Source organism: Meriones unguiculatus, chromosome 16 (genome assembly GCF_030254825.1).
Source record: "Meriones unguiculatus strain TT.TT164.6M chromosome 16, Bangor_MerUng_6.1, whole genome shotgun sequence".
NCBI classification, from domain to species: Eukaryota; Metazoa; Chordata; class Mammalia; order Rodentia; family Muridae; genus Meriones; species Meriones unguiculatus.
The window spans coordinates 58,468,533-58,582,163 of record NC_083363.1 but is presented as its reverse complement, the minus strand read 5'-3'; the positions used below and the strand labels follow the sequence as shown (position 1 = coordinate 58,582,163).

The 113,631-nt window shown below is 49.9% G+C and overlaps 1 protein-coding gene across 5 annotated transcripts; it reads left to right on the top strand.

Annotated features, from left to right (window-relative positions):
- Positions 1-12,113: 12,113 nt before the first annotated feature.
- Positions 12,114-110,077, top strand: Fam178b (family with sequence similarity 178 member B). Of its 5 annotated transcripts, XM_021631610.2 has the most exons (15): positions 12,114-12,332; positions 13,550-13,611; positions 16,366-16,479; positions 28,303-28,455; positions 37,924-38,029; positions 40,703-40,787; positions 66,149-66,263; positions 72,982-73,075; positions 73,390-73,566; positions 73,759-73,856; positions 87,655-87,742; positions 94,567-94,692; positions 107,879-107,956; positions 108,302-108,454; positions 109,720-110,077. In XM_021631610.2, the coding sequence occupies exons 1-15, from the start codon at positions 12,120-12,122 to the stop codon at positions 109,750-109,752; spliced, it is 1,695 nt and encodes a 564-aa protein (XP_021487285.1). In that variant the 5' UTR covers positions 12,114-12,119; the 3' UTR covers positions 109,753-110,077. The 5 variants fall into 5 exon arrangements, with proteins under 5 accessions (XP_021487285.1, XP_021487283.1, XP_060225847.1 ...); XM_021631608.2 differs by lacking the exon at positions 16,366-16,479 and having other exon boundaries at positions 12,120-12,332; XM_060369864.1 differs by lacking the exons at positions 12,114-12,332; positions 13,550-13,611; positions 16,366-16,479; ... (5 more) ...; positions 73,390-73,566; positions 73,759-73,856 and adding an exon at positions 84,313-84,386.
- The last annotated feature ends 3,554 nt before the right edge of the window (positions 110,078-113,631 follow it).

Sequence of the window (113,631 nt, the reverse complement as noted above, 5' to 3'; positions counted from 1 at the left end):
TGGACTCTTTCACAGGTTCATCTATGTTGTAGCATTTGTCTGTGTTTCATCCTTCTTATTGCTGAACAGTATTTCATTATGTGGTTAATACTACATTCTGTTTATCCATTCAACCACTGAAGGGCATTTGGGTTGTTTGTACTTTTAGCTGTTATGGATAATGCTGTCACAGATATTTGTGTAAAGGCCTTGTACGGTTTGCTGTGGAAAATGACTCTGTGTATTTCAGGACAAAACATTCAGCTGACCAAGGTGGAAATCCTTGTTAAGATGAGCTTTATAGTGTGGTTCATATTTAAATCCCATATTTAACTTTAAAAATTTAAACCATGTATCCTGTAGCTGTGATAAAACTCCACAACCGCGGCAATTTGATAGAAGAGAAATTTGGTTTGGGATTGTAGCTGCAGAGTGTGAGGGTCCACGTGGCTGGGGATGGTAGCACATGCCGGTAGTGTCAGCACTCAGAGACAGTGGATCTCTGTGAGCTCGAGGCCAGCTGGTTTAGCCAGCAAGTTCCAGGACACACTGAGTTACATAATGGAGAGAAAAAGGAAAAGAGTGCATCGTGGCTGGAAGCATGGCGGCAGGAGCAGACGTGGCGGCAGGAGCAGCGAGCTGGCAGCTCACGTCCCGCACACCGTGGGGGAAGAAGGCTGCGAACTCCGAGTCTCCTCCAGCACACTGGGCCTCCTGAAGCCTAACGCCACCACCAGCTAGGGCCCAAGTGTTAGAATGCCTGAGCCCACGCGGGATAGTCCTCCTTCAGATCGCCATAGCGTATATGTGTGTGCTTCTGAGTCTGTGCACATGTGAGCGTAGGTGCCCAGAGTCCAGAAGAGGGCGTTGGATCCCCTGAAACTGGAGTCATGGACAGTTGTAAGCTGCCTGGTATGGTTCGTGCTGGAAACCAAATGTGGGGGAGTGTCTGTGTCCCTGTTTCGGCCTCTCTCGTTTGTTCATTTTAGTTTTTTTGAAATAGGGTTTTACTCTTGTCCCAGGCTGTACTGGACTAGGCAGGGCTGACTTCAAACTCAACCATTTCCTGCTTGAACTTCCTGAGGGCTGACATTATAGACATGAGACCTCTCAAGCCCTTTATTTTCTTTTGATGATCTGTCTAGTTTATTTTAATTTTTTAAAGGTTTTCTTTCTTTTGTGTTGCTCGGCATGGAGGCCAAGGCCTCTCACGTTAAGCAAGTGCCCTACTACAGAACCACGGTCCATTTGTGTTGTATTATATGAAAACCCCCAGCTATCACTGCCCATCTTTTTTTCCTTCAGTTCTATCAGCTTCCTTCATATAGTCTAGGGCTCTTTTTAGATACCTATAATTAATATTTATACTTGTTCTAGAGTCTTAACTTTAGCTGACAAAACTGTATGTACTCATCACGTACAATTTGACACTTTGAATGACTATATTCGTAACCTAAGCATTGTTTTACACACTCTTCTAGATAACTTCAGCTATCTGTTTGATACAGACCAGAGCTATCTGAAGGAACCTCAGCTGGGAGATTGTTTCCATCAGATTGTCTGTGGGGCAGGCAGCCCTGAGGTGGATAAGAAAGTTAACTGAGCAGAAGCTAGGGAACAAGCCAGAAAACAGTGTCCTCTGTGGTTTCTGCTTCTGTGTCTGCCCTGACTTCCTTTAATGATGCATTGAGTCTTGAAGTTGGAAGTTGAAATAAATCTTTCCCTCCTCAAGTCGCTTTTGGTCATTGTGCTACCAAGCTGTTTTGTTTTGTTTTGTTTTGTTTTTTTTAATCAACTTGACACAAGCCATACTCATCTGGAGAAGAGGGAACCTCAAATGTCTCCTAAGATGGGGCTGTAGGCAAGCCTAGAGGGCATTTTCTTTTCTTTTCTTTTCTTTTTTTTTCCCAAGACAGGATTTCTCTGTGTAACCCTGGCTGTCCTGGAACTCACTTTTTAGACCAGGCTGGCTTGGAAGTCACAGAGATCCGCCTGCCTCTGCCTCCTGAGTGCTGGGATTAAAGTCTTGAGCCACCACGGCTGGCCTGGCATTTTCTTAAGTAGTGATTGATGGGGAAGGTCCTAGCACATTGAATGTGGTAGCCTTGAACTTAAGACAGTCCTCCCACCTCTGGGATACATGATGATACGTGTGTATCATCAGCCCTGGCCACCAATCTTAACCTTTTGACTGAAGAATTTAATCCAGGGTTGTCGAAATGGCTTGGTGGGTAAAGGCATTTGCTGCCAAGCCCGGAGACCTGAGTTTGATTTCTGGAACACCATGCTGGTGGAAGAACTCCTGCAAATTGCCTTCTGGCCTCCACGTGTGTCCTGTGGCACACACCCATCTGCAGATAGATAGATACACAATAAGCAAGTGCAGTTTTTAAAAGATTTCATTTACATTAAGTTAATTATTGGCAGTGAAGGGTTTCTGCCATTTTGCCCCTGATTTCTATATATATATCTTCTTCATTCTTCCATTACTATATTTTTTTCTGCTTACTTGTTTTCTTTTATAGTATTCTGTTTGGATTGCCTCATTTACACACACACATTCAAGAGGTATTGGAGACTGAATCTAAGACCTCCTACATTGTTAGGCAAGTGTTTCTACGACCAAAGTACATTGACAGCTCTTTTTAACATTTTATTCTGAAACAGGGTTTTGCCGCATTGCCCAGGATGGCCTTGAACTCATGATTCTCTTACTTCTCTTACTTTTTCTTCCCAAGCAGCTGGAATTGGTGTTATATGCATGCACCTCCATGCTCAGATCCTTTTCTGTATATTATACCCCCCCCCATGTGTAGGATTGAACCTAAAGCCTCATGCTAAAGCCCGCACTGGCACTCTGAGCTATATTCCCAGCCTTTTAAGATATTCTCACAGGAGCTGGAAATGTGGCTCTGTGGTTCGAAGCACTGGCCGCTGTTGGACAGGACCAGAGTTTAGTTCCCAGTACTAACGTGGCAGCTCACATCTACCTAGAACTCTACTTCTGTGCAGTCTGACACCTTCTGACTTCCACAGGAACACGTGTGGTGCATGGAACTACGTGTAGGAACTATTCAAAACACATAAAATAAATCTTTATTTTCTTTTATCTTTTTTGGTTTTTCGAGACTAGGTTTCTCTGTGTAGCCCTGGCTGTCCTGGATTCACTTTGTAGACCAGGCTGCCTCTGCTTGGCAGAGTGCTGGGAATATAGGTGTGTGCCACCTATAACCTTTTATTTTATATATATATATAGTATTTTAATATATATAGTATTAGTTATCCTGGAAATTGTAATTTATATTTCAATTGATTAAAAAGCTATTTGGAAAAAACAACAATTTCACTTTAATGGTATGCAAAAACCTGGCCCCTTTATAACCCTCTTTTATGTTTTCATTGCTATGAATTAGATCTTCATACATTATATGATCATCAGCATAGCTATATGATTATTAGTTTGTGTAATTGTCTTTTAAATCATTCAGGGGAGAAGATTTACAAGCCAAAATACAAAGCTTATTTTCCTATAAACGGCTGCGGTTCACACAGTCTTGTCTGGATTAATGCTGTTTGAGGGAACCACGTTCAGTTTCTCAGCCCACTGCAAGACTGTGCTCCATGGCCTCTCTACATATCAGCCTGGCCCCCCTTAAACAAAGTCTGGGGGTCTGGGGAATTGGCGCAATGGTTAAGAGCACTTGTTGCTCTTCCAGAGGACCCAGGTTCCATTTCCAGCACCCACCTCATGCCTCACAGCTGTGTATAACTAGTCCCAGGGAATCCAGTGCCCTCTTCTGACCTCTAAGGGTACCAGACAAAATACAGTACACACAGATACATGTAGACAACACATCCATACACATAAAATAACAAAGTAAAATCTAGAACCTTTTCTTTCTTCCTCCTTTCTTTTCTTTTCTTTCTTTCTTTCCTTCCTTCCTTCCTTTCTTTTCTGTCTTTTTTCTATTCTTTCTTTGGACAAAGCTTGTTTGACATTTCCTAAAATGCACAAGGCCCTGGTGTGTCCGTCACTTTTTGTGCTGTGATAAAACACCATGACCAGCCTATGAAAGGAAACATTTCTTTGGAGCTTATGGTTGCATTGGGTAGAGTCCATGATGGAGTGGGGGTGACAGGTGGCAAGAGAAGCAGCTGAAAACTCACATCTTGAAACCGGTCTTGAAACTGGAGCGGGGAACAGAAATAACTCAAAATGGCCAGAGTCCCTTGAAACCTCAAGAGACTCTTCCCCAGTGACAGACGTCTGCAGCAAGGCCATATCCAATCCTCCCCAGAGAGCTGCCAGCTGGGGGCTGTGTATTCAGATGCCCGAGACTCGGGGTGGACACTCAGACCACTAGGCTCAGTTTATACAGATAAAGCAAGACATGGTAACACTTGCCTGTAACCCTCGCTCTTAAGAGGTGGAGAGAGGAGGTCTGGAAATACCAGGCCATCCTTGGCTACACAGAGAGTTTGAAGCCCGCCTAGGCCCAAGACCTTAAATTCAAAACATCCCGAAAGTAAGCACACACACACACACAAAAACCCTTTAGACTAGTGTAACTATAGTCTCCCTCCTTTATGTTATTTTTTTAAGATTTATTTATTATGTATACGTGCCAGAAGAGGAAATCAGATTCCATTACAGATGGTCATGAGCCACCATGTGGTTGCCAGGAATTGAACTCAGGACCTCTGGAAGAGCAGCCAGTGTTCTTAGCCTCTGAGCCATCTCTCCAGCCCCCTTTATATTATTTTTATATAAGTAATAACTTTATATGTTGTGGCCATCAGATGAGATTTATGAGTTCTGCATTATGCATCCATCTTTTAAGTCAGACAGGAGAGAAAGGAGTTACTTATATTTGTCTGTTCTCTTACCTTTTATTGGTGTGACATTTTAAGAAATGTTTTTTCACTTACTATTTTTTGTGTGTAGGGGTATCTAGCCTGCATGTGTGTCTCTACCTCACAGGCACACAGTCCCTGCAGAGGCCATATAGGGGATTGGATCACCTGGAACTAGAGTTAGAGGTGGTTGTGAGTCACCATTTGAGTTCTGGGAATTGAACCTGGGTCCTTTGGAAGAGCAGCCAGTGCTCTTTACCATTGAGCCATCTCTTTAGCCCCTGACACACCATTATTTTGTTTGTTTGCTTGTTTTCAGTTTAGACATTGCTTTCTTTTTTTGAAAAACAAAGTTCATCCAATGTATTTTGATCATGTTTTTCTCCTCCTCCAATTCTTCCCAATCCCTTTCCATCTCCTATCCATCCCACTATGTTCTTTATCAGTTTTTGTTTTTCAGTTTCAAGAGGTCCCATTTATTAATTGTAGATCTTGGAGCCTGAGCTGTTGATGTTTTTGTTTAGGGAATTGTCTCCTGTGCCAATGAGTTCAAGGCTCTTAACCACGTTCTCTTCTAACAGATTTGGTGTATCTGGTTTTATGTTGAGGTCTTTGATCCACTCGGACTTGAGTTTTGTGCGGGTGATAAATACGGATCTATTTGCATTTTTCTACAAGTAGACATCCAGTTATACCAGCACCATTTGTTGAAGATGCTATCTTTTTTTCCATTGTATGGTTTTGGCTCCTTTGTGAAAAATCAGGTGTAAGGTGTTGTCACATGCCTTTAATCCCAGCACTCAGGAGGCAGAGGCAGTCAGATCTCTTTGAGTTCAAGGCCAATCTGGTCTACAAAGTGAGTTTCAAAACAGCCAGCTCTATACAGAGAAACCCTGCCTCAAAAAAAAAAAAAATCAGGTGTGCATAGGTGTGTGGGTTTATTTCTGGGTCTTTGATTCGATTCCATTGATCAACCAGTCTATTTATATGCCAGTGCCATGCAGTTTTTATTACTATTGCTCTGTAGTATAGCTTGAGGTCAGGTATGGAGACACCTCTAGAAGTTCTATTATTGTACAGGATTGTTTTAGCTAATCTGGGTTTGCGTGTGTGTGTGTGTGTGTGTGTGTGTGTGTTTCCATATGAAGTTAAGAATTGTTCTTTCAAGGTCTGTGAAAAATTGTGTTGGTATTTTGGTGGGGATTGAATTTAATCTGCAGATTGCCTTTGATAAAATGACCGTTTTTACTATGTTAAGCCTACCAATCTATGAGCATGAGAGATCTTTCATCTTCTAGTATCTTCTTCAATTTCTTTCTTCAGAGACTTGAAGTTCTTGTCACAGACCCAAAAAAGATAGGCTCGATGAGCATCTTAGGCTTCATGTGGGTCCACTAGTTAGGGGATAGCTCTGACATGGACTATCTTGCCTGCTTTTTGAACACTTCCACCTGATGGGACTTCCCTACCAGGCCACAGTGAGGAAGATGGAGTCAGTCCTCATGAGAATAGATGAGCTGGCGTGTCTGGGTAGTGGGGCCTCTCCAATTCTGAGGAATAGAGTAGAGGGCATGAGGGTGGGAGGTTGGAACTTTCTTTCTTTCTAAAAGAAATTTAACAGAGATTCTTTTAAACAGCCAGAAGAAGAAAAGAGGAAAGGAAGTAATGGGGGGAGAGGGAAAGGAGAGAATGGCAGTAGAAGAGGTCCACGATCCTTGCCTGTTGGTTCTTTTGGGGTGCTCCTTCTGCCACTGTCTAACTGTCACTTCCTCATCGTGTGTTACTAAAGGATCAGCCAGCAGTTAAAAATGAAGGTCTTTCAGGAACTTCCCGAGAGCATGCATCTATCCTGGGGCAGAGGGTGGTGGTATGTGGACTCTGATCTTGTGGGAGATTCTCAGCAGCTCTAGTCCTCCATGTATCACCTCACCAGCCTCTCACTTTTCAAGCTGCTTGCAGTGGGCTGGTGTATTTGCCTATACGTGCTTTTGACAAACATTTCTCAGAAGGCCGCTTCAGCTCTGAAGAAGTTCTAAGTGAGGTGAAGGTGAAACAAAGGCAAGGTGCAAGAGAGAGGATCTAAGGGAGCAGATATTCACCCGGGTGGCTTATGGGTCAGGAACTATGACCAAGGTCTACTGATTAGCCCAATGGTAGAGAGCAGGAGTGGCCAGCCCCAGATTCCATCCATAGCAGCACAGACTTCATCCTTGGAGAATAAATGGGATGTTGCTTACACTTTCAGAGGCTTGGCCCGTTATGGCAGGAAGCATAGTGGCATGCAAGCCAGCATGATGCTGGAGCAGAAGCCAAGAGGGCTACATCCTGATCCCAGTGTGGGCTTTTTAAGCCTCCGTCAAGCCACACCTCCTAATCTTTTTACACAGTTAACCAGCTGGGGAGTAAGTGTGCCCATCTGTGGGCCCACAGAGACTATGCTCATTCAGACCTCCACAGGGCCTCACTGAAGTGCTTTCGGCTTTCTTCCCTGAGCCCTCCACCTTAGAGCCACCCACTTCTCTCTAGAGCAGCTACTGCCGGTGCTAATAAAATTTCACTAGAACGGCCTTTAATTTATTTTTATTTTATCTTGTTTATTTGTGTGTGTAGCTATGGCTTGTACATGTGTGGGCTGTGCCTGCCTGCATATGGAGACCAGAACTTGTCGTCAGGAGTCTCCCTCAATCTCTTCTCCACTTTATTATTTCTTTTTTATTTTCATGTGTGTGTGTGTTTGTGTGTACGAGTGCATGTGTGAAAGTGATGTCAAAGATTCCTTGTCTCTACCGTCTAAGCACTGCAATTACAGTGGATTCTGGGGATGTGCCTGCCTCTAGCTCATTAGCTGCTTAGCCACCTCCCAACCTTTGCCTTATATTTTGAGACCAGGTCTCTGCACTGGCCCAGAAGCTGACTGTTTCATTTAGACTGGCCAGCCACAAGTTCCCAGATGTGTGCTGGATTTTTTAATGTGCGCTGAGGGTCTGAACTCAGCCTCTCAGGCTTGCACAGTAGGCATTTTACCCTTGAGCCATAGCCCTAGGCCCCAGTCAATAGGGCTGTCTTAGGGTTTTACTGAGTCCATGACCATGGCAACTCTTAGCAAGGACAACATGTAATTGGGGCTGGCTTACAGTTCAGAGGTTTAGTCCATTATTGTCACTGTGGGAAGCATGGCAGTGTGCAGGCGGACAAGGTGCTGGAGGAGGAGCTGAGATTCTACATCTTGATCAGAAGGCAGCAAATCTTTAGGAGGCCTCAGTGCAGCCATCACTGGTTGCTGCTGAAGCAGTCTTAGCTCCAGAATGCTAGCTCAGCCACAACTGTTTGAAAACAGCCTGTGTTTGACTGGTTGCCATCAAAGCCTCTGTGAACTCTCTGTGACCCTGTAGCTCTCACCCCGGCCAGAGGAGGAGCACTTCTCCAGGTGGCCCAGCAGGAAGTCTGTGTGATTGGTTCATGTGTGCTCCTTCGTTTGCATGAGGGGCTGCCCTGATTGGTGCAGAAACCCTTTGCAACCATTAACTGGGATGAGGAGGCTGTTTCCCACTGAGTCAGCCAGGAGATACCCTCCTGTGTAGGCTCCCAGAAGTTATAGCATTAAGCCCATGTTTAATTCACTTCCCCCCACCCCCCTCCAGGGTTTCTCTGTGGAGCTCTGGCTAATCTAAAACTCACTTTGTTGACCAGGCTGGCCTCGAACTAACAGAGATCCACCTGCCCCTGCTTCCTGAGTGCTGGGACTAAAGGTGTGTGCCACCACCACCTGGTCCAATTTGCCTATTTTTGTTGTTGCTGTACTTCTAGAGGTTGTTTTGGTATGATTGTTGTTCTGTTTTTGTGTCACAGGGTCTCAAAATAACTTGGGCTAGCCTTGTACTCACTGTATAGCCAAGAACAACAAAGTTCAAATCCTCCTTGCTTCCCCCTCCCAGGGCTGGAATTCAGGAGTGCACCACCACCCCGGAGGGGGCCATAGAAGGGGGTTGCTAGAGAGATGGCTTCGGTGGTTAAGAGTTCTTCCATAATATTGGAGCTAGAGTTCCCTGCACCATGTCAGGTGGCTCACAACCACCTATAATACAGCTACTGGGGATCCAATGCCTCTGGCCGACACACACATACACAGCTGTGGACATTGGTTCTCTATTTGTCCACCATGGACTCCAGGAACTGAACATTCATCAGTCTCACTGGGCAAAAGCCTTTCCCCAGTGGGCTATCTCACTGGCCCTGCTTTTGATACCTATTATCACAAGAGCTTGATAACATGAGAAGGTGGGTTTGACAAAAGAGGAGCCGTGAAGATAGCAGCAGCAGCCACAGCAAGGCACTGAAGAGCTCCAGACTTGATGGGGGTGTGGGGTCAGAAACAGGGGGGAAGAGAGCAAATGATGGGGACAGTGAGGACCATGAAGAGCTGGAGGCTAGGCCCTGGTCACTGGAAAATTTACAGGGAGCTGCTAAGACTCAAAGGCCAAGAGACTCTGCCACCCTGGCCCTGAGAATTGTTTCACCAGATCCTGCCATGGACTGGTGCCTGGACCTGAGGCTGCCAGGACCTGAGCCTGGAGCGTAGACCCTGACCACTGTAGGGCCGAGGGTTGCAGCCTCTGAGATGCCACTATTGGAGCTGCTGCCGCTGCTCCACTCACTGCTGCTGGAAGCTGAGGGTTCCAGGGACCTCCATGGCCCCACGTGCTGCTGTGCTGGAAGTTACAGCTTTTTTGGTGAACATCAACCTATAACCCGAATGCCTGGAACTTTAAGTCTCTGGTTCTACAGTCTGGAACAGTAGACCCCTGTCTCCTACGGGTTAGAGCCATCAGCCTCTGGCTCTAGTCTGCCTGTCTAGACCCTAGACCTTGGGCAGTTGGGGACCGGGGACTATAGCCCTGGAGGGTAGTGTCACTTACTCCTCCATTCTTTCCAGCTAGAGCAAAGGGGCCCCACCAGCCGGCTAGTGATGTTCTTATTTGTTTGGTTTTGTTGTCATTTTGAAATGAGGTCTCACTGTATTATCCTGGTTGGCCTGGAACTCTGTATAGACCAGGCTGGCCTTGAATACACTTGAGCTCTACCTGCCTCTGTTCCCTTGAGTGCTGGGATTAAAGCCATGCTTAGGTGGCTGGCTGGTTTTGTTTTTGTTTTGTTTGTTTTTTTTAAGATTACCTTAAATTTTATGTGTGCATGCATACAGGTGCCTCTGGACACCAGAAGAGGCTATCAGAGTCCCTTGAACTGGAGTTACAGGATGTTGTGAACACCTAAGAAGGGAGCTGGACATGGAATCCACGTGCTCTGCTGGAACAGTGAGCGCTCTTAACCACGAGCATCTTTCCAGCACCTTTGGTGTGCTTTTTTTTAAAGAAATGGTCTTGCTTTGTTTCGTAGAATGGCCAGGAACTCCAGAGTTCAGGTGATCCTTCTGCTTCAGCCTCCTGAATATAGGGTTTCTGCATGTGCCACCACTACATCCAGTTGCCCTGAGGATTTTGCTAAACTTCATTATTCATGAGGTGTTGGTTCTGAAAGTGTTACCAGCTTAATTCATAAGCCTGAGATGGCCATATGTTAGGGGTCTCTTGAATCACTTCTTGTTGATTTGCTTTGGGGTATACACATTTCTGTATGATTACATTTCATTGATAGATTGGATCCTCAAAGAAACAAGCCATTTAGCCAGGTGCAGTGATGCATGCCTTAAGCTAGCACTTGGGAGTTAGAAGTAAGCAGATCTCTGATTTTGAGGCCAGCCTGGTCTACATAGTGAATTCCAGGACAGCCAGAGAGCTACACAGACACTACCTTGAAAAAAATTATGAACAAAAGAAATAAGCAATTTAAAAATGAATTATTATTTGTATTTGTGTGTATGCATGCCAGGATTTATGCACACAGGACAGAAGATATTTTTGTGGAGTTGGTTCTCTTCTTCCACCTTTAGCTGGGTTCTAGGGATTGCACTCAGGTCTCCAGATTTACATGGCAAACACCTTTGCCAGCTGAGCTACCTTGCTAGCCCCAAATAAGCCATTTTTTAAACAATTATTTATACAAAGTTTATTCACTTTGTATCCACAGGCTGTGACCCCACAGCCTCCTCACCCTCCCTCCCTCTTTTCCCTCTATGCCCCTCCGACAGTCCACTGATAGGGGAGGTCCTCCTTCCCTTCCATCTGATCCTTGCCTATCAGGTTTTCTCAGGATTGATTGCATTGCCTTCCTCTATGGCCTGGCAAGGCTGCACTCCCCCAGGGGGAGGGGATCAGAGAGCCAGCCACTGATTTCATGCCAGAGAAAGCCCCTGCTTTCCTTACTAGGGACCCCACTTGGAGACGGAATTTATGGGCTACAGCTAAGCTGGGGTGTTAGGTCCTCTCTACAGTCCTTCACTCTATTGAAGGTCCCGAATAAGCCATTTTAAATGTAAACAGTAATCTGTTTCTCACATGCCAATACTTATTGTAATCATTTTCAATTTTTTATTAGTTATCAGCAATTTAATGTTTTAGTAATATGTCACAGTTATATTGATTTGATTTTTTTTTTTCACTGTTGGTTTAGAGCAGAGTTCTGTAAACTGCCATTTCCTTCAATCACTGGGTTTCATTAGCTGTTAGCATTCCGTCTTGACTGCAGGTCATCCAAGCCTGGTCCTGAGCTGATATTCTGCAACTGCCCATTCTGTTACTGAAATGAAGAGTCATCTGGCCCCTTCATCTCAGCTGTCTAACCACAGGCACAGTGCCTAGTCCTGGCGGGAGGCCTGCAGAAGGAATTCTTCCTGGGCACCAGGCCCCTCCTCCTCCTAGCAGACACGGGATTTAGGATCTTTAGGTTTCTTTTGGCATTCACCTCACCTATCAAGGAGGTCCACTGAGGACAGAGCATCCCACGGTTTTCAGATGTGACCGCAGAAGACTTTGCTAGCCCTGCCTGGTGGAGGAGGCAGGCATCACCTGCACAGGTAGAGACATGATGAAGGCAGGGCCAAAGGCAGTCCTGATGGCCAAAGGCAGACCTGATGGGGCAGTCATTACCCTTGCAGTCCCAAATTGTCCCTGTTCTTACCCAGTGTGGCTTGATGTCTGGGACACAGTTGGCATGAATGAGGACCCCATAGTGCTGTTTTCATATCCACAGGGGTCCAAGCAGCCACTGCTTTGCCTGTCCTTTTGCCTAACCTGAAGTGCAGTCTCTTGGACCAGCCCCATCTGCACTCAGTGCAAGAGCTCTTCAGACCCACAGTGGCTCTAACTCCCAAGTCATTGAAGAGGCCCAAGATGCAGATGTCCCGGGACTCGTTCCCCACAGACTGGAGCCCACCACCTGTGGAATTCCTGAAAAAGAGCAAGAAGGTACTTCAGGCCCACAGGAGACCGCCTGAGGACATGGAGAAGGAGCACCCAGATTCAGATCAGAAGGTGGAGCTGGCCTCACTGGAGGAGCTTTTCTGGAACATGGCGGGTCCAAGCCAACAGGCTGTGACCCCAGAGGTAAGTAAGCCCATGGCCACCTTGGCTTTTCCTCCTTGCCCACTCCCTTTAATGACCCCAATCCTTTCAGACCACGCCTTCCATCGCCATGCTCCAACTCCCCTTGTGTACACAGTGCCCCCTCACTAGCACCTCTGTCCCAGTTCTTGATCATATACTGTACTTCTCCCCGACCCTAGGGCTCTCCCAGCTGGGAGTACAGGCCTCAAGCCAGGTCCCACTCCTCCCTGTGTTTCCGCTTTTAGCCTTTGCTCCTGAAAGCCAGGGGGTAGCGGCAGATTCAGTGCCATTTGTGCATGGGGCTCCTCAAGGCTTTTGTGTCTTAAGGGTGAGGGGTTGGCTTGGAGCAAGAGGGACCTCATGTTAGGATCCTAGCTTGGTAGCACACAAAGACCATAACTGAGGTTCAATAATAGAGATCCTAAATGAAGACTAAAGACTAAAGTCTTTGTAGGAAGAGCGAGCATGGGACTTAAGGGCCCATGGGCTCAGGAACTTTATTCTAAACATAGTGCTTCAATGATTTGCAATAGCCTAAGATTGTCAGTAGCCTAAGTGCCTGCCACTGGGAAACTATGAACTATGTTCTAGTCATATGTAAGAACACCCTGACAGCCAGGGGTGGTGGTGCACGCCTTTAATCACAGCACTTGGGAAGCAGAGGCAGGCGGATTTCTGTGAGTTCTGGTCTACAAAGCAAGTCCAGGACAGCCAGGACTACAAGAGAAACCCTGTTCCCAAAACAAAACAAAAAAACCCTGACAATGATAATTGAGCACATAGCACATGCACACACAGATGCACACACATGCACACATATATACGCACACACACACACGCACACGCATACATATGCAAACCTGTGCATGCAGTGTAGATTCGCACACATGCACACATTACACACACACCATCTCTTTGGCATTGGTATGATGACACTCAAGATGAATTTCTGATTGGAAAGAACAGTGCAGGTGAGGTGTGTGGTATACATGCCTAGGTTACAGGGACTGATGAGATCGATGCTTCGTCTGAGAGCACATACGCACATTCACCTGCAGCTGCCTGTGGGCGGGCACTGGGAGAAAACCTTCATACTTTGGAATTTAAAAAAAAATCATGTGATCATATCATCTGTTCAGAAAAGTGAGCAGAGTGCATTAACGTCCAGTTTCCTGTCTGTTTTTCCCTTCCTCCATGCCTGTGTCCTGTCATTCCAGATTTTCTCTGGGGGTTCAGGATGCTATGTCAACAACTTAGATTATCTGCTGCAAGAGAAGAGGTGAGCAGGGGCTGAGCTTATGGGGGTGGGGTCATTTCAGTGAGGAATCAGAGTGACCCCTGTGGAGATGGGGCAGCCTTCCCAGCAGGTGGGACCTGCCCTTTGTGCTCTGACAGCCAGGTCTAAGAGGGGGTTCCAAAATGGAGGCTCTGGGCCCCCTCCCACAGCAGGAGCATAGTCCCCACCCAGGTCCATCTTCCTCCCAGTCTCCACCCCTGTCCAGTTCATGCCACGGGCTGTCCCCTCCGAGGGACATGGACAAGAAGACAGCTGTGGTTCACCCTGACTCTGGCAGGTTTTCCTCCTCGCTTTATCTGATCACACTCTGCCACCTTCCTGCCCCACAGCACAGCACATCTCCAAGAAGTGCGGCTCTGCGTGCCTGTTCCCCTCAGTTTCTGAAGTTGATCAAAAGTAGACTCTCTTAGCTGAGCAGCTGCTGTCAGACCACACTTGTCAGTCTCTTTTGAGTGACCTCTCAGGGAGGAGGCTAGCTGGCATGGAGGGCCCTTTGGAGTGGAGCTGTAGACTCCTCCTGTGCACAATAGATGGGTCATGCCGTGAGGTGGCCAGGAGCAGCTGCTCATGTGCGCGGCTTGTTTGCTGGCCTGCTGTTTGATGGTGTCTAAGCAGATTGTTCTCATGACCTAATTCTTGCCTCTGCCCCTTTCCGCCTGCCTGTGTGTGCACAGACTAAATGCAGGCTAAGCACAGGTGGAGCTCCTGCCTCCCCACTCCTGCTGGAAGCGCCCGTGCCCGCCTCCACAGGATCTTTTCTTAGAACACAGTCCTGCATTCTTGCCCAAAGAGTGCTGTTAGATATACTCCTGGGGTGGACAGTTATTTCTCTGGCTTTATCAATGCTGCCTGCTCCAGTCACTCTACCTTCTTCTTCCATGGACTTTAGTTTTTAATATCTCAGAACTATGCTTTGGGATGTGAGGCTGATGGTGCCACTCTACTTCCCTGGAAACTTCTCTTGAATCTGGTGTTTTCCATACGTGTCAAGTTGCTGAGAAAAGGCCCCGAATAGCTGGCTTGCCTCTGAACCTTGGAGAGGGAGGGATAATGTCTTAAAAAGGCAGATAGGACAGGCCATGCTGCTCTGGGAAGGCTGGGACAGGAAATCTGGGCACTGACGGGAGGGACGTGGCTGGAGATAAAGCAGTGATGTAGTAAACCAGTTGGACACAACCACTGACTCATGGGAGCATCTTAACGGGCAGAAGTGTGGTTTTCTGTTTGTTATACAAAGCTCACATAGACTGTCTTGGAGGAATGGGTGAGAAAGTAGCAGAGCTGAGAGAGTGGGTGCCTGGGGAGGGCTCCAGGCTCCTCATGGGGTCTGAGGCCTGAGCTGCTAGCTTCTAGATTGTTTGGGGAATGAAGACTTAGACATGTGACATGAGTGGTACCAGTCACACAAGCTAGAAAATCATCAGGTATAGGGCCGGTATCAGGGTCTGAGGGTCTGCACGAGGGAGACTTTGGCAGGAGATAGGATTTTTCAGACTGAGGGTCTTTGGGTGCAGCCATAGGGAAACCCTAAGATGGGCCAAGTAGGGAGTGGGGATGCCCCAGGTTTTTTCAGCAGCCTGTGGAAGCAAGGACAGGGTAGGCTGTAGGATGTCTGGATGCCTACTAGAAGTTTACAGGAGTGTTAGGGCAAGAGTGATGAAGGACTCCATCTCTTCTGTTGCTAGAACAGTACCTCTTGCTGGAAGGTTATAAAGAGGCTATTTGGATCACAGTTCTGGGAGTCCAAGAGCATGGTCTGGCTGGCATCTATACAGCTTCTAGTGACAGTTTTATATTTTATTCTCCTCCCCCCCCCCCCCCCGGTGGCAGATGGAAGGGAATACAGGAGAAAATAGTATTTAAAAACAGCAACAACAACAACGTAGGGGCTGGAGAAATGGCTCAGTGGTTAAGAGCATTCATTGCTTTTCTGAAGGTCCTGAGTTCAATTTCCAGCACCCACATGGCAGCTCACAACTGTCTGATGTCGTCTTCTGGTGAGCAGTTGTGCATGCAGACAAAGTACCCATATACATAAAATAAATAAAAATAAATGTTTAAAAAATGGTATTCACCCATTCACTGAGAGCTCCATGTCAGAGCCCAGTGCCTCTTGATAGTCACTCTACCTCTTAGTGGCCTTTCTCTGAAAATTACATTTCCATATGAGTTTGAAAAGAACACGCAAAGCATAGCAGGGAGTTAGGGCTCCAGCAGGGCAATGGTGGGTGTACCAGGCTTTAGTGAAGGCTAGCCAAAGTGGAGAGGTTGGAGGAAATAAGGCACTCCTGCATGACAAAGGGGCAAAGGATAGGGAGAGAAAGGGCTGAGCTGGGAGGGAAGGCTCTGGTCTCTTGAGGGTAGAGAGGCAGCTGCTAAGTCGGGGCTGGCTAGGACCTAAGGGTACAGACTCCTCTCCTGTACTAAGCTCTGGGGTAATAGAGGAACAGATCCAGATCTGGGGACGTTACAGAATGAATGACTGTCAACACAAGCTCCACAAATAAAGATACTTAACATTGTGTGGCAAAAACTGTCTTCTTTCATCATTGCCCACTGGAGACAAAGCAGAACTCTGTTCCCCAGAGAGTCAATATCGGAGCCCTGGTTTAGGATACCAACAATGTGGCCTTGCACCTCCTAGGCATGCTGTGTTGGGGAGGTTCCTGTAGCCTGTAAGAGGGTGGAGAGCAGGTAGTGGTGCTGACGCTGGCTCAGGCTCTCATTTCCCCAAAGACAACAGGCCCTGGAGCAGAAATGGGAGCAGCTGTTGCAGCAGGAACACCCCAAGCTTGACTCCACTGAATGTGATGAAGATGACAGAGAAGCAGTTCTCACACCCGAGCACAGGTAGGAGCAGGGCCTCTATGGGTATGGGCAGAGTTTTACCCAGCAATTTGTGCCACCTTCTCTTATGGCACTGTCATGCTTTGGTTCAGGAAATATCCAGACAGCTGCTGCTGGCCTTCAGAGAACGAGCAACCTTCTAAGACACAGATGATAAAACAGTCCAGTTATCAGCCAAGTTCATAGAACCCTGTCTCATGGGGAAGATCTATACAAACCACAGTCTTAACTGAAAACTGCCTTTGGAGGGAGATTATGCCCACATAACAATTTCCTCATCTTTCCCTGACTGGGAGAAGGAAGATGGCCATAGTGCTATCTTCTAGCTTTGTTGGCTCAGATTTCACTGGGCTGCAGTTGGAGGAAGAGCTGAACTCCTCTATACCCCAAGGTCTCAGGTGCCTAGAAACTGCTATGGAGTCCATCTTTATACCATTCTGTTTTCCATGTGTGGTGGTTTAAATAAGAAGGACCCATAGGCTCATATACTTGAATGCTTAGTCACTGGGGAGTAGATTCTGAAAGGATTGTAGGATTAGAAGGTGTGGCCTTGCTAAAGGATATGTGTCACTGGGGATGGGCTTCAAGGTTTCAAAAGCCCATGACAGGCTCAGTCTATCTCTCAGCCCGTGCATCAGGATGTAACTCTGAGCTATTGTTCCAGCATCTGCCTGCATGCCACCGTGCTCTACTCATGATGAAAATAGACTAAACCCTCTGAAACTCTAAGCAAACCCCCAATAAACTGCTTTATTTTATGAGTTGCTTTGGGCATGGTATCTTGTCACAGCATTAAAACAGTGACTAAGAGAGAAGTTGGTACCAGGAGTGGGGTATTGCTGTGACAGGCCTGGCCCTGCCATCTTTTGGGGGAATATGGGAGAATTTGAGATTTTGGACTAGAAAAGTGGTCGGACACTTAAAGTAGGGCTTACTGAGTCATCCTTGTAGGAGCTTAGAAGACAGTGCAGCTGGAGTGATTTGAACTGGGGCCCAGCTCAAAAAGTTCCAGATGGGAAGAATATTAGTAAGAGACCTAGAGACTATTCTTGTGATATTTTGGCAAAGAATGTAGTTGCTGCTTATCTGAAGCTAAACTGAACAATTTTGGATTACTGGCACTGGCTGAGGAGAATTCAAGACAGCCTAGTATTGACTTTGTTGCTTGGTTATTAGTGGCCACATTTATATGGGTTAATAATGAAAAGGAGCAAGCTGAGCAAGGAGAAGCTTAAAATGTACAGTTTGAAAAGAAAAGGAGCATTGGGAAGTATAATAATAAAAATCCAGTGCTCAAGAAGATAAAAGCCTGATGCTAAATGGAATAAAGGGAGCAGTGACCTCAAGGCAAGACCCCAACCAGCTGTGCTTCCACGGAAAGGAACTGAAGAAACGTTTAATCATTGAAGGAAACAACAGGAAGCAGGTGAAAAAGTAATTGAATGAGGGGTCCGGGTTCCACCCCATCAAGCAGTAAACTTGGCAGCTTCAGCTGTGGTGATTCTGGCTAAAGAGTCAAGTATACAAGAAAGAGGTCGCAGAATCTCCCTCCACTCCTGAGGAAAGTGGCTGAGGCCAGGAGTGTGTCAGGGGTGTCCCTGCCTGGAGACCCAGAGAGGCCATTGCATGAAGCTGTGAAGGTGAAGCCTGGATTGCCTTAGAGAACCCCAAGATGTTAGAGATGCCAGAGTCCTGGGACACCTGATGAGGAGAGGTACAGACCGGGTGTGGAACCAGCACAAGAAAGGGAAGTAGGCTACAGTCAACAAAGCTGAAGAGAGTTGGAGATCTGAAGAGTGCTTTGACATGAGACGTGGAGATGCAGAGTTTGGAGTTCGCCCTGCTGGTTTTCAGTCTTGCTTTGGTCCATAGTTTCCTCACTATGCTCATTATGCTCCTGTATTAGTCCATGTTTTCTAATGAGTCACTAAACTTATGGAATGAATATATATATATGTATATGAATGTTCATATATATGAACATATACATATATATATATATATTTATATGGGATTTATTGGAATGACTTACAGGTTGCATTCCAGCTAATCTAACAATGGCTAGCTATGAACAGAAAGTCCAAGAATCCAGTAGTTGCTCAGTCCCACAAGGCTGGGTATCTCAGCTGCTCCTCTGTATATGCTGGAATCCCAAAGAAGTAGACTTTAATGCCAGTGAAGGAATGGATATGCTAGCAAAGCAAGGGCAAGCAGGCAAAAAGCAAGTTTCCTTCTTCTATGCCTTGTTACAGACTTCCAGCAGAAGGTATAGACCATATTAAAAGTCTAGCCCTAAGATACAGATCAAAGGCTTATGTCTTCCTGCCTCAAGATTCCAGATCAAGGGTGTGTGTTTTCCTACCTCATAGGTCTGGACTAGAAGGTGATTCACCTACTTCAATCCAAGAAAACGTCTCACAGGTGTGCCCTTCGTTTCTAGATTATAGTTCATTCCAGATACAGTCAAGTTGACAACCAAGAATAGCCATCATGTTTACTCCACAGCACCTGCCCATTTTGAATGGTAATGAATATTCTGTGCAATTGTATATTGGTTGGAAGTATGTGATCTGCTTTTTGTTTTGTTTTATGTTTTGTTTTTGAAGCAGGGTGTCTCTGTATAGCACTGACTGTCCTGAACTCACTCTGCAGAGCCAGGCTGGCCTCAAATTCACAGAGAGCTGCCTACCTCTGCCTCCCAAGTGCTGGGATTAAAGGCGTGTGCCACCACCACCCAGCACTTAGTGGTTTTGATATTATAGAAAGTTACTCTTAAGCAATCGCCATGAGTCTCAGAAGAGACTTTGAGCTTTGGACTTTAAGCAGGATGAGACTGTGGGGAATTTTGAAGTTGGACTGAATGCATTTTTGCATTATGATATGGCCATATAAATCTATAAGGGTCCGAGAATGGAATGTGGTGGTTTGAATAAGATGGCTCCTGTAGACTTGTATATTTCAATGCTCAGTCACCAGGGAGTGGAATCTTTGATAAGATGAGAAGCATTTGGAGGTGTGGCCTTGTTGGAGGAAGTGTGTCATGGGGGGGGGGCTTCAAGGTTTCAAAAGCCCATGGCAGGCCCAGTCTCTCTCTGCATATGGATTGGAATGTAGCTCAAAGCTACTGCTCTGTCACCTGCCTGCATGCTGCCATCCTCTCTGCCATGATGATAATGGACTAACCCTCTGAAAGGAAGCCCCTCATTAAAAGCTTTGTTTCAGGAGAGTTGCCTTGTATAGTGTCTCTTCACAGCAATAGAACAGTGACTAATACACCATGTATCTGAACCCTTAGGGCTGATGTGAGAGTTTTGTGAGCTAGACATAAACAACAGAAATATGCTTTTCTTGCTTGCTTGTTTTGCTTTGTTTCACTTTTCTTTCTTTCTTTTTTTTTTAAAAAAAAAAAAAGGAAAAGTGGTTTTTCTGTATAGCCCTGGCTGTCCTGGAACTCGCTTGGTAGACCAGGCTGGCCTCAAACTCACAGAGATCCACTGCCTCTGCCTCCAGAGTGCTGGCATTAAAGGTGTGCTCTGCTACACTCTGCTCTTAGAAATCTTCTTTTCACAGAGTATTTTAGAGACTCAGAGTCTGAGTCATGGAGCTAGAGAGAACGCTCATGTCCTCAGATGGAGCAAAGGGCTAAAGACCTCTCTGGGTTCACTGATATGTTTTGGGTGTGTTTGGAGCTTTTTCTTTGAGTGTTGGAGGGTAGACCTAGGGCTGTGTGCGTGCCAGGTACACATTCTTCCTCCGGGCTATACCCCAGCCTGCGGTCTCACGTACAGTGATGATAGCCTTGTCTACGATGGTTCCAACCAAAGAGAAGGCTCCTGCCTTGCTGGGGCTAGGAGTCACTGTAGGCAATTTGGAAGCATACTTTCAGTCTATATGGCTCCAGGCATCCATGGCTTTGCCTTTTCATTCATTCATTCACCTACCTGTCAGTGTTTACTGTCAGCTTGTGCCAAGCTCTATGGCATCATGTTGCTTGCTCTCAGCTCAGTGAGACAAACAATAAACAAGACAAGTTATACAGAAGAAAGGGTAATAAGGGAAGGAGGTGCGAGGAATGCTGGAACACTGGGAGGGGTGTCACTCGGTGAGGGGTTAGGAAAGCCTTTCTGAAGGGACCTGCTAAGCACATCTGAAGCAGTGAGAGCCAGACTTGGGCCCTTTGGTGCAAGCACAGTTGGTGTGGGGCAGCAGTGAGATGAGGACAAGGACACAGGTCAGGGAACTAAAGATGGGTGCTGGGTCTTGGCGGGTTTTGTTCCATGTGAGCTGGCTGCCACTGATCCGACACACATCTGAATGGCATACAATATCAAAGGCAGACTGGTGGGATGGGCAGAAGAAGGGAGCCATGGGGTAGAGAGTATGAGTCCCTGAAAATTAAAATGGCTTCCTTTCCTGTGTTCTCACTACAGCATCCTCTAAGTCCAGAAGATGGGGTGTTTCTCTCCGCCGAAAGAGGATGTTCTCTATAGTTTATATGCTGTCTGCCTGGAGACCATCAGAGCCCACAGTGGGGGTTCCATCCCAGTGACTGGCCCCTGACCCCATTCCAGATGCCCTTCACAAGCCCAGCTCATTTACTTGTCCTTCCAACTGACTCAGTGTGAAATGGGGTTCAGACAGACAGCCCATTGCTTTGGTTCCATGAATTTGCTCGGATAGCTCACAGGACTCAGAAACTTGTTATAAAAGATATTAGGAGGGGCTGGAGAGATGGCTCAGAGGTTAAGAGCACTGTCTGCTCTTCCATAGGTCCGGAGTTCAGTTCCCAGCAACCACATGGTGGCTCATAACCATCTATAGTGCCCTCTTCTGGCGGCAGGTATGCATGCAGACAAAACATTGTATTGACAAAAAAAAAAAAAAGAAGGAAACTGGCGAAGAGACACAGGAGTTTTGAGAAGGGGCACAGAGCTTCGCCATTGTCCCTGGGCGTGTCCCTGCCTGGGAACCTCCTTAGCTATCTGGAGGCTCTCTGAAGTCTGCCCTTTGGGCTTTTTGGAGCTTTCCTTGCACAGGCACGGTGGGCTGCATACAGAACACCACTCTGCCCGCCTTTGCGGGGTCCTAGCGGCTCTCTGCTGTGTTCCCTCCTCCAGGATGAGTCCTCAGGGATGAGGAGGGTCTTATGACTGTCGGGTAAGGCAGATCAGAGGAGATGGTGCAGATTCTGGGGGTTTCTGGGCCTTTGGAGGACCTCTTTGGGAAGGGGAGTTTTCCCATGTTTCACCTGAAGGAGGGACTCAAAAGCCAGAGACCATGGAAAACACACGACAATATCATTAGTATCACACCCTGTCTAGGCAGTTAACCCAGGAAAAATGATGCTGGTCAGAGCTATGGGCAGGTGGGCAGGACATGCAATTTCTGGCTGTTTCAGGGAGAAACTGGTTAGAGAGTTGTGAGAAAGAGACTCAAAGCAGGGGGCACCAAGGCCTTTGGCCTGAGCAGCTGGAAGATGGGGCGGGCTTTGTTTCTAGTTTTTTAAATAGGTCTCCCAGGTTGGCTGCAAAGTGCATCACCTACCTCTGCCTCCCAGTTTGGGGGATGGCAGGCAGGTGGGGTGTGAATGAGACTGCCCTTGTGTTGGAATGTCTAGCCCTTAGTTGCTGTGACATCTGCGGAGGATTTGGAGGTGGGGTCTTGGTGGAGGAGGTGTCTCACTGGAACTGGGCTTTGAGGTTTCACAAGCCCAAGACCCTGTTACTCTCTCTGCCTGCTGCCTGAGGATCAGGATCGCTACCTCTCTAGCACCACCCCTGCCTGCTTGCATGTGGCCATAATGATAGTGGACTAAGTCTGAAACTGTCAGCCAGCTCCCGATTAACTGCTTTCCTTTAGAAGAGCTGATGTGGTTATGGTGTCTCTCCACAACCGTAGAACACTACTGAGACAAGGCATGGGCCATCATACCTGGTGTAGAAGAATCTTTAATTACATGGAGAAAGGCCCAGTGATCAGAGGCTAGCTTACATGTGGGGTTTACTTGGGGAGCTCTAGGGTAAAGGGCAGGTAGGAGGCTGGAAGAGGTGAGGTTGGAAGGCACCAGGTACAGGTGATGTTTAAAAGCCTGAAAGAAGCCAGATATGACATCACATGCCTGTGATCTCAAAACTCAGAAGGCAGAAGCCAGAAAGTCACCAGCAGTTCAAGGTCAGCCTGGACTACATAGTGAGTACTTCCAGGACCACAAAGCAAGACCCTGCTCAAAAACAAACAGCCTTGAAACAAGATGAGATGGGTGAGGAGCAAGTGTAGAGGAAAAGGAGCTGGTGCGCGAGGGCTGAGGCCCATAGCTGGGGATGAGAGGTGAAAACAGGAAAGGAAACTGAGCACACTGCAGGAAAGCTGGTTCTGGGCAGTTAGTGGACAGAGAGCAGGAGGCTCAGGAGATACCATGGCTGGAGCAGGTGGAGAGGCCTAATTGAACAGCAGGCAGGAGCATAACAGGAAAGTGGGGTCAGGACTTGCGGAGTGGAGGGGAGACGTTTGGTTGACCAGTTGTTTGGTTTGTTGTTGTTGGTTGGTTGGTTTTGTTTTTCTTTCTGAGGACATTACAAGAAATAGAGCAGCTATGTTAGAAGACAGAACGGGTGGCTTTTGTTGTGGCAGGAGAGGCTGGAGGGTCACAGGAGGAAATGGCCTCAGATGCGCAGCCTTCCTTGTTTGGTGTCCAGGTTAGCCTCAGCTCAGGTGTAATGGCTGTCAGTTTGATCATACTCAGGATTTGTGCAGGGGTAACACACTGGCAGTCTTGGGGCCCTGCCTTGAGGATTCGAAAAGAAATCACACCACTTTTAATTGCCCAGAGATGATTTGGGGGTCTTTGTAGCTAGCCATTTGCCTTTTTCACAGATTGTCCCTAGACAAACTTTCTTTTTTTACAGTCTGTAAACAGATAGTAAATGCTTTAGGCTTGGAACCATAATGACTGGGCTCTGAAGTTGTAAACTCACAAAAGTTTTCTATAGAAAGTTCCCTTGTAACAAGAGTTCAGTAGCGGAGTCTGACAAAGCAGCAGAATAGGTAGGTATGTAAATGGGCCCCAGGCAGGGACTAGCCTGCAGGCTATAGTTTAGTGACCTGCTTTCTCCCCTCTTCCCCCTTTCCCCCCCTGCTCCCATCCCCCTGCCCACTGCTTTTGTTATGATGAACATAGATAGATGCCCCGCCCCATGCAGTATACAAGTCACTGAAGAAAAAACTTTATTCACCTGCATTTGAATTGAGGAAGGAGCCCCAGACCCCCTAAGGGTACAAGGTAGGACATACTTGTAAGCCTGGTACTTGGCAGGTAGAGACAGGAGAGTCATGAGTTCAGGGTCATCCTTTGCTACAAAATGAACTTGGGGTCAGCCTGGGTTACACAAGACCCTGACTCAAAGAAAAAAAAAAGTAAATCTGTCTTTATTTTTTTAAAGATTTTTATATGTATGTTTGTATGTATGTATATGACTGCTCTGACTGCATGTACACCTACATGCCAGAAGAGAACATCAGACCCCAGTATAGATGGTTGTGAGTCACCATGTGGTTGTGGGGGAATTGAACTCAGGACCTCTAACCACTGAACAATCTCTCCAGCTCAGATCTATCACTCTAAAGGACAGAGCTTGGGGATATTAATGGGATAGAGCTGCAGGCAGGGGAAAGATGGCTGAAGGCAGGGGGAGGTGACGGTGTGATGGTCTGCACGTGCACAGTCAACTTAGGATTCACATTCAGAAAAATGGCTGCACTGGTGAGCTCAGAGCTAAAGCTCTTCGTCTTCTAGTGTCAAGAGGTCATCCATGCCTGGTGGTGGCAGCGGCCCACACCTTTAATCCCAGCACTCCAGAGGCAGAGGCAGGCAGATCTCCATGAGTTTGAGGCCAGCCTGGTCTACAAAGTGAGTCCAGGACAGCCAAGGCTACACAGAAAAACCCTTTCTCAAAAAAAGAAAGGAAGGAAGGAAGGAAAAGGAAAAAGGAAAGGAAAAGAAGGTCCTCCATTGGACATGTATGCAGTCGTGAGCGGACAAGTGGTGATTCCAGCTAGTCTGAGGTGGACTTAATCGTTCCACGGTCCTAAAGCAACCCAAAGCACCATTGTGTCTGACTGTAGCTGCGGCCCTGGAGAATGGAGCAGCATCGGGACCAAAGGCAAGTGAGGCTGGATGTTTGTTCGGGTCGTCCCTGTTTCTCTTCACTGCACAAGTCTGGGAACCTCTTGTGACTGGGATAGTCACCCCATGGACATAGCAAGCCCCTTTTGCTTGCTGCCTGGGGACCCAGAGTTGCTAAGTTGTCAGGCTTCAGTCAGATCCCTGCAGGGCAGGTGCTGGGTCCTGCTGCTGCCCTAGGATCCTTTGCGGAAGTGGGTAGCAGGAGATTGAGCAGAATCAGTGTGTTGGAAATGCTGTGGAGGTCTCGCTGGGAACAGTCACACGCTGTGGATTTGGCTTCAGGGACCTAAACTCCCTGGACACACAGCCTTGGAATGAACTTTTGCAAACTCTCTGTAGTGAACTAAAATAATAGCTCTGTGAGTTAGCATGAGGACCTGAGTTTATGCTCCCAGAAGCCATGGAAAGATGGGCATAGCATTGCTTCTGTGATTCTAGGAATCTTGAAGCAAGATGGAAAGCAGCGTCAGGAGCGCCCCTGGAAACTGGCCAGCCATCTGTCCTAGAATGCACAATGCCAAGGACACAAAAAGTAAGGAAAAGGGGAAAAAAATAGATGTGGTCGTGCATAGCTTGTATTCTAGCACTGGGGAGGCAGAGGGAAGCAGATCTTTGTGAATTCCAGGCCAGCCTCGTCTATATAGTCAGTTCCAGTCCAGCCTGGGCTATGTAGCAAGTTCTAGGCCAGCCAACCTGTAAGGCTCTGTCTCAAAATAAAAAACAAAACTAAACAAACAAAACAAAACAAAAAACCCAGACAAAAAAAAAAAAAAAAAGAGGCTAAACCAGGTAGCCAGTGAAAACCAATACCCAAAGTTGTCCTCTGACCTCCAGATGAGCACATGGGGACACAAACACACGTGTCATACACATATGCACACAAAGACTATGACATTTTAAAGTTGTATTACATTTATTTATTTGGAGTGGCGTGTGCATGTGCCGCAGCTCATGTGTAGAGCTCATATGTAGGAGTTGGTTCTCTCCTTCCGAAGCCCTGTGGATCTCAGGTTGTCAGGTCTGTTGACAAGGGCCTTTAACCATTGAGGCTGGCCCACAACTTAAAAAGTAAATGTTTTTTTAAATATTGGTAGTAAGAATTGTGCTGCTTGTGACCTTTCTACTGGGTGTACACAGGATTATGTTGTCATGGCTTAACAGTCAGAAAAGTCCACACAGAAAGGGATCTGTGTGTAGCTGCTCACAGCAGAATGTGTTCGTGGCTTTGAAATCAGGGCTCATTTTCTGGGCACATGACACTCTCTGGTGGTGCTTTGAGAAAGCCTCTTTGACAACAGCCACTTTGAGGTGGTGCTTTTGATGTAGGATCATTGTGGTAGGGTGGTTCAACCTTATGCATTAAAATTAAAAAAATGACTCATGGTGTAGAAAACTGCCAACCTGTTCCATCTCTGAATGGGGCCAGAGGAAGTGGGGAGGGCCAGCAAGGCAATATGGGTGGGGAGGGGTAAGGCCAAGGGTGGGGGCCAGGCACCATCTGCCAGACAAGACGTCATGTGATCACCACAACTGTCTGTGGTAGAAAGGATCATCCCAAGCAGAATGTATGCTCATACACTAAGAATTGGCTCGAACCTTGGCAGGATGACATCCTAAATTATCTCTTTCTTAAAGTTGAAAGACCTTATGTGTGTGCTGAGACGGGAAAGGCAGGGGAAGGGAGAAGCAGATATTTAAACCACAACGTGGCCCTTTATTCTCAGCTCCAGGCTACACAGGAAATCCCTAATTAGACGGGTGACAGCGTCTCAGAATCTCCAGTGATACACATGTGTTAGAGTTAACCTCACAAAAGTCCCTTTGAGTGATGGCTTGGGGGAAAGGCCTGGACCCCTACTTATTATTGATTTCTTAATAATTTGCACATTTTTCCTTACTACAGAAGTAGTGAAAGAAGCTATGATAGAACATTGTGATAGCAAAGACATGACCAAACAAAGTTATTTTACCTTTTGTATGGTAGTTACCAGACTCTATGAAAACCCACAGAAACCGAATCTTCAGGGTTTCCACCATCATTCCCATTTATTGTGCCATTTTCTCCTCAGTACAGACTTTAGAGTCTTACCTTGGGTCACTTGACCAGAAAGTGAGTCAGGTTCACAAGGCTGGCAATGAGGAAGCAGGGTATGTGACCCCATCACTGGAGCCAGCCATTCACGTCCCAGATCCTGATAAGCCCCTAACTTTCTCTTCCTCTGGGTTTTGATGCCTCAGACAGCACATCCGATTGGGAACCCATGAGCTTCCTTCCGGCTAGAGAAGGGAACATGGTATCTGCAGCTTGCTTTTCTTGTTGCTGTCGAGCATATGCTCCATTGCTAAGAGCACATGTCTTTATAAAGCAAACAGGGAGCGCTATTCTTCTCTCCTCCCCACCTGAGTCTATCGAGAAGGTCGTAGCTGGGAATGTCAGTGGTGTGGGGAGGCTCCTGTGTGTAAGTGCCTCATGTACGGCATGTGTGTGGAGAAGTCACCCCTTGTCTGGTTTCATTTGTCATTCCTTTGGCAACCATAGTCAGCTGCTGTCTGAAAATATTAAGTGGAAATTTTCAAAAGCAAACAGTGCATAAGCTTTAAGGTGCACACCGTTCCGAGTAGTGCGATTAAATCTTGTGGCATTGCTCCATCTTGCCCAGGACACTAATTACCCCTTTGCCCTTTAGATCCACACTGACTCACCTGGGTTAGCAGATTAGCAGCCATGGCATCAGCGCTGGTGTTCAGGTAACCCTTGCTATACTTAATAGCAGTCTCAGAGCACAGAATAGTGATACAGAAAATTCGGATTCTCGGCAAAAGGCTGTTAAGCACGTCACTTAAGAAAAAAGGTGAACATTCTCAATTTAAGGGAGGGGAAAATTGTCTGCTGTAGTTTGCCAAAATCTACAGAAGAACAGATCTTCCATCTGCAAAGCTGTGGAAAAGGAAAAAGAAATTGGTGTGAGTTTTTCTGTCGCACTTCAAACTGCATAAGTTACAGCCATGGTGTGTGACAAGAATTTGGTTGTGAAAATGCATTAGGTTATAATATATGATTCAATACTAGCTGTGATTACAGGCATGCACTTAGAATCTTGGACTCTACTAAGAGATTTCGAGTGTGTGCACACGTGCACGCACACATACACACGCACACATGCGCACGCGCACGGCTTGAGCTTAGTGCTTCTCCCATCAGAGTACTGTGATTGGCTCTCTGTGCCAATTAGTTGTGTAGAGACTGTTGGTTCTCAGGACTGACCTTAGCTGAGTGCCCTTCTCCATCCGACTTTAATGGATCATGATAGAATTGCAAAGAGCAAGGAGCCCCTTCTTCATCTTGTTCCTTTCCTGTCTGTGTGCCCTGGGCAGATCTAGGGCTGACAGGCAGGGTAGCTGGTCAGGATCTGCATGCCAGCAGGCTCCTTGGGTGACCCTCATGTGTTCTGCAGCTCAAGGGCCGCTGGCCCAGCTGGCAGGGACACTCACCCTCGTGGGACCTGGTTAGCAGGTGCCTTCTCACCCCTCACTAGACGCCACCCTGGCCCTGACCATGCAGTCTCTCTTCCTTTGCCCTGTTTGCACTCTGTCTGCTGCAGAGCCAGGCGCACCTCTGACCCTGTGCTCCCCTTGCCTTCCAGGATGCTGGTGGAGAAGTTCTCCGTGTCCCTGCAGGTCATCTCGCCAGTGCACCCAGGTGAAACTGTATTTTTGCCCAGACGTCACCCTTTGCCTTGCATCCTGGACTCCTCTAGTCTAAAGCCTCGCAGCCAGCTGGAAGACCTGTTCCTCAGGTAAGCATTCTGTGCTGGCTATTTTTATGTCAGCTTGACACAAGATAGAATCATTTTAGATGTAACTTCAGTTGAGAAAATGCTCCCACTGACTGGCCTGTGGGCAGCTCACTGTGGGTGGGGCCACCCCTAGGTGGATGATCCTCAGGGCTATAGGAAGGCAGCTGAGCAAGCCATGGGGGGCGAGCCAGTGAACAGCACTCCTCCGTGGCCTCTGGGTCAGCTCTGCCTCCAGCTTCCTGCCCTAACTTCCCTCAGTGTTGGACTGTTTCCTGGAAGTATGAAATGGAATAAACCCATTTTTTCCCAAGCTGTTTATGGTCATGGTGTTTTATCACAGCAGGAGAAACCCTGACTGAGATGCACAGCAGGGGGAAGACAGGGAGCAGTGTAGTCTGTTCCAGGGACAAAGGCCACCTCAGATAAGGAAATCCAAAGCCACGTTCTGAACATGGGTAATTAATCGTGGGTAAATAGAGGTGATTGTATTTGTTTCTTTTCTGTTTCCTGTAACTAATAAAAACTGATTGACCATCGTGAAGGGAAGTCAGGGCAGAAGCTTAAGCAGGAACCTGGAGGCAGGAACTGAGGCAAGGCCGTGGAGAGATGCTGCTTGCTCCCAGGCTCACTCATGCTTAGTTACCTTTTCTATAGAGGCCAGGCTTACCTGCCTAGGAAAAGTACTTCCTGCAGTGTCCTGGCCATCTTACATCAATTAACAGTCAAGAAAATGTACCAGACATGGCCGATGGCCAGTCTGAAACAGGCAGTTCTTCAGTTGAGTGTCCCCCTTTGTAAGTGTGTCAAGGTGAAAAGCAAGATTATCTGCCACAGTAACATGGCCATACATGTCTACTTAGAAAATTTACTAATTTAGACACAAACTCTTTTTAATTATAAATATTTAAATTTATTTATTTTTGTGTTTGTGTGTGTATGTTTGTGTTTAAATGTAGGCTATGTGTGTGCAGTGCTTGAGGAAGCCAGAATAAGGTATTGGATCCCCTGGGCCCAGCAGTTGTAGATGCTGGGAACTAAACTTTGGTCCTCTGGAAGAGCTCTTAACCACTGAGCCCTCTCTCTAGCCCTTGGACGAATAAACTTTCTAAAAGCCTATTTACATTATAGGAAACATCAGGCCATGCATTTACATGTTCAAACTGCCCTTCCTCCTCTACACCCCAGTTCTTCAGAGCAGCCTGAGCCAGACTCGTCATGTGTGGCCTGGGGATCTTGTCTTAGTTAGCACAGGGCTAAGCTCTGGGCCTTCAGAGCCCATGATGGTCACTCCCACCTACAGCAGGGCCCTTATCCATAGTTATATCTCATGTCATTTCAATCACCTGTGGCCAGTTGTGGTCTGGACAGTATTAAAAGGGCAAATCCCTGGTCTGGAGAGACGGCTCAGAGCACTTCTGCTGTCTGCTCTTCCAGAGGTCCTGAGTTCAATTCCCAGCAACCAAGTGGCTCTTAAGATCTGGTATCCTCTTCTGGCATGCAGGCAGAATACTGTATACATGATAGATAGATAGATAGATAGATAGATAGATAGATAGATAGATAGATAGATAGAGTAAAATAAGACTTTTAAAAAGGCAAATCCAGAAATAACATCGGTTTTTACATTGTGTGCCATTCTGAGTAGAGTGTTGAAGTTTGTGCCATCCCACTCAGCCTGGAATATGTGTGAACCCTGCTGTTGTTTGGTTGTATCCTCACTGAGCATGCTCCCCACCATTACTCACTGAGTAGCCGGCTCCATTATCACATTGCTCCTTGAGGAGGGCTTTCATTCAAAGAGCCTCTGGTGTACTCAGTGGCTGCAGAGCACAAGCACAGGGACAGGCTGAAGAGGTGCCGTGACGCTTCCTTCCTCCAAGTGGCCTAAGGAAAGAAGAATATCATATGTGAGGGTACTAAGATGGAAGAACTGGAGAAATAGCTCAGTAGTTGAGTGCACACTGCACCCGGGTAGGGCAGCTCACAATTTGTAACTCCATCTCCTGGGGACATGACACCCTTTCCTGGACTCCACATGTCTGCACTCACAGACACACACTGTGTAGGGGTCAGAACCAGCCACTGCTGATCATCCACAGGGGGTCAACGGGTCAGACCCCCACAGAAAGGGACTTGTGTATTTGCTGGGAATACTGTGTCTTCAGTCTGTGAGCATCAGTATGGAGAAGTTTGTCCCCACCAGAGCATGCGCGGTAACACCAGCCACAGCTGCCTTGCTCCTCCTCTTCTGGGGAGTAAATTCATGTTCATTGTCCCATAATCACTGACGGATTGTTCTGTAAGGGGATTTTTGAACGGTTTACCACAATTATGCCCAACACATGGCAGTTGTGAGCTCATGTCCAAGCATGTAAGAGAAAGATAAGGAGAATTCAGAGCAGTTGCTGTCTGTCTGGTACATCTGCAGGCTGGTGACTGCGGTAGAGGCGAAATGAATAGAGAAGAGGCCCTATCACCCACCCACCCACACACCCCAACCACAGCGTGAGCCTGATCCTGTTAGTTCTCAGTTCATCTCAGCCTTAAAGATCGTAGTAACATTTGCATGGTTTTGAAGTTTTTAATTTATTGTATTTGTTATATATATGTATGTGTGTATTCAAACACACACACACATACACACATATATATATGAATGTTTTGCCTGCATGTGTGTATGCACGTGCCTGATGCCCTGGAACGTCAGAAGAACCAGGTTTCTTCTAGAACTGGCGTTATGAATGGTTGTGAGCCACCATGTATGTGCTGGGAATCAAACCCAGGTTCTCTCAAGAGCAACAAGTGCTCTTAGCCACTGCACCATCCCTCCAGCCTCCTCTCAAGCCTCCTATTCTGGAAGCTGGGAGTCAGATCTGAAGGTTGAATGAGCAGTGAAGCCTGCTTCCAAGTCCCCATTGCTCACCTTCACGAGGGTGAGCTGGCCTTTCTCTGTCCCTGCCTGACAGCATCACATTCTGGTTTTAGATGCTATTGCCCCTACAGATAGCACCTTTTCATCCATATCAATTAGTGTTTGGAGTTCCATTGTCTGATATGTGTGTGGAGGTCAGAGGACAAGTTTTAGGAGTGGTTCTTGCCTTCCACATGGTCCTGGGAATTGAACTCAGGTCATCAGGCATGGCAGCAACCACTTTTTCCATCTCAACCATCTTGCTGTTTTATAAATGTTTATATGTTATTCTGATTGGTATCACAACAACATTCCAAGAATTGAAATTTGACTGTGTGATGCTGCCATAAGTAATTCCACATGGCTTCAATGTCTTAACATATCTATTTGCCTAGTCTTTTGGAAATACACATTCTTTTCAGTTTTTCTCTGTTGTAAATGATGAATCAATGTCTAGAAGTCTAGCAGGTGTCCTTCCCTGCAGCAAGAGATTATGAGGTGAGTGTATGACCCCTGAAAAAGGTTTACCTTGCCAGAGTAAAGAAGGGACCAAATAAGGAAGTGATGAAAGTGAACGTGATGGAAATGAGAAGGAAGGAAGGAGACAGGCAGAGGAGCAGGGAAAGCAGCTGGCTAGAAGTAGGCAAGCAGGGCTGGGGTCAGGAGAGAAAGGAAGGCACCGGGGAAGGGGGATGGGATGGGGTGTTGCTGCCAATAGCAGGTTTCTGGCTCTAACAGACTGGCTGGAGGCAGGAAGTGTTGGACAGACGAGATTGCCCATTGAGCAGTGACCTGGGATCAGAGCTGCCCTGCCAAAGGGTCCAGGTGGCTTCCTGGCTTCCCTAGAGGAAGAACTCAGACCCTCCTCCCTCAGATATGCTAATGAGCAGTAGACATGGTGCTGGCCATGCCTCAGAGCAAAGGTGCTGAATCTTTGCTTTCTGGAGAAATGCCTTCATGTGATAGATAGGTCATGATTTGTGTGTAAAGGGGGCTAGGCACTGGATAAGGCCACTTCCTTGAACTGCCTTTTGTTTCCTGATTATAATCCAAGTCTTCTAATCTTGATATAAGATTGAGAGCAATGGCCATCCAGTCATAACCCTATAGTTTGGGCCAAAAACATGATCTTAGAACAGTGGTTTTCAACCTTCCCAATGCTGCCACCCGTTAGCGCAGCTCCTCATGTTGTGGTGAACCCAGCCATAAAGTTACTTTGTTGCTACTTCATAACTATAACTTTGCTACTGTTATTAGCCATACTGTAAATATCTGATAACTGAACTCTGGGGGTCACAACCCACAGGTTGAGACCTGCTGCCTTAGAGGAAGGTGCAAGATCATGGGGTCTTCCCACACAGTCAGTCCTGGGCCCCTGGCGTGGCTCAGCAGGGAAAGGCACCTGCTGCCAAGCCTGTGACCTGAGTTTGATCCCTCAAACTCACAGTGGAAGGACAGAACTAATTCCCAAAAGTTGTCCTCTCACCCTCCACACGTGAACCATGGTATACACGTACCTATACGGACACACACCTGCACGTGCAGCATACATACACACATAATTTAAAGTTAAGGTTTTTTGAGCTGACACGTTATTTTTCAAACATTGTGCAGTTAGGAGGGTCCCGACAGTCCTTAGAGGATGGGAAGCAGCTGCTGGGGTTTTGCTGTTTTTTTTTTTTTTTTATTTTTTTGTTTTTATTTTTATTTTTATTTTTGGAGACAGGGTTTCTCTGTGTAGCCTTGGCTATCCTGGAACTTGCTGTGTAGACCAGGCTGGCCTTTTTATCAACTCTGCATCCCAGCTGCATCCTGCTCCCCCATTCCCTCCCAATCCCACCCTCCCTCCCTCAGCTTCTCCCTGCCTCTTTCCAAGTCCACGGATTGGGGAGGACCTCCTCCCCTTTCGTCTGGCCCTGTTTTATCAGGTATCTTCAGGGCTGGCTGAGAAGTCCTCCTCTGTGGCCTAGCAGAACTGCTCCTCCCTTGGGGAGTGGGGAGTCAAAGAGCCTGCCATTGAGTTCCTGTCAGAGATAGTCCCTGTTCCCCTTACTATGGGAAACCAATTGTTTATTGAGCTACCACAAGCTTCGAAGGACGAACATTTTTGTAAACCCATTTGTGCCTTTCCTTTGTAACAAATTATGAATGCAGAGAAAAATAAAATTATATATATATATATATATATATATATATATATATATATATATAATTCTAAGCATTCTCAACCCTTAGCTGTGAGGGAAAACGAAAGTCCTAAGTGTGTGATGTAGAAAGGTTATCTGAGCGAATATCAATGCTAGTTGAACTCATAGAAATGTACCTTCCTCTGCCTCCTGAGCACTGGGATTACAGGTATGAGTCACCAAGCCTAATGAGTCATAGTTCTGTCGTTGTTTTTGTTTTAAGATTGATTTATTTATGTATTTTATGTATATAGGTACTTTTGTCTGCATGTATATCTGCACACTGGAAGATGACATCAGACAGTTATGAGCTGCCATGTGGGTGCTGGGAATTGAACTCGGGACCTTTGGAAGAGCAATGAGTGCTCTTAACCACTGAGCTATCTCTCTAGCCTGAGTATTGTTGTTGTTGTTATTTTAATCACCTCTTAAGTAGAATTATCTCTGTACCTTACCATGAAGGGAGAAAATGTTCCTTTGAGCAAAGTGGGAAGTGTCCTCGAAGATCAAGTAAGCTGTCTTGTTCCATGTGGAACCTAAGGCAAGGACCCAGGCTCCACCTCCAGGTCTTGAAGGCCTCATGCACCTTCTCAGGTTCTTGTGTATAATGCTGCTCCACACAACGGGAGATCCCCCCACACCCTCCATTCTGTCACAGGCTGACTGACATCCAACCTGGCATCAGTTCCTGGGACCAAAGTTACATGCCTTAGTGACAGGCATTGGTTCCCAGGTCACAGAAGCTAAACCTTGTTTCCTCCTTCACTGACAGCATTTGAAAGAAATTTGATCTTCCCAAACAGGGAACTCTGGAGGGCAGATTAGATGGAGGTCCACATGCTGCACCCAGGCAGAAGCCTACTCCCAGGAAAGTAGAGGCTGCTTCCTCAGTCCCCGTGTGTGTGTGTGTGTGTGTGTGTGTGTGTGTCTGTCTGTCTGTCTGTCTGTCTGTCTGTCTTGTGTCTCTGTCTTTCTGTCTTGGTGTGAGGGCAGGCACGCTGTCAGGAAGCTTGGGTACAGACTGGGCGGTTCCTTTGTGACTATTACAGGATTGGGAGGAAGCAGGATATAGGTGAGTCTGAGCTTCCTCATTGTATGTGGCATGTAGTGCCTGTATTACCCTGAGGCCCACAGCCCAGGCTCCCGTTTTGCCGTATGCACCTTTCGTGGAAGAGGGTGCCATGTTGAAGCCAGCTCTGGAATGTAGACCATCCTGCTCACGCCAGGTGCCCCCAGAATGAAGGGGAAGCAACAAAGCCGGACCACTTTGCTGGACCCTGGGCTTCTGACAGGGTGGTAGTCTCACTCTTCTCTTTAAACAAAGGAGACGGAAAGCAGGGCACAGGCAGATGTTTCTACCATTATTAATTCTGTTCTGTTTGGGCGTTTTATTGAAACTTTGCATTTGAAAACTTGGCAAAAGCCCAAGAAGCAATAATGTATAAATAGTTCCCTTTGGTGTTTATCCTTCTGCTGTCGCTGGGATTGGAGTGGCATTTAGAGACTCTTCCCATTGGGACTGCTGCCCGTAGAGTGGACTTAGGGGCAGAGGCTAGAAGGCTCTTCCATGGACAGCATCAGGGTGAGACACTCCAGGGAGGCTGCAGATCTGTGCAGAAGCCCACCGTGTGACGCAAGCTGGTCTCCATTTGCTGTCTGTTGGCTGTCTTCCCCCTTTTTTGGCTAACTTCCTCCCTCCCTCCCTCTTGCAGCCAGCAGTGAGGAAATAGATATCTGCCCTCTGTCATAGCTGTGGCGGCTGGGGATTAGCAGCACACTGTGGCTATGCCTGTCCCTCTCATCTCTAGTCGCAGCTAAGGGCCTTCCTCAGGACCTTTTTTTTTTTTTCCACTCCTGGGGTGACAGCTGGTTGCTTCATGCTCAGCCTGGACTGTATGGCATCTGCTGTCCCTCCCCAGAGTCCTGTGACATTCTCAAGCTACCTTCTGGCCTCAGCATTTGCAAAGGCGTGAACTTGGACCCAGCATCAGTGTTCTTTTTATTTTGGGTTTTTGTTAATTATTTTTATTACGTGCGTGTGTGTGTGTGTGTGAGTGAACATGTGTTCACAAGCTAATGGAGACCAAAGAACAGCTTTCAGGAGTCAGTTCTCTCCTTGTACCATGTTGGTCCCAGGGATTGGAGTCAGGCTTAGCAGCAAGTGCCATCTCTCTGGCCCAGCATCAGCATTCCTGCTGTGGAGATTGGAAATTGGCTTTTGTGCCTCTGACAGGTAGCTGTGTCTCCCAAGGTTTTTAAGTTTTCATGGCCTGCCTGCCTGCCTTTCTTCCTGCCTTTCTTCCTGTCTGCCTTCCTTCCTGCCTGCCTTCCTTTCTTCCTGTTGCCTGCCTGCCTGCCTTCCTGCCTTCCTTTCTTCCTTCCTGCCTGCCTTCCTTCCTTCCTTCCTGCCTGCCTGCCTGCCTTCCTTCCTTCCTGCTTGCCTTCCTTCCTTCCTGCCTGCCTGCCTTCCTTCCTTCCTTCCTGCCTTCCTTCCTTCCTTCCTTCCTTCCTGCCTGCCTGCCTGCCTGCCTTCCTTTTTGTTCCAGGCCTTCCTGACCAGGGATGCTGTCACCCATCCTTCGTCTTCAGGGTCAAGCCAGTGTCTGCAGTAGTGTCATTTTAATCAGCAGCTCCCCTCACATCCGGTGAACTACACTTGGCTCATTCCCCAGTCTCATCTCATTCCTTGCATCTCATTTAGCCGAAAACCAAGAATGCCTAGAAAGCCATTTGCTGCAATGCACTGTGGGTTAAGGCCTTCTCTGGCTCCCTTGTTCCTCGCCTTATGGATGAAATCAAGCTCAACAGAGATGAACTTAAAGGCAGCTCCCATTTCTCCAGCAGGAAGTGCACTGGGAAGCCAGAGGAGCAGAAGGAAGGCGCTGTGACCCTCCCTCTGAGTAGCAGTTGAAAATGTGTTGCTCTGGGCCAGCAGGGGCTTGTACAATTGGTCCCCCCCTACACTGAGCAACTGGCAGGGTGCCCACCCTAGCAGAATGCCAGAGCTAGTGTCTCCCAGACCCCCCTGGTTTTCAGTGGCCTCAACACATGCTTCTTGCACGGCCTGTCAGCATGTGAGGCACTCCGACTTAATTTGCTGGGGGTGCTGTTCCTTTGCCTGCACCAAGAAAGCATCTTTGTAGCAGGCACCTGGGACAGAGCAGTGGGAACTGGGCACATACAAGAAAGTCTGAGCACAGGCACAAATGTCTCTTTCTCTCCCAAATTTAAATGACTTTAAAAATACATATAATTTGTAAATGGCCTGGACAGACTCAGAGAGACGGCAGCTTGGCTCAGGGGAAAGTCTTGGTTGTGGAGCGTGCTGTTCCTGGCAGATGGCAGTATGATGTCCTTTTAACAAAAGGAGTAGGGCAGGCTGGCTGGAGAGGATTGGGACACGCGCCGTCTGAATATTCGCTTCACTGTTTCATTTCCTGAAATCCAAGTTTCCCATCTTTGGGCTATTCTCTAGAGAAAAAGCACAAAGTGCAGAGAGGGTGGTACACCTACCCTACACCCAGTTTCAGGTGAGCAGGAATTCCAAAGTGAGTCCATGGAGCCTGCCAAAGCCCTGCAGCTCAGCATATCACATAGTATACCACACAGCTGACTTCCCAAGACGGGGTCCTGCTGCTCCAGGTGGCCTGCCAGAGCGCATGTCCCTGCTGGCAGCATGTCCCTGCTGGCAGCCTGCGTCTGACAGGACGCAGGGCTACACACTCGGGTTTGCTTGAAGCCGTGTTACTGGCCTGGGCACACTCCTGGGATGGGTGCAGTCACACAGTCTGAAGAAGCCTTCCTGGATCCCGTCCTGGGTATTTCCTTCCCAGAAGCTCCCTGTTCTGGGCCCCTTCTGGTGTTTTCCCATCCTCTCAGGTGTCCCCTCTGAGTCAGAAAAACACAAGATGAGGCGGAAACACTATGTAACAAGACCCAAAGATGCAGGTGCCCATGGGTAATCCTGTCTGCCCCTTGCAGCTGGGGCCCAGGAGAAGCCTCGGACACAGATGGCTGACCCCAGCTTCTCCTCTTTCCTGCCAGGGTCCTTACCTTGGCTTCCCTCTGTCAAATAACAAGGGCAAAGACGAGTCAGCTGTGGGTCTAAGACCATGAAGTGTGTCTGTGGGAAGCTTTGGAGACAACAAACCATTCTGATGATGCCATTAGTTTTTTTCCTTCCCATTATTCCTCATGCTGGGGATTCTAAAAGTGCATTTGTCAAATGTTCCTATCTGCTTCATGGCTTCCTGGTGGAGCAGAGGCGACTCCAGCAGTGTACTGAGACTGGCTGGCCAAGGAGCCCCTGCTGAGGGAAGCTGCTGTGCTGCCAGCTTGAGCGACCCTAATCCAACTGTCCTGGCCCCGCAGGTCCTCTCTGTCTCAGCAGCTCTCCTTCCTGCACAAGGGCCTCCTGAGCAACCTCTACCTGCATGCCTCTGATTGTCCGCTGCCTCTGCTCCAGTGGCTGTTCCAGGTGAGACCCGCAGACCTGCCACTAGGTGGCGAGAACGATGCCGCCCTACAGCCCAGGCAGGCCCAAGGGTTTGAACTGGCTGGACACTCCTTGCCTTAGGTGCTCCAGATCCAGGGAAGGGAGGAAGGCTGGCAGGAGTTAATCCTCACCATAATGCTGAGTGTACCAAGGTCAGGGAGGGCCAGGGACCCAACTGGCCCCAGATGGAGACTGCCTGGAGGTCTCTATTCAGCACCCCCAGACTGTGTGCCTCTAGGGTGTACTTGTGTCACTGGGTGAGGGGTGTGGCTTTCCTGGGGTGCCTCATGTTCCTAATAGGCTTAGAACTGAGTGACTGGGTCCACCATGAATACCATCTCTTTTCCTGCTGTCACAGTCATGAATGGCTCCTCCCAGGGGCACAGCTGGAGGGGGGTGGCCCCTCCAGCTGTGGAGGCCTCTGTAGCCTGAGTTCATTGCTATAGACTCTCTGGAGTTTAAGGCTTTGCTGTTCTCTGTGAAGCTGTAGGTGGTCTGGAAAAGCCCAGAACAGCTGCTCCCTGTCCCAGATTCCTCCCTGGAGGAAGATTTTGCCCAGAGGCAACACACCTTCTGCCTGAGGATATAAACCTCTGGTACGTGAGAGGCCAGCAGACAGCCCAGGACCCAATGCTGCCATCCAAATGTCTTGCACTTGCATTGTCTTGGCCCTTGCCCAGGCCTGTCCCTGTCTGGGGATGGGCTGGTCACAAGTTCCAGCTGGTACCAGAGCTGCCAGTTGAGGCCTGGAGCCCAGCTGTCAGTCAGGGCTACTGTGCAGGGTAGAGTGATGTTTCAGACACTTCCCAAGCGGGGCTGGCTGGCTGCCCTCCTTACGGAGCTCGCGCTGCACCCTCTTGGGACTCCTGTCCTGGAGGGGAAGGACCCTGAGACCCTTGTGCATAGCTGGTCCTTCTCTGAGTTCCTAGGGTGGGGAGATTGGGCCTGCAGGGTGGGTAGAAGCCAGAAACAGTCAAGCTATTATTCTGCACCCGCAGTACAGTCTCTCCCTGCTCCGTGCACAGTATATGACAAAACACACAATCAGCCATTAGGGGGCACAAAGAACCTCTCTCACACCGCCCACAGAGGGCCCTTGTGTGACCCTGCCAGGCGAGGAGTGCCCTCCCTTTTCGTGGCTCAGTCCCCACCAGATTCTGAAATCCAGACATGCAGTGCATGGAGAGGCCGCCCCTATCTCTTGTGCTCTCTCAGTGGGCCAAGAGGGGTGCACAGGGGAGCAGAAGGAAAGCCTAGGTGTGAGCTCAGGCTCTGCCACTTTTCCTTCTGCATTGCTTTCGGCAAGTCCTTACTGTCAGCTCTGTGTGACGGAGCAGCAGTCCAGGGTGGGTTAAATGAGAAAATCCTACGATCTGTCTGTTCCTTAAACCTGTCTCCTTCCCCAGATCCCCAGCTCTGCTCAGGGCCTAGGCAAGGAACAGCAGAAAGGACGCGGGTGCTGCTTCATGTCTCAAGCTAATGAGGACAGAAAGCACTGGGGTCTCCCCAAAGCCACTGCAGGGGATTCTTACCAGGAAGTCAGACATGGCTAGGCCTCAGGTGGGAGGAGAACCAGGGATAGGGAGGGTGGACACTCAAGACAGACTGTCTCTTCCCTAGGTGCGTGGCCAAGCGAGGCCAGGCCCCATGTCCATGTTGGAATGGGAGACTAGCCAACGTGATCCAGGCAGAAGCAGCTAGACTGGGCAGGCCACAGGTTATCCAGCCTGCCATTCTAAATGAGGGGTGACTGTCGGACCTTAATACCTCTGCTCGGCTGACCACTCTCTGTTGTCACTGGGGCTAGGTGGGTCCTGGTTTGCCCCTTCCTTGCTCTAGAGCTTCCTGTGGGCCCACTGTACACACCTGGCGAACAGCCAGGCCATGGCATTCTCAATTTATGGAGCCAGAGCTGAGCAGCTGATTCAATGCAGTCCGGCTGCAACAGTCTCTTCACTGTGTTTGGTAGGGGGTGGGGGGTGGGGATCAGGAGACCCATGAGCGTGTCCTAATTGAGGATGGGGTGAACTCTTAGACCCCAGTGCTGGCCTAGAGATGGCCACAGCTTGAGCCAGGCCTGTAAGATGAACATCCAGGTACAGAGTCCCCCTTCCCTTGCTTCCTCCAGCTGTGTGGCTGGCCCTGGGTTGGGGGAGGGGATTCTTGACATCTGTAAAGCAACAGTTATGACCGTATCCTTCCACCCTATTGACTTGGAAGCATTAAATGAAGTTTATCTAATTAATACACAGTATTATACACATGAACAAAGTTGCTCCTGATGATTTACACCTAGAATCTCAGCACTTGGGAGGTGGAGGCAGGAAAGCCAGGATTTCAAGATTATCCTTGAAATATTCAGCAAATTCAGCAAATTCTAGGCCAGCCTGGGCTACATGAGATCCTGACTCAAAGAACCAAAACCAAAATAATAGTAGTAATAATAATAATAATGATAAATTTGTATCTCTGAAGTTTTGCTTCTATTACTATGTAATAAAAAATCTTTTTTTAGAGGTAAGCAGATCTCTATTAGTTTGAGCCCACCCTGGTTTACAGAGCGAGTCCCAAGACAGCCAAGACTACACAGAAAACCTTGTCTCAAAAAACAAAAAAAGAAAGAAAGAAAGAAAAAAGTCTTTTTCCCCCCCGTAGTTGTTAACATGGCCTCCAGAGACATCTTCAAAAGCTTTTGGTCTCCTCTGGGATCTCAGCATAGATGGACTGTTCCGTCAGCCTGGTAAGTACCCTAGTACTTACACCCTGGAGGTGGGTGCTCACATTCTTCAGCCTGCCCCTGCTCCCTCCCCCACTCCCAGCCCAGCATGCTGTGGGGACATTGCATCACCTGTGGTGGAGACATCAGGCCACACATCTCTGGCTCTGGCTCCAGTATTAGTGACAAGCTGAGCCAACAGGCTCCTTGGCACCTCCCCCAGGCTGTAGGTCCAGTTCTCAGTGCCTGAGTCCAGGCCAACTTCATAGGTCCTGGGATCCCTATACCATCCAGGAAGGTGAGTTCTGCCCCAGGCAGGCTCTGGCTCAAAACCACGGACCCACGAAGGAGAGCTGCAGTGCATCAGAGTAGCACTTTGGGTTGACATCACCAAGAAGGAAGCCTCAGAGCTGTCCCTCCACCCCCATGCTCTCCTAACGGCAACTTGAGTGACAGCGTCCGGTTTGTACCTTGGCTGTGGCATTTTGGGTATATTTGACTCAGCATTCCAGAGAAGCATTTCATGTCCTGCTAATGGCTACACCTTCCCCAGCTGTCATCATTAGGTACCTGAACCTAGACACTTTGGCACCAAAAAATATTATGTAAGCAGTTGGAAGTTGCTTAGAGCTGGCAATGAGAGGGATTCCCAGAGGACTCAGACTCCGCCTTTGCCTAGCCGTAACCCTCTCCCTGAAAGTGCGCAAACATGCAGCTCTGAGGGCCAAGGTTACAGCCCCTGGAACGCCAGGATCGCTGGCGCTTTGAGTGTCTGCATTGTGCTCCTCTGCTGTAGAAGTCGCCAATCCGGGGCCATCTGTCAAGTCAGAGCGTTCCAGACGCCCCCATGGGCCCCTCACTGGTGGCTTCTGAAGCCGCCAGTCTACGAGTGTTCTCCCTTTTCGTAACCTCTGCCCCTGAGGCCTGTGCTGCCCTTTGCAGCCCCGGGGCCGCCTCTGCAGCATGCCTGCCCTTTTAGAAACACAGGCCTTTCTTGTCCACCCCTCTCCATGTTGTCCTGCGTGTCTCCTCCACTGTGCTCTCCTTCATGGCCAATCAGGAGCTGTACAAAGGAGCTTCCAGGCTCCCAACTCCTGATGAGCCCAGCCTGGGGTCCGGTCCCCTGCCAAGTGGACTAGAGCCTGGCCTCGAGAATTCCCTGCCTGAGGTCAAGAGTGTTCTAATTTGGAGGAGGTCAGGCCTGATCCACAAAAGAACTAACTTTGTACAGATATCTGCATACCTGTGTTCACCGTAGCATCGTGCATAACAGACAAAGGTGGAAGCAGCCTACAGGCCTGACAAATGGAAGGATAAAAAAAATGTTTGATGAAATGTAATCCTTATGATGGGCAGAAGAGACATGTGAGGGAGTATGTCCTGAAAAGGAGGGAAAGTCTGACACATGCTATAGTATAGATGTGCTCTAAAAACCTTGTGTCAGCTGACGTAAAATAGTAACAAAAGGGCAAATCCCTTGATTCCACTTGTAGTCCCACAAGAAGGGAGATCCATAGAACTGCAGCTATCAGGGGCAGAAGAGGGTGATGGCTGTACAGCAATGAGAGGGCAGAGGCCACTGCCCTCACAGGTAGAGATGCTGAGGGGGCCCGCAAGGCCTCATACCTGTCAAGCATGTTTGCCCGCTCAGCTGCACCCCAACAAGGATGCGTGCCTAAGGCTAGGTTAGACTCAGGACTGCTACAAAGGAAAGCCAGTCTCATCAGGCTCACATACAGCCCGGAGGCTCTGAGGGCTGGGCCTCCGTGAGCACAGCAGAGCTCAAGGCAAAACTGCCGGACTGCCTTGCCTCACCACCTGTGTCCATATCACCTGACCTTTTCCACACGTAAGTTCCTGTTCCCTGGGTGCAGTGGGGGAGGGGGGAGTGCTAACTGGTGGCTGTCCTCTGACTCACTGTCCTGTGGAAGGTCTTATACAATCACTCTTACGCCAACCCACTTCCTGAGTCAGGAGAGTGGGACATAGCTTCAGCAAATTCTGTGAGGGGAGTTAAAGGCGTGAGCACTCTAGGGGGGGGTAGATGTGTGAGGTAGGATGTGTCGGGAAGCAGCTGTCAGTGAGCACGGACGGTGGAATATTCAGGAACATTGTTAGTCTTGACCCTCCTGGAAGATTCACTCATCCACTCACAGATAACTGGAGGCCTCCTGCATTAGTACCCAGCAGGACAGCAAAGGGACAGGATGACCCAGGCCAGCCCTTGTTCTCAGAAGGCTGATGACCAAGAAGACGGCATGGTCCCTATTCAGAAGGGAAAAAGAGGATGGACATCAGAAGAGGGAGAAAATAGGGAAGAGGACAGGAGCCTCCCACAGAGGGCCTCTGAAAGGCCTTACCCCACAGGGTATCAGAGCAGATGCTGAGACTTATAGCCAAACTTTGGGCAGAGTGCAGGGAATCTTACAAAAGAAGGGGGAGATAGAAAGACCTGGAGAGGACAGGAGCTCCACAAGGAGAGCAACAAAACCAAAAAATCTGGGCACAGGAGTCATTTCTGAGACTGATACTCCAACCAAGGACCATGCATGGAGATAACCTAGAGCCCCCCCACAGATGTGTCCCATGGCAGCTCAGTGTGCAAGTGTGTTCCATAGTAATGGGAACAGGGACTGTCTCTGACATGAGCTCAGTGGCAGGCTCTCTGCTCACCTCCCCCTGAGGAGGGAGCAGCCTTACCAGGCCACAGAGGAGGACAATGCAGCCACTCCTGATGAGAAATGATAGACTAGGATCAGAAGGGAAGGAGGACCTCCCCTATCAGTGGACTTGGGAGGGGGCATGGGTGGAGAAGGGCGAGGGAGGCTAGGATTGGGAGGGGAGGAGGGAGGAAGCTACGGGGGGGGGTACAAAGCGAATAAACTGTAATTAATAAAAATACAAAAATAAAAATAAAATAAAAAATAAAGACTTGAAATAAAAAAAGAAGACGGCATGGAGTCAGCTACTGTCAGAGAAAGAGGAAGCCGAGGAGTGGGACTGGACTTCCAGCTGGGTGTGGCTGGCCACCTCTGGAAACTGCACAGGGCAAGGTTGTACTCACTTGCCCGGAGACCAAGGAAGTCCCAAATGGAGCTCCTGCCCTGTCCACACCAGGTGCACACACACACCAGCTGTGGTCCCGGCCAGTGCATGGCACCACAGTCTTTCTGTCATCAAACTGTTTTCATGAAGCTGTCTGTGCCTTGGCTCTTAGTGGCATAGCAGGAAACTACAAAGTGTCGGTCTCGTGTTGCTCTGTAGCATCAGGGGTTTGGTTTCTGCGTCTGCCTTTCCCACTGTGTCCTCAAGGATCCAAAATGGCTGCCATGGGCTTGAGCATTACATGTTCTCCTGAGACAGGGTTCAAGGCTGAAAAGAGGGCTCAGTGGTAAAACCCCTGCCTAAGCAGGAAAACCTGGGATTGATCCGAAGCGCTCGAAGGAAAATAAATAAATAAATAAATAAATAAATAAATAAATAAATAAAGGCAAAGTTGAAACACAAGCCATGAAGCAGAGTATTGTGGCACACCTCTTTAAGGCCAGCACTCGGGAGGCAGAGGCAGCCGGATCTCTCTGAGTTTGAGGCCAGCCTGGTCTACAAAGAGAATCCAGGACAGCCAGGGCTCCACTGAGAAATTCTGTCTCAGAAAACAAACAGACAACAAACATACAAAAGAAGCACTGGCCACAAGAAAAGGCCCCTACTTTGCATGCATTTTTGGGTTTATGATTCCAGAGAAATTAGTTGAGTCTGTCGTGACAGTCATGCACGGCAGGCATAGCAGTAGGAGCAGGAAGCTGAGCTCACATCTTCCCCTAAGCACGGAGCTGAGAGAGTGAGCTGGAGGTGGGGCAAGGCGATGAACTCTCAAGCTGCGTCCTCACTCCTACCTCCAGCAAAGTTGTGCTTCCCCAGCAGCACTACCAACCGAGGACCAGGTGTCCAAAGGCCTGAGCCTAGAGAGGACATTCCTCAGTCAAACCATTACACACACTCCCTTCTTGATTTATTTGTGTTCATGTGTGTGCGTGCGTGTTCGTGCGTGCGTGTGTGAACCTAGGTTGCCTGACTTGGTGATGAGTGCCTTTACCTTGGAACCATCTTGCCAGCCAACCTTTCCCTTCTTAACCAGCGCTGTTACTTTGTTTTAAATCTTTTGAGACAGGGCCTCTCTATATAGCCTTGGTTATCCTGGAAGTCACTAGGTAGACCAGGCTGGCCTTGAACTTACAGAGATCCACTTGTCTCTGCCTCCTGAGTGCTGAGATCAAAGACCTGCCCGGCTTCCCAGCCTTTCCTCCCCGTTGTTTGTACAGAGCTGGGCCATAAGCTTCCAAGGCTGCTTGTCATACTTCCTGGCTGTCAGCGTCCTCTGAGCACCATAGCTGTGTGTGACGTTTCCATTCTCACGATCCGACGCTCCAGCACAGAACCCAAGAAACCCACTTTCCCAGCCTCCTTTCAGATACACAATTTAAAAAGAATGAGTCCCTGAGGAGCACAGTATAAAAGACTGTCTACACAGCCTTGCCACTGTGCTAAATCCGCTGAGGACTATGGAGGGTGTAAAGGTCCCTGACTGGAAGACTGAGAATATGTGTAGGGCGTGTGGCTTCTTTCAGCTGCAGTGTTTTGTATAAGGGACCTAAGGATTTGGAGAGGGTCTTGGAAACAACACCTAGGAGTCCGAGGGCAGCTGTGTGGCCTGAGCATAGTTACTGTGGTAGCCTGTGTGTGCCTCTCACGTCTGGTCCTTAGTTCTTCACGTGGCAGAGTTGGCAGGGAAGCAGCTGTTTAGACTGTACATGAAACGCTAGGCCCTGGGAGGGTCAGTCTCCTAGATGTCCGTGATCCCTTTCCGGAAATGCTTCGATGGCACACGCATTCCTAGTTCTGACTTAATGAGCCTTCCCCTACGGGCCATCAGGCAGGAAGTAGCCTGGTTTCTGCTGGGATAGCCTGAGCTGTTTCTTCAAACTGTGGCTCAGAGACCTGGCTGCTGCTGGCCTCTCCAGGCTCCTCTGCTAAACTCTTAACCCTGGGGTGGACGTGCTTGCTCTGAGCAACAAGCAGCATGAATGATGCTCCCTTAGCAGCTCAGCAGCCCAGAGCCTGATGCTGTCACATCTGGACGCTTTCAAGTTTCCTTTGTGTTGCTGTGATAAAGCAGTGTGACCAAAACCAAATTGGGGAGGAAAATGGTTATTTGGCTTAAACTTCCAGGTCATAGCCCACCATTGAGGGAGGTCCGGCCAGGGAGCACAACAGGAAGCTGGAGCTGATGGTAGGGCTGGTGCAGTGGTGCATGCTTGGTTAGCTCTGCACCTCTGCTGTCTACCTGCAGAATGCCTGTGTCTTTCCCAAAGATACAGCCTCTGGCAGTTAGACCGCCCCGTGATGCCCTTCTCCCAGTCCCTCAACCTACTGTCTCTAAAGCTTTGCCTATTGGCGTTAGCTAGTTAGGGTTTGGTTTGGTTTGGTTTGGTTTGGTTTGACAGGATCTTATGCATTCCAGACTAGTCTTGAGGTTGGCCTTGAATTATTTTTCTTTTGAGACAGAGTCTCACTGTGTAGTCCTGGCTGACCCAGAATCCACACTGTAGATCAGGCTGACCTCAAACTCACCTCTGCCTTTGCCTCTGCCTCCCAAATGCGGGGATTAAAGGCTTGGACCAGTGTGCTCAGTCCCACAGTGGCTATTGTATATAATACCATACAGTCTGTGACGTTCATCTCTGGGTTCCTGCAAAATGTTTTCAAGGTTCAGGCCTGCTCTACTCTGTCTTATCCTGAGACAGTTCTGACTGAACTGGATGTTCACTCAGGTGGGCCGACTGGCTGCCCAGCAAGCTCTTGGACAGTGTTGGAGTCACAGGCAATATACTTACGCCCAGCTTTTCCCTTGGGTGCTGGGGCTTTCAGCTCGCAGAGCAAGCAGTGCTGTCCTTTGAGCACCCTCCTTAGTCCAGCCCTCCACTCCCAGCTTTCATTTGGTGAAGCTGAGTTTTCCAGTTTGCTTCTCCTTGTACCCGTGCTTTGGGTGTCAGATTTAAAGATGCCATTGCCTGGTCCTGACAACTATGGTTTCTTCTAAAAGTTTTCTCCTTTTAACTAATAAGTCTGGGCCTTTTGTTTGGGTGGTGGTGATACATGCCTTTAATCCCAGCCCTTGGGAGGCAGAGGCAGGCAGATCTCTGGGTTCCAGGACAGCTTGGACCATGTAGTGAGCTCCAGAACAGCCAAGGCAACGTAGTGAGACTCTGGCTTTTAAAACACCAATAAATCCAGGTGGTGGTGATGGTGCGTGTCTTTAATCCCAGCCAGGTCTTCAGAGTTCCAGGACAGCCAGGGCCACACAGAGAAATCCTGTCTCAAAAAACAAGCAAATAATACAATAAAGGAAGGCCTTTGATCCACTTTGAATTCCTTTTCCTGTATACCAGCTGTGAGACAGGGGTTCAGCTTCATTCTTGTAGTGGAGCGGCCTGGTCATCCTGAACCGTTTATCCCGCACCATTCTTTTTTTTTTTTTTTTAAACTCTTGGCAGCCTTGTTGGCAGATGACCATGAATATAGAGGTCTCTTTCTGAATCCCCAAGTTTCCTCATTGGTTCATGTGTCAGCACCCCAAATTCTTGACTAGTTGTAGATTCAAAAGTGAGGTGTGCTCATCCTCTACCCTTCCTGCAGCAATTCAGAGTTCCCACATTTTCGTCTGATACTACGGGACTCTTCACTGCTTCTGTAGAACTAGCAGCTGGAGGTTTTAGCCTTGGCGGTGCTGAAGCTGTAGCTCCCATAGTGCTGCCCTCTGCCTCAGCCATTGTGGGCTGCTTTAAGGGGTGCCACAGACTGGGTGATTTGGGAACAGTAGACGTGTGTTTGGCTCACTGCTTTGGAGACTGGGAAGTCTAAGCCTGAGGGCCACTTGTGGCCAGGACCGTGTTTCCGTGTCACAGGTCATTGAAGGCATGGCAGTGGATGGGAGAGAAGGCAGCTGAACTTATCCTCTGATCAGGAAGCTCCTTCCAAGATAAGCAGCCCATCCTTAAGAATTCTTTCCTCGCCTATGAGGATCTAACACTGGGGGACACCTGCAAACCACAGCACCATAGTAGCAATCGTGTCTTCCAGCCATGAGCACAGGGTGTCATTCCACAGTGTTCTGTGGCTTTCAGTGTGCATGAGCTCTGCTGCTTTTAAGTTTATTCCTAATTACTGGGGCTAGAGAGGTAGCTCAGCGGCTAAGAGTTCGCACTGTTTTTGAGAGGACCCAGGTTCAGTTCCCAGCACCCTCATCAGGCAGTCTGCCTGTAGCTTCAGTTCTAGTGGACTGGACACACATTAAACTCCACAGAAACTTACACAGGTTTACATATACACACAACTAAAAACAAAATCTCTATAAAAATGCGTCCCCTGGGGGCTAGAGAGATGGCTCAGCATTAAGAGCACTAGCTGCCTTCCAGAGGGCCCAAGTTCAGTTCCCAGCAACCACATGGCAGCTCACAACTGTAACTCCTGTTCCAGGGGATCTGACAACCTCACACAGATATACATTCAGGGAAAACACCGATGTATGTTTAAAAAAAAAACAAAAAAAAAGTATCCCTTAAGTATTTTATTCTTTGTGATGCTATTATAAGTAAAGTCATTTTCTTTACTTCTTCCTTGAAGATTTCTCTCCTAACATGGCAAAATATGAGAGGCTTTTCTGTGCACTGACCTTGTGTCCTGCAGCCTTGCCAAACCTGTTTATTAACTATAATCGTTCTTGTGTTTATTTTGTTGTTTTTTTCTTGTGGTAGAGTTTGATTTGGAAAGCAGACATTCCTGAGCAGTTAACTGTTTGGAAGTAATGAGTATGTTTAACAGGGTTTGGGCTGAGTGGTCCCCAAGCTTGCAGAAGTGAAGAACTGGCCATCACATCAGTCCCAGTCCCACTCAGTCCTGTGGGAGTGGAAAGCACTCTTTCTCCCCCAACTGCAGGCCCAAATGCTCCAGAAAAAGGAGCAAAGGAAACGTAGGCCCTTTCCCAGCTTTGGAACAAAGTGGTTCATTTTACCTACGTAGCCCATTCTTTCCCAGCATCTCTCATTTTTGTGTAGGAGGAGGGGGTTGTAGTAAGACAGAGAGACCCTGGCCAGGACATTCTTTGGATACTTTGAAAGGAGGAGAGAAATTCAAAGTTAGTTCATTTTCCTGAGCAGGGTCTCTGGACACCCCTTCCTGCTATGGTCACACACACACACACCCCTTCATCCCCAGGGCTCAGGGGTTATTGTTACCAGAGCTCAGGGGCTCCCGTGTTGCAGGTCTCTGTCTGTCTGCCTTTGCTTCTTGCACTCTCTCTCCTTTCACCCCCTCCCCCTCTCCTTCTGGCCTCTCTCCATACCTCCCAGTGTTCTGAGTCCCTTCTTACAAAGGAAAGGTTAAGATGCCGCTCTGTTGGTAGAGTGCCTGCCTGGCATATACAAAGCCTGAGTTTGCTCCCCAGCACAGCATAAAAGGGTGTGGCAACACACACATGTAATCTCAGAAGGTCAAGGTCATCCTGAACTACATAGCAAGTCTGAAACCAACCTGGGCTACATGAAACTCTGTCTTCAAAGTCTTGTGTCAAATTGACTGAAAAAACTAACCAGTGGATCCCCCCCCCCAAAAAAACTTTTAGTAGTAATAAATCATAAAGCAACTTATTTTTTAAAAATTACTTGGAGGGCTGGAGAGATGGCTCAGAGGTTAAGAGCACTGGCTCTTCTTCCAAAGGTCCTGAGTTCAATTCCCAGCAACCACATGGTGGCTCACAACCATCTATAATGTGATCTGTTGCACAAACACGCATGCAGGCAGAATGCTGTATAATAAATAAATCTAAAAATATATTTTATTTGGTATATGCATAATTTTACCATTTCTTTGAACTCTTACCTCAATATGACCTGTGCTGGGGTTACAGTCATTTGCCTCTCGAGCGGGCATCCTCAGCCTTCTTGATGCTGCAACCCTTTAATACAGTTCCTCATGTGTGGTGACCCCAACCACAACATTATTTTCTTTCTATTTCATGTACGTTGTGTTTTACTTGCATGTATGTTTGTGTGAGGGTGTCAGATCCCCTAGAACTGGAGTTACAGACAGTCGTGAGCTGCCACGCGGGTGCTGGGAATTGAACCCTGGTCTTCTGGAAGAGCAGCCAGTGCTCTTAACCGCTCAACTATCTCTCCACTCCCTTAAGGTTGTTTTCATTGTTCCATCCTCACTTTACTTCTGCTATTTCTCTGACTCGTCCTGTTATTGTAACCTGTGCGACATTGTTAGGCCTCTCCTGTGAAGGTCATCCAGCCCCTAAGGGACCTCGACTCACAGGTGGAGAACTGCTGCTCTACAGCAGTGTCTTTAAAAGCTTGTTTATCTTAAGGTGGGGTCCCAGCACTCAGGAAGCAGAGGCAGCAGATCTCTGAGGCTGAGGCCAGCCTGCTCTACATATGAGTTCTAGGACAGCCAGAGCTACACAAAGAGACCCTGTCTCAAATAAATAAACAAAAACAAAAAAATTGGGACTTGCCAGTGTAGCCCAGGCTGGCCCATAATTCATGTAATTCTCCAGCCTCAGCCTTTTAGGCTAAGATTACAGTGACAAATCACTAACATTGTTTCTTTTAAAGAAGGGTGAATTGAAATGTAAAAAGAAAGGTTAATGCCTCATCCCAGTGCCAATGGGCTGGTTGTCCAGAAAGCCTCGTGTGACCCCTTGTATGACTGTGGCCTTTCTAGAACCCCAGGGGATAAAATTTAAAGCTCTAAGGAGAGCAGAGCTAATACGTGGAGATAATTTGAGGTGGGTGTTTAAGAGGCAAAAGAAACACAGATAAATATGTACACAAAAACGTGGATGGCACATTAATTTTGCTATTGAAAATGACAAGGAACCACTGCTAGTGTGTGTGTTGTGAGAGAGAGACGGAGAGAGACAGGATGGGTTGTCCCCCAAGTGGCGGGAAAAGAAGGCTTTCAGTCTGCTTGGCACCTTCCTCTAGTGTATCACCTTGTTAAGATTGGAGTTCTTAAAATGCTCCACCAGGAGAGCTGGCAGGATGGCTTAGTGAGTGAAGTTGCTTGCCGCCAAGTCTGAATACTTTTGCTTCATCTCTGGGACCCATATGTAGAAGGAGAGAACCAATTCCCGCAAATAATAACTAAATAAATGCAATTTTCTAAAGGTGACAGTGTGGGCTGCCTGGGTAGTAGGGTTACCAGTTTTTATGTTACTCTTTCCTTGTTTGTTTTATTTTTTAAATAAATTGTTTTATGATTTATCATCACTAAAAGTTTTGGGGGTGCACTGATTAGTTTTTTGGTTTTTTTTTTTTTTTTTTTTTTTGGTGGTTGTTGTTTTTGGTCAACTTGACACAAGCTAGTCAGGTGGGAAGAAGAAATATGAGCTGTGGAATTGCCACATCAGATGGCTTGTAGGCGGCTGTCTGGGCGGTTTTCAGGACTGCGGGTTGAGGAGATGGCCCTGCTGCATAAGAAGGCAGGCTTGACAAGCTGGAAAGGAGCACTCCTCCATGGCCTGTTTCAGTGCCTGCCTTCAGGTTCCTGCCCGGCTTGAGTTCCTGCCTTGACTCTCCTCAATGGCAGGCTGTGATGGGGAAGTATAAGGCAGATAAACCTTTTCCTTCACGAGTTGCTTTAGATCAGTGTTGGATCACAGCAATTAAAGCTTGCAGAAGTGAAGGACTGGCCATCACATCAGTCCCAGTCCCACTCAGTCCTGTGGGAGTGGAAAGCACTCTTTCTCCCCCAATTGCAGACTGAAACCAAAATAAGACAGAAATTGGTGCCAGGATTTTGGGAATTGCTGAGACAGACCTGACCTTGTTATTTTGGGAAGGATGATGGGAGGAGCTGAGAACATTGGGCTGAGAAAGCCCAACAACAGGCTGGAGAGATGGCTCAGTGGTTAAGAGTACTGGCTGCTCTTCCAGAGGTCCTGAGTTCAATTCCCAGCACCCACATGATGGCTCATAGCCATCTATAATAGGATCTGATGCCTCTTCTGTAATTCAGGCACACATGTAAATAGAGTGCTCATATGTATAAATAAATAAATCTTAAAAAAAAAAAATTCCAACAAGTGCTCAGACCTTAATGGCCTTGTCTGTGTTTTTGTCAGTGTGACACAAGCTAGAGTCATCAGAGAGAAAGCAGAGAAAATGCCTCCGTAGGACTGGTCTGTAGGCAAGCCTATGGCGAGTCTCCCAGGTGGTGGCAGTCTTGGCACTGCAGGATTTGAAGGGGTCATGGGAGAAGAATCTGAGGCTTGGTGACCAGGAGAAGCTAGTGGTGAGGGTGCAGCCTTGGTTGCAGTGGAAGCCCCAGGATTAAAGGGGCCCTGGAGGGCTGAAACTTGGCACTGGTGGCAGGGACAGAGTGCCTGGAGAGAGCCCAGGAGAGACTGCTGGTGGAGATACCAGTACCACCGCATGACCTCCAAAGGGTTGCGGCCAGCTGTGGAGAGGGGCCTGTATGATGGCTGCCGTGTGTGCTGTGGAGTGGAAATGCAGAGGTGGAACTGCTCAAGCCCTGTGGAGCCCGGAAGGTCATGAGTCCTAATGTCTGGCATGTTTGAACTTTGGTTTTGCTTTGATTTGACTGTGACTATGCCCTTAGTCTTTGCTCTTGGAATAAGAAAGCATTTAGTGTGCTTTTGATTTTAAAGGAGCCCCCGGTTGAGAGACTTTGGATTATTTTAAAGAGACTGAACCTTTAAAATGTTTGACTAATTAAGATTGTGGGACTTTTAAAAGTTGCGATGTTTTATGTTACAATATTAACATGCCATTTTGGGAAGATGAGAAAAAAATGTAGTTGAATAGTAATGTGTTTGTGCATCAAGTTGACAAGAGATCAGCTGTCATCTCAGAAGAAGGAACCTCAATTGAGAAAACTCTTCGTAAGAATGGCGTGAGCTGGGCATGGTGACACATGACTTTAATCCCAGCACTCAGAAAGGCAGAGGCAGGCTGATCGCTGTGAGCTCGAGGCCAGCCTGGTCTACAGAGTGAGTCCAGGACTGCCACGACTACACAGAGAAACCCTGTCATGAAAAAATAAACAAACAAAAACAAAAGCAAAAAACAGAAAGAACCTGTCATTTTAGCTGGGTAGTGGTGCCACATGCCTTTATCATAGCAACCAGGAGGCAGAGGCAGGCGGATCTCTGACTTTGAAGCCAGCCTGGTCTACAAAGCGACTTCCAGGATGCCTAGGGCTACACAGAGAGACCCTGCCTAACAAAACAAAAATGAAGAATTTGTTGTTTCTGGTGATATGGGGCTGAAGAATCAGCTGTGACTAACAAAAGATCAGCACCACTGAAGTAAAACCCGTGCTTTACTGAGACCACCAATGCTGCTCGGCTGGGACTGAAAAACCATCTGTGATTTTAATAAGCATTATTGAGGTGCATCTCAAAACGGAAATTGAACCTGGTAATGTGTAGGACATTCTCACATTCTGTTGGTTTTGAAGGCATGAAAGGGTCTTCTTGGTGAGCAGCTGAGACTTTGGCACCTTGTGGCAGGCTTAGAGTTGCCACAGAGAGGGCACAAGGCCATTGGTAAAGGTACAGCATCAATTGCAGAGGAGGCCCAGAATTAAGGGAGGCATGGAGAAAAGCTGAGTTCGGTGCCATGTGGCAGTGAAGTCCCTGAAGAGGCCAGGAGAGGCCGTTGATTAAGACGTAGCCTCTGTTACAGTGGAGACCTTTGCATATTGGAGATGTCAGGACCTTGGGTGACTGCCGAGAACAGCACCAGCATGGAGTGGAGGCAGCCTGGGACTGAGATGAGCAGTCTGTGCTGTGGAAGACAGAGCAGGAGAGACAAGGCTACCCAGGATTTTTGGAGTCCAGATGATCATCAGTGAGCCCCAGATGTCAGACACTAGAGTTGTTTGCATTACTGGAGTTTAGTTTTGTTTTGATCTGATTCTAATGTGCCTTGGTTCTTTCCCCCTAGAATAAGAAATTAATTTAATTTGAATTTTACAGGAGCCTACAGTTAAGAGAATGAATATGAGTATCTTAAGGAAGCTTTGGACTTTGCAATTGCTGACATTTTTAATTTTTTAGATTTATTTACTTTATATGTGTCAGTGTTTTTCTTACATGTATGTATGTATGTTTACTTCATTCATGCCTGGGACCCACAGAGAGAGGTTAGAAGACAGTCTTGGATCCCCTGGAACAGAAGTACTGATGGTTATGAGGAACCATTTGGTTCTGGGAATTTGATCCAGGTCCTCTGCAATAGTAACAAGTACTTTTAACCTCTGCACCATCTCTATAGCTCCTTAGATTGAATTTTTATAGTTGGACTTCTAAAAGTTGGACTGTATTTTATATTGTGAGAATATTAACATGAAATTTTGAACAAAACAAGATAGGAAAAGTTATGGTTTAATACATTTGTGTGTTAAGCTAACAAGGGATCAGTTTTGCTGATTAGCTTTTTTGGTTTATTTTGTCAACTTGATACAACTAGCGTCATCTAGAAAGACAGAAAATCATTTAAGGAGTTACCTATCTCAGCCTGGCCTGAAGGCAAGTCTGTTGGGCATGCTCTTGATTACCGATTGATGTGTGCATGGGTACAGCACACTGTAGGTGATGCCAGCCCTGAGCATCTGTTCCTGGGTTGTACAAGAAAGATAACTGAGCAGGCCTTTTAGGAAGCAACAGTCTTCGTGATCTCTACTTCAGTTCCTGCCTCCAGGTTCCTGCCCTGGCTTCCCTCAATGACAGACTGTGATCAAGACATAACCCCTCTTCTTCACAAATCAGTCTTGGTCAGCATTTTATCAGAGCAGCAGCAGAGACTAGGCTAGGACAAGAGGACTGAAGTTGTTTCATTAAAATTTTGATATTATTATTATCATTATTATTATTAACAGGGAACAGGGTTTCTCTGTATAGCCCTGACTGTCCTAGAACTCACTTTGTAGACTAGGCTAGCCTTGAACTCACAGATGTCCACCTGCCTCTGCTGCTGCCTTCCAAATGCTGGAATTAAAGATGTTCATCACATTGCCAAGCTTATTTTTATTTCCTTGAGAATTTTATGTTTTGAGCATATTTGTCTTGTTAACTCCTCCAGGATCCATTCCTACACTGCCCACTTTCTTTTTTGAGACAGGGTCACATAATTCAATTCAGTTGGGTCACAAATTCAATATGTAAACAAGGATAACAATTTCCAATCCTCTCTCTTCCTCCCAGGTGCTGGGAGTATGAGTGTGTTCTGCCATACCTGCTCTATGCGTTGCTGGTGCCCAAACTCATAGTTATTTATTTCTGCAAGCTGTGGTGGCAGATACCTGTAGTCCCAGCACTTAAGAGGTAGAGGCAGGTAGATTTCTGTGAGTTTGAGACCAGTCTAGGCAAGGAGGTCTACACAGGCCAGCCAGAGCTACGTAGTGAGACCCCCATCTTAACAACAACTGAAAAACATGTCCTTACTTTGTGGATGTCTCTTTGTGTGCATGTGTGTGGAAGTGGGCATGTCAGCATACATGTGGAAGTCAGCTGACAGCTTTAGGAGTCTGTTCTCTCCTTCCACCGTGTGGCTTCTGAGGATTAAACTCAGATCATCAGACACAGCAGTAAGCCTATTCACCTGCCGGGCCATCTCCACAGCCCCAGGGATCTTGCCTTTGAGCTGTTTTCAATTCTGACCTTGTGTGGGGCTCCTGGCACAGCACAGGACTTGGGCAGTTATCTGATAAATGAGTAGAACCCATACATCACCTGCCACAGACATCATTGGACAGTTGCTCGATATTGTAAGGTTTACCACCTGTGGAGGTGGGGGTGTTGGCTGAGCTCTGGATGTGCTGTTTTGTGTTCCAAGGTCAGGGTTGTGGGCCCAGTGGGACTGTGGGGGCAGTCACTCATGCCTTGCTCCAGCTTGCCTGTCATCTGCTTCACCTCCCCTGCTTTCTGCGCCTGGTCTTGCTCTGCATCCCATTCTCTGTCCAGCAGGTATCTCAAAGTTCCGTTGCATCAGGGGCTCAGAGCTCAGGAGAGTGAAGATCTGAAACTCAATAATGTCCTAGCACAAGGCCTGTGTAAAGCTCCGAGAAACAAACTCCAGATTCTGAGGGACTAACCTCCTAGAGGGACAGTGACCAGGCAATGATAGGGGGGTTGTCTTTAGCTTAAGACTCTTTACCGAAGTTATTTCTAAGACTTGACATTGTTGGGTACTTCTTTTTTCTTCCTTTTTTTGGTTGTTTTTGTTGCTGTTTTCAAGACAGGGTTTCTCGTGTAGCTTTGGTTGTCCTGACTCACTTTGTAGACCAGGCTGACCTTGAACTCAGAGATCTATCTGCCTGCCTCCTCCCATGCTTGCATTAAAGGCATGTGCCACAATGGCCTGCCATCAGTTGTTTTCTTGACGATAAACATTTTGACTGGGAGTGAGAAGGAATCTCAGTGGACTTTTGAGTTCCACTGATGGCTAAAGATGCTGAACAGTCTTTGAGATGTTTACTGGCCATTTGTATTTCTTCCTTTGTGAGTTCTTTGTTCGGTTCCATGGCTCCTGGTCTGTTTACTGGGTTTTTACATATTCTGTAATTGTAGAATTAAGCCTTTGTCAGATGTATAGCTGGCAGAGGTTTTTGCCCATTCTGTAGGCTTCCTCTTCTCGTGACTGACAGATTTTCTTTGCTGTACAAATGCTTTTTAATTTCATGACAAATTTCGTTTGTCAATTGTGGCCTTATTTACTGAGCAACCAAAGATCTCAGAAAGCCTTTACTCAAGTGCGTAGCTTGAAGTGTTTCTCCTGTTTTTTGTTTGTTTGTTTGTTTTGTTTTGTTTTGTTTTTCTTAGCAGTTTTAGAGTTTAGGGTCTTACACTGAGGTCTCTGATCCTTTTGGAGTTGGTTTTTGTGCAGGGTCAGAGATAGCAAACTAGTTTCATTCTTCTGTGTGTAAATTTCCAGTTTCCCAGCACAAATGAGTACTTTTAACATTTTTGTCAAGAAATCAGGTGGCCATGCCTGCATGCATTTCTATCTGGACTTCTGTTCTAGTCCACTGATACACAGATTTTATACCAGTTCCCCATTTCTGTCACTGTGGCTCCACACTGCTCCTTGAAACCCACTATGGCGGACCCCCTTCCATGTTGTTTGCAGTTGCCGTGGCTATCTGGGATTTTTTGTGCTTCCATAGTATGTAATGATTTGTTTGTGTTTCTGTGAGGAATGGTGTTGGAATTTCAATGTGCCTGCTTTAAATCTCTGAGTTGCTTTTGGCAGGACAGCCACTTAGTCCTCCAGCCTCCTCCTCAGTAGCTTTTCAAGTGTTTGAAGTTTTCACTGTAAAGGTCTTTGGCTTTCTTGGTCTTGTTTACTCCAAAGGTGGAGGTGGGTTGTGGACTATGTTATGAAGGGCATTGTTTCCTGGGTTTCTTGTTCAGCTTGTTTCCCGTTGCTTTCTAGGTAGCCTGTACTGATTTCTGTGTTTGCTTTTCATCCTGCCACTTGGATGAAAGTGTTGATGCTTACAGTTGTAAAAGTTTTGAGGGGAGTCTTTCGGTTGCTGCCCTGTTGCACTGTGTGGCTCTGGCTGGCCTGGAACTCACTGTGTAAACCAGGCTGGCTTCAGACTCACAGAAAATTACCTATCTGCCTCCCAAGTGCTGAAATTAAAGGCGTGCGCCACAACTCGGAATAGTCTCTTCTAGAATCATATCTGCAAATAGGATGCTGACGTCTGCCCTTCCTACCTACAGCTCTTCCATTTGTCTCTCTTCTCCGAGTGCTCTGACTGAGACTTGCAGCACTGGACTGAATGAGGGTGGGGAAAGTGGACAACCTTACGTTGCCCCTGAGTTCAGTGGAAAACCTGAAATTCTTTCCTATGTAGTACAGTGGTGGCCGTATTGCTGTGGATAGCCTTGATTATGCTGAAATATGTTCCTTCTCTTCCCCATGTCTTCAGCACTTTTAATATGAAAGGAGACAGGTGTGGTAGCACATGCCTTCATTCATTACTCACTCGGGAGGTAGAGGGAGGTGCATCTCTGAGAGTTTAAGGCCAGCCTGCTTTATGCAGCAAGCATCAGGCCAGCTAGGGATAAACAGTGGGGCCATGTCTCAAACCAGCAAGCAAACAAACAAAAGCAGCCGGATTTTGTAGAAAGTCTTTTCTGTAGCTACTGAGATAATCTAGTGATTTCTATCCTTTAGTCCATTTATATAAGATAATATAAGATATTACATTTACTGATTTGCGTGTGTGGAGCCATCCCTGCATCTCTGTGACTATGGCAAATAATCTATTTTTAATTATAAAAATTGTATGTGTGTGTCTGCATGTGAGCATATATATACACACATACACACATATGTGCTGGTGCCCAAGGAAGAAGAGGACGTCAGATCCCTTAGAGCTGCTGTTACAGGTGATTGCACCACTGAGCTGGGTGTTGGGAACCAAACTTGGACCCTCTGGAAGAGCAGTAAGTATTCTTAATTACTGAGCCATCTCTCCAACCGCCTTAACTTTTAAAGTTCAAAAAGTGGGAACTAGTACATCCCCCAAGATACAGCCTCTAGCCAACGCCGTTCTCATCTGTTGCTAAGCCTTAGAACTGGTGTGTGTGTGAAGGGAGCCACACACCCTGTCCTGTAATGGCAGCCACAGCTTTCCTTTGCTTGGTGGGGCTCAAACTTGGCTACATACTGAAACTGTTTGGGAATTCTTAATTCCCAACACAGGCCACACCCCAGACTAATTCAACTGGTTTCTGGAAGTGGAGAAAAGCTGGCAGTAATTGGTGTGTATGTGGATGTAATGTGCATGCATGTATGTATACATATCTACAAGTGTGTGTGTGTGTGTGTGTGCACATTGCATGTGGAAGCCACGGATGATGTCATGGGTCTTAATCATTCAGTCTCACCTTATTCATGAAAACAGGCTTTCTTTCTTTTTTCTCTTTGTCTTTTGAGATAGGGTTTCTCTGTGTAGCCCTGACTGTCCTGATGTCTGACTGCCCTGACCCACTCTATGGAGAGAATTATAAATGGCTGCTATGTCCATTTGGCATTAATATGGGTTCTAGGGATCTGAACTCTGAGCCTCCTCCTCATGTACTTGAAGTAGCCATCTGCCCAGTGCAGTGTGCTAGGATGGCTGTTTGTTTTGTTTTTGAAGCTCCCTAAATGATTAAAAAATGTTTTAAAAGATTCTAAAAACGTCTACATTAGGGTCGTGGCTGGGTCCTGGAGCAGAGCAGAGAAAATGTCACTGTGTGGCCTGCTAGATCTGCCTCACCCCATATAGTGCTGGGGAGGAGTCTGTGTGTGTCTCCTTCCTACATAACCAGTTCTGAGGACTGAACCCAAGGCCTGGAGCACTCGTGAGTAAATGGTTTATCACAGAGCTATGGTTTAACACACACCCTCTTCGTGTGTGTGTGTGTGTGTGTGTGTGTGTGTGTGTGTGTGTACCTCTAGTGCCCAGTGTCTGGTAACTTCTGTGTATTTTCCCTAGTCAAATTTCACAGTTGAAATTGCTCAGTATATACTCTCCCCATGAAGCATCCTTGCTGTCTGCCATTACAAGAACAGTATGAAGATAAGAAAGAGAGAGAGAGAAAGAGTGAGCTGGACAGTGATGCTCCAGTGTTCCAGCACTCTGGAGGCAAAGACAGGCAGATGTTTGTGTTCCGGGCCAGCCTGGTCTACAGAGTGAGTCCCTGAACAGCCAGAGGTACACAGAGAAACCTTGTCTCAAAAAACAAAAAAGACAGAAACAGCGTATAGTCATATTGTATAGACATTGGCTTCTGTCACTCAGCAGTAAACATTTAAGGTTCTCCCATGCCTTTTTTTTTTTTTTTCGTCTCCATAGCTCATTTTTTTGTTATTGCTGTATAGGCTGTTAAATGGACATACCACAGTTTATCTCCTTGCCTGTTGAATGACTTCTCTTTTCCAGATTTTTGTTGTCATTGTTTTGTTTGTTGTTCTTTTTTGAAATAAGGTTTCTCTGTGTAGCCCTGGCTGTCCTGGAACTCACTTTGTAGACCAAGTTGGCCTCAAACTCAGAGATCTCCTTCCTCTGCCTCCCAAATGCTGGGATTAAAGGCGTGCACACTACCGCCCAGCTTGGTTTCTAGTTTTTAACAATATGGATAAGGCTGCTAGAAACACATGCAGCTTTTCACAGGGCCCTGTTTTCAGGGCAGTTGGCAAACTCCCAGTGAGCACCATTGTCAGGTCCTTTTGTAAAAGCATGTTGAGCTTTGTGAGAAAGTGCTGTACTGTCTTCTAAAGCAATGAATGAAGACGCCCATCACTCTAAATCCTTGCCAGCGTATGGTTCTGTTTTGCTTCCTTGCAAAACAGGCATAGTCCAAAACTGTCAGGTTCTGAAACCCAGAGTGAGGGCCTGCTGTAGACCCTGTGTGCCTGAAGAGTGCTGGGAAGCTCTTCGGCTGAACCTGAGTCACTTTCAGACTGGTGTTTGCAGTTGGAAGGTGATTGTTCCTGTCTCCTGAGTCACGCTCAGAGACCCCACATCCTTTACAAGCAGTACGGCAGTGCACATTTAGAAACTGTCAACGTGATATGACCGACAGCCACCTGAGAAGGGGGCTCAGTCGAGGAATGCCCACGTCAGAGTGATCTGTGGCCATTTCTGTGGGAGATGGGGTTTTTATTGATTGACACGGGAATACCCCAGGTCCAGCCACCGGGGCAACACAGTCCCTGCTCAGATGGTCCCGGAGCTTAGTAGAAGACTTAACTGAACTTACGTCTGAGCGAGTAAAGCAGCAGGCACAGGCCTCCATCGCTTCTGTTTTGAGTTCTTACTTGACTCTGCCTGACTTCCCTCAGTGATGGGCTCTGGTCTGGAAGTGTAAGTCAAATACACCCTTTCCTCTTCTAAGTTGCTTTTGGTCACAGCGTTTTATCACCACAGAGAGGGAAACCAGGGCAGATGGCAAAGAAGAAGACTACTGCCTGAGCTGGACAGAAGTCCCTCAGAAACGCAATGGCCTTAGTCACGAGAGACAGACAAATCCAAGTTGTGGCAGGCCCCATCTACTGCCTGAACGGGACAGAAGTCCCTCAGAAACGCAATGGCCTTAGTCCCTAGAGACAGACAAATCCACCCCAGTCAGAATAGCTATCATCAAGAAATCAAACAACACCCAGGCATGGCAGCGCATACCCCTGCTTCTAGCACTTGGGAGGCAGAAGCCGGCAGGTCTCTGAGTTGGAAGCCAGCCTGGTCTACATAGCAAGTTCCAGGCCAGTCAAGGCATCATAGTGAGAAGGAAATTACATCATTTTGAGAAAAATGGGAAGAACTAGAGATTGTCATGTTAAGTTAATTAAGCCAGACCCAGACAAATCTGTTTTCTCTCGATTACAGATCTAGGGTAGGTGTGTGCCTGTGTATGTGAAGTACATGAAATACATGTATGAAAATGTCGTATTTTGTACAACAAATAAATGCTTATTAGAAAGAAAGAGGGACATGCCTAGAGTTGAGAAGTGATGGTCTTCTTGGACTGTAAGATGGCCTTGAGCTTGAGAAACACAGGCTGGGACGGACAGAGCAGAACAGTGGGCAGTGCTGACCACACAGTTTCCATGGGTACCAGCTGTCTGCACCGCCCAGGCCTCTTCACTGGGGAAACGCAGACTGGCAGCTTCTCTAAGTGTGAGTTTCTGTTTTGCTTTTGTCTTTTTTTTCCTACTAGGGATGGGTGCTTCTGTGGTCTGGCACAATACAGACTGAATGGTAGGGGCCTCGAATACCCTGGTGTTAGGTGACACCAGGCAGTGGTGTGTGTTACAGAGGGCAGAGGAAAGGAGAGGTGGCCCGGGGACGGCAGAGCCATGCATAAACAGGCCAGAGGCCCACAGAGAGGCCAGGGGGACATGCAGGATGGGTCACAAGACAGGCAGGTTGTTAGGGACAACAAAGGGAGGGCATCTCCTCAGGGTGACTGGGAGCAGAGTGAAGATGAAAGCACGCTGGGAGCTATTTGCAAGGAGGGAAGAGGCTGAAAGTTCAAAAGAGTGGGCTTGATGGCTCACAGCTGATTTCCAAGTCCCCCAGGGGCTACAAGCACGATTGTGAGAGTTCGGGGTACACATTGAGACCCTATCTCAGAGAGAGAGAGTAGGGGAGAGAAGACTTTAAAAGAATGAGTTCAAGCCTAACAAACAGAACCACCAAGAAGAGCAGGATTTGTAGAGGATGCTGGGAGAGGCAGTGTCAGTCCCCAGGAGAATGGCTGTGCCCTGTGCCTACGCTGCTTGGGGTGATGAATGGTACATGGGTTTAAACTCTGAACTCAAGCCTGGGATGTAACCCAGTGATAGAGCGTGTGCAAGAGCTTGGGAACTGTCTCCAGGCCCCACGAGAAGAGGGAGAAGAGGTGTTTCCTTGTTCGCTAAGTACACAGACCCCATGATGGCACCTCCTAAGCCCAGAGACTTCCCTTTGCCTTTCATTCCGGGACACCTCTGCTTCTGTGCCCCGTCTCCACCCTAAAGCCACACACTCCATCCTTTGCCCCTGAAATCCACCATGGGTTCTGGTCTCTCAGCCTGTTCTGCCACGATTACCCCTCAGGGTATGTTCCACCTCACTCTGGCCACCCTTCCATCCTGCCATTGGGCCACCTCAGGTCTCGCTCCCCCTCCCCATTCATTTTCCATTTGTGCCTTGTGCCCTCCCACCAAAAACTGCCATTTGCAGGATCAAGACTCTGATCCCCAGAACAATTACAACAGCACCCACTCCGTGTTCAATTAACAGTTGCTGAGTGAATAAATATTCTCTGTGCCTAAAGTTGGAGCTAATGGACTAAAAGCAAGCGATCCTGAAACTAGTTTAAATAAGCACTGAAGAGCTAAAGGAAGTTAAGTAATAAAAGCTGGGGGGAAGTGAGACAGTTCCCAGCCTCCTGTGAATTCTGTGAACCCTACAGCCTGCCGATGAAGGCTCAGTCTGGTGAGTGCCTTCCTTTTTTTTTTTTTTTTTTTTTCCTTTTTCTCCTTGAGAGTCAGTTTCCTCCCCTTCGTGGGGCCTCCTCCTCTGGAGGAATGTGGAACCCAGGTCTATGGTGCTGTTGGTAAGATACCTGACCTGGAGTGAGGCGACAGGAACAAGAGCAGAGCGCCTGCTTCGATGTTGTCATACTTGTGGAAACCCAGGATGAGTGATGGAGGCCCAGGAAGGGGAGGAGAGCCAGGCTCGGAACTTCTGGGGCTGGCCAAGTGGCTGCAAGAACACTTAGGACACGTGTGGTGTTCTCATTCCATGTCACCGGTGCCGGCTGGGAGCACAGCCCTGAAAAAACAGCTTCTTCCGTGACACAGATGGAAAAGTCACTTTTATTTCAGCTCAGATACCATTTTTTCCTTTTAAAGCATCCATTCCATCCCAGGAGAGCCTCTCAAAGGGCCGCCTCCAGCCCAGCCTCTGGCAGAGCGCAGCGGCCCACACTGGCATGAGAAAAGCCCCCGTGCCTGGGTGCTACTCTGGGACTCACCTAAAATGACTGCCTTACGTGTGGAGAAACTGAGATGGACAGAGAACAGGGAAGCTTCCAGTCTGGATTTTCTTCTGTGTCAGCCCTCCAGAAATCCCTCATTTGGGACACCGAGCTGAGGAAAAGCTGAGCACATGGCCTACTTAGGGAGCCTTAATTATGGGCTCTGGGTGGTATTTTCCTGTCATCCAAGAACCAACTTCCAGGGCTGTTGATGGGGACTGATTTATCCCAACATCGGGGCCCCCTTTGAAAATGCACTGACACCTCAGACCCGGTCACACTGTGTTGGGGAATAACTGGGTGGGAGATAGGAGGGGTACAGCTCCAAGGTCCACACTCTGCACTGCTGCCCTCAGAGGGGTTTTAGATCCCTGAGCACCTGCGTGGGCTGAGGTGGGGCAGGACACATCCCCTGGGGGCTCTGGCAGGAAGTTCCAGCCCAGCCGGCCTCACCCTAGGTCCATTCTCTTCCCCTCTCTGGAAAGTTCATGCTCCCACCCACGTGTGCCTGTGTGTACGTGCACAGGCCCCCGGAGGCCCAGGTAAACAGCCCGCTGGCCAGTGGCCTGGGCTGTGCTCTGGAGCCCTTCCTCCTCTCAGCTCTTTGTGCGGAGGCTGAGGGCTGTCATTACCACTCCGAGTCGTTAGATTGCCAGAGGGGGGAGAAAACCCAACAGTTTTTCCTCCTCTACGAGTCTAATTACTGACTTGGTTAGTCCCGACCCATATACATTTCTACAGAGAGAGACACCCTATGCCTGCTGAAAAAAATGCCCTTGGCCGGCTTTCAAAGACCCTGTGCCCCGCCAGGTGCTGTCTGTCAGCTGGCCGAGCTGCAGGAACCTCCATGAGTTTAGGCAACTGAGCCTGTTGGTGCTCATGAAAGGAGGCCCTGGAGACCTTGCCATTTCCCTCTTTCTGTGCCTCATCTTTCCTCTGGTCCTACCATGCTCTTTCATTAACCTGCTTTTGTCGTGGCTGCCCCTCTCCCAGACGGGTGCTCCCTCGCCATTACCTGCGGCCCGTGCCTTGCCTCATTTGTCCACTGCAGTCGGCTCCCCCACCCATGGGCAGGTTCAGTTCCAGCTCCGTTTGGGTTTTGTTGAATCTTGTCATTACCTTCTCCTTCACTTGTGTGCATGTACATCTATTCGTTGGGCATGTTCCTGTCATGGCTTAGGTGCTATGCCTAAGACCTGCACAAGGTCTCCAACCAAGACCTTAGGGGTGGGCTAAAACATCTGAGTGGTTCAGGGAGGCTGAGCGTCCCATCGCAGTGTAAAAGGGACCCAGTGTAGACTTCATCCCCTGCCCTCTGGATCGTAAGTCCAGTGGGGACTTGCCCTAAGGTACCCTTTGTTCCTCATCCTGCCTGCCCTCTCGTTCTTGTTCTTTTTTTAAAGATAGAGTCTTATTTGTGGACCGGCCAGGCTCCAAAGGTCCGTGATCTTCCTTCTCCTGCCTCGTGCCGGGCTGCCGGTGCGGGAATGCAGCACACACCTGGCTGTGCTCCGAACTTCCCAGCTGCCTTGGATTCTGGTAGAGACACCCTGGGCCTTTGCTTATCTACCTGGCTCCGGTCCCTCCTGGACTTGCGTCCCAGAAGACAGGGGATGAGGTCTACACTGAGTTCCTTTTTACCCTGGGGTGGGACGCTCAGCCTCCTCGAGCTCTTCGGATGTCTTTCCTAGCCCAGCCCCCAAGGTCCTGATTCAGCGTTTGAGAGCACCTGTGGCTTTCCCCCCAGGCTGCTCATCTGCCACTGTTTAGAGCTTCCTTCTTACCTGGGAACTGCGCAGTCACACTCTGTTTTGGAGTCATTTGTTTGTTCATTCACTCTTCAGTTTCTTTCATGCTGGCTGCTGCTAGGCTCTGGAAATACAGACATGACCCATGCAGATTGGCCCTTCCTCAGCATGTTTCTATTTTATTTTTATTTTTGAGACAGTCTTATCCTGCAGCCAAGACTGACCTCAGATTCACAGCAATCCTCCTGCCTCATCCTCTCAAGTGCTAGGATTACAGACATGAGCCAGCACACATATGTATACAGTGGGGGAGAGACAAAGCAGAAGCAAGTAAACTGACAGATAAGATAATGTAGAAAATTGTTAACAGAGCAGAGACAGAGCCTCAGCCTCCCAATGAGAGTGTGAGGGGCCAAGGGGCAGAAAGGCATGTGCTTGATGGGTGATCTCCCTGCAGCAGTGGCCAGTCATTGTTTTATTGTTGTTTTTTGAACATGTCCTTAAATGGTCTGAAGAGAAAAAGCCCTGAGGGTACAGTTTTTTCCCTCTGTGGATATGGGCTGAGAGGGAGGCCAGGCATGCTCTTGGCAGGGACAGTGGCCCAGGGAGCCCACAGAGGTCTCAGCAACGGTACATGGGGCAGCAGCGGGCATGAAACACCACCAGCCACGAGTGGCAGGGAGCTGGGTGACACTGCAGCTGCGTCTTCCGGATCTTGGCTCACTTGGCCATGAGTAGCTGAAGCCAGGTGCCTACCTGGTATGAGTGGATGCCAGGCGGCGGCGGCCTGTGGCATTTGTGGCTTCAGTGTAGCACATAACTTAAGAGCAAACAAGAGCCCAGACTCCCAAGACACAAAGCACCTGTTGCTTCATTTCTGCAGCTAATGTTCCTGATGCCAGAACATGCAGAAACTGCCTACCTGGAGCTGCCCCCACCCCGACCCCCGCACTCCTGTGAGCAGAAGAGGCAGTGGAACCCATCCACCCTCTTGTCCCCAGTCCTGACTCTGCTCTTCTTTGGCCTGACAGATGAAGACATGCGCTTCTGGTGTCCCTCTCTTCAAGAGGTCAAGGAGGTGTTCCACAGCCTGGGAGCCTACAACCCTGCGCTGTACCCACAGGGGCCCTTCCAGCACAGCACCAGGTGCGTACCTCCCGCCTCGCTGCGGCCTGTGACTCCAGCCTGCAAGGGAGGAACTATCACACAAACACTCAGCCTGCCTTTGAGCACAGGCGTCATTCCACACCCAGTGTGACTTCCTGGGCCAGAGCTCAGAGGCAGCTGGACAACCAGGGTGGAAGAGTTTTACCACTTAATTCAGATCCTGCCCCCGACCCCCACCCCCAACACGCGCGCGCGCACACGCGCGTGTGCACACACACGCACACTGGTGGATCCCAGACTTCTCTGCCCAGTTAGTGCCTCCCCCAGCAGATTCCATCCTCTCTTCAGATCTGTTTGATGTGGGCTTATAGTAACTACTGGCCAGCTGAGCACAGTTTTCTGTCATCGCTGGGCTGGGAAGGGATGTGTGTTTGGTTGGGTGTTTTGAGATAGGGTCTCATACCTCTCAGGTCGGCCTCCAACTCTCTGTGTAATTCAGGAGATTAAACCCAGGGTGTCCAGAATGCTAGCCAAGCACTGTACTAACTGAGCTACACCTAGACCATTGTTGTTAAAGACAGAGTCTTGCTATGTAGCCCTAACTGGCCTAGAATTTTCTGTGTCTGCAAGGCTGGCCTTGAACTCAAGGCTGCTTCTCTGCCTCTGCCTAATAGAGTACTGGGATTACAGGTCCCCATCAATGTGTCTGGCTTAAGATGGAATATATCCTTGAACGTCCTTTATTCCCAGGAGACAGAGGCAGGGAGGTCTTTCAAGACCAGCCTGATCTACAGAAGGAGGTCCAGACCAACAGAGCTAGACGCTAAGACTCTGTCTTAAAGATACCATTTGTATCTATAATAAACTTTGCTGTCAAAAAAATAAAACCTCCCTTTACCAAGGGCCTCACCAGCTAGACAAACTACCAGCTGAGCTACACCCCAGCACCAAGCACTATTTTGCATTCAGTTTCCAGTAGGTTCTATTTTTGAGAGTCCACTTTCTGCCTGGAGAGGGCTTGGTGGTGGACAGCGGTTGCGATTGTGTGAACACATCCCTGCGCCCTAGGAACAGAGCCGCACAAACGGTGAATGACTGCGGTTGGGTGGGTGACGGCTAGACAGAGGCTATAACAGTGCTGTGTGTTACACTGTTCTTCGATCACATCACATCCCAACTTCCTTGAAAAGCCTCTGAGATGCCCCCACCCTGCATCTGGCAGCAGCCCCGCCGCCAGCCAGAGCTGGGACCCTTTCCCCGGCTACCGATGTTTCTCGGCAGGGAAAGCGGAGCTCTCTTAAGAACCTGTTCCGCGACTGTGTTTAGTAATTGTCTGCCAAACCCAGCCACACTTGGCTCTGCTATAAATACCCCACGCATGTGCCAGCCTGCCACGCTCCTGCCCCTTTTCCTTCTGGTGTGCAGCGCTCCATATCGGGTGTAATAAGGCTCTTGCTGCTTCCTAACACATCCTGCTGTGTCTTAAATGAGTGGGGAGAATTCGAATTACACTCAGAAAAAGCAAAGCATGTCAGAGGAAGAGCCTGGTGGGGGACGGGATCAGATGAGCCACTTGTGACACTCAGGCTTTGGTGAGTACCCAGAGTGCACCTGGGAGATTGGAAACACACTGGAGCCATCCCATCCCGGGTTCCTAGAAGCTCTGCTCTCCTAGGAAGCCTCCGGGCTCTGGCCTTTTAAACATGTCTCCAGTCTTCCATGCACAAAACTTAGCACATAGGCTTCAGCTTGACCGGGTACAGTGAACCCCTGGACTGGGAGAAAATTGTTGCTGGGCCACATGGCTTCACTCCTAGACTTTTGACACACACACATCTTTACATGGGCCCCGGACACTGGCATAAGTGTTAATGCTGTTGCTGCAGGGAGGATTCAGAGGAGGCCTGGAGGACCCATCAGTGGCCACAAAGGCATTTTTCTTGCTTGTGGCTTGTAAGAGCAGGCTGGAGACCACCTGCCAAGCCCCCAGAAAGAGGTTTTTCTTCGTGTACTCGTTCTCCTTGCTGCATCTTTTCATGGAGCAGGTGGGTAGTGAAGACGCTCAGGGCCCTTCCTTGAGTTGCTGTGAAGTGGCTACTACACTTGAGAACACTCTGGATAGCATCGTGGAACTGAAAGACAACTCCAACAAAGTGTTCAGGAAGTGTCCTGATAGATCCAGCATTCCTTCACTAAGGGCACAACATCTTGAGAAGGAATAAACAAGAGAAATGATGGAGCAGGCCACGTTTGTCCCATGGTCCTGTTCACCCTTGTTCCTGGCCAATTTTTTTTTTTTTTTTATACCATGTGAAGCTCTGGCTGGCCTTGAGCTCACAAAGATCTGCCTGCCTCTGCTTCCTGAGTGCTGGGGTTAAAGGCCTGGGCCACCACCACCCGGCTTGGCTGCTCTTAGATGCTGGCATTGTTGCCATTTGTTCACGCTACCTGTCTCTGTTGGCTTCTAGACATGACCCTCCCTAGGCTCCCTGTGGGCCACCTCTGGTGGCACCCCAGGGTCTTAACAGCCCAGGCTGCAAGTGAGGGCCAAAAAGCCTCTGCCGTATGACTGTCTCTAATTGCTATAAGGAAGCTGTGTTTTGCACTGTTTGGTTGTAACCTCAGATTTCTGCCACTATCCCTCTGCTGAAATGTGCATCGTGGTTTTCTAAGAGGGCTGAAGAAATGGCTCTGTTGGTAAAATGTTTTCTGTGCATCATGAGGACCTAAGCTTGGACTTCCAGAACCCATGGGATGTGAGGTACAGCTCTGGAGTGACAGAGACAAGGATGTCCAGAGCTCGCTGGCCAGCCAGTCTAGCCAGGACTGTGAGCACCAGGTTCAGTGAGAGACCTTGTCTCAAAAAAATAAAGTGGAGCTGGAGAGGTGGCTCAGCTTCTAAAATCTAAGTATAGCTAAGCTAAGCTCACAACCAGAAAGTATGGTGGAGCATGACAAGAGGAAGGTATGGACTGTCTCCACATTTACAGAAGCTCAGGTATGCGTGCACACGTCTACACATGCACACCTACACCCCTGCAGGCACAGGTACACAGCTCAGACACACACAAAGGCTTTCTCTCAGAAAAGCACAGCCCTTTGGCAACTTTACCATGCACGTTATCTGATGCCCAGAAGAATGGGAGGCTTTGGGGAATGGAAGGGCAGAAGAGGGTCCAGTGTGTGAGCGTAAATAGAAAACAGAGTTGGAACATCAGCGTTCTTGCAAGGGGTTGGACCTCCTCTGAAGCACAGGCTAGGCTTTGTCTGTCTCCCCTGGGGACAGGAAGGTCCTTAGGTGACTGTGACAGTCCTCCAGTGCTGCTGCTGCTGCTGCTGCTGCTGCTGCCTAAAGACAGAGCTTTCCGCTGGCTTTGACAGACAACCCAAGGCAGGAGGGAGGATTTATTTGGGTTCACCATTTCAAAGGGTTCTGTCTGAGGTCAATGCTTTGAGTGGCCAGGCAGAGGGCCTGGTGGAGGACATCCTTTAAAATCATGTCCCATGTGGCCACTTCCTGCAGCCACACCTGTTCTCCTAATACCCACTCAGCTAGAAACTGAGCAGTCCATGAGGTGAGCATTCTCATGAGAACTGAACCTTCAACACAGACTCCTTTTGGGGGACATATCATGTCCAAGCTGTAACAAAAGGCCAGCTGAAGAGGTTGCCTGGATACATGGTGTGGCCTTCAGGAGCGTTCAAGTCCGGTTGGTTTCTGGAGTTGGGAGTCGTGGTTCACTTGGTTCTCAGACAGGACATCTGCTGCAGAGGCCAGCAGGCAAATGAAGGACAACACACCTAAAGAACACCCAGAGCAGCACTGAGGTAGTAGGTAACTTCCTCTGATGGTGTGACTGGGGCCAGGTGTGATTTACACACACACCCCTCATTGGGTCAGCAAGGACTGCTCTTCATTTAAGGAGACATCAACTCCAGTTTGTACAGACTGCTGTGGGGCTCACTGCTGGATGCCAGAGGGCTCTTGATGGTGGCGGCACTGGTGCTTGGATTTGCCATCTTCTCTCTGAAAATGTCGCAGAGCTATGCAAGTGCTGGCTTTAATATGACTGTTTCCCTCCCCCTCTTCTTACTCAAATGTACTATATACTAGAGGCTGGCCTTGAACCCATGATGATCCTATCACTACTCTACCTCCTGAGTCCTGGGCCCCCAGGCAGGAACCACCAGGTCTAGCTTTTTACAATGTCTTTTCAACCCTCCAAGGAAAGCAAATGTATCAACATTTGTAATAGGGAGAGGTCAGTTGCTGCACCCCTGTAAGTTCGCTTTATGAGTCTAAAACGATGTGGCTGAGACTTAAACTCCAGGCCCTGAAGGTAGCAGCTGGGGAAGAGGCTGCCTGAAACTGTCCGGTCTCTTCTAAACTGCTGAGGTCAGGCTGGAAGAATGGGGACTGGTGGCCCTGAGTTCCTGGTGCTTCATGCCTCCTGCTAGATGAAGCCATGGGAATTAGCCAGTGCTACGTCTAGAACAGCTGTCACGGGACGTGACAGGGTGATGTAGCTCCGGGGTAGAAAGCTTGGCCTAGCATGCTTGAGGCCCTGAGTTCATTACCCAGCAGTGCCAAATAAGTAAGCAAATCACACAATAGCAATCTAGGCGCCTGCGGGGTACCCCATGGTATTGCCGTCCAGAAGGAGAAGGTCTGAAAAGTGTCTGGACTCAAAAAGGGAAGTGACTGTACTTGAGAAGGCTGGTGTCTCTTCCTCTTCCTGGAGGAAAGAGACACCATGGCTCTGTCACAGCCATGCTTCCCCGCAGACAGTTCTAAAAAGGCTGTCAGCAGCTCACAGTCCCCTAGCCCGCCTCCCTTTGGCAGCAGCAGCAGCCTGCCTGAAAGCCTGTTTCTCTGTAGCGGCCCATGGCTGCCACATTCTGTGAGCATCTGAAAATATGCCCACCCATGCTTGCTCCCCGTGCCTGCTCCCAGGCTGGTACAAACCGAGACACCACTCAGATATTGGCACAAGCCCAGTATGCACCCAGATGTGAAAACTCCAGCCTCACCCGTTCTCTGGTCCTAATAAAGGCTAAAATCCAGAAGAACGGCTGAGCCCAGCTTCCCCATCAACTTTGGTTTGTGGGCACCAGTTTCTCAGGGATGTAGGAGACAGATCTGTTTCCCCTCTGAAACTCCAGGGCCAAGAGGTGAAGAAGAGAGGAAACTTTTCCTGAAGCTGTGGTGGTCAGTGCTGCCTTGACAGCACCCGTGGTCAGAGCAGCTGTGCTAGATCTAGCCTGTTCTTTTCCACAGCATCATTGTCATCCTCAGCGCCGCAGCTTTCAGGGCCTCTAAGCAGGTCCCTAAGAGCAGAGAGTCAGGACAGGAGGTGCAGGGGTAGCTCAGCTGCCAGAGGCCTTGCCCAGAAAGCATGAAGCTGATCCTCCACACCGCATAAACTAGATGTGGTGGCACAGGCTGTAGTCCCTGCACTCAGGAGGTAGGGGATCCAAGTTCAAGGTTATCCTTGGCTGCATAATGAGTTTGAGACTAACCTGGGATAGGAGAGACCCTGTCTCAAACAAACAAAGTGTGGAGAAGTGAATGAGATAGCAGTGGGGAAATCTGCCTAAGTGACTATTCTGAAAGAGAGTAATCTAGTGGAATAGAAGCTTGCAGGGCTGACTGATCATGCCTGATACCATCCTTGCCAGGCACAGCTCCAGGCTGGCTGTGGGTGACTCTGGTCTTCAGGGAGGGGATTTCTTCACTCAGCCCCAGCCAGCAATCTGCCCATCACTGGAGGGACCAGCCACATGGCGCCTGTCCTCAGACTACTTGTTAGATGCCTGTGGTGAGGCCGTGCAGCCTTGTTCTGACTTTTGTCTCACTTGCTGAGCCCCCTTGTGAGTTGCCATGTGGTTCTTTGGGTGGGGGCATTTACCATCATTGAACAGGCAAAGAGATGGCTTCTGTGGGAGATCATGGTGGGGTGGGGATCAGAGGTCCCAGCACGCTGATGCTGGAGCTCTCATCTGAATGTCGAGCATGAAGGAGCCACCAGTGACCACCCACCCAGTGTGTACCCTCGCCATGCTCTTGTGTAGCCTATACCCACAGCGAGTCAAGCTGGCCTGTGTGGCTGCTAGAAAGCAGCAGGAGCAAGATCAGGTCTGAAGGCTTCAGTTGTCAGGGGAGTGCTTCCTCCAGCTCTGGGGAAGGGACTTCCACCACCATATGGAGAAAAGCCCCATGTGGCAGTAGGAACCAGGAATCCACAGCTGTATGGATGAGCTGAGAGATGGGCCCCCAGCATAGTCAGGCCTGCCATGAAGGAGCTGCACCCAGCATCTTGAAGATAAGCCGCAGAAGAAACCCCCACCCCCCCCCACCCCCCGCTGACTGTCCCTGGACCCTGGGCTCTCAGAATCTCAGTGGCATAATAATAATCATTTGTTGTTTTGAGACAGGATTTCCTTGTTGTAGCTCTGGATGTCCTGGACTCACTCTGTAGACCAAGCCTTGAACAGAGATTCTCCTGCCTCTGCCTCCTGAGTGCTAGGATTAAAGGTGTGTGCCACCACCAGCCTGGCCATAATAAATGTTTTGAAGCTTCTACTTGGGGAGAGGGGAGGGCACATCCTAGCAGATGAGGATGGGACACACATGAACAGTGGCCTTGGACAGTGGGTCTTCTGTGCATTCTCTGGTTCTCTGGCTCTGCCTCTCTCTCCTTGCTCACCTCTTACTCCCATGTTATGTATACTGATAATTATTTCTGTTTGATGTCAGAGGGCTTGAAGGTGGGGCTGGCCTGGGCTTGTGGAAACCACAGGATCCTCCTCAGGAAGTGGCCTTGGACATTAAGCTGAGCTATATCTACAAGGTGAGCCAAGCTTCCTTTCCTGCCTCACCCCAAAGTGTTGGGGTACAACTCTGACTACTCAGAAATTTAATTGGGTAGCATCGCCAGTTGCCATGAGCCAGGTCACAGCACTGTAGGCTCAGTGGTGGCCCTGGTACCCATGCTACAGAAAGCTGCAGTCTACCTGTGACAGCTAGCATGGCCAAAGGGGTTCACAGAACAGGTGCTCTGCTGGTCTCTAGGGAGCTGGTCCACAACCCCTTCCCTCCCTCCGAGGGTCCCTAGCCCTTCCCTCACCCCCACCCAACACTGCCTTTGGTTCTCTCCCCTTCCAGTTCCTGATCCTGTGTTTCCTAGTCCAGCCAAGGTCCTACACCGATGCCAGCATCTTAGGCCTAATTGAGCTGCTGTGCCGAGCAGGCCTAGATGTGGGGTTGCGCCTGCTGCCCAAGACTGACCTCCAGCAACTCCTGCTCCTTCTTCTGGAGAACATTCAAGACTGGCCTGGAAAGGTACCCAGCCTGGGCGCTGCCACTGGGGACTGCCATGCCCTGGAGTACCCTACATGGGGAGGGTACCATTTGCAGCTCCTTCAGGGTCCCTGGCCCTCATAAAGGTTCCTTTGCTCCCTTAAGTAAGCTGAGTGGTAGGGCAGAGACTAGGCAGTTTCCTCCAGCAGCTGACTGGCGCCTCTGTCCCCACAGCTCCAGCCCCTGTGCTGTGCCCTCAGCTGGGTATCTGACCACCACCACAACCTGCTGGTCCTCGTGCACTTCTTTCTGGATGTGACCCCCCGGGGCAGGTATGCTCTCAACTCTTCTGCCTCCTCCCCCGGTGCTCATCCCCATGGGGTCTTTCTAGGATCTAGAATATTCCTTCCCCACCAACCCCAACAAACAAACTGCCTAGTTTCTAAACTCTCAGAGGAAGAACTAAAAATACAATTCACTAATGAGTTCTTTACAAATGAAAAAAAAAAAAACAAAAAAAACCCGCCTAATTTTCTTAACATGATCTTATTAGTAAAACACTGTCTTGTGCAATTAGCCTCTGCCTGCAGTACCCGCCCGCCTTTCTTTGTGGCTCCCCCTGCCTTTGGTTACTGAGTCCTTTCTGTCACTCAGACATCAGCTGCTCATCCCCTTCCCCCTCTTCCCACCACCCACCCCTACTCCTAATTCATCAGCGTTTATTTTCCACACAGCATTTCTCTGCCATAAATTATCTTACTATTTATTTCCCTGTTTGAACTCCCTCTCTCCTCCAAGTGACTCCAGAGCAGGTACCTTGTCAGGATCACTGCCATATTGCCCCAAATCTCAGTCTGCCTGGCAGGCCGCTGGTATTTTGTGAAATTCTATTGGAATGATGAATGAAATCCACTGACAAACTCAGCCAGGAGATAAGACCTGCCGGCTGGACTTGGCCTAGTCTCCTCATCTCCGCCTTCCTTCTCCTGCCCCTGCTCAGCTGCAAGGAGTGCCCTGCCTGCACCCTTGCTGCCCCTTCCTTCCACCCCCTGTTGAGCACCTGACAGTTGTACTCTGTGCTCTGTGGGCGCGCCATGGCCTCCTAAGAGACCTTGCACCCCAGGCCCGTCGGTCGGGCAGACTTGGTGCATAGTCCCAGCCCTGCCAGGTTCAGCTTCAGCTCTCCACTGTGAATCTGCCCCGTCCCGACAGGTAAGCTCTGTCCTCATCCCAGTATGCACCTTGTCAAGCAAGCCCACGCCTCTGAGATTTCTTTCCAGTTGATTTGAAAAGACCAGGCCTGCCTCCCCCACAGCATATCGCTCCAGAGAGCAAGCTGGAACCAATCATCCTAGTGGCTTCTCCCCCTCCCCCCTTTCATTCCTAAACCTGTGCTTGCTGCCTTCAGAATCCTAAATCTTTATTTTTGGTTGCATCTTTGTGTCAACTCCATGACAGCCATTGTGCTGACTGGCTCATTTTAGAGCCATCCTTATTCACTCACCCCAACTCACCCATTTGGTTTCCCCAGGATGCCTAGAAAGGTATCAGGTATCGGAGGCAGCCTTCTCTGCTCCTTTCAGCCCGAAGACACCTACTGACACCAGCAAAACACAGGTGGACCAGTAGCTAATACTGCTAAACAGTATGACAACGGCTGCCCTCCATGCGCTCATTAGTGTTCTTTAAGTTGTAGTCAGGCTGAGGAGTAGAAAATATCATCCTGTTTTTCGTTTTCACCTACCTGACTGCCAGCAAAAAGGAGCCGCTTTTCACCTCTGTTGACTGTTTATGGTTCCCCTTAAGTGACTTACCTTCTGATATGCCTTAACCATTTTCTGTCAGGTAATTTATTTTCTTATTAACTGCATTGATTTACATGCTGCCTCTCACCTTTGTTGCAATAATAAATTCTAAAAGTAATATTTTTAAAAAAATCCATCATTCCTGAAAGACTTGAAAATATTATTGTCGTATTCCAAATCCATAGCTGTACTCATTCTTCTTGAATGAGGAGGACTAGAGAGTACCTTTCACCTGTGTTTTAGACAGCTGTCAGCAGACTGCCTCAGGCCTCAGGTTTTGCTGGGGAGGAGGGGTTACTCATTGGGATGAAGGTATTTATTCAGATTAGCTGGCACGGTGGCGGACACCTGGATTCCAGCTCTCAAGGAGCTAAAGTAGGAAGAGTTTGAGTTCAAACTGAGCTTAGTTGATATAGTGAGATCCTGCCAAAAAAAGGCAGGCATGGTGGCCTGTATAATCTGAGCACCTGAGAAGCAGAGGCAGGGGGTTGCTGAATTAGAAAGGCACCTGAGCTAGGAAGTGAATTCCTGGCCAGTCTAATTTAGACTGGGGAGGGGAGGGGAGGGAGTAGGGGCTGAATAAAATGTGGATGTTGGGTGTGGTAGCACGCAACAGGAGTAATCCCAGCACTGGGGCCAGGGTTGGGGGTGGGGGTGGGAGACACACACAACAGAAAAGGAGGATCCCAGGCGTTAGCGCAGTCGCCTGGCTAGACAAACTGTCCTGGTTAGGCTCTCGTCATCTTGACACTGGCTAGAGCACTGTCTGGGCAGAGGAGCCTCAGCTGAGAAAGTGCTCCCATGGGATGGGCCTGTGGGCAAACCTGTGGAGCGTTTTCTTAGCTGATGGTTGATGTGGTGGGCCCAGCCCACTGTGGCAGTGCCACCCAGACAGGTGGTCTTGGATGGTAAAAGAAAGCTCAACCAGCTCCGGAGAGCAGGCCAATGTGAGCAGGCTTGTCCGTCCTCTCTGCTTCAGTTCCCGCCTCCAGCTTCTGCCTGGGATCCTGCACAGCTCCCTTCATGGCATACAGTGGTCTAGAAGCTGAAACAAACCTTTTCTCCCCAAGTTGCTTTTGGTCGTGGTCTTTATCACAGCAATAAAAACCTAACTAGAACAGATAGTTTTTCTCAAAATATACCACAAAGAGTCCTTGAGGAAGATGTTCAAGTTCTATCTGGAGTCTATATGCACGTGTGAGCACATGTACACACTAATAATAATTTTTAAAAGAAGAAATGTTATTTCACTTATTTTTCTAAATAGAGCACTCAAGAGCCGGGCACGGTGGTGCATGCCTGTAATCCCAGCACTCAGAGAGGCAGAGGCAGGCAGATCTCTGTGAGTTCGAAGCCAACATGGTCTTCAGAGCGAGTTCAGGACAGCCAAGACTACACAGAGAAACCCTGTCTCAAAAAAAAACAGCAAAAAGTAATTAATAAAAAAGTATTAAATAAAATAAATAGTATTAAAATAAAAAGTATTAAAAATTAATAACAGTAATAATAAATAGAGCCTTCAAATAGTGCCAAATTTAGAAGGTACCAAGGAGTGAGTAGATGGGCATGACGTGCCCCAGCTCCGTGCCACCCTCCCGCCATCTCCAGTCTCAGTGCCTGTGTGTGCACAGGCTCCCTGCAGGTTCTTTTCAAGGTATGTTTTGGCAGCCCTTCCAAACTGGCTCATAAAGGGCTTCTGATTCTTTCTCATGTCTTGCTGTGGTCTTCAGTTAGAACTGCATCAGTGGTGACGAAGGACTCGCTGGCTGCCAGGCTCTGCTCTCGCTGGTAGCAGCCCCATTGGGCTCAGGGCCCAGACTGACCCCCGGAAGAAGGGTTGTGCATAAGCTGTTGCGCTCTGGATGTACTCGATTGGTTAGGTACAAAGCAAGAACTCCCACTGCTGTCCTCTCCCACGGATTTGTGCTGAGTGTTCAGCACCCCTACCTTGATCAAGACTTCAGGGGAGAGGCCACAGCCGAAGGAAGCGCCCGACTTAACCATGAAAAATGAAACTAGGCTGTGAAGCAAGCCACCTGAAGCGGGGCCAGTGGAAAGAGGGGTTCTTGAAGGGAAATGAGCATAGGGAAGGTGACCCCATTTGGATGGGCCACAGAGCGCTCTGCTATGCATTCTGCTCAGGCAGTGGCTCTCAGCCTTCCTAACCCTTCAATACAGTTCCTCACGTTGGGGGCCTCAACCATATGATTATTTTGTTGCTGCTTCACAAGTACAATTTTGCTACTGTTACGAATCCTAAGGTAAGTATATTTTGAAGTTAGAAGTTTGCCAAAGGGGTCATGACCCCCATGTTGAGAACCACTGTGCTAGGGGCTTTAGTGTGTGCTGAGCCAACCTCCTGCTGCCACAGCAAAGAACTCCATCGGGAAGGAGGAGGAGGTGATGGGCTGTGCTTGCTCTGCTGGTGTTCCCAGGCTCCAGGGACCTGCCTCCTCCCTCTGTGACTCACTGTGGCCTCCAGAGCACGAGGAGAATGAGACCCGCGTGAACAGACAGCCTGTTCCAATGGCATGGTGGACAAGGCTTCCTGGAACGTGTCACGTAACCAGCCCTGCTGGACAGTGACCCAGAGCTCCTCGTCCAGCAGACCAGCACGGAACTGAAAGAACCGTCTCACCTGTGTTGACAAGATGTAAGGCGACAGGCCCAGTTCTCCGTGTGCCCCGTGCCTCATGAAGGCCGCGGGGCAGAATAGAGCAGCGGTAAAAAGGTGCAAATCTGGGGGGGGTACGGCGGCGCACACCTCCAATCTCAGCACTCAGGAAGCAGTGATCGCTGAGTTCTAGGCCAGCCTGGTCGACAAAGGAAGTCCAAGACAGCCAAGGCTACACAGAGAAACCCTGTCTTGAAAAAAAAAAAGAGGCTGAGAATATGGCCCAGTTCCTGGGGTTCTCCAGTGGTGGTTGGGGACACTGTGTAGGTAGAAGAAAGGGTAATGAAATAATGTTAGCTGATGAAAAATAGGCTAAAATGCTATACAACTTTTATATAAACTGAGAGCGGTGAACTAGTCTATATAATGCCAGCATTTGGGAGGCTGAGGCAGGATCATCAGAAGTCCAAGGCCACACGGGCTACGCGAGACCCTTTTCACAACGCGAGACCCTTTTTCACAAAGCAAAGCAGAAAGCGTACAGCCTGGGTGTGGTGTCACATACCTGTTATTCTAGCACTTACAGAGTGAAGCTAGAGGAACAAGAATTCCAGGCTAGCCTTTGCTACCTAGTGAGTTTGAAGCAAACCTGGGATTTATGAGACCTTGTCTTAAACAAACCAACAACAACAAAAATATATGTAGAGTTCTGTGCCAACATTGTTAAGGGGAGAAATCGCAGGGCGCTGAGCTGAGTGTAAATGTCTTTGCCTTTTGGGTTTATCTCTTGCGAATGCCTTCTGGTTTTTGCTTTTTTTCCCCAAACCCATGTTTGGCGAATCACTTATTGCAGGAGCTTTTAGCTTTTCACTTTATCTACAGTGTGCCTCTGTACACTAGGCCGGAGGGCAACTCCAGAACCTTCTTTTTACATGTGGGCTGGGGGGATCTAACTCGGATCATCAGCTTAGCAGCAAGTGCCTCTACCCACTGAGCCTTCTCATCGGCCTGAGTTTAAGAGTGTTATGGAAAATGTTGAGCTAACCTATGGAAGTTGGGAGAAGTCACCGGAGCCGTGTATGGCCATTGTGGTTCCTGCTGACACTCCCCTCTTCCCAGATCACTGTGTAACAAATCCCAGACATCTTTTCTTTTTATTTCCGCTGGTATTTCTGAAAGATAGGGCCTCTGTGGGGCAGGTATGTATGTATGTATGTATGTATGTATGTATTTTAGTGTGAACCACAACATCATGAGTACACCTAAAATAGTTAACAAAGGAACTGTCTCAACAGATGAGTCCAGTTCAGCATCTCCCAAAGATAAGCTTTATCTTAGAAGTCTAAAGGCAGAGGTAGGTGGATCTCTGTGAGTTCCAGGACAGCCTGGTCTACATAGTGTGTTCCAGGACAGCCAGGACTGTGTAGAGTGCCCAAAACAACAACAACAAACAGCAATAACAAGTCTAGAGATTTTAAGCTGCTTGAGAAGCCTTGATGGCGTGGTTCCCCAGTCCACTGTGCTTCCCTTACTGTCCCCAGGACACTCTGGACACCTGCTTTTGGCATCCTTTGTCCAAAAGAGATGCCCACTCTCAGTCATGGTAGTTTCTTCCCCTCCAGTCATCAGGCTGCCCAGATGAGCCCCGTCTTGGAACTCTCTGGGACCTTACTTGTTTTCCTGTGTCTGCAACTGGCAGGTGGCTGTTCCTGTGTTAACTCTCTCTCTTCCTCTTCCTCAGAGTGGCAGCTCCCTGGAGGAGAGGACCATCTTGTCTCCCCAGCAGTTAGAGGCATCTAGAATGTCAAAAATGTTCTGCAAATTCTGGAAATAAGTGAATGCTATTTGGATTACTTATTTCTGATGTAGTGATAAGTGTTTGTTCATTTGTTTTTAAGGAATGGGTAGAATTCCTAGAATTTGGCCATCCTTCCTGTGTTGGTGAAAACTCTTCATTGTGTCTCGCTAGGCCGAAGGAAATATGTCTTTGTCCCAGCTCCAGAGTTAGAGCCAAAGGGCACAGGGTGGTGGAGGCACACACCTTTACTCCTAGCACTCAGGAGGCAGAGGCAGGTAGATCTCTGAAGCCAGCTTGGTCTACAGAGCTCCGCTATAGCCACTGCTTTGCAGAGAAACTCTGTCTCAAAGAGTTAGATCCAAGCTAAATCAATTGGGTGCTCTTGAGGAAGGAATGCTGGGGACAGAAGCCCTGGCAAAGCTTCTCTGAACCAGGCCCTTGCCTGGACCACTGCTGCCTGTTGTTTGTTGGTCCAGTGAGTCCCAGAGCCCCTTCCCCCATCAGCATCTGTTCAGTTTGAAGAGGCTGACCAAGAAGTTCAGTCCCTTCCCCCCATGAGGTAGCTGATGAAGAAATGCAGGCAGGCCCGAGGTGGTGGGGCACAGGTCTGTAACCCCAGCACTTGGGGAGGCAGAGGCAGGTGAATCTCTGAGTTCGAGGTCAGCCGGGTCTACAAAGTGAGCCAAGGCTACACAGACAAACCCTGTCTCAAAAAACCAAAACCAACCAACCGAACAAACCAAACCAAAGGGTGAAAAATGCAGACAGCCTGGTAGGAATCTATTTTATAACCAGCTGGTGTGGGCATTGGGATCAAGGCAGGGACACATGCAGGAGGACAGGGCTTCCCCTGGATCCTCCCCTGTCAGCTGTACTGTCTGCTGCAGGACCAGAGGACCCACCTGCACTTCTGTGAGCTGCACACAACATTGAGGTTTGGGTCAGCCCTGAACCTCTTTCCTATGTTCAGTCCCTTCCTGCTCCTGCTGCAGACTTACCAGCCCCAACAGGGTGGCCTTGTGAGGCAGAGCTCCTGACCCCGTCGGGCCCCTGCTCTGTGTGCTGCCGGTCCACCTTCTCCAGGCCCTCAGCAGCCCCCAAGGCCATGGCACAGTCACTGTCGCAGCTTCCCCCAGTGGCCACAAACAGCAGCGTTTCCGCACCCCTGCCCAGAAGTTCATCTCCTTCCTCCCCGCCAGACTCCTGAGCCAGGTCTTGATAGCTCTGCCTTTTCTGGAAAAGCTGTACCCTAGCACCCTTCTGTCTCTCCTGGAGTCCAGCTGCCTTCTTTCAGGCTCCTGGGACCGATCCATCCCCCACTCTGCTTCCAATACACTGTCTGTTCCCTCCTCTGCTGAAAATCCTCTCAGGGCAGGGGTGGGGCACTGGAGAGATAAGTCAACAGTTAGGACCACTTGCTGCTCTTGCACAGGACCTAGGTCGGGTGTCCCTGCACCCACATGGCAGCTCACAGCCATCTGTAACTCTGGCATCAGTATTGGAGGTCTTCTGACCTAAGCACGTGACACACATACATGAATTAGACCCAGTGCTCATCATATACGGGAAATTAAAAAATCTTTTTAAAAAATCCTCACCCTTGGTATAACATTGAAGTAGCCCAGCCTAGTGGTCCAAGGCCTTTGTACTTATTCTTTCCCGCCTCTCCAAACTCTTACCGGTGGCCCCCATCCCTCTCTCCATCCCCTGTTCACTCCCACATGACTGCCACATCCTAAAATTGTGTAGCCGTCTGACCTTAGGCTGAGCATCTCTGTCAGGGTTTCCTGAAGAGCCTCCCTTCCCCTTCCTCTCCACCTGACTGGCTAGGCTCAAGCTGACATGCCTCACAACCAGTCACTACTACCTCTCTCCCAAACCCAGAATTATGTTAGCTGGCTTTGCTGAGCCTTGAGCTAGCAAATGAGAAGGGACATGGGTAGCTTTGCTCTCTGAGGCTCTTGATACAAGGCATACTGAAGCAATGGGTGTTCAGCAGCAGGTTCTAAAGGCAAGGTGGCCCTGGCAGCTAGAAGGTACTGAACTTTGTGCAGATGAGGCAGGAGGGGTCGCCAGGTGGAGGAGTCTGGCAAGCTGCAGGCCCTGGACCCCTAAAGTTCAGCACTGCTCCCCCATGACCTTAGGTCTGAAAGATCTGAAGCTGGAAAGCAGAGCACAAAACACAGCAAGTAGCCTGGGTCAGAGACAGGACCGGCAGAGGGTGCCAAGGGCCATCGGGGGGCTGCACCCTGCACCTCACAGCTGTCTTTGAAGTGAGGGCTGCTATTTTGGGGCCGATTGTAAAGCTTCAGCACTTCATCCTTCCTATTTCACTTCTGTCTTTGTGGAGAGCAGAATGATTTTATATATGGAATCAGAAGTGGTTGGAGGAGGCTGAAGTCTCAGTGTGGAAGTGACATATGACAGCTCTGACAGTGTGGAGTGAGGATCAACTCTGTGCTCCCCCTGACACATGCGCGCGCGCGCGCGCGCGCACACACACACACACACACACACATGCAAACACACACCACTGTACTGGGAGGTGTGCAGGTGGGGCTTGCTGGCTTTTCATTGGGAGGTTCTGGGAGACACTTGACATCACTCCTAAGGGTAGTGGGTGAGCATATGCTTGAAAAAGGAAGCCCTGGCATCCAGGTGTCCTTAGAATAAATCGTACTTTCCGTGTTTCAAGAGAGGACTCTGGAATGTGTGTCTGGAGGTTCCTCGGGCATTTGATAAAGCTGTCATCATGTCCTGGGGGCATCATAGAAACATAAGCTAATGATTCCACCTGCAGGGCAGCTTCCTATGGCCATGTAAGTTCATGTTCGGAGCAAAACCAGTGACTTGAATGAGGCGATTAGTGGAACAATGGTTGTACTCACAGATAACATGGATATAACTGACAGCAAATTGAAGATTCCAAAAGATCTCAGCTGACTGTAATGATAGGATGAGTGAAAAAGAGAGGCCCTGCTGTACAATTAAGACCGGAGTCTGAGAAATGGGCTCTGGCAGGAAGACATGTGAGAAAAGGAGAAAGAAAAAGACTTGGATTCAGTCTGTGAGCTGCTTTGAGCCCCATGGCTGCCAAGAAAATGAACATCAGCTTTTGGTCCTCTGAGTAGAGTGGCTTGCTTGACAGGGAACACAGACAATCCAAGGCCTTCCAAGGGCACGAAGGAAAATGGTCAAAAAGGTGGAAAAGTGAGGCTGTGGGGCCTGCAGCAGAGAGAGCCACCTGCGTGCAGCAAATGCTTTCAAGGATGAGGATGGCTCTGCCACCATCCGGCTCCTGGAGCCCAGATGCCACACGCCTGCTCAGAACCTCGGAAGGGCCAATTTGGCAGGTAGATGTTGTACTTCTGTGACTGAAGCGAACACTCGGGGAAAGGGCCGGCGGCTTTAAATGATGACCATGGCCTATAGATGCCACTTGGTTTACTTATGATTGTGCATGAAGGAAAGGGTATGTGTTGTAGGTGGAGAGTCAGGGACCTGCACAGGATCTGGTGCTTGCCATCTGTGTACTAACACTCAGTCACCAGGTAGAATGGTACCTGGTCTCCAGAAATCTCCTTAGGCCCCCCTCGGTCATCCTGTCTGTGAAGGAAGCCACCTTCCCGGTGATCTTCCATCTTTCTGACGCATTTGCCAGTTTCTGAAAACCACTGGAGATGAGCAGGTCCCTGTGAGGCGGCATCCTGTGTTTGCTAGCGCACATCTCGGGGAACAGCTCCCTGGCAATGTGAGTGGTTGTGGCCTGACCCGGCCATGTGGCCATCCATTGCCTGGGCCAGTGTCACCGTACCCCGCTCTTTCAGTCCTCCTCCTCCACTCCCATGTGACTGTACAAACACCTGATAACCAGGCTGCATGACGGCCATGGGCTTGCAGACACAGGCAGAGTGGGAGTCCAAGTGGCGGGAAAGACCCCACAAACTGCCTAGCTCACACCCTGGTTCTTCCTGCATGGGAGCAAACACATTTTAGATGATTTCCATCAGGGACCAAGGAGCCAGGGGGCTGGCAGGTGTCTGCAGCCCTGGAGATGAAAGCCCATGCCAGACACCATCCAGCAAGGTGTCAGGCAGCATTTTTGTGGAGGAGCAGGCAGAGGCTGCTGAATCTTGGGCTGCCCTGGACACATAGGAGAAGGCAGCTCACGCCTTTGGCCAGATGCCTGGTAGCCTTTTAGGGCAGTTCAGTCTCAGCAGGGCCTGGTTCCCTTTGAGGGAGTGAAGACAGAGCGGCAGGGGTGGTGCTGTACTGGCCTGTGTCTTTCCTAACATCCAGTGGCGCACACTCTGCCTTCCTGGATGCTGCATCCTGTGTGAGGACTGCCCAGACTGACAGTCTGGAGGCAAACTGCCCGACCCCTCTGTTTGCCCTAAGCTTAGAAAAGAACATTGTTTCCTATTTTTCTTATGCCTTGGGAACCTCAGTGTGCTGATCCAGTGTCCTGGTCTTACACAGACTTCTTGGAGGTGGGCGGGACAGAGACCAAGGCTGGCCTGGCCTGGTGTGGCCTGAGCACAGTGTTGGAACCTATTGCCTTATATGACAGCTGCTGGGAGGGCCCTGGGTGACTTCTGCATCTTTCTTTGCTTTCCCGGTTTGAGTTCTGGAAAAGCTTTGCCAGGTAGGGTTAGGCAATTTCTGTGGAAAAAGAGCCCACAGCCTGGGCAGGGCCTTCTGCTTGCCCCCTGCACAGCTGCAGTGGTACTTCGGGTGGGTCCTCTCTGCTTCTTCACTTGTAAACTCTCCATCTGTCAAATTAAAAACTGCCCCCCCCCCCACACACACACAGACACTGGTCCTTGTGTCTCACTGGGACGGGGTGTCAGGAAGGCTGTGGCAGCAGACAGCAGTGCCAGCTTCGGGGACCTGTGGGTTCCTTGCACACACTCACCCTCTGTCAGGATTGCCTGCTGTTTTTTTGTTTTTTCAGATTGCAGCTCTGGTATGACCCCTACCGCACCCCAAACACTCATCCACCTCTTCCCTTCTGGATCCACCCTCCAGTATTGCTGTGAGGCCTGCCAGCTCTGGCCCTCTCCCTGGCCGGCCCCTCCCACCCTCTGTGGGCCTTGGTGTGTGGGGGGGATTAATGAAGCCCAGATGCAGCTCCTGACTCCGGCAGTAAGTTTTGTAGCATGGCAGCGGCAGCTTGGAGGAACCATTTACCTCCCACTGTGTCTGGGCCCAGCTGCTCCTGGATCCCCAACCCCAGGAACAGCTGGAAAGCAGGTCCTAGCTCCAGGCAGGAGAGGGTGGAGTGTGTGATGAGGAGTTCAGGCAGGCCTGGAGTGGGGACATGGAGGATCGGAGAGGGGCTTCTGGCCCTCCTGTGCTCAGCTCGGATGGAAGCTGCCTGTCAACAACACTGCAGTGCTCAGGGGGCTGGGAACTCTGGTAGCCCCAGCACACCTCTGCACAGAAAGGTCATGGCCAAAGCCAGACAGAATTCCATCTTCAAACATGGGGAGGGGTGGGATGCCTGGGTTCCCCCCTTAGTTGCCAGATGCAATACAAATACAATCCAAAACCTTCAAAACAAAACAAACAGAACGATGGAAAGCCAGGCAACTTCTTTATCTGAAAATTGTTCTTAACAGGGCATCCTGTGTTTTAGTTTGCTAAGCCTGACAAGCCGAATCTCTCTTAGTGTGATGGCTTTATGGAACCATGATGTACAGACTGTTGAACATGTGATTCAGGGGAGCTCATGGAGTTTTCACAAAAGTGGAGCCTGGCCGCGCCCCAGCGTCACAGGGCCCTACCTCCTCCTGCATTGAATGTCAATGATCACGCTGAGTTCCTTTTGTAGTTATCATCCCGCACACAGCAGAGTGGAGATGTCAGGTGCTGCATAGACACAATCTAGTCAGTTTATTGGGGTATTCTGCTATGGGTCCCCCTCTCTGTACCAGTGAGCAGGGGAGCGATACTGCAGAATTGTGGGTGTAGGTATGTATGTAAATCTTTCCAGTTTTTCAAACAGACCATGTCCCCTCCTGTCAGCTGTACGAGCACCCCATGGGCCTCCACCCTGCTCAGTGTGGCCATGGCCCTTCAGATGCTTACCGTCCAGGCTGCTGTTGCTCTCTCCAACCAAGGGCCTCCTGCTTTGTTGCTTCTTCTGAGTTTTCTGCTACTTAAGAAAAATCAACAAAGCCTACAGAGCTCAGACCCTGAGTCCCCAGCATCCCGGAAGCTTGGAGGAGGTCTGCTTCAGCACTTCATCACTAAGGCGAGTGTGGCCCTGGGAAACTTGCTCCGGAGCCATCGGTACTAGCGCATTGACCAGGCTTAGCCCTCTCTGCTAGCATCTGCCGCATCCCACAGCTGGTCTTTCTGATCCTGTGGTGTCTTTCCAGGGATGTGGCTGAGGGCACCTGTTGGAGGTCTGTCCAGCCACGTTACCTACAAGCATCTCTCCTCCAGGAATCCAATCCCAAACGCTTTAACCAGGCTTTCACTTCTTGGACTTCCTGCTTCCCTGCTCGTCATTTGCCTCCCTGGCATGCTTTAAGTCTGTAGCACTGAAACCCACTTGGGATTCCTTCCGAGAGGGTTACTCAGCACTATGTGGTGGCCACACACAAGCCGCTCCAGAAGACAGAATGAAAGTCTGTGGCACGGCACCTGCCTGGCATGCATAGGGCCGAGGGATCTATCCTTGTCGGAATAAATAAATCCGTCCACAGGGCTGGCTGCCCGGGGACCCTGTGTGGAGACACTGGAAGGGCGTGTTGCAGTCCCCCCATCAAGGCTGGCCTTACGGAGCAGCGGCTTGGGAGGCCACTGAGGAGGTGTGTGTCCTGTCACCTAGTCTCCAGGATCCCAGGACAACTTCCAGACATCTTCCGGTCTCTCTTTTTCTTCCTCTCTTCTTTACCGCCCCCCCCCCCAAGTACTTAAGGACCCTAGGACACGAGAGTAAACATCTGCAGCCCCTCTGGGGCCTCCGTTCCCGAGCGGAAGGTGGCTCAGTCCCGAATAAGTTCCAGCTAAGCTTTGCCTTATGGCTGGCCTCAGATGCCCAGCTCTGCTGAATGAAGTGGGAGGCTTTGTGCCAACTCACAGGAATAGTCTCGGAGCGAACGCTCTCCGAGCTGGGGCTGGCGGCTTCAGGCGCTGCTGGCTCTGGCCATTCTTGGGCCTCTGTCTCACTTGTTCCTTTGCTGGCCTACCTGCTGGGAGACAGGACAAACAGCACTGGAAGGTGACCACCTGCCACGTTAGCTGTCCCACGAGGAAGTTACACTCTCTTAACTGTCCAGCGGAGACCCAAAGGCCACTCCAGAGGTCAACTCACTCTGAGGCCCAGCCTGGGAGCCTGGATTAGGCTAGCATAGTAGTAGGGGAATCCCAAAAGAAAGTTCAACAACAACAAAAAAGAAAACAATAACACTTGGTCTCAAGAGGCCCATCACTGCCCCCCTCCTTGAAGTCCTTTGAAATCTGAGAGCGTGCACACTGAGCAGGATCGAGAGACCAGAGAAGGGTGTTTTTCTTCTAGTTGCCTTCTCTTGCTATTCCCCCCCTATTTGCATATTTTCCTCCTCAGCTTTATCCCCTTCATCACTACATTTTTCTTCCTAGGTTATTGTGTTGTTTATGGCTCAATCCCCAGGGTCTCCTATGTGCTCTGCTTGACCACTGAGCCACACTTGGTTTTGTTTCTATCCCTGTGTTTTTATTTCGCAAAGGTAGGAATGTCGATCCATTTCAGGTAGGCGGGTCACCACACAGATCCACAGGCACGTACAGCTCTGAGGGGTACAACACCAAGGAAAAATGTCTTCTCTCTTGGATAGCCTGTCTTTGCCCATGCTTTCCGGAATGTTTGGAGTCCCCTGGCCTCCAGCCTGCCCCACTCAGGTTCTCTTGTTCTTCTCTCCCAGGCAGCTTAGGAGCCACCTGAGCCTCATGGTTATTGCCCGGATGCTGGGTCAGCAAGAGGCACTTCCTCTCTCGGGGGAGAAGACGCAGGTGAGCCCGCCGCCACAGCAGGACCAGGAAGGTGGGACCCCTCTGCCTTAGCCTGCTTATACCTAAGGTAGAATCAGAGAGGCCGTCCTCAGCCTAAGCTGGATTTGAACGTTTTTACTCAAATTCGTTTGTTCAGCAGTTACTGGGGCCAGGACCATAGTTCAGTGGTAGAGCACTTGCCCAGCACGTGTGAGGCCCTGGACTCTGTGGTCAGCATGGCACCAGAACAGTGGCGGGAGCCTGTGTTTCCAGCTGCCGAGGGCACAGAGAGGAAGATTTCTTGAGCCTGGAAGTTAATCAGCCAGCCTGGCAAGGCGGATGTGATAACGCACACCTTTAGTCCCAGCATTTTAGCGCTCTAAAAAAAATAGTACTGTTTGCCCAGCTACAGTCTGTGTCCTAGGCGCTGGAGGTTGATCAGATGTCTGAGTTTGGAGCTTGTATTATTGTGAATTACGGTAAAATCTTTCAATGCTTTTTTTTGTTTGTTTGTTTGGGTTTGTGTTGTTTGTTTGTTTTGCCAGCTTTTAGTTTGGTTTAGCAGCAGTCTCCCAGCTCCTCCTGCCTCAGCCTCCAGAGTGCTGGAATTGCAAACATGTGCTATCACCCAGCTTCATCTGAAATTATGTGGTTGTTGTTAGTATTTTTATTCTTTGAGAATTTCAAACATGCGTGCAACATACTCACCCTCCCACCCTTTCCCCTAAGGGCCACTAGGTAAGTCCTAACCCCCATTCCCCTCCTAACTGCATGCATAGCCCATGTACACACTGATATAGGACATCCACAGGCCATGGTCTCCTCCAGGGGCCACACCATTAAAGAGCCCTGACAGGCTGAGAATGATGGCTCAACAGGAAGAGCGCTGGCTGCGCTTACAGAGGAGCAGAGCTCGGTCCCATTATGTGGGACCTTCCCAGTCTTTGCTTCCCTAGTTCCAAGACTTTTTATAGACAGAACAATAAAGATAGAGAGAAATACTGTTGAAGCCTACAAGAGCCCCCTAGTCCAGCGCCGCTGGGGCAGCAGGGCTGAGGTCCCGAGGACAAGCTGAGGAAGCTGAAAGCCGCTTGCCTCACCTAGGGATCTCCCTGGAACCCTTGCAGTTTCAGAGTCAACACCAGAGGTCAGGTTCACAGGCAAAGGTCTGCTCAGCGCATCCCCAGGCCAGGGAGTGCAGGAGCCACATGGAAGCTTTTGTGTGGGAGTTGAGAAAGGTATCTGCCTGGGTAGGTTGGAAGGAGGGGTCTGAGCCTGGCTCATGCTTCAGCCCCTCCCTCCAGCCCTGACACTTTCTTCTCAGCATGGCAGAAGCATGTCATTCCCACTCTGGCTGACATGTCACTTCAAGGAGGCCTACTGTCCTTGTCTATCACCCTCACTTGGCTAGTGTCCTATCATGTTTCCCATACCCCTATTCCCAGGCAAAATCTGGGGCTCGGAGAATCGGAAATCAGTTGTGTCTGCTTGCTCTCCATTGCCTCTCAGCTCGAGGGTCTGGCCCACAGCAGGAAGGCAGTGTAATGCTTGTGTGACACCAAGGAGAGGATGGTCTGCAAGCCATCACTGGGAGGAGATGACCCGCCCCCCACCTCCCCACCCCACCCCTGTGAGGTCTCTGCAGTCACACTGAAGGAGGGAGAGCAAATGGTTAGGAAGTTAGGAGCATGAGCCCCTGAGACATAGCATGGCAGCCTGATAGGAAGGCATCGGCTTTGGCCAGATGTACTCACTGAGCCCCAAAAGGACTGACAGAGGAGGAGGAAACTCCAGGGAGGGGAGGTCCCTGGGGCCTGTTACCCGGAAGCTGTATTAGCAGTGACCGGAAGGTGAGGTCCCTTCAAGGCTTGGTAGCCTTTGTTGGACTGAGGCTGCAGGGAGAGTGAGGGGAGCCACAGGGAGAGAGGCTAGTTAGGGAGCTAGCTCAGGAGTCTCTGCAGCAATAAGAATCCAGGGTCACCAGGCCTGTGAGGCAAGCAGAGCTTCCTAACTGTAGGTCCTTTCCGGACACCTACCTGCTTGTGACCACGTGGGCCCATTTGTGTAGCTGTCTGCCCCTTAGACACTGACTAGGCGACTCATATCCCAGGCTCAGCCTCAGACACCAGGTGTGATGGAACCAGACAACCCCTGAAGAGGGGTAAGCCAGCTAGCTGTGACCGGGGTGACTAAGGCCGCCTGAGGCTAGACTTCTGGAGGAGGTCTTAGAGGATGAGTCTATGCTTGCTGGGTGTACTGGAGTACAAAGAGTGAGGACACAGAATCCCAGTGGCTCTAGACACAGGAAGGCCCACAGGCATGCTTAGACCCTGCTGCTAGTCTCATCCTGGTGTCTGGTCACCGCTCTGGCCTGTTAGACCCATCTTCCTCATACTTGCCTCCCAAGAACCACCTTGTGTCCCCACAGCCACCATGACACCTCCACCTGACCTTCTTCCCGATCTCTCCTGTAGAAGCAGAGGCCTGGGGTTTGAAGTGAGAGGGATTCTCAGTACCCAAGCTGCTCAGCCTCCCTCTGCCTCAAGCCACAGCCTGAGCCCCAGGAGCAGGACAGAGTTGGAGAGCTGTCTCAGACAGCAGGTAGGCAGACTGCATGAACCAGCACTTGCATTTTCCAGGAGAATCCCAGGGTTGGACCAGTAATTCCTGTTGTTTCATCGAAGACTGGGAATACTTCAGAAACAAACCCTGTTTAGCCTCAGGCCCCAGTTCGCTCCGGAGTCTGGTCTGGGCAGGAAAGAGCTGAACTGAATGAAGTTCCTCTCCTGTAACAGTCATAGTCCAGTCAGGCCGACTGACGCACCAAGAAAGAAGTAACATTTGGTGTGAACTTGCAGGGAATGACAAGTGCTCTGGAGAAAAATAAACCCAGAAAGGGGAAAAACAGCCTTGGGTAGTTGCAGTTGTGTAAGGGTAAAGAGAGGACAATATGCACAGAGCTGTAGGAAGCAAGGTTGGGGTGGGGGTGGGGGGCAGAGGAAATAGCAAATACAAAGGCTCCGCCGGGCCTCAGTAAAGGACATTTACGTTGGAGGGAAAGCAAAAGCAAAGAGGCTGGTATGGCGAGAGCAGAAGGCTGAGGGTAGAATACAGAGGCTCAGAGAGGTAAATGAAGTCTCCAGGGTCGGCTGTAAGGCCATGGCGAGGCCTTTGGCTTTCAGGCAGAGAGGAGAGACAAAAACTGAACTGTAAAAACTTGAAAGCTGGTTGGCTGCTGTGTTGGGACTGAAGTGGGATGAAGCGAGGAGGGTGATCCTGTCTTTCTGCAGGGCAGTCTGCCCGGGGTGACAGCCGCAGAGGTGGGTAGTGGCCAGATGCCAGGTCACTTCCCAAGGACAGCAAACAGGGCTGGAGAGAAAGCGGCGGGAGTCCTCCAGGAAGCAGACGTGAGGGAAGGAGGCATGCTTTCTCCAGCCAGGCACGATGCAGGCGGAACAGGTTTGGGAGGAAACCAGGGCTTTGTTCCTTACACCAGCCTCTTGCAACACAGAAACAAGGCAAACCATTTTTTAAATACACATTTATTTATTGTGTGTGCACACACCTCAGTGTCCAGAGGGCAGCTTGCAGGAGTCCGTCCTGTTTTCTCCTTCCACAGTGCTGGTTCCAGGGACCAAACTGAGGTACTCAGGCTGGGCAGCAGGCATCTTCACCCTCTGAGCCCTCCTGTCCACATCCACCCACTGCTTGGAAACTTGCTCTGAAGCCCTTTGGTCTTGAACTTGAGGTCCTCCTGCATCTGCTTTACAAGCCCTAGGCGTACAAGTATTGTCATGTCTGGTAGCAAACCACTTTGGTAAAATGTCTTTGTCTTTTTTTGAGACAGGATTTCTCAATGTAGTCCTGGCTGTCCTGGAACTTGCTCTGTAGACGAGGCTGCCCTCAAAGTCAGAGGTCTGCCCTCCTGCCTCTCAAGTGCTGGAATTAAAATGTGTGCCACCACATCCAGCCTCAACTTAGGTCTTGAAATTTGGAAAGCAAGGGCAAACAAAAGTTTGAATCTCCTAGGAAATGGTTAACTAAAGCCCTAACCTGCTGTTTAGCCATTCATTTGCCTAATGAATACTTAATAAACACCAGCCATGTGCCAGGCATGTGCTTGGCCTGTGGACACTGCAGGAGACAGTGCTGGCCTCCTAGCCAGGGAGGGGCTGATAGGAAGCCAGTGCACAGAGCAAGTGAGGTCTGTGTCCGGGAGAGGGTAGGTGATGCTCTAGGGAACAGACGTGCAGGGTAGGGGGCTGGCAAGAGTGGTAAGCCCAGGTGGTGTAGGTGTGAGTTAGATGTGACAGTGGACTGGGTACCGGGAGAAGGCAGTTAGGCGGTACCCTCCTCAGAAGCCCCGCGAGGGCCCAGGCTCAGAGAACAGCAGCAGGTCACTTGGAACTTCCTAGCGCTTCACAGCCGCCTTTCCGGTACAAACTGGAGCCGCTGCCAGGATCTGAGAGCAGGAGCCACATGCTGTGGAGACAGTTGCTTTGCCAGGATCTCTTCTGCCTCTTCCTGCCAGGAGACTGGCAAGGCCAGTGGAGGCCTGTCCTTCTGGGTGATCATCACTTCTTGCCCTGAGGTGCCTGCTCTAATGGGGCTGAGTGTTTGCTGAGTTGGCGATCAGCAGTGGAGGTAGGGGTGGGGGTGGATAGTGCTGGTCCGGTCCGGACTCTTTATCTAGAGGACCTTTACGACCTAATCCAGGAGGGAGGGTAGTATGTGGGGGCAGGGCCATGCGAGAAACAAAAGGGAATCTGAGTCCAGATTGCAAGAGTGTACTGAGGCACCACCAGCCTGCTTTCCCGGAGCGAGAGGAAAAACCCAGCGTGAGCAGTGAGCTGGGTCTGCACTTTCCCTGCCAGCCCTGCCCCCGGCTTAGAGCAGGGAGGGTCCTGGCTCTGCTGAGGTGGGCCCTCAGTCACCCTGGGAGTTGCGGACTTGGAGGCAGGGTGGGGCAGCCCTGTGCTTGCACAGCTGTGAGCTCCAGCGAGCTAAAGGCCAGGGCTGTTTTGAAAATTATCCCCAGACTGGTGCAAGGCAGTGCCTCGGCGCCGCCCCAGATGGAACCCATCTCTGCCCAGACCATTCCCTCTGTTTCCCTGCCTTCTTCCACTTTGTAGAGAAGGACTGGCCTCCTTCCAGGAGCCAAAGCCAGGCTGACTCCTAGCCCCTCACCCGCCTCCCCCCTGCCCAGCTGCTCTCCAGGGCTTCTGAGGTTGAGGGCAGCTGAAGTGCTGAGCAGGTGCTAGGGGGTGAGTCACAGGAGGAAGCCAGGTGGAGTGCGCCACCCTGCTGGGCGCAAGCAGGGCGCAGGCTGGGGGCTCAGCCTCTTGCTGTGGCCACGCTGCACCTGCTAGATCTAAGGAGCCGGTCCTCTTGAACTGCCGTGCCGTGCCCCTTCATCCGCATCCTCCCCCTTCCCTTGGTTTGCGCGTGGATGACTTAGCGGGGCTAGGCCTGCCTCTACCCAGCCATACCCCAGCTCTGGGCAGTCCTTGCTGGTGCCCTGTCTAGACTGCCCAAATCCATGTTTAGGGTGACAAGGGGGAGGGGCTTCGTTCAGAGGGGTTGGGCAGTTTATTCAAAGCTAAACAGGAGGTGGAGTGCCTGGTAGATTAACACATGACCAAATCCCTGTGTAGACCTTATGGGGACTCTCCGTGTAAACAGACCAACTGAAAGCATGTTTCTGAGGTTCAGAAAACTGAACAGAGATATTGGATGAGAAATAATTATTGATCATTTTGTTAGACAAGAAAATAGTACAGTGTTTTAGGAAAAGGAAAAGAGGGCTGGGCCAGGCACACATCCCGGTACTCAAAAGGCAGAGGTAGGAAGATTGCTAGATGTTTTGAGGCCAGCCTAGTCTACATAGGAAGCTCCAGTCCAGACAAGAGCCATGGCAGGCAGGACCCTCTTTAAAAATAAAATGTGCTAGTGAACTGGCTCATCACTGTAGAGGCATTTGGCCACCAAGCTTGCGGCCTGAGTTCAGTCTCCAGAACATATAATAATTTAAAAAAAGAAAGAAAGGAATGATAGGCCTAGTGGTGCATGCTTGTGATCCCAGCACTCAGAAGGCAGACTGGACCGGGGCACAGGGGTTAGGCCCCGGACAAAAGGGGGGACCTTATTTCAAACACACAAATGCTGCTGCTGACATGTGGGCAGCTTCATGGTGGGGACACTCTTCTAATTCTTAATGGCTTAGAAGGTCCAGTATTTGGAATTCCTGGGAAGGAAAGGAGTATGGTTCAGATGAAAAGGAGTTAGGGACAGGCAGGCAGAGCAGTTGTGGTCATGGCTCACAGGGTAGACAGGCATAGCTGAGGTCACATGGTCCTCTTCCTGGAGATGGAACATGTCACAGCAACAAACTAAGTGACAAGAGAGAGATGCAGGGGAGAGTGTTGCTGGCTGAAGGGCAGCTCAGATGGCTGAGGGACTCTCCTTACTCTTGCTTTTCCAGGGAATTAGAGTAAACCCTTAAGCCTCAGGAGAGCTTCCTAATTCATGAAGTTAAGGGATGTTCACCGTGTGCTAGGTACTGTGTGTGTGCTCGTGTGTGCTCGTGTGTGCTCGTGTGTGCATGCATGTCTGTGTCTGGGTGGTCGGGTAGGTGTGCACTCATGCCCATGCATGGGAGTGTGCTCGGAAGAAGGGGTGTGGACCATTTTGGGGATAAAATACTCAAGGTCTAAGAGGTCACAGAGCTCATAATGAGAGGTGGATTCAGGTCCTGGACACTGGGGCTGTGACCCTCTGTCACAGGTGATGGTGGCTCCCGAGCACTTGTGCACACACTCAGCCGAAATCTCCTTTCTCCTCCCCAGCTGTCCTTGCTCAGCCAGCTTCTCAGCCTCATGAGGCCGTCATCCCTCAGGCAGTGTCTGGGCGCTGAGACCTTGCCATCCTGTCCAGGGCAACAGCCAAAGGCCAGTGCTGAGCTAGACCACAAGGTGAGCATGCCAGCCCCTGCCTGTCTTCACCAACAACCTGCTACCCCAGTTAGCGGGGAGGGTGGAGTTGTCCCCATTGTATAGCCTTCGGGACCTGTGGCTGCTAGTCCTTCCAGAACCACAAGCCACTCAAGGCCAGAGGCCAGAGGCTGCCTTCTGTGTGGGGAGGAGGTGCTGAGTATCCCTCCAGAGCCCTTAATTAGCACCTGTGCCCACCTGTGCGTGTAGGCGCAGGTGAGGCTGTGGGCCTAGGCACCCACAGAGCTTTGCCCAGCCTCTCTGTCTAATCCCACTAATTTTGACAATGGCTTAGCCTTTGACCGTCCCTCAGTTCTTCCAAGCGTTGGCCAGCTTTCCTGAAAGCCAAACTTTGGTGTGAATCAAAGGCAGTGAGGTACCCTTTTGGCAGGTTACGTGTTAGTAACAACAGAGGCCTGTACATCCCTGGTGTTGGTGTCAGAGTGGGACCAAGGTGGGTGTAGGGCTTCTAGGTGGATCTCCTCAGGCTCTTCTATGAGGAGAGACTCAGGATGAAGACTAGAGATAGGGATCTTCTAATCAGGAAGGCAGGGTTCAGAGATCTCTCTCCTGAGGCTGAATGCTAACAATACAACAGTCCAGCCACGGGCATCCTTCTGAAAATCAGATAAGCGAATTAATTACCTAATGAACACAAATGAACCATGAAGAAGATAGGATAATCCCTAGGTGCATGCTCCCCGTCCAGGGCATGCAGGGAGCGTCGCCCTTGCCTTGGGATCCCTTGCTTTTGCAAGGGCTGCAGGTTCCCAGGGAGGCAGGTGCCATCTGCACATCCCTTTTCCTCTGTCAGGCATTTCCCAAGGAACAGGATGGGTGACACAGGAGTTGTGGTCAGCCCTTGGGTGGGCAGTCTGTCGTAGCTGGATACTGGAGGCCTAGGGGTAACGAGGAGTATAGGCAAAGGAAGGCGAGGCTGCTGTCTGGGCTGGCTGAGTGGAGACTGTGTGGCCTCTAGGAAGGAGCCTCGTAGGCCAGGCTGCAGCCAGCGGGGGTGTGGCTCCTACAGGGCCCCGGGCTTCCACTGGGCTCACGATTTCTGACCTGCTGGTAGCAGTGGCAGAAGGTATCTGTGCAGTGCTCACTCGGGGGGAAGGTACACAAGCTGAGGAATCCTTAATTCTGAAGGCTTCCTGCAGAGCTCCCGTATTAGAAATCATCAGTTTGCCTTGAAGCTGGGGAAGAGCAGCTTAGGGCCCCCGACAGCCAAGAGTGTTTTGTTGGGGACAATAGTAAAGGCAGGTAGGACAAGGGCAGCTCCCAGAACCCCTGCAGTGCTGCAGCCAAGACCATGCAGAGCCTCCGGGTTCCCCTTCCCCTTGAAGTAGCTAAGGGCAGAGGCAAGCAGGGGAAGGGATGGCGGTGGGGGAGGGTGACGGGGGGAGGTGCAGGGACTTGTGGATTGGAGGGTAGAGAGAAGTGTGAAGTGATTCCAGTCCAGTGCCCTGGGCTGAGTGTTGTGGCTGGGAGGGGCCGGGCCAGGCAGGTGACTGGGTCCCACACCGCCTCAGCCAACTGACTCCTCATTAGGCCTGAGCATGTTTCATCTTCAAAGATGTGATGGGGCTACTCACCAGCCAAAATGAGCAGCGGCGTCATCCGCCCTGTTTTACAGGGAGTGGTGGTCTGGGATGGGGCAGCCTTTCATCCCCAGAGCTCAAAGTCTTTGCTGTTTTGCTTCTTGAGTGCAATGGGGAAACTGAGGCCAGAGTTCAGGTCACTTGGAGGTGATCATGCATGAAGGAGATGGCTTCTCTGAGGCTGCCATGCCGAGCTTCTGCCTATCCCACGCTAAAAGCACTCCTGTCTGTCTGGGAGATTTCCTGGCCTAAACTGCAGGGTCATAGCCCTCCTCCAACCCTGCAAATAAACAGTCTGCAGGCTCTTCTTCTGCTCTCCCCACCTCCCTGCTCTGCTTCAGGCTCACTAACCCCCCTCCCTCGCCCAAGGAAAAGATTAGGGCACAGCGTGGCTCTGCTGTTGTCCCTTTGCACGTCTGGCTGTCCAGCTGGATTGTGGGCACAGCTGTGTATCTCTGCATTGCATGTTTTTTGCCATTAAATGAAAAATTGGAAAAATGAATGTATTCCATCCCTCTCTTCCTTTGTATTCTCTGGCTATCTGCTCTCTTGCCCCCGTTTTTGAAACTGCCCTCCCTCTGCACTGCCTTTAACCAGGGGCAGCCCCCTGCTCTCTTAATATCCTTGTATCATTAAGACCACAAGCATTTATGGAACCCTGGACTTCAGAAGTATTACCTTGGGTAATGAGAGAACCAATCACAGGGCATTGTTGGTAATTATAAGTTAGTGAGGTTCCTGCCTGGGAAAGCTAACCACCAAGTGCTTTAACAAAAGAAGCAACTGCTCCTCCGGCTTCCACTCTGTGGGGGCAGGGAGGAGGAGAGAGCTGGACTGGAGGCAGGGGCAGGCCGGGTTCCCAAGCAGGCTGTTTGTCCCAGCAGAGTCAAAGTCACTTAGCATGCTATTAGCACATACAAAAATATCCTTGGAAAACAAGTCTTTCTATGGAGGGCTGGAGTCTAAGTCAGTAGTAGCATGCTTACCTAGCCTGAGTGAGGCCCCGTGTTCAATCCTCTGCACCAAAAAGGAGAAGGAACTTTAGAAGAGCAGAGTACTTTGAGCATGTTAAAGTGCTGAGCTCAGTACTAGCACCTGTAGCCCAGGCTGCTCAAGAAACCGAAGCAGGGAGATTCGTTCTTCAAGCCCACAAATTCAGTTCCAGCCTGGACAACATAACAAGACCCCATTTCAAAGTATTTATCTGTCGTGCTGATCTCCTTGATGGCTGTCTCTGCCCTGGGCTTGCCTGGTTTGAGCTTACCCAGAGTAGAATAACATCTGGATGAGAAGATGCTTGGGGCCAGCACCTCCTAGCAATAGGCAGGCATCCTGCATGTCAGGGCCAGGTGGGGGACGGCATGTTTACACAGAGGAGACTATAGTACCACGCATGCTGGCCTCCTAGGGCTTCCTTCAGCTCTGGGACGATTCTGCTTCTTCCCAAGCCCCTGTGAGACTGGTCTTCTGGTGCAGGCAGACAAACATTGCATAACTTGCCTGTTTTCTCCTCCGGTGTACTGTGTCAGCCCTCCAACCTAGAACCAGGGTTTCCCGGGGCATTTACTTTCCACAGTGTGTTATCTGCATGTGGACAGATTTGGCCTAGTTACATTGTAGCCAGTCTCAGAATGGGGACCCACTCACTTTTACGGAGGTGGCTGATGTTTTGGTCTTGTTAAATCTGCCGTTATGTTTCTTGTTCCTGTTTAACCACAATTTCTAAGTAATTTTTGCTTCTTCTCCCATGTCTGTTGATACATGTATATACATTTATTATGCATAAATGTGTAGACACGTGTGTATGTATGTATGTGTGTACACATATGTAAATATATATACCTGCACTTTTTCCTGATATTTCTGAGGATGGTGATGCCCTGTCACTTGCTAAGAACATGCTTGCTGCTGAGTTACACCATATCTCAGATGCCATATTGATGGGGGTTTCCCCGCTCAGAGATGTGCAAGGTGTGGGGAACCAGACTTTTGATGGCTGGATGGGAGTGTCTCTCTGGTTGGGTAGATTGGAAGAAGTTAAACTGCCTCCCATTGTGGAATGAAAACTAGGACTACGGAAGCCAACTTGGCAGTGGGCGCCTGCTCCCCCACCTCCACGCGTGTGCCTCCTCCCAGCCTGACAGTGGATGCCTTCCAAGGATGACAGTGAGGAAGGCATTGGCCAGCCTGCTGCAGGCGCACTCACTCGTGCTAAGGTTCACTCTCAGGGTGCCTGGCCCCTGTGCTGCAGAGGCCTGGGGAAAGCCTGTTTGTGGAGGAGCCGTGTTTGTGGAGGAATGACTTTGTGGGTGTGCTCTTGAGTTGAGTGATGCTGAGATAGGCTCCACTCTGCAGAGGTGTGTGTCTGCCCGGCCTGTGCAGAGGGCGTGGGCCTGCCGTGTGTTTGTGTGTGAGTGCCCTGTGTACAGCTCCTGTAAACCCTTGCGGTGTGCCAGGTGTGTTGAGAGACTTGGTGAACAAGTTTTGCTGCTTCTTCTGCTGCAACTATAGACTGCAGCTGTCTGACCCTGTGCTGGCTGACCCTGCCAAGAACTGCCATAATGGGCGGTGGTAGTGGGGAGAGGCCAGCTCTCACTGCAGAGACAGGACAGGGTCAGCTGCCCTCTGGCATCTCTGTGCTTGCCTCTGGCCTCTCTTGCTAATACTTCCAACCCCAACAAAGAGACATGTATTCTCTTGGGCTTGGCTTGAGCCTGTGTCATCTTCAAAGACAGTCGGACCCTGGAGCCTCTCCCCTTGCCACCTTCTCACCTGCGCATGCACTACTTAGCCTCCACAGACAGTGCTGCCAACTTGGGTCAGGACAAGGTCAGGAGAACCAGGAGGCTGAATCTGGGGAGTGGAAAGTAGACATGGAGACTCCCGAGTTCTTCCCTGGCTGCCTTGTGCTTTGTTCCATCTTCCTTCCTCCAAAATGAAGAGCAGCAGCTGGACTTTGTCTCAGATCTGGGGCCTCTGAGAGACTGACTGTGAAGAGGCCTTGTTGAGCTACATGCAAGTCTAGGAACCTGTAGACCGGGGCCCAGGCCCAGGCCAGCTTTGCTGGGTTCCCAGAAATCTGGCTTCTTTGCAAGAACTTGAGCAAGGCTTGCAGTGACAGGGTTAAGCCCAGGAGGCAGGGCGGGGCCCCAGGGAGCTTTTATTCAAGCTCAGCCAGGTGGAGGGTTGGTCTGCTCTCTCTTTCACCCCAGCCAGCGCAGTGCTCTGGAGGACCATTAGGGTCTCTTTCCGTGGGCAGGTGACTGATCCTGCTGCTCTTGTGGGGCTCCTTCGTCACACTGTGCACTCTTGAAGATTGTCCTCCCATTCAGACCTACCAATGTCCTATTCCGGCTTTGCCGCCCGAAGCCTCTGTCTGCTCTGAAGAGCAGACCTTAGCACCCTGCATGCTGATGGCCTTCGCCCTGCCTCTTCCCATCTTCTACCCCTGTCTGTTGAATCCTGGGGGTTGATAACAGTTCACAAAGCCCACAGCCTGTGCGCTCCCTCAGGAACTTAAACAGAGACGCCTGTGAGGCTGGGTCCAGCTCATCCCCAGGCTTCTACTGACCCAGGCTTCCGGATGACCTGAGCCATGCCAGGGAGCCTTTCTTCAGCCCTGCACCCTGCCTAGCTGCTGCTGCTTCTCTTCTCCAGGTCTGAATGAGCCCGGAGTGGATGTGGGAGCACTCTCTAAGTGCTGCATCTAAGCAGCTCGGCCCTGACTGACTAGGAAGGAGTGGGGACAAAGTTCACAGACTTCTCAGCTGCTGGCTGCTCCCCACCTTTTCACACATTCTGTCCCTTTCCTCTTGTCTTCACTGCACCTCTTTAGATGGAACTATAGTTCCTGATCACCATGGGATGACCTTAGATTTACCTGAGCCCAGGGTTACACATACCGTGTCACAAAACCCTAATGTCGCTTTCCCTGGTGCTTGGCTCTGTCCAATGGTGCATTCCCAGAGAGGCCTGTGTGAAACCCTAGGTTGACCTCCTTTCCTTAGCCACCCTGGCCAGGGGTAAAGAAAGAGCTTCTGTCCCAGAGTCAAGTCTCACTAGCTTGGCATGGACCATGATTGACTGGTCCAGGTCATGTGTCTTCTGCTGGAGTCAACTCTTGTAGACACCACCATGGAACAGTTTGCCCTCAATGTAGGGGACAGGAAGCTGGGCCACTCTTACAAAGGAAGGGTACGTCCTAGGCACCTAGAAACATTGGGCTGTACAGCATGCCCTGTTCTGTCACGGGCTTTGAGAGAGTCCAGCTCTTTGCAGGTGCCCAGCTCTAGGTACTCCTTGCAGTGCTCCAGATCCCCACAGATGCCTTCAGGCCCACATGCTGACATGCATGCTCATGTGTAAGCCGGGACACACACGGTCACACAGACTCCAGTGGCCAGAGATTCTGGGCTCCAGGCGCAGCTAGTTTTTCTGCCCGGATCCCCATGGGATCAGGGTCTCTGGTTCCAGCTGGAGAAGCAGGAAGAGCTACCTGCTGTTAGTGTCTGTCATCTTACTTGCCCCTCCCCCACCCCTACAGGAAGCCAGAGAGGAAGGGTGGACAGGGTGGGATCACTCTCCCAAGGATCTGCACATAGAGCCCTGAGGTTCCTCCTCAGGAGACAAGTCCTGGTCCACTGTCTGAGATGGCAGCATTTCAGCACATGTCCCCAGCCTTCCTGCTTATGCCCCCACCCCACCCCCACCTCCTGTGCCAAAGCTCCCACCCAGTGCTCAGAGCAGAAGCAAGAGCCCCTCAGGATCCATTCTCAGAAGTTAGGTGGAACTTAGAAGAGGATCCCACTGTGAAGGGCCTGGGGTCTCAGAACTCATTTTCTGGGAAGTCGGAACAGGCTCCGGCTCCTGGGCCTCTCCGATCCTCCAGCACCCTGGCAAGAGGCCTCCTGCCTCCTGACCCAGCTGGGGTCCTGACAGCAACTTTTCCTTTACTGGTTTGTTGGGGGGTGGTCTGTATTATTTCTGCAGTGCTTGTTCCCAGCAGCTGAGCCAGAAGTTCTGTTGCTGTCTAGATGCTGCCAGCCTGTCCTGTCACCCTGACTTGGCCTCATCCCTGTTCCATTTTCAGGCTCCACCAACCCGTATGGCCCCATCGCTTTCATTTCCCGAATAGGGCCTGCCTAGCCCTCCACAGTGGTGAACCTAGCAGGCTGTGCTTGTGACGTCTGCGGCCTGTCCTCTTGACCCTGGGTCTTCAGGGACTCTGGGTTAGGAAGGGGTATCATGTCACAGTCTCATTTCCTAGCAGTCAATCGTGTGTCTTCATCATTTCCTACTTGCTAGGACGAGTGACCCATCCCCTGTTCTGGGCAGAGTCACTCTGGAAGCCAGCTTTTCTTTTGGAACAGAACTTTTCTCGGCGCCCTCTGCTTGCTTGCTAGTCTAGAGCCTGGGAAGGCCAAGGTCAGGGAATATAACCTTGGAACTGGAGCTACACTGACCAGGAGAGTAGCTTGTGCAGTTTGCACACAGAACAGGGAAGAAATGGCATCCTACAGATCCAGGACTCCAGGATCTGGGACATGCCGGTGTTCAGATCTGGTGTGCTCAGAAACATGACATCCTGTGCTTTGGTGGACTCTGGAGACAGTTAGAGCTTCTCCCCTTGAGCTGAAACTCTTCACTTTGGCCTGTGGAAAGCCCTGCCTCCGAGCTACTCAGGGTTAATGACAAATATTGTTGTCTGCCCAACTCCAGAAGGAGTGGCTGGTCTTCATGTCCTGTTCCTAGAACATCCAGGGACCTCTGCTTGCTTCTGCAGTGTCAGCCTGGTTTGCAGAGGGTACACAAGTCCATGTGTTTAAACACGCACAGACACACACACACACACACACACACACAGACACACACACAGACACACAGACACACACACACACACACACACGGAGCCTTTCTTGACGAAGGGGAAGGACCCAGATACCTGCTTCTTGCCAGAGCTCTCCCAACTGGCCATGTTGGGGATCTAGCCAAGCCTGAGCTTACACATACGCTGAGGCAGAGTCACCAGGCCTTCTCTGTTTGTCCCAATGGGTCTGGATGCCGTAATACTGATTTTAACTTTAAGTTTGAAAAGGCAAATCATAGTCCACCTCTCACTGCACGTGACAGAATGATCAGTGAAGCTTCAGTCTTTACCAAACTAGATGGGTTCTAGAGCTCGTCTTCAGCCAGTGTGCTCCTGTCCAGTCCCCGAGAGGACCCCCGTGTGGCAGCGGTGGCACTTACTGCAGGGATCTCCTGGGATCAGTTGTCAGGCTAGGCTGGGCCTCCAGACCTTAGAGACTGAGCTGAAAGCATGTTCCCCCGGGGTAGCTGCCAGCCAAGGCCTGTGATGTCAAAGGCAGAAACAAAGGACGAAGCCCTGGCATTTTGGTGCTGCTGTGCGGGTGTGAGCGCTGCGCTTCAGCAGTGTGGCTTAGAGGATCACGCCTGTGCCTTCATCCTCTTCCCCATGTTCCTGAGGCAGCCTTGGGTCTCCCCAGGCCCCAGCGGCTGCCTAGAGCCTGGCTGGCCCTGTTTCCACAGAGCCCTTCTGCCCATGGGAAGTGTATTGTCATCTTCTGCCCAGCAGGCTCTGAGGAAAGGGTTCCAGCTAAAGACTCCAGGGTAAGAAAGATACATCCTTGGTCATGACCTGAGGTGGGAGAAGCTATGCTGCTGTGTTAGAGAAAGTGGCTTCCTGGGAACTCCCTTCTCCCTTTGCCAAAAGTCACCCAAGCTACCCCCCTTGGCACCAGCTAGCAGGGGATTTCCTGATGGATGAAGTTCCTGGGAAATGTCCACCCTTGTTCCCTTCTGTCTCATTTGACAAAAACTTGCAAGTGAGTTCTGTGTGACCCAGGAGATGCGGGGACTGCTCGGACCAGAGCTAACTGGAGCAGAACCAGAGGTGCTCCCTGCCTGTGGCCTGCTGGGTGACGAGCCTTGGGATCCTTTCATCCCTGGGTCCTGTTTTAGGGGAAAGCAGGAATGAGGCATGCCACAGCGAGCTTCTGGGAAGAGCCCCACCACCAGACTCTGGGGAGAGACCCAGGAAGTGGAAGCAAAGGCCTTGCTGGCAGTGTGACCCAGGGACAGCACTGCCTTGGCGTGTCAGTATTGGGTTCAGGCACGTTCTGTTCTTCACCCTCTGCCTCTCTTCTCTGAGTCGTTGGCTGAGATTTCCTGGATCTCTTTCCCACTGTTGGTTTCCCAGCCTGGATTCATGTTCATGTAGGAGGGGCTGGGCTTCTGAGCTGGCTGGGGCCCTGTTGCTCTTACCAAGATGTGAGGCCTGGACACTACAGCCCCGCCACCATAAAAGACTGACTCCAAAGCCATACTGAGCCTACCCCCAGCTACACACACACATGCACACACACACACACACACACACACACACACACACACACACTGAAAAGCCCTCCCTTTGATTGAAGGAAAGGCAAGCTTATGTCCCCAAAGGTGGAGGGAAAGGGCAGAGGGGCGTTTGGCAGAGGCTACATAGCCCACGTCCTGTCTTCTGGCCAGCATTTCCTGCTGGGTCTCTGTGGTGAGCCAGGATAGGAACAGGCTTGCTAAGTTCAGAAGTTGGTCACTGTCACAGAAAGGAAGATATGGCTCTCCACTCTGGCTGTCCACTTCACTTACATCCTCCTCCTCCTGGGATGGCCCCTTGCCTGACCAGCATGCCTGCTCCCCACCCCACCCAGAGCCCTCCTCGGCCCCCAGGCGCTGGCATTTTAGAAGAAGGGGCACAGGTTGTGCCTGCTCCAGGTCCAGAGCCCATTCCTGCTAACAGTTTGCTTCCCTGACTGGCACAGAGGAGCCGGCCACTCTTTGCCTCCATAAGAGACCTTCACCAGCAGGATCCTGAGGAAGTAGGAGGCAGAGTCTGGGCATGGCCTATTCCACACTGCAAGTTGGCTTTGTTTTTTACTTTTTTGTTTTGTTTTCCAAGACAGGGTTTCTCTGTGTAGTCTTGGCAGGGCTATCCTGGAACTCACTCTGTAGAGCAATCTGGCCTCAGACTCACAGAGATCCACCTGCCTCTCCCTCTGCCTCCCAAGCGCTGGGAGGCATGCGCCATCAGCAGCTTTGGGTTTGTTTTCTTGAGACAAAGCCCGGGCTTGCTTAAAGCTTGTTTTGTACTGGAGGCTGAACTTGAACTCTGTCACGTGCCCAGTGTTGGGGTAATATGGACAGCTGAGTTTTGTTGTGTTTTGTTTTTTCAGACAGCTTCTCCCTGTGTAGAACAGGTTGGCTTGGAATGCAGACTTCTCTGCCTCTCAAATGTTGGGATCAAAGGCAGGAGCCACCATACTCTTGTTCTGTTTTGGAGGGACGAAGGATGGAACTCAGAACCTTACCTTTGCTAGACCAGGGTTCTGCCACTGAGCAATATTCCAAGGCCAAAGCCCTTCCCCACTCCACCCCTCAAAAAAAAAAAAACAAAACCCAAACCAAACCAAACCAAAAACAAAACAAAACAAAACAACTCTAGAAGAGGATCCCCACATCTGCCTGCCCTGAGTTATGGGTAGAGTTTTGAGGCCTCACCTCAAGTCAGCATCTCACAAGGGGAAAACATACCAAGCCCCAGTGCGTTCGGATTTTTTCCTTTGGAGAAACTGCTTAGAAACACCCTATCCCTCCTTCCTGCACCAAGCCGGGGGGGGGGGGGGGGGGACGACAAAGTTTATCTGGGGTTTTCCTCAAAGATTAAGTTATGGGAATCAGTATGAGAACTGTATTGTGAAACTGTGCTGTGCGCTGTGCTGCTTGTTTTTTTCCTTAGTCGATGAACCCTGTGCACAGGGTAATACACTGGTAGCCTCTCCACAGTCTGCCTCCAGGGCGTTCCTGGGAGTCTGCAGTCTGTTCTCTGAGCTTCCACCTGGGAAGGTCCATCCTGCAGCCCAGACCAGGCGAAAACATCCACAGTTGTTCTGGGAGGAGCCGGAACAATATATTGAGGAGGGGCTGGGGTGTGCTAGAGAAAGGCATTTACAAGAGAAAGGGCTTAGGGGTGAGAGGTCACTAAATCCTACCCATCCCTGCCCTGTAGCCATACAGGCCTTTACCCTTAGGCTACTTCCCAGTCTTCCCTAGACACCACCCCACCCCAAGATCCACGGCCCTTGGAGGTTTTCTCTGGCATCCTCTGCCACCTCCCACCATCACTTTGCTCCATGCCAAGTGCTTTGCCTTGTCAGAAAAGAGCCTCAGCTCTTGCCAGGGTCGTTTCCTCTCTTGCTCCAAACCCAGTTAGGCTCAGTTAAAATAGAGTGTCTTGCTAAAAACCCTTCAACAAATTTAGTTTGTATTCTGATTCTATCAATTGTATCCTATTCTATCACACACAGATTTTTTTTTTTTTTAAAGACAAGGTCTCAGATACTCCAGGCTATCCTTGAACTCACAGTATAGCTAAGGTTAGCTTTGAACTTCCGATCCTCCTGCCTCTAAGAAATTGGGATTACAGGCATGTGACACCAGGCCCAGTTTTATGGTACAGGAATTGAACATGAGGCCTCCTGCATGTTAGGCAAGCACTGTACTAAATAAATTATATCCCCAGTTGCCAGAAAGAGCCCTTTTTAAATTGTTCAAAAAAGATATTTACCCCAGCAGGGGTGGCACATGCCTTTAATCCCAGGCCTAAGGAGGCAGAGGCAGGCAGGTTTCTGTGAGTTTGAGTCCAGCCTGATCTCCCGAGTGAGTTCCAGGACAGCCAGGGCTACACTGGGAAACCCTGTCTCGAAAAACCAAAAAGAAAAAAAATTTACTTAAATATTTTTGTTTTTAAAATTAAAATATAATTACATCATTCCTTCCCCCCTTCTTTTCCTTCCCTCACTCCTTTCCTGTAGTACCCAATACCTTGATGGCTCTCAACCTCATGATCTCTCTTTCTTTGTTATTATTACATGTATGTATTTGTTTGTTGAGACAGGATCACACTGTGTAGCCCTGAATGGCCTAGAGCTCACTATGTAGGCCAGGCTGGCCTCAAACTCACAGAGATCTACCCACCTCTGCCTCCTGAATGCTGGAACTAAATGCATACACCCTCGGAATTTATTATTTTTGACTGTGTGTGTGTGTGAGAGAGAGGGGCGGGGTAATGTGGGGCGAAAGGAGGATGTGGGCTGAGGATGCAGCTTTACATATGTAAGTTCCTGAGTGTTAGTCTCTAACCCGCATTGACAGACAGTCCTCCCACTTTGTATGGAGTGCAGCAAAAGGAATATGAAAGGCCTATCTTGCAGTCTTTTGTCCCAGAAAGACTGTGTATATTGGTGTGTTCAGCTTACGTCAGATACTGCTGCCTTCTATCACCAGCTTTCCCCAGGAACTTTCAGTCACACTCTCTGTTGCAGGCGCTGTCCCCAGGCCACTCCCTCCCTTCCCCTCGTCCAGCCCTGCCCGCAGCCTAGCTGCTCAGCTCTGCCCCCTCCCCACGCCTGCCTGTCTCTTCCATCAGCCCTGAGGATCTTTGTCTGGTGTTGTCATCTGCTGCCTCTGGCCCCCATAGGGCCATTTGTGCCTCAAACCCTGTCGTTTTAGTCACTTCCTCTCTGTGGCCCCCACCACAGTCTCCAGAATCAGAAGTACCCTTTCCCTCTAGTGTACCGGGAAGCTGAGATTTGCTATTTGTTAAGCAAATCATTCATTGCTCTGAGGAGGAGTTCTTAGTCACAGCTGAGGTGCCCCAGCCAGAGCCTACGGAACACAGGTGTCTACAGAGGACTCTGGGGCTCTGCTTAAAGCTGGGATGGCCAGCTCTCGGAGGCCCAGGGAGGAGGTGGCTGCTGTGGGGGGAGGAGCCCCCCTGCAGCCCATTCTTCACTTTGTTTCTTTTGGGCCTGCCCTGTGTAGGCCCCATTGCAACCTGGCCTGGCCTAACCCTGGAGTCGGGTTCCCTGGAGGCTTTGGCTGTTCTGCTGGTGTCCTGAGCAAGGCAGGTGCTGCTTGCTGGGTACCCACATAGCATTTCTCCACAGGATGGATTTGGTCTCAAGAAGTGGTGCCAAGTTGAGTACCTTCAGAAGTGGTTCTGGGGAGGTTCCTTAATCCATACAAGAAGTTTGCAGTTGTTTCTTGGGTACCGTCTGGTGAGCTGAAAAGGCAGGACTATGGCTCAGCGCTCCTGGTGCCACAGGGGATAGTATCACCTTGGTCCCCGACAACAGGCGTAGGTGACTCAGCAAACAGGCCTTGCAGAGTTGTCTTGCAGAGAGTCTGTGGAGTACACAGACCCTCCCAGCTTTTGCGTCTGAAGTCCCAGAATAAGGCTTGGGGTGGTATGGCTTTCTGGGCAGCAAGGATTCTTTCTTTTTCGGAAGGCATTTGGGAGCAATCATTAATTACAAGGAACATGGTTACTGGGCACAGGCCACAGGGACAGTCACAGCTCTGTAAGGCTAAGTTCTGTTCATGCAGGCCCTCCTTGAAGATGCTCTCCCGGAAGCTGCTGCCGCCACTGCTGCTACGCACTGAGAATAAGGAGCTGCCAGGCTCAGGATGAGTTAGGAAAGCATCTTTGTTGTGATCTCTCTTCTCAGGTCTGCTATCTGTGCCACAGCCTCCTGACGCTGGCTGGGGTGGTGGTCAGTAGCCAGGACATCACTCCAGATCAGTGGGTGAGTCTCCCAAGCTGCTGGAGCAGGAAAGGGTTGAATGCATAGTAGTATCTACTGCATCAAGCCATGTGGGGCCACATTAGCCAGGATGGAGCCAGCCTTCCCTCAGAACTACAGAGTGGGAGCCCAAGAAATAAGTGGCAAGGGTGGCCAGGGCCTCTTCCTCCCACCATGTCCCAAGAGCCATTCCCAGGGGATGCTGACCTCTCCCCTGGAAGCTGCTCTTCCCTCCTCAGCTTCCCAGCAGTCACTCAGAGATATTCCTCCCTTTCTGACTTAGTTCTCCTTCTTGTCCTGGCCTCTAGAATGTGCCTGGTTTATGTCATGCCTCCTCCTCCTCTTCAGGGTGAGCTGCAGCTGTTGTGCATGCAGTTGGACCGCCATATCAGCACCCATATCCGGGAGAGCCCCCAGGCCATGCACCGGACCAAGCTCAAGGACCTAGCTACTCAGACCTACATCCGCTGGCAGGACCTGCTGACCCACTGTCAGCCCCAGGTGGTGTCCCATAATCCCCCAAACCTAGGAGGAAAGGGAAGTGGTCAGTCAGAGCGGGGCTTGGCAGATGCAGCCGCACATCCGCCCCCGCAGCAGCTGCTGGACTCCAAAGGGAGAGGGTGGAGTGGGCAGGGTGGTGAAGGGTGGGGATGTCCCAGGGGACCTTCGTTCTTAATCTCGGACCCCTGGAGGGGATGCAGAGGGGAACGGAGAGAGGCCTGTTTATGACCAAAAGCAGAGTGTGCGGCCCTGGAGAACTGAGCAGTACCAGTTTGTCATGAACAGCCAGGAAGGGGCAGCGGAGGCGACAGCTGTCCACCTCCTGTCCACTCGTCCTGTGGACCTCAGCTGGCTTCTTGCTGCATTAAGAGCATTTCCCAGGCTGCTCTGTTTTTTGTTTTGTTTGTTTTGGGGGGACAGTACTTGAACTTAGGGCCTCATTCATGCTGAACAAGTTCTCTGTCGTTCCTCTGCATCCCCAGCACCCACTCTCATTTCTGTACCCACTCTCATCTCTATTCCTGGAATTGCCTCAGGTCATCTAGGTAAAGTTTACAGAATGGAGATCCTTTCCTACAGGACCCTGAAGAACCCTCCTTGTGAGGCAGGGATTGTTGGAAACCCGATTTGCAGATGAGCAAACCAGCTAGAGTTCCTCCTCACGCAAGCAACTTGAGGGAATGTGCAAGTCAGGGCTCACGGCCAGCACCATCCTTGACACAGGCAGTCCCCATCTGCACTCTTCCTGACACCCCCCCCCCTCCAACAAGCAGTGCCCTGCTGGGCTGGCCCTGAGCCCCCAAGCCCTTAATAGAGACAGCTGGACTTCGCTCTGGCTTGCCTCTCCCTGACTCCTCCCTTACAATTCCCTCTAACCTCTGACTTGATGCTGACACACTAGCCACAGGCTGTGGCTTGGAGCTCAAATTTCACAAATCCCTGAGAAAAAGAAAGCTGGAACTCAGACCTCGCCCCAGCCCCCAGGAACTGGAATCCACTGGCCTCTGGTGAGAAGAAGAGGAAGCCATTGGAGCTTGGCTGAGTGTGCAAACACCATCTTCTTCCCATGTAGCATAGGCAGATGACAGTCAAGTGGCTGTTGACCTACTGTGTGTGGACTCTGAGCCTGAGGGTCATAGTCTTACAACACCTGGCATGAAGGAGGCCTCTCTGATAGATGTTGAATGAACGTTACTAATACAGGGGCCCTGGATAGATGGCAGTACTGGGGCCAGGCCATTAAGGTTGCCCTCCTTTCTTTACAGGGCCAGTACTTCAGCCCTTGGAAAGACATTTAGAAGGGTAAGGGCCAAGTGGCCCAAGGCTCTGGACTCCAGCAGGAAGGTAAAGAATGGAGGCCAGAGGAGGCCCGGCCTGAAGCTAGACCGCCACCACCACCACCACCTAGCAAGCGGGCCTTCTGAGTCCCTGGCAGCCCCCACCGTGAGCTCCCACACCTGCCCAGCTATCTCCTCTCTCCTGGGGCCTTTGTCTTCACAGCTCTGGCTTCCTGGGACTCTCCTGGGCTCTCGTTGTTGGCCTGTTTTCCCCACACCTTGCTCCCTCTGTCCACTGTTAATATGAGGTTTCAATGTGCACATTAAAGTCTTATTTTCAGCATCAGTGGCTGAGGAGACTTCCTTCAGTCCCTGCCCTGAGGACTCATGCCCAGATGGATGCCTCTGCCTGAGCCAGCCACTGCTGGGCTCGCCTCTGACAGGAGCCTAGGAGCCAACTCTTGCACCAGAAGACTCTGGTGTCTAGGAACAGTCACACTTGTGACCAGAGTTGCTGGAGCCTGGGCACTCTCCGATGAGGAACATTTGTCTGGATCCTGTCTGGGACTACCCAACCCTGCTAGGGACATGATACAGAGAGGATGGTGAATCGGGGCTGTAGTTACACTTAACTCAGTTTAGTGCTGAGCTCTGAAGTCAACTTCCTAGACTTAGGAGTGGGGATGCTCCAAAAGACCGTTGTGGACCCTGCTTTTTCTTTCCCTGCCTTGCTCCCAGATCAGCTTCATGGGTCCTGATCTCTAACTGCGTTACTCAGTGTCTTTGACCTGACCCCCTGGAGAAGTGAGTGGGCCCTTTGTGCCTCCAGGAACACCCTCTTCCTAGTCCCTATTTACTTTGCTATCTGTCCACTCCTGTGGCAGAATCCATGTTCATCCCTAGCCCCACCTGACACTTTTCAGGATTGGGATGAGCTTTGCAACAGCTATAAGAGGAACCAGGAGGGTGGATCCTGCCACCCTGACTTGTGTCCATGGATGATGGCCCTTGGAGCATCCCTGTGGCTGCTGCATACAATTTTCTCTGTTTATATGTCTCAGGGTTAGGTGCGTAGACAGATAAAGAGCATACTCAAAGTCAACCCATACCTTCCCAACAGTCTTGGCCTGTTTCAGAAGGCCAGGAGCTCGAGGCATCTATTATTTAGAGGACAAGGCACAGGCCCTGCACAGAGCTGGGTACCACAGAGGACATCTTTTCTGTCTCAGAGCCCTTGCCAGAGGAGAAATGGGAGAGACCTTTCCAGAGCCAGGGGACTTGGACGCCCAGTGGTTTGACTGATAGTTCTGGTTTCCCTTCCTGGCTGCATCACATGCCCCTTTGGCACACCCTCACACCCCAGCAGCAGCAAGCAGGCCAGCCTCAGATCTCTGACAGGAGGGCAGGGACTCTGCAGAGCCCGCCCTTCTCACCCTGCCTCTGGGCACCCCTGCTTGACATTGCGCCTCCTGACAGTTAATCTTCAGTTACTGGGTTTGCTCTGGAAACCTGGAAATCACCTTGAAATTTCCCTCTTTTGTTGTCATTGCCAAGGGCAGAAGGGGGTAGGAAGGCCTGAGAGGCTGAGCTGGGGAGTTTCCATTCTTGAAGCTGCCCTTACTGGGCTTTAAGAAAAAGGATCAAGTTGTCTATCAACGTAGACATATCTGGAATCCTCCCTGGCTCCTTGCTCCCAAAACATACTCATCCCTGAGAGAGAAATAGATCCAAGGGAGAAGAGAGCCGGTGACAACTCAGTCCTCCCACAAGCCTGGCTGTAACCTGAGCAGAGGTATGCGACGACGTGAGGTCACTCAGTGGTGGACACTATCCCCTGGGTCATGTAATTGTCCTGCCCTGGGACTCACAGGGAGCTGAGCAGCTCCAACACTGGCTTGGATCAATTAGAAACCCAGCCCCTTTGAGGCCAAGAATTCTGGAGTGAAGCTGGCCAGCTCAGCATCTGCCCTCTAGGTTTTTGACCCTAAGCCCCTGGGGAAAGGCAGGGATATCCTGATAGGAGCTGCTGGGAAAGCAGCATCCTGGGCTGTGATGACCGATGCTTTCCTGCTTCCTTTTGGTGGTGCTGGAAGGGAGGGGCTGGGAAGGGAAAGACTCCCCAGGTGGACGGCTTTGATAACTCTTCTTTCGGAGGAAGTCCTTTTCCTACGTCCCAGTTCCCTGGGTCCCAGGGGTCAGAGAGCCCCTTGAAAGATGGGCAGTTCTAATCTTTTTCACTCTGTCACCTGCTGGCTACCTTGGAAATGGTTCAGGTTCATTTACCCCAGAAAGGGTAGTTGCTGAGAAGCAGGATAATACTCTTGAGCAACAACGGGGTTCTGTGTGGGTCAGCTTGAACCCAGTGGGTCCTGGGAAGCCTTTGGCTTACCTTTTGGTGTTTCCTTTACTTGGCCACAAGCATTTAAGCTGAAGCAAAAGGGGCAAGTAGTGGAGCCTGGCCTGTGAGGCTTGAGGAAGGATTAAGAGCGTGATGCCTTCCACAGGCTATGCTAGGCAGGCCTAGGGAAAGCGCACACATATATCCTTATTTTTTTTTATTACTATTTTTTTTCTTGATGGAAGACTCAGGATCTTTATTTTTCTGCCAGCTGTCCTTTTATTAAAAAGCATGAATCATGAACAAGTAGTCATGCGAGGAAACTTTCTCTTCTGCCCACCCACTTGTGGAGAAGACCGTGGCGGTAAACAGAGTGTGGCAGGGAATGTGCAGAGGTAGAGCATGGGGGTGGACCTGTGGCTGAGGAGCTGTGCGTGGAGAGGTTACAGGCTCCGTTACTGGAGCGTCTCATTTCCACCTCCATTCCTGGCCTAGAAGACCCTGACGCCTGCCATGAAGGTACAGAATACTGTCCCCGCCAGTGAAACCAAAACCTTTTGAAACTTTCCACTGGGGCCACCTTGGAGGTTGAGCCAGGGAGCTCAGATCACTACTGAGCAGCCCTCATTCCTGAGGGCAAGACTTACAGGTGAGAAAGAAAAACAACAGGAAATGGAGCGAGCGTTAGCGCTAAGCATGGTGACTATTAGATAACTAGGAATCCCAGAACTCAACTTTTTTGGGGGGTGGGAGAGGGTGGGGGACAATCTCACTAGTGCCCAGGCTGCATGTAAATTCATGGGCTCTAACACTTTTCCTACCTCAGCCTTCCCAACCAGCTGGGACCATAGACTGCTGCCTCACTGAAAAAATTCACCTTGCTGTTTACATGAACTTGAGCCAGGTTTAGATCTTGTTTAATCTTTCTTAAAAAGAGAGAGAGAGAGAGAGAGAGAGAGAGAGAGAGAGAGAGAGAGAGAGAGAGAGAGAGATGGGGCTGGAGAGATGGCTCAGTGGTTAAGATCACTGCCTGCTCTTCCAAAGGACGTGGGTTCAATCCCCAGCACCCACATGGCTGCTCACAACTGTCTGTAATACCAGTTCCAAGGGATCTGACACCGTCACACTAATGCACATAAAATTAAAAAAAAAAAAAAATGAAACAGTAGCTGGCTGGCTGGGAAGGCCTGCCTCAGCCTCCCAGGGCTAAGCATGGAGTGAGGCGCTCTGGCAGCACAGAACATGACCGCCTGTGTAGATGGGATAGGAGCCTGATGAAGAGAGTGCATGGCCCCCTCCCTGGCCACCTTCCACAGGACACTCTCCCTGCCCACCCTGGTAATACCTGGCCTGCCTATCTCTGGCATCTCTGAGGAGGCCACAGCTTTGTTTCCTAACAGAAAGGAGCTGGGCAATGGGACCCTGGCCAGCGAGGGAGAGGGGCCCTTCCGGGTCCCCGGTTAAGAACCAGTTACCGAAACCAAAGTGGACGGCCTTTCTCAATTACCCCCATTGCTCTTCTCTCCACTTTTCAGATGCCAAGTTTTAAGCAGAACAAAAGC

Coding starts and splice junctions, on each gene's coding strand:
- Fam178b (XM_021631610.2), top strand. CDS start 12,120: ATGCAGATGTCCCGGGACTCGTTCCCCACAGACTGGAGCCCACCACCT. Junction 73,076..73,389: donor AGCTGAGCTATATCTACAAG/GTGAGCCAAGCT, acceptor CTCCCCTTCCAG/TTCCTGATCCTGTGTTTCCT. Junction 94,693..107,878: donor GTGCTGAGCTAGACCACAAG/GTGAGCATGCCA, acceptor CTCTCTTCTCAG/GTCTGCTATCTGTGCCACAG.